General features: G+C 39.3%; 6 protein-coding genes across 9 annotated transcripts; 2 read left to right on the forward strand and 4 right to left on the reverse strand.

The window, feature by feature from the left end:
- Positions 1-1,426: 1,426 nt before the first annotated feature.
- zbtb8os (zinc finger and BTB domain containing 8 opposite strand) lies at positions 1,427-5,280 on the reverse strand. The gene is made up of 7 exons (XM_041812102.1): positions 5,107-5,280; positions 4,828-4,852; positions 4,613-4,734; positions 2,737-2,819; positions 2,606-2,658; positions 2,142-2,178; positions 1,427-2,010 (listed from the first exon to the last, which is right to left on the reverse strand). The coding sequence occupies exons 1-7, from the start codon at positions 5,186-5,188 to the stop codon at positions 1,924-1,926; spliced, it is 489 nt and encodes a 162-aa protein (XP_041668036.1). The 5' UTR covers positions 5,189-5,280; the 3' UTR covers positions 1,427-1,923.
- Positions 5,281-5,332: 52 nt separating this feature from the next.
- On the forward strand, positions 5,333-13,716 carry LOC121525800 (histone-binding protein RBBP4). The gene is made up of 11 exons (XM_041811939.1): positions 5,333-5,456; positions 5,879-6,026; positions 6,136-6,281; positions 9,177-9,350; positions 9,441-9,556; positions 9,651-9,811; positions 9,926-10,052; positions 10,150-10,227; positions 10,528-10,662; positions 10,746-10,856; positions 13,145-13,716. Exons 1-11 carry the CDS (start codon positions 5,441-5,443, stop codon positions 13,205-13,207), a joined length of 1,275 nt encoding a protein of 424 aa, XP_041667873.1. The 5' UTR covers positions 5,333-5,440; the 3' UTR covers positions 13,208-13,716.
- Positions 13,717-13,785: 69 nt separating this feature from the next.
- Positions 13,786-17,567, reverse strand: LOC121525801 (syncoilin-like). 2 transcript variants are annotated; one of them, XM_041811940.1, is made up of 5 exons: positions 17,474-17,567; positions 16,744-17,221; positions 14,203-14,613; positions 13,996-14,120; positions 13,786-13,917 (listed from the first exon to the last, which is right to left on the reverse strand). In XM_041811940.1, exons 2-5 carry the CDS (start codon positions 17,215-17,217, stop codon positions 13,833-13,835), a joined length of 1,095 nt encoding a protein of 364 aa, XP_041667874.1. In that variant the 5' UTR covers positions 17,218-17,221; positions 17,474-17,567; the 3' UTR covers positions 13,786-13,832. The 2 variants fall into 2 exon arrangements, with proteins under 2 accessions (XP_041667874.1, XP_041667875.1); XM_041811941.1 differs by lacking the exon at positions 17,474-17,567 and having other exon boundaries at positions 16,744-17,235.
- A 2,493-nt stretch (positions 17,568-20,060) lies between these two features.
- Positions 20,061-64,286, forward strand: si:dkey-157l19.2 (uncharacterized protein KIAA1522 homolog). Of its 2 annotated transcripts, XM_041812894.1 has the most exons (9): positions 20,061-20,352; positions 32,768-32,820; positions 35,662-35,965; positions 55,108-55,251; positions 55,426-55,469; positions 55,564-55,699; positions 55,786-55,887; positions 57,945-61,931; positions 63,301-64,286. In XM_041812894.1, exons 3-9 carry the CDS (start codon positions 35,686-35,688, stop codon positions 63,363-63,365), a joined length of 4,758 nt encoding a protein of 1,585 aa, XP_041668828.1. In that variant the 5' UTR covers positions 20,061-20,352; positions 32,768-32,820; positions 35,662-35,685; the 3' UTR covers positions 63,366-64,286. The 2 variants fall into 2 exon arrangements, with proteins under 2 accessions (XP_041668828.1, XP_041668827.1); XM_041812893.1 differs by lacking the exon at positions 32,768-32,820.
- Positions 64,287-65,813: 1,527 nt separating this feature from the next.
- si:ch211-67f13.7 (uncharacterized protein LOC565426 homolog) lies at positions 65,814-72,126 on the reverse strand. The gene is made up of 8 exons (XM_041812144.1): positions 71,573-72,126; positions 71,388-71,500; positions 71,202-71,308; positions 70,681-70,855; positions 66,985-67,099; positions 66,833-66,912; positions 66,648-66,736; positions 65,814-66,505 (listed from the first exon to the last, which is right to left on the reverse strand). Exons 1-8 carry the CDS (start codon positions 72,086-72,088, stop codon positions 65,913-65,915), a joined length of 1,788 nt encoding a protein of 595 aa, XP_041668078.1. The 5' UTR covers positions 72,089-72,126; the 3' UTR covers positions 65,814-65,912.
- Positions 72,127-74,196: 2,070 nt separating this feature from the next.
- mfsd2aa (major facilitator superfamily domain containing 2aa) lies at positions 74,197-94,582 on the reverse strand. 2 transcript variants are annotated; one of them, XM_041811900.1, is made up of 15 exons: positions 94,497-94,582; positions 94,318-94,413; positions 90,196-90,324; positions 89,540-89,664; positions 83,236-83,359; positions 83,066-83,144; positions 82,828-82,979; positions 82,620-82,710; positions 80,714-80,829; positions 80,248-80,331; positions 78,508-78,591; positions 78,304-78,416; positions 78,071-78,214; positions 77,629-77,805; positions 74,197-76,020 (listed from the first exon to the last, which is right to left on the reverse strand). In XM_041811900.1, the coding sequence occupies exons 1-15, from the start codon at positions 94,557-94,559 to the stop codon at positions 75,966-75,968; spliced, it is 1,632 nt and encodes a 543-aa protein (XP_041667834.1). In that variant the 5' UTR covers positions 94,560-94,582; the 3' UTR covers positions 74,197-75,965. The 2 variants fall into 2 exon arrangements, with proteins under 2 accessions (XP_041667834.1, XP_041667835.1); XM_041811901.1 differs by lacking the exons at positions 94,318-94,413; positions 94,497-94,582 and adding an exon at positions 91,583-91,809.
- Positions 94,583-104,505: the final 9,923 nt, after the last annotated feature.

Below are 104,505 nucleotides of genomic sequence, written 5' to 3' on the forward strand. Positions count from 1 at the left end.
CTCTTTGTGCAGGGAAGTGGGGAGGGGGGCATACACCAGAATAAGGGCTGCCTACAGAATTGGCTGAGCTCCTGAAAAACCCAGAGAATAGACCCTTCCCTGTTGTTATTTAGTGATAACGTCAATGCATGTGTATTGGATTTGCAGCATCAGTGCTAGCACCCTGACTAACAGTTACCTCATTTTGGACCTGAAAAGTTAATCAATTTATTTCTGGGTTCTTGGAATTATTTACGGTAAATTTTGACCCTCCCTTCACCACTTTTCCTTCAGTTTTCCACTGCTTTTTGCCACTTTTCACCAGTTTTTGCTAGTTGTTGCTCTATTTAGCCACTTTCGCACACTTTGCCTCTTTCTTTTTTGCACCTTTATCCCATTTTTGTCTGTTTTTCCACTTTAAACCAATTTTACCTTCTAGGGCCCAGCCAAATTGTTCATTTCCTCCCAAATGGGAAATGAATGGAATTAATGAAGAATAATCTCCATCTGAGCTGTGGAAACAATGTGTCTCAGTTTTGCAATATTTCATAGGTTAAGGGTGTGAGGGTTGTTGACTGACAAAAAGAAACGACCAGATTGCGGAGAAAAGGTTTAACACAAGTGGACAAGGTTAATTATATAGCCAAGTGGAAACAGGTACAAAGAAACAGGACTGGGCTTAGGACTGAACCTTGGGGAACTCCACTAACAGGTTGAATTTAAGTTATGTGGTTGTGAAGAATACAATCGGTGGCATGTAGGAAGTGCTCAACCAGAAAATGGCTGTGAACATCAATACCCAGTGTGGATGAATGGATAGACCTGGTGTAGGTCTATACAACCTTTTTGATGAAAGAATCACTTTTAACCTGACAACACAAAGCTTATGTAAAATGGATTACATATGTCTCTACTTTAAGACCAGACTTTAACTTTTCTTATTAATACAATAAAGTTTCTCCTTGTCTTCTATAATTGACTCACTTTTTCCTTTTCCTTTAGGTCTCGCGTGTCAAGTTATGTGAATAATTTTTATAGACACTAAATATTCTAGATTCATAATTACGAAGTAAAAAAATTTTAACTTTTTTGTTTTAATCTTGAGGGTTAATTCTTGTAAAACAAGGAAAAAAATGGGTCAGCAAATATTCCCTGAGTGGCTGTGATTAATCCTCGGTGGCCCAACCGAGTATAATGTGTTGGAAACACTGATCTCAAATGTCATTCTACATATAAAAACATCATGAAGTATCTTAAATAACATGAATATCAACAAAGTCATTCCATGACTGCATGTAGAGCAACTTGAATATAAGCTAGTGTTATACAAGCACTAATAAAGATTTCCTTGTCTTCTTAAAGTAGTATCTTAAAAAGGGAAATGTTCCCAGTTGATTCTGCTCTGGTTCATGGTTTTTCCTATAGAATGATCACAGTCACAAAAATATTCAAAATTATCGTTTAATTTATGCCACTGAAGAAAAATAAGCATCTTTTGATTTGTTACAATGATTAAGGTATCGACACAATTTCAAATGTGCTAAAATAACATATTAACATTGAAAAAGGGGTTAACAACTGTGTTTCAAATGCCATTACATTGAGTAAAACAGCAGTTTCACTTTCACCTTTGATTAATGTTTGTATCTTTTTCTAATCCAAAGATGTTCCACTACATTTATGTTTTATATTTTGTGACTTCCAATCTGATGCAATTTTAGTGATATCAAAAACAAATCATTAATCTGTAATATGAAAGAGAGATCTCTTAGTGTAGTGTGATAATACCAGAGAAATAGATAAACAGTTCAACCTTTAAGTACAAGATTAGTGAGTCAAAAATCACTGCATTAATTATAAAAGACCACTTGAATTGGCCATGTAGATACATCAGTTTCAGTCCATTCACTGAACCAAAAAAGTAGTCTGCTTCTGGAGTTGTTGTCAAATGTCCACAATGGCAAATATCTCTGGTTTATCTGAATCGTAGATCTGCATCGCTGAGTAAGTGATTGCTTTCACCTCAGTTCCCTGGATAGACAACAAAGGACATCAAACCTTTAGTATATTCATCATTGTTAAATTCTAAATTAAATTATTTTACAGTGATAGTGTTAGAAATATCTTTTAAGTACTTAATGTATTTAGGTTTATTAGCTTACCTGTGGATGTTTTTCAAGTGAGAATTCTTCCCCCCAACTGTTGTACAAAAATGATATATTAGTGAGCAGCTTGAAAGACAAATAAAATAGCTGAGTAAAAGAAGTTCCTGAGGGAGATGGCAAATTTTCTTTTCTGTTTTTTATAGGAAATGTGATCAGAGGAAAGAAGAGATGAAAGTGAAAACTAATATTTGTGTTAATGGCTTTTAGTCTCAGTTTTCTGTAAGGGTAAAAACCCCAAAGAGCCAGAAGCCAGGGTAAGTAGGGTTTTAAAGACCTTCTGTTCTATGTTCCAGGTCCTCGACGAGTATAATTCTATCAAGAGGGTGAGCAGACTTTAATTCTGGTAGTTTCTGTCATTGTCACACAGACAATGCCAAGCTAAAATATTAGTATTTCCTTTATGAAACTGACAAGCATGACTGCACACAGGAGGGCTATGGGGAAAATGTACCAAAACTTACCCAATGGAGCGAATCTTGAAGTTAAGTCTGTCTATGTTCAAAACCTTGACTTCCTGGTGGATGGGGATAAAACATTATTGTTGAGTGCTGTTGTTTAAATTCTGACACTTACTACTAAATTACAAACTCACCCTGGGAACAAAGAAGGGATCTGCACAAAACTTGTACAGCCAGTCGTCTAGGAAGTGGAAAAGAAGAGATTCCAGGTCGTCACCTTTTGGAGGGAGAAATATTCACAGAGTATATGTTTATATGCAGGTGTATAAAGTGGAAATCAGGCTTAAGCTTTCAACAAGACCATCAGTTTGTTTTTTAAAATATGTATATTCTGTTCAGTACAGATATGTGTATATATGCATTGAATAAAGATATTATATACAGATGTAGAAACCCTACCATACATCTGTGTTTTCCAAATGCATTCAAAGCTTGATATAATTAATCATGGCAAAATATTTATGAAACTACAAACTGAGGGGTCTCTTTTTAACTGACAAGAATATAGAATTTATGGTATTTGCATTTAACCAAGCAACTTCGATGGGGCAGGAATATATCAGCACTTTCCTCTGTGGTTAACGGAGTCAGACAAAGTGGTATTCTGTCACCTCTCTCGTTTGACGTGTATGATCTTTCTGTTAAAATCAGTTAAAATCTTATAAGACTGGACGTATGGTAGGTGACATCCTCTCCTACCACCTCACTCTGTCATGATGATTGTAAAAACCAAAGATGATCAAAATCAGCAGTTACCATCTTTCTTTATCTCTCATCAGGCCCTTAGTGTGAGGGAAAAAGTTAAATGTCCAGGGCAAATTTTCAGAAATGACTTCAGTGATGATGTTCAACATCAATGCTGCAAATTGTATGCACAAGCTAATACGCAAGCACACAAATTTCAAATGTGTACAGACAATGTAAAAACGCTTAGCTTTATAGAGCTACTCCACTTTGCACTGCTTGCTTATGGTAAAACCAGAGGTGAAAAGAGTACATGACTATTGTACTCGAGAAAAAGTACAGTTACTCTGGTTAAAATGTACTCAAGTACAAGTAAAAGTACTGGTCTATAAATCTACTCAAGTAAAAGTATTTAATTTAAAGTTTACTATAAGTACAGAGCGGCTGTAAGTAGCTACTGTAGAGTTGTACTGTAAAATTTGATCTTTCCTTTTTGTCAAGAACAACAAAAGAACAGACCTCCAACAAGGTAGCTCAAGTAAAGTCACACCTCTATGATAAAATAAAATACACAGCAAAATTGAAAGTGTTAATCAAACTCATATAGAATTAAATTTAACACTTTACATGTATTTACATGTAAAGTGGATCTACTCTAGAAAGAACAAAGCAGTCAACCTCATAGGCAATGCAGAATACTGAAGTATTCTGCATTTCCTTGCATTATGCATCCATTCGGAACACCTAAAGTCACAGACAGAGCCCTGATTGAGTCGATAACTTCACTCATGTTGCAAATGTGTCTAACAACAAAAACAACAACAATCCACCAGAAATACGACTAAAAGAACCCCAGCAGTAATCACTGTACAGCAGGCAACATGTAAACACAACTTAACACATCGAAACACTCTGCCCAAGGGCATGATGGGGAACTCTGCCAACACATCCCCAAGATTTGAAATCACAGTGGACAGAGCTTGGATCAGTTGACTCTACAGAGTTGAACCAACACTGGTGGATTAGCTCTGCCAAATAACTCCAACACTGAGGACCATTATACTTAGAACGGAGTTAAAATGACACTTTGGAAGTTTAAATACGCTCTGAAATGTTTAAGACTAAGATATCAACACTCCAGTTTTTGCTGTTTTGATGTGTGATTTGGAATCATTCTCTCACTGTGTGCTACTGTTTAGTCAACAGAGGTGGAAAAAGTAAAAGATATTGTAGTCAAGTAAAAGTTATTCTGTGTGGTATGCTGATATGGACATATGAGCCTAAATTAAAGTATAAATTAAAGTAACAAACTATCTGTTCTCTCACCCTCTGACTCGATATCAACAGTATCTATCGGTTCTACTGTCTCTGTATCGGTCATGTAGCCAAACATGCCCATGGCACACTGCTCAAACGCTTCCTCCAGAGAGCTTCCCCAGGAGTGGATTCTTTGAAAAATAAACAGAACATTTGCTTATTTATGACAGTTATACAACACATAATATACTTTATATGGTATAGAAAATATTGAAGAGACTCACTGTACATCTGCAGTGTGATCAAGGTCTGTGATAGTTAACACAAGAAGAGACAGGGTAAGCTGGGCTGTGAGCTGAGTAATATTACAACACGGACAACAGGATAATGATGCTGTATGCATTATGTGTCAATACTTACAGACACGGTTTCTTATTAAATGAAAATAAACACTATGTTAGTTAACATTAGGTCATTCTAAAGGCAGTTAAACTTATAGCCACACGTGCCTAGTTAAACATGTTAAGCTAACTTGCTACTTGATATTGTAGCTTCACACTTACATTCATATTTCTTGTTTATTGGAGGATATTTCGACTTGGTAGTTTTCTGTTCCTCCGTTAGGTCTAGCTGGCGGTCGTCCATTGTATCTGTGAGTCTTCTCAAGGCTTTATCAAATGTTCAAACCTTATGTTTACCATGTCGCTGAGTTACAAGCGTTTACAACATGAGGAAGTCATGACGGACGAAACAATGACGTCAGGTCCGTTTTGCTAAGCGCTGATTGGCCGAGCGTGTTGTATTGAGTTGGCGCCATTGCACGTTTTCGTGCGGTTGACAAAGTTTCTCATAGTTATTGCTACTTTTTGGCTGTGTTAGTGGGTTAACTTTGACACAATGGCTGACAAAGACGGTAAGAATCTTCACTTTTCATTAAAAAAAGCAAATAAATATGTGTTTATGTTGTCAGAAATTTTACAAAGTACGAGTCAGGATGTACCGGTAGACGTTGTTGCGCCAGCTAGCATCTACTTTCATTGTGGTTTACCTAGCTTTTGGCTAACGTTAAGAACGATCAGGCTCGAAATGAAGGGTTTGTAATAGACAGTATCAACATATCTGAGTAGCCTATATTAAGTCATATCTTGCTCGAGACCTCCTTTGTGGAAGTATATTAGAATCTGCTTTTTTTTTTTAACTGTAAGCCAACTCGTTTGAGGAAAGACAGGTCTAGCTAGGTTAACCAGTAACTTTAACGGCACCACAACAAGCAGGTGAATCATAGGTTTCAACAGTCTTGGCAACAAGGCTTTAAGTTCATGGTTACTTTTCCAGCTGCCTTCGATGATGCTGTCGAGGAAAGGGTCATCAATGAGGAGTACAAGATCTGGAAGAAGAACACGCCTTTCCTGTACGACCTGGTCATGACTCACGCGCTGGAATGGCCCAGCCTTACTGCTCAGTGGCTGCCAGATGTCACCAGGTGAGAGGAGGTCTGCTGAATCTTAACTACCAAAATCACAGAGCATGATCTGGTCTGTCTTTTAAACGAGTGGCTAATGACATTTGTTTTCAATGACACATTATTGCAGACCAGAGGGGAAGGACTACAGCGTGCACAGGCTGGTTCTGGGAACACACACTTCTGATGAGCAGAATCACCTGGTTATTGCTAGTGTTCAGCTCCCGAACGATGATGCCCAGTTTGATGCCTCACACTACGACAGTGAGAAAGGAGGTAAGGGTTTTCTTAGTCTGATATACAGCTTGTTGCAGAAGAAAATTTACCATGTTGACTTAAATAAATCTTGCCACTTGCAAATACATTTTCTGCTTCAGAAAACCTAGGTACCTATTATGTTCTTATGACTCAAATGTAAAAAATAGTGGGAAATAATGTGTATCTATCTCACTGTGTCCTTCTCTGTCCAACAGGATCTTGTTTAAATTATTTCAAACAGGAATAGTTTAAAGTTCCCTAATTAGGACTGACAGTAAGATGAGCTGTTTGTGTCCTAAGCAAAATTCTGATGTGGTACCCCCACTTCAACAAGTACTCACTGCTAGGACAGACATTGCAGTAGAGTAAAACCATTTTTACAAGATTGGTAGTAAAACACAGATAACTTTGTTTTTAAGTACAATGAGCAAAGTAAAGAGGAGGTAATTATTGGGCCCAATACACCCTCTGTAGGGGATCTGGGGTTCCTCCCCCAGGATTTTTGGATTAGAAAAGCTTTATTTTTATGCTATTTTAAAACTTAATTTACTATCAAAGTGGTGGTGAAAATCTGAAATGTTTCTATTCAAATTTAATTTACAGGCTGTAATTCTTCTGATTGTCAAAGCACCTTGCAAACCTCTGTTTTTAAAAGTGCTATACAAATAAAGTTTATTGTTATTATAGTTATCCTTTAACATTTATCATTTCAGTCTGAAATTTCTGTGCATTTCTGTTTCCACAATTTAATAATGACTCTTTGCATTATATTTGTATCTTTATTCTTCTTTTTATTATTATTACTACTTCTAGTACTACTCTTATTGGCCACTTATAAACAATCACAATGCTGATATATGTTTAATCAGTTTATGTTATGTTGTTCAGCTTTATGTGTTCTATTTTCTTTCTACACACACTGTCTCATAGGTTTTTAGTCTCTTGTTAAAGTGTGTTTTATTAGTGGGAAAAAAAATCCCCAGATACTCACTTTCACCTTAATTGCACACAATTTAAGCACACAGTAATCCAGGGACCTAATTTATGATAGCATAACACAGTCCTAGGATGTGAACCTATAGAGGACATATTTGAGAATGTTTTACAGATAATCATTCTCTATTTTAACACCTTTTCATACACTGTGAACCTCTAGTTACATCCAAGTACTTTAAATTCATGCATAATTGAAACACCTGCTGCTATTAAACATACAGGCAAATGATCTGAGTTGGAGAGAAAGGTATCTGTGTTTAGATCATGACACTAACACCTAGTCCTACAACAAAATGCTTCATGTAATCATTGGTTTTCAGACACAGATTGATCAGTAGTGTGTAGGCCTACACTGTTTCTCTGCTGATCTTTTCTTCCTCTGTCTCCCTTCATCAGCTGCAGCTGTTTGTCTGTCTAAATAGATGAAAGTAATCAGGTAACTGCATTTCCTATTAGCATCGTAACTGTGATGAAGAAAAACTGCCCCAGTTATGTCAATATCAACTTTCTCCAAGTTTCTGTGTTTTTCTTACACTCATGCTATTTTGTAATGATCAGAAGATACCTTGGTGATCATCTTCAGCCAGGGTCTGAACTCTGCCCTTCGTGTCATAGGGTCCAAAGAGATTGAATGTGCTCATGAGAGAAGGGGTTGGAGAGACAGAGAGCAAGAGAGAGTGGGTTGACAGTCTGGTTGTTTACATTTGGAGCTTCACTCAGAATGTTCCTGGCTCACGCCACCACCCTCTAGAGTGTGTGGCACTCCTAGCATTTGCCTTAACATATTCCAGTTGGGCTTGAAGATGAATTATAAAATGAGAAGTATTATAGCCATCTTGTGGTACTACTCTTACTCCCCTGTTGAATTAAATTGAACTTTTATTCAGATGCATGGTACTACTGGCATGATATCAGTCTCTGCAGGTATCAACTCAAAAAGTTAAAGTGTAAGTAAACCCCCAGCTCAGAGCTAGCTCTTCCCACTTAAGACTTTTGAAAAATGTACAAAAAAATGTACTGTTTGGTACTGAGCGGAAGGAGGGGAAAAGGACGGGGTTTTCCAGATGAGGCGGGAGTGACGTCCCCTTGCTAGAAAGTAAAACAGATTCCCGCAGCACTGCTGCCTCAGAGCGATCTTTTGAGGTGGAGGATTTTTCCCCTCCAGAATCCCCTGAAGCAGGCAGTAGTGGGGTGGTGGAGCTTGGTGGTCCTGAGCACTACCTGTTGGGGCTGTTGGCTCCAGCACCAGCATTTCTAAAGCCAGAGAGGAGAGGGAGTGGTCTCTGAATGGTAAAGTTGGTCAGAAGCAGTAATATTCTACCTTTTATATAAAGTTTGTGAAGTAGAAACCCACTGATGGTAGGAGTCTACAGCTGAAAAAAAAATGTTAAAGTGTTCACTACCTCTTTAAACATTGTTATTGGGAGGTGTGAAAATATCTGCAAAAAATAAATAATTCATCAGCCTTAAATATTGGCAAAATTTACAAATGTATAATCACTAGGTGGTTGCCTAGGGTGTGAAACACTCATGGGGGGACACTGTGAGCCCTAAATATTTTGGTTAAAGCCTCAAATGTAAGAAGAGAAAAAAGCAACTACCAGACTATCAACTTCTCTGCTTCTCTCTCAGTTCCGCCTGACTCATCTGCTCTTTGCACAGGAGATACCTGGTGTATTTTACAGTTTAAAAAAAAAGCTGTGCATATGTTGGTATTAGCTTAAACAAGTCTGTCATTCATCCTTAAAATTTTGCTTTGAACATTTAAAAAGAAAGCAAAATGGTCCACTAAACACAAAGCATAAGACACAACAAGATTGTCAAACACTTGATGAGCAAGAGTTGAACAAATTTATCTTTAAATGTCAACAGGATTTTATTTGAAGCAACTATCCTGTTGTCCTTTGTTATTTTTAGAGTTTGGAGGTTTTGGTTCAGTAAGCGGAAAGATAGAGATTGAGATAAAGATCAACCACGAGGGAGAAGTAAACAGAGCCCGCTACATGCCTCAGAATCCCTGCATCATTGCCACTAAGACCCCCACCAGCGACGTGTTGGTCTTTGATTACACAAAACACCCTTCCAAGCCAGGTGGGTATACGTCAGTACAGATTTCCTAAAATCTCTTAAACATGTTATGATCAAAGTAATGTTTTTAACTGGGATTTATTTTCATTGAAGACCCATCTGGAGAATGCACCCCAGATCTGCGTTTGAGAGGCCACCAGAAGGAAGGATACGGACTCTCCTGGAACCCGAACCTTAGCGGCTGCCTCCTTAGTGCCTCTGATGACCATGTAAGAAACCTGTTTAAAACAACCGTAATACTTCTGTCTAGTATTGTCACAGTTGTTGATGCATTTTTTACCCTCCTCTGTCCTTTCTTCATAGACTATCTGCCTGTGGGACATCAGCACAGTGCCCAAGGAGGGAAAGATTGTAGATGCAAAGACCATTTTCACAGGCCATACTGCTGTGGTGGAGGATGTCTCCTGGCACCTTCTCCATGAGTCACTCTTTGGATCGGTGGCTGATGACCAGAAACTTATGATGTGAGCCCCAAAGAAAACAAATTTGACTTCTGTTTGTGATTACTCACGAGTTCCAGAGTTGTCGTCAAGTTTGACCTTTATTTATAACAATGGGGCTTTTGTGTTTGGGCACAGCTGGGACACACGATCCAACAACACCTCCAAGCCCAGCCATGCAGTAGATGCGCACACAGCTGAGGTCAACTGTCTTTCCTTCAACCCCTACAGCGAGTTCATTCTTGCTACCGGCTCTGCTGATAAGGTAGATTCACTCTTTCTCCTTGGAAGTGTGTTTAACTGTGCTGCACACTTTCTGTTCTCATTTAGTTCAAGTCAAATCTGATTACTTTTATTTTTAGACCGTGGCTCTTTGGGACCTGAGGAATCTGAAACTTAAGCTGCACTCATTTGAGTCTCACAAGGACGAGATTTTCCAAGTAAGAAGAGACTCGGCTCAGTTACATTAATGAGATTTTACAGCAGAACTATTGTTTGACTGATCTGAAATTTTATTGAGGTTTAAATGTTAGCAAAGGGAAATTACCTTCATATGCAGATGGCGAATTAAAGAACAAGCAGAAGACTAGTTTTAAAAAACAGTCTTTGGAAGAATGAAGCTCACCTGTCAGTTCCACATACATGTAACTTGTGGATACGGATATGTATGATATGAAAAATGCCACAGTTTGGCCTAATTTTTAAGTTAAGGTAACATGTGGTCCATCACTTCCTGACAGGTTCAGTGGTCCCCTCATAACGAAACCATCCTGGCCTCCAGTGGCACTGACAGAAGGCTTAACGTGTGGGACCTCAGCAAGATCGGAGAGGAGCAGTCACCAGAGGATGCTGAGGACGGTCCTCCTGAGCTGCTGGTCAGTTTACACTTCTGTGCATGTCATTACAGAAGTTTTATGTGGCGTACTGTTGTAATCTTTCCTATTCCATTTCTTTTTAGTTCATCCACGGAGGACACACAGCTAAAATCTCAGACTTCTCTTGGAACCCCAACGAGCCATGGGTCATTTGTTCTGTATCAGAAGACAACATCATGCAAGTCTGGCAGATGGTAAGATGTTTTTTTTTTGTCATTAAGTGGGAATGTAAGAGGCTCATAATGTTTTAAAAAGCCAGAGATGTGCCAGTTTAAAAACTTGTGGTTAACATAACAATTTAGCCAACTGCTGATCCTGATGTAGGACTTCTCCCAGGGCACTCACACTAGACCTAGTTGCCCTGTATTGCTCCCCCTCCAGGTTATGACACAGCTTTGTTTACAAGAGTGCGGTCTCAGTTTGGCACAATAGAGAACAACACAGAACATGACAGCAACTTAACTGTCTGTGCCTCGTTTTGAGTTGTTCTGGACAGATAGAGTTCTCCAAGACTTCTAGATCTCTCAACATTGAAAGGCTTCAATTATGCTTCATGTCCATGTTTCTCAGGCTTGAGCACCACAGAATTCTTAGATTGCCTAGTATTAATGGTGAGGCCTCAAAGACGTTGTCAGACTCACACTGCCAACATTTATCTCACCTTTCAACCATCAAAATACATCAAAATACATCAAAAGTTTGTCCTCTGTGAATAATTTTGCAAATTGATTGCAGATTCAGATGTTTCTTAGTTATACCAGCATTAAAACGGTTAGCGGCTAATAACTTTGGTACATTGTTAACTGGTGCGTATTTGGTTGACAGCAACCTGTAAAGATGTTGAACTGATGCATCAGTGCATCTTGACAAAGAATATTTAATCAGGGTTACTGCAGAACCTGAAGGTGTTAAATTGGGCTCAAAATTTAAGGCCATAAGAGTCTTAAAGTCTGAATCTTACCAGTGTTAAGTTATTGAATTTTAGAGGGCAGATTGACTAAGGCGTGTCTTTATCAAGTCTTCATTGTCTAGCTAATTTTTCAGATTTAAGTTATTCTTTTTTCCGTATTTTTGTCCACGTTAAAATTAACATCATTTACAGCAGCGCTGCTTGCACAGAGGCTGTCTGTCAGCCCTGGCCCTCACTGTGAACGGGGTCAGAAAGAAGCCTTAAGTGTTTGAGAAATAATTAAGGAAAGAAGAACAAATGTGGTCAACCACACAGACAGACTCGTCACACAAGACTGCCCCAGAAAACAGTAGCAGAAATGTGATGGCTGAGCAGTAAGGGTTACAAGTGCCCTTATATGTTTATACTCTCTTCCTCATGTCTGCATCTCTGTCACTCTCTTAACAAATTTATACTCCTTGATATCCAATAAATTGATATTTAGCACCATGGCTCATTACCTTTTATAGAGAATAGTGGTCTGATGTTAACAAATCAGCATTTTAGTGTTGAGCTTAAAGCTATAAAACCAGTCACTGGTGCAGGAAGAGAGATTTGTAGAGCTAGCATGCTACAGCCAGTGTTTCTAAAGTTGTCAGACTTGGAAGTGTGCCAATTAAAAAGTTTAAACATCATTTTTGGAACATTAACAAGCTAATCCCCCTTTTTTTTTTACTTCAAATAAGGTTAGCTTTAGATAGTCTTATTTATTTGTGTTAACAGTCTTCTCCCATGTGATTTGTGTTTAATATAAAACCACTCAGCTTAAAATTAACAAAAAAAAACAACAAATTTAAGCTCACTAGAATGTGAGATTTCTAAAAGACATAGCAATCTTCTGTTTTTATTAATGCTCTTGGATTTCTAACTGAATTTCCACCACAAATTGTTTCATAAGTATTTGCCAAAATGCAAGAAATTAAATGTTGGATTCTCAAAGATTCCTCGTGGAGGACCCCAGACCCCCCTCCCTTTATCATCTATAAATAGATATTATTACATAAACCTTGTACTTTTGTGAAACAAAGTGTAAAGTTTTTAAAACTGCTAAAAAATGAGAACAGCCCACCTTTATATTTACAGACACTGCCTGAAAAATGTGTAGTTCATTTTTATGATGAGATTCAACTTAGCACACCTGCTAAAATGCTTTATTACTCATATCAGTTTACAGTTTATTGATAGAATCGAGGCTTTAAATGTGCAAGAAATAATCAGAGTTGGACATTTATAACCAAAAGAATTCTTTGTCCAATACCAGTTTCATACGCAGAACATTAACTTTGAAAACTCAGTCCTCATCTGATGTAATGGGAAATCTCACACACCTTTCAATTTCGCCAGGCAAAATATGGTATTCATTAATCTCAGTTCAGGTCTTAAAAAGGTCTTTAAAAGTCTTACATTTGATGAGTTAAAGTGTAAAACAACCTGGTTAATGTCTGGCAAAGCAAGGAGAGTATATTGAATTGTTTTTATTACAATTGAACATCAGTAACAGTGAACAAACTTCATGAATTGTTTCTCCTGCAGGCTGAAAATATCTACAACGACGAGGACCCAGAGGGAGCTGCAGATCCCGAGGTCCAGGCATGAGTCCAGTCTCCACATCTCTTCATTCGACCTGCTTGTTAAAAATGGATCCATTTTCCAGCGTTGGGTGCATTAGCAGTAAAGTCGTCTAACAGCACATTATTGGCACTGATGACAGCTCAAGGAAAGATGCTGTTTTTATCACCATGTTGTGAACCATTTAAAGTAAGTCTGTATCAGTCTTATCCTTAGATCTTTGCAGTTTTTCAGACTCTGAGTCATCAGTTTGGCTTGTGGTGAAACCGTCGCTGATGTATCCATTAGCTTTCAGGTTTGCTCTTTGATGGTCTCTCTTCTTGCATCTTGATAAGTTGTGCTGAAAACATTTCTAGGGTCCATTTTTAATGAAATTGTACATAACCTTGGCTTTTCTTGAGATTTCTTGATGAATTTTTCCAGACTGTGATTTGTCACTTTTATGTGTTTTTCTTTTCTTCTGCAATATTTTGTCCCATGCTGCATCTGATCTCCTGTGTACTTGTGTATATTCATAATAAAATATTTACAGAGAATCCATTTGTTTTGCTTCTTGTCAAAAGTTAATGACGTGTTGGGAGCTGAAAAAGGTAACAATAATTGTGGCTATTACAGGTCAACATCTTATCAATTTCTGAGAACAAATGGAACTTCAGTGCCGTGGTTCAGTCTTTTGAAGAGCATCTGTTGGAAGTAATGGACCCTCCTCTGCAGTGTTTCCACTCACTTCTTCACCGCTATTATAAATTAAGAGTTGTGTTAAAATGTGTACGCTCACAAGTCAGTTAAATGTTTAAAATTATATATTTACTTGCCTCAGAAACGTCAGCTCTGTTAAGAGGTCGTCTCTAAGACCCTCCAAATCTTCTTTTGATTTTCTTTGAACCTCAAACTCTACTTGCAGTCCTCTCAGAGTTTCTTTTAAATTCTCTATAGTCTCCTGTGAAAAGTGGGAAAACAAACATCTAGTGTCACTCATTTATTTAAACGAATATATAAGAAAAGTCCTTTAGTTACTTTACCCTGTGATGTTTGTTGTTCTCCTCCCTCTCCCTCTCCATCAGGCTGATCCTCTGCTCTAGACACACTCTCTGCACCTCCAGTTTCTGTAAGTCCTCTTTTAAGGGCCCCAGTCTGGCCCTCAGGTCCACCGCCTGCTCCCTGCTCTTTCTCAAAGCGTCTTCACCGATCTGCCTCCTCCTCAGCAGGGCCATCATCCTCGGCTCGTACCAGCCCTCCAGCGCCTTGATGCTGCCGCTGAGCCGCCGCTGCAGCCGGACAGAAGCCTGTCGGCACTGGCTGACGTCGCTCATGGCTCGGGGCCTGAAGGCGCGGGTCGACTGGTCCTTCAGGGAGTTCAGCTGGTTCTGGTAGGACTGCTGGAGCTGGGACAGCTCCTGGGTTAGATTCTGGATGTGGGCATGAAGTTCCTCCTGTGGATGATTGAAACAAACACTCAATGGCACAACAGTTTGATAGCAGGCTATTAAAAAAAACTCAAAATGTCATCACTATAATGTCAAGTTTTAAGCTACAGCATAATAATTATAAAACGAGTATACTTTTCAACAGATACAGCATCTGATGTCTTTCTACACCATTCTTCTCCATTCATACTGAAATTTTTTCTGATTCTATTTGTCCTCAAAATGGATTGTTTTTAACAGACATGAAAGGTATTGTTTTAAATAAACCTAACTATTAATTATTGGACTTTTTCATCTCTTGTGAGTCAGTAAAGATAATCACTATAGTCTAATTAAGAACATTTTACAAGCCTTTATAATGATAGTCTCAGTGTTAAGTATGTAATTGAATATGTGAACAAGTTTTGTTAAAATATAAAAGTGTTAATACATAAATAAAAACGAATATGCAGGGTAAAATAAGTAACTGCATAAAAATTTACCTTATTTTAAGTGACTGACCTAATTCAACAGACGTCCAGATAATTGGTGCCAGTAGTCTCACAATTAGTGAAATGGGGACCACCTGAATGCACTGAGTATGTCTCAAGTGATTGTAGCTTAAAGACACCTATGTCTGGAAGGTTCAGTCACTGGCTAATCAGTATTCCTGGACTACCATTACACCATGAGGACAAAAGAACACTACAAGCGTCTCAGAGAAAAGGTTACAGAAAAGTACAACTGAGGGGATCAATACAAGAAAATCCAAGACACTGAACACCCCCAGAGTTCAGTTAAATCCATCATCAAGAAATTGAGGGACTATTTATTACATATGTGCAAATCTGCCTTGATCTGTCCGTCCTCACGGACTGAATGACCATGTACAAAGGAGACTTGTGAGAGAGACCACCAAGACACCTTTGACTACTCTGAAAGACTTAGGGTAAAAGGAATGCAGCAAAATGGAGCATACAGCAAAAGCTACACAGAAATAGTTTTAAAGACAATGAGGTGAATGTTCTGGAGTGGCAGAGTCTAAGCCAAGACTTCAGTCCAATGGAGAATTTGTGGCTGGATTTGAAAAGCGCTGTTCACGCCTGATCCCTGTGCAACCTGACGAAGCTCGAGCAGTTTTGCAAAGAATGGAGTAAAATGACAGTGTCCGGATGTGTAACCTGATTTAGACCTATCCACACATACTCAGTGCTGTGATTGCAGCAGGAGGTGTATCTACAAAATACTGACTTGATGGGGGTGAATATTTATGTGGTCACCTATTTTACATTAGATATTTTTAATTAATTGACATTGCTTTGTAGAAATATGTTTTTATTTTGCAATAAAGTGGGTTTTGGGGGGTTAAAAAGCCAAATTATATTGACCATTTATGACATATAAAATCACTTGAGGAGTAAAACCTTCAACAGTTAGAAAACCCTTATAGGCACTATACAACACAGTCTTCCTTTAATGGCTGACAAGACAAATGGCCAATCATTGTTAAGGATTTTGGGGTGGCCAATCAGATGTCAGAGGGGTAGAGAGGTTGTCAAAATAAGACTTAATGAAAATCATGATAGAACACTTATTGAATATACAAAGGTGTTTAGTAAGAAAAACACACAAAGGTCATATTTATTAAATAAATGTCTTAGAAAGAAGATTGAACAATTACAAAGAACTCTGACAATTCCATTGTAGTCATCATTAATAAATGACTTAACAGACTGAATATAGAGTAAGTAAATGAGTAAAGAGGTATATGAATAATTGCTTAATGACATTTTATACAGTTCTATAATGGAGACAAATTTGCCTTAAGATAATTTAAAGGTTGCCTCAAAAGAGATAATCTGCTGTTACTCCATCCTGATTGGTTCTGACTCCTTTCGGTCCAAACATAAGAAATAAAAGGCTGGTTTAGATTGATATCAAAGATGATTGTTTTCAATGACTGGATGATGTTCAGCATCGACTCCTGTTACACTTGTCAGCTCTGTTTTACTGGAAAATAAGATCAAATTTCAATAAATGGCGTATATAAAAGTCTGACATTCTAAAACAGCTGGAAAAATGGGCAGTTGTTTAATTATCTGTTCACTTCCCACATGAAATCATTCCTCCAGGTGTCTGGACTGCAGTGATTCCTACCTGTGTGACTGCAGACTGAGCCACCTCATACTCGTGTGCAGCCAGCGTCACCTGGCTCTGGATGCAGTCTCTGGCTGTGGCGAACAGTTTCTTTTTCACCTGCTGCACCTCCTCATAAACGGCGATGTAATCCAGCTGAGCCAGGGTGAGCAGGCGCCGTGTCTCCTCCAGCTTCCCCCTCAGGTGCTCCACCACCCGCAGCATGGGCTCCTGCAGGCGGAGGAGCTCCTGGATCAGCTCGTTCCTCTGTGTCTCCAGATGAGACACCTGCTGGATGCAGTGCTCAAAAATCCGCCCCAGGTCGTCCATCACTGCCTGGTCTGTCTGGATGATGGGATCTGGCTTACTCTCATTTATTTCTGTGTCAGAGTCAGAGTGGCTGCTGTTGGCATCCTCAACAGATACGTGCTCCGTGTGTGGGTCCTTAGTGGCTGCCACGCCTTTCTCATTCTCTGTAGAGGTTTGATTGTCCATGGCCCTTTCAGAACAAGCATACTGCTGTTAATCAAGTGGCACAGAAGTAAAATTGATGGGATTAGGATTGAAACAATCTCTTTAACTGATTTTCTTTAAGATGTTTTAAATGATAAAGAGAATAAATGTTAATTTAATCAGTTTGGATGACTGAAAACTTCAAAAACTATGAAAGCCGGCACACAGGAGCACCTTAAAAACCCTCAATTCACATAAAATGTCTGATCAGGAATAATAAATATGAACTTTTACTTACTGTGTTTACTCTGACAGTCCAGACAGCTTGCCTTTAAGCATAAGGACAGCTCTGCAGCAGGTCTGTCACTAGGAAAACAGAGGCACACTTTGTGTTATTAATAACACTGGAGGCACAGGGGAAACTCAATCTAAGACTCCCACAGCCCCTCATGGGATCCCAAACTGTGTCAGTGCCGTCCACATGCTCTGCATGCATCAGCTAACACATGTCTGGGCCTGGGTACCACAGAAAGCAGAGCTATATTTATACAGCTTTACAACCTGCTTTTATGAGCATCTGAGTAGGTAATGACATCATGACAATAAGCTGTTTGAGCAAAATAACTTTCTACATTCAAACTGTTTGTCACAGCAGGGTGAAAAATGTTAGCAGGTCTGTAAAGCCTTGTCTGTTTGTAGCTTCATGTAGTGTTGAACTCAGCTGCTCATCAAGTTTGCATGGTTCATAGACAGTATTTGGTTGCAGTGTTTTGCATGCTGTCTATCAAAATAATCTCAAGCAAATAGAGACCACACACTGGGAGATGTAAAGAGGTGTGTTTAGAGTTAGTCATATTTATTTTGCAGAACAATACCTTGGCTCTCTCATGGAAAAACACAGTAATAAAATAATAGTTTATTCAAACAGGAAATTAGTAGATTGGCTGGTAATGTGGCAACATCCATCATGTGTCACCATAGGACCAACCATTCTATACAACATAAGAGTGCACCGTGTCATGTGTCTTCAAATGTGAAGTTTTGGGATGTTTTTAGATCAATGGGTAATTTAAGTTTTCATCTATGGGTCAAAAGCTCAGTCTTCTGCTGTCCCAGAATGATTTTATTAATGTGATAAAACACATAAATATGGGAGATGAGTAGCAAGAAAAAAGGCATATCAATTAATATTGGAAAAGAAATGAATAGTCAAAAAGCTTATTAAGCTTAGTCTACTCCAGAAGTGTCCAATTTTTTTCCACTGAGGGCCACATTCAGAAAAATATAAAGATGACAGGCCCACTTTGAAATACCTCACCTTAGTGAAACTAATCCACTTTAGTTGAATGCTTATTGACTGAATAAGCTAAAATAAAATACAACTAGCATCACAGCTCTCCATTTATTCCTATTTGGACAAATCTTCAGTCATTTTTAAGGACTGTGGCCCCCTGGTAGGGATGAGACTGGAGCAGAGAGGGATACGCTGATGGTTCAACTCCACATTCAGACTCAAAAAAGAGCAAAGTGTGCAAAGCTGCCAGACTTTTCAGGAGTGTTGGTGTTGTAAGACGATTAGAGTGATATGCTATGTAACTAGGCTCTTTGGACAGAGAAGAAAAAGCCCCATTCATGCTTCTATTTGCTGCCATTATCCTTTTGTCTTTATTCATCCAGATGATGTACAGTGCCTACAAAAAAAGTGTTCACCCCCTCTGATCTTTTACCCATTTGTTGATTTTATAAATCAATTTTGGTCAATAAAATTGAGGTTTTTTAACAAAAAAGACAGAAAACCTCTTACATGTCAACATGGAAACAGATTTCTACAAAATGATGTAGAAATAATGTTCTCTTGTCTTCCAGGGCTGGCTGCTGAGAAGCATCCCCACAGCATGATGCTGCCACCACCATGCTTCACAGTGGGGATCATGCGTTTGTGGTGATGCGCGGTGTTACCATTCAAACCAAAGTTCAAACCAAAGAACTTTCTTCCACTTGACCATGGAGTCTCCCATATGCCTTTTGGCGAACACTAGTCTAGATTTAATCTGAGTTTTCTTCAACAGTGACGTTCTCTTTTGACAATCTCCCATAAAACTTTGACGAGCCAGGGCAATAATTGTTGAAGTCTCTCCCATCTCAGTCGCTGAAGGTTGTAACTCCTCCAGAGTAGTTGGTGTATTAGTGGCCTCTCTCACCAGTGTCCTTCTTGCCGATCCCTCCGTTTGTGAGGACAGGCTGATCTAAGCAGATTTACACGTGTGCTTTATTCCCTCCATTTCTTGATGATGGATTTAACTGAACTCCGGGTGATGTCCTGTGCCTTGGAAATGTATTATCCATGCTATGAATTGTAATTTTCCTTAATCTTTTTTTCTTAGTTGCTTGGAGTGTTCTTTTGTCGTCATGGTGTAATGGTAGCCAGGGATCCTGACCAACAAGGGACTTCCAGACACAGGTGTCTTTAAGCTATAAATGCTTGAGATACATTCACTGCACTCAGGTGATCCAAACTTCACTATTTTTGAGACTACTAGCACCAATTTGGCTGGATCTCTATTTAATAAGGTCAGCAAGGTCAATAATCAAGTGAAAAGCACATTGAGCTTTCCTGCAATGAAATGCCCCTCTTTTTTCTTATTAGACAATGCAAATTTATAAAGCACAAAACTTCACACAAGAAACGAGAGACAAGGTCGTTTTGACACAAATGTCACTGAAAAGACAGAAGACAGAAAGAAATTAATCGATTCTTTTGCTTGCTGAACCACCATCTGGCCGCTAGATGTCCCCACCACACTGACTCCAACCTCCAGGTTTCACCTGAGCGCGCGCTGCCTTCTCCTCCTCCTTCTTCTCCTCCAGGTGGGAGCTGCTGCAGGTCGACGGTGACGAAACTTCTCTTCATTTCCCTTCTGTGGTCCAGACTGGAGCGTCTTCAGACACAGCGGTGAGGTCAGCTGGCATCCGAGAAAACGGAGCCGTACCCGCGGGTACGAACATACCCAGACTCCTCCAGCTTCCTCCAGTGCTTTTTCACGGAAATGCTTCACCTGAAGTTTTCCCTCGGACGGTGAAAGTTTGGAGTTGGAGGAGGAAGGAGGCAGCGAGGAGACGCTTCCAATGGAGAGAGGCTGAACCTACCGACCTATCCGGATCAGAAAGTTCGACAAGGTATTTGGTTTACTCTGTCGTTGTCAAAGTTGTAACTGAAAAGCACGTTTTCTTTCTTTCTTCCTGATTTTTCTTGATCAAATTCTCCAGCCTTACAAACCTGTTACTTGTATGTAACCTTAAAAAAACAACACAATGCAGTTTTGTGTTATTTGTAAAGTTTAATTGACAGCAGCTACATTCAGGTTCAACTTTGTCAACTTTTGAGGATCTTACAGCAGTTTTTTGTAACTTTTGCTGTTAATGTAAAACTACTCAAGACCAGGCTTCAAAATAAAACAGTTAAATGCAGGGTTGTAAGGTGTAATCAGATAGAGTTAGGTGTTATTGGATGGCATGAGATCCAGGCTCAGTACAGACATGCATGAAAAACTAGGTGTGGGAGATTTGCTTAGGTTGGCCTTGAGGGATCCTCAGCACAGGTAATTTAAGATGGGTAGTGCTTCTCTCAGAGCTGATCACAATGAAGACTATTGTGTTGACGCTGTCCTAGCAGCAAAGGACTACATGACAGCATGGACACTTTATTTAATCCATGCATGTGCACTCCTTAATGCTCTCCTATTGATATTCTTCTTGCTAATTAACCTGACAGATAACAGGACCTTCTGCTGAGAAGGGGGTCTCCCTTCTCTGTGTTTGTCCGCCTCCTGGACTTTGGACTGGAAGCTAACTCCAAATCCAAACTCTTTCAGGGTCGACGTCCGCTGTGTTTTTCAGGTTTTTTACCTCCAGTACCCTTTGCTAGGTGAGGCCGAGGCAGAGCCATTTGTTTAGAAAGGGTGTGTCGCATACTGGTGCTCCTTCTTCACCAGCATGCCAGGGCTTGTACCCATGGAGATTACAGGTGTGTTATGTAAGCACGAGAGGTACATCAGAGCCTGATGGATACCTGAGATCTAATGGGAGATCAAGGTAGAGACAGGAGGAAGAAGGCAAGATGAGGAAGTAGTGAAGAATCAGCTCAGTGGAGGAACGGCAGAAACTGTAGGTAAGAAAGGGATAAGTGGTACTGAAACTGAGAAGAAACTGCTGATGAGTGCAGTAGAGTCTGCTGTTAATCAGATGGATTATTTGCTGAGTAACTCACCATTAAGGCCTCATCAACACCTCTTTAAGATGTCATCAATACCTGTTAGGGGGCATGAAGGAGTTTGATTGTGAATGCAAACATGCATTCTCTAAAGCCATGGTTCTTCTCTGATTGGTCAGGGAGCTGATTTCAATGGGTCTATCAAAAAGTTGCATGGAGTCCTTTTTGTTTTTTTTTTTTTTTTTTTTTTTTTTTTTTTTTGGATCCATGTTGGATTGATTGTTTTCTCAAAATCTTCCCATCTGGCTGCCTAGGGCAGGGATGACTCCCAATCTCCAGTACCAACATGTCTCAATCAATCTCTGTATAGTGCCAATTCATAACCGAAGTTATCTCAAGACACTTTATAAAGAGGGCAGGTCTAGACTGTACTCTCTGTTGTGCCCTATTATAACAGCCCAATGTTAAGCTGATACCTACCGGGCAGAATCACAACACAGATTTCTGTGCTTCATATGCCAACCCAACACCAACCCCCCACTACTTCAACTGAAAGACACAAAAATCTCTGCTTTGTGGAATTTATGGGGGTGCACATATTACACATATTATTGGCATTATATCAGTATCAGCAGACACAAAAATTTTGCCGATATATTGGTAGTAGATATTGACCACATGTATGACTAAGTTTGGAGAGTTTTAGGCATGACCAGCATACCTTATGAAACAGAAAAAACTGAGTCAAATATAGAGTATATGATATTTGTTATCTGTTCTACACAAAGGTTATGACAATAGATGACTACTGACATACAAATAATGCTGTCAGTCAGTTATGTAACATAAGAGGATTAGATGACTCAGGCCGATTTTTGAAAAGGCCTTTGTGACTTAGCCAATTTTGAACCTGACTTAGGCCAAATACTTCTGGAATAAGTGACTTAAAACAATGTACTTTTTTTCCCCACTACTGTGATAGGCCATGGGGAAGGGTAAGCCACAAACATTTAAAAATGCTTGTGGAGCATCCAGAGACTCAAGAGACAGAGAAATGCCGCTCCATCTCTTTAACGACGGCCGCATTGTCTCTTTCATTGAATGGGATCTGATCGGTGTCAGAATAGTCAAGTGCATCTCCTACCAAAAAGAAAAAAACATTTTAACCCCTTGAGGCCAAAGGTGCCAAATCGTACTGGTGCATTCTGTGCTCTGTCATCATGGTATCCCTGCTGACTACTGAGAAGCAGAACTTACAACTCTTTTTCTTTCTTTCTTTTCTCTTTTTCTTTCACCATATTCAATTGGTATCCTATAAAGATATTTATCTGAAACATTCACGCTAATGTGAAATCTTTTTTCATCTGCCAACTTTTATATTTTGACAAACAGAAGCATTCACAGTCCTATTCTTTTGGTCATTGCCCAGGGTTCATGACCATAGGTGAGGGCTGAAACAAAGATCAACCAGTAAATTGTATGCCTTGCCTGCCAGCTCAGGTCTGGTATAGCACTGCACCAATCCACCTGTCAGTCCCACTGTCCATTCTACCCTCACTCATCAAAAAGACCCTGAGATACTTGAACTCCTTCACTTGAGGCAAAGACTCACTCCCCACCTGAAGGGAGCAATCCACCATTTTCTAGCAAAGAACCATGGCCTTAGACTTGGAGGTGCTGACTCTCATCCAAACTGCTTCGCACTTAGCTACAAACTGCTGAAGAACCCCCCCCCCCAAGTGCAGGATTGGTGATAAGCAGCTCTGGCAGAGGTCAATGTGTACTGGAAACGTGCCTGACTTTGTGCTTAAGATGCGAACACCCCTCTCACTTTTGTCATAAAGGGACCTGATGGCATGCTGCATTACCCTCCACATAACCCCCCTATGGGACATGATCGTAAGCCTTCTCCAAGCCCACAAAACACATGTAGACTGGATGAGCAAACTCCCATGCTCCCTCAAGAAGTCATGCAAGGGTAAAGAACTGGTCCACTGTGATCTGTCAATAAAAAACATCACGTTATGATATTTTTGCCATATTGCTCCCCTTAATTCAATTCAGTTCAATTCACTAACTTTATCAATCCCTTAAGGGGCAATTGGTTCAGAGCAGCTTGTACACAAAAACGAAAATAAAACACAGTGAAACAGATGGCAAGAATATGTGCATGCTAAAATGCAACACAATACTTAAAAATAAATGCTGGAATAGATTAGGCACTAGTTCTTAGGCACTAGTATCGGAACAAAAAGCCAAATGATACACAACCCTTATCTTTGGTTAGGAAAGCTTGTTTTCCTATGCTCCTTTTTGACATTTGTGCTGTCTGGTCTCTCTGTTCAGTCATAAGTTTTGTTCTATCAAAGGTCCACGCTGCAACATTTTTTCATTAAATATTTGGGGGGGGATTATGTTGGTAGGACCTGAGCTGAGGACCAGTGCTCTAAGGTTCACATATTCTAAATTAAGGACTTTTGTTTGTTCTCTTTCTGCCATCCTCTCCTACGCCTGTCAGACTGAGTGGGTTTCAGATTCAAAAGGATTTCCAAGCAGCTGCAGTGTTTTTTTTTGTGTCTGACACAGAGCAGAGACACAGAGATGCCAGGGTATATTTTTAAAAGCCCTCGAGTGTCCAGCTGTGTTTGCCTTCGCTGAGAGCTTCTCCCAGCATGCTGCTGTACAGCACTTTCTTTTTCAGCCCTGAGTGACCTGTCAGTTCAGAGATCTTAAGCTCCTCCACAGAGGCTGCGGTCCAGACAGAGACCCCTGGTAACCTCGGGGAGCAGAGCAAACAACACACTGACTTTACAAAGCTCTGTGACTGTCTGTTCTTGTTGCAAGCTGAAACATCCTACAAGAGAAATGACTATGTTTCAGGGATTTATTTAATGAGATATTCCCTAAATCATAATACATTCGTATTATGCACCAGAGAAGTGCATTTCCTTACCCTCGCAAAGCAGATGGATTGGCTTGACTCCATCAGGCAAATCCATTTTGCAAAGCTCCGATCTGTTATTTTTGTTTTTTTGATGCAACATTTGAATACATCATGAAATATGGACACATTCATCTAATTCACTGAATGATCCTAAATGCATAAAACTGTGTTTCAGTTTGTTAAGTCAGCTCATTAAGTTTTATTCTGCCAATTCCACTAAGGATTTCATCATTTGATTAATACTGATTAAATGAGCGGGATTGCCAACAAAGTTTGGAAGCATTTTTCAGTGCTCATCTGAGTTGATGAAGATGAAATTGCCCTGTAGCAGCTGAAGCCAGTGTTATGATTGCGTGCTTCTCCCAGTGCAGGTGGTGTTTTTCCTCTCTTCAAGCTGACAATCAGAATTACCACATTTTGGTTTGATTGATACACAAGGCTGATGTCCTAAGACTCGATAGCAGTATTGTTAAGCTACATCATTATTGATTTTTGGATATTTTAAAAATACAGAACCGGGTCTTTACGGACCCGGGTTTCGATCCCGATCCCTGTTAGTAAAATGGCCTTCTACAAGCCTATTCTCAACACATACACCAACAGGGAAACATGTTCACAAATGCTTAACAGTCAGGTGTTGTAGTCCACACATGCAGGGACAGTAGACACATGCACATACAAAAATTAGAATGGTTTGTTTAAAAAAACCTCACACCCCTTGAAGAGTGGGTGAGTAATTGTACAGAGGTGGGTGGTAAAACAATATCAGTACCATCACCGATAAAATTTCTGTCATGGAATGGATTTTTTCAACACTGTTGTCAAAGACAACAGCTATCAGTATACTTGACTACCATTACACCATGAAGACAAAAGAACACTCCAAGCAACTCAGAGAAAAAGTTATTGAATAGCATAAGTCAGGGGATTGTTTAAAAAATGTCCAAGGTACTAAACATCCTCCAGAGTCCAGTTAAATCCATCATCAAAAACATGGAAGGACTATGAGACGTGTAAGTCTGCCTGGATCAGGCTGTCCTCACAAACTGAGTGACTGTGCAAGAAGGAGACAAGTGAGAGAGGCCACCAAGACACCCATGGCTACTCTCAAGGTTACAAGCTTCAGCAGCTGAGATGGGACAGACTGTATACAACAACTGTTGCCCAGGTTCTTCACCAGTCAAAGCTTTATGGGAGAATGCAAAGAGAAAGACACTGTTGAGGAAAACTCATTAAATCTGGGAGACTCCATGGTGAAGAAAGTTCTTTGGTCTGATGAGACCCCATGTTTGACTGACTTCAAACACTGCACATCACCACAAACACTCCATCCTCACTGTGAAGCACAGTGGTGGCAGCATCATGCTGAGGGCATGCTTCTAAGCAGCCAGAGGGATAATTGGTCTGCAAGAGAAGATTTCTATTCCAGCAAGAAAATGACCTGAAGCATACAGTGAAGCTACACAGAGATGTATGTTCTGGAGTGCTCAAAGCCCAGACCTCAATCCAATAAAGAATTTGTGTCTGGACTTGAATAGGGCTATTCACACCCAATCAAGAGGGGTGTCCAGATGTGCAAGCCTGATTGAGACCTAGCTACACTGAGTGGCAGCTTAGCAGGAGAGACATGAAACTACATCTGAATTTACAAAGAAGTGAACACCGAGGGACTTAAAAAAATATTACACATTAAATTATTTAGCTTATTTTATTTTGTAATACTGCAATATGATGCCAATACTACAAAGGCCAAAATAAAACTGTTACATAAATTTTAGGTCATATTGCCCAAATCTACTTTTTTTTTTTTTAACCCTAGAAAGAGTTGGCAAACCTTTATCCTCCTCGCATATACAACATGCAACTGTCCGTCAGATCAGCTATGCCCATTATTATGCACCAATAACTTTTTAACTCTGTGCCTAGAACTGCTAATTCCACTTCCATGTTGATGCACTTCCACATTGGCTTTGTTGTTCATCACTGGAGGTTGCTGCTACATCAGAACATTGTCAAAGGTGCCTTAGAAAATCAAAATGTAGTTTAAAAAATCACAAATTAATGTTTTCAAAGGCATACATCAGAATGTTATCAGATAAGAAAAAGAAACTTGTAGCTTTCCTATCAATAGAAAACTCAGTAAACAATAATTTTAACATCACATGTTATCTGAAAATGACTGTCATGCTCTAGTCATTATGCATTATTCATGGCTCCGTCTCAAAGGTCACTGTAGTGTACAGTACCAGTGAGGAGAGGGGTGAAAGGGAGATCAAGAGGAGGGGGTGGGAGGAGGAGGAGGAGGTGCTAGGGGGTGAAAGCAGATTTGGAGTGAAGAGTTCCTCGGTCGGTAATTATGAATCTCTCAGGAATGCAGCTGCTGCTCTTAGCAGGCAAGCTGCTGCATGGCCACAGCGGCCTCGCAGCACACCAACGTGTATTACTGCGTCCACCGATCTGTGTACCCTACCCAAGATACACACAGTGTAACCTTGGCATGCTCAGCTGCGAAGCATTCTCTTATTTATGTGTCATTATTGTCTTACAGTGTTATTGTTGTTTATTTTTATCACCAGCTTTACCTACATGCTCGTTTTCTGAAACCGAATCCCTTCTGCAGCAAACAGAGAGACCACAGAATGTCAGCAAAGCATTGTTTTCAGTCCAAACTCTGTGCCACTGTGTATTTATCCTGACATGGTGCTACAAAACCAAACTGCTGGAGATCTTGTGGCTACCCTTGACCCCTTGGGTCTTGAAACCTAATTTTCACAAGCTGGAAAAGAGGTAAAAGCCTCCTTTAAAATGGAAAATCTTCATTGTCTGATACCAGGCTTTATGACATTTCATCGAATTGTCAGAATTCCCCAAGTCTTTCCGGTTTGTGTCTTGGTGGCCCTGTCATCCGTCACCGTAAATGTCAGCTTCTTCAGAAGTGTTTGCACATGAGAGTTGTAGCCCAGACATGGTTGCTTAAGTCCTGAGTAGCAACGCTCTCTTTGTTTGATAAAGCCCAAAGAAGACAGCCAACGCCCTGATGGATGCCTTCAGGTGCCGCGCAGTAACACCAGTTTCACACTGCTAATACATAACATGTAGTTTTATTACTCCTATAAGTTTGATTTCAAAACTGTTATTTATAAAAGACGCTGTTACTGCAAAGCCAGGAAGACTGAACAGGTGCAAAACATCCTGAAAGGAGGCTGAATATTATTCTTATTATCTATTATTTCTGTCTAGACTAACCACACTCAGGGTGTCTTCACCCTTGTGCACTGACAGATAAGTCTTGCCATGTGAAACTGCTCAGCTGAACAGCCTCCTGGTTAGACAGATCCAGTCCTAATTCAAACAAAGGTGGCGGCATATCAACGCCACTCCCTCTTCGCTTGGCCTTATCCCTGTGAGACATCAGAGTCTGCTCCGTCAGCTTCCCTGTGTGACTCAACAATTCAAAGTTGCAGTTCCTGTAGACCCCTGGCCCGCACACACTTACCCCTCCCTTCCCCTGTTTCTCACCACTGCCTGTGAAATCCACATTGTTCAGATTTGTCAGAGTTGATAAGGAAGTGATTCTAGTGGAGCATGAAACTTGTGTAGTGAGTTCAACATGGTTTTTGTAACTCAAGGAGTTTACATTTTCAGGTAGTCCATCTCTGACTTTGATCAAACAGTATTTATCCTCCTCTTATAACGTTTGAATAATGTTTACTATCAGAATGCAGTGTATCTTTAGGGCTGGTGTTAATTTCAGCTGTTTTTATGCGCTGGTAGAGCCTGTTTTCAACACAAATCAATGCAGTTCAGCATTTTCAGCACTCAGAATCCTCGTTTCGAGCTATTCTTTTTCACTATGCTCACAGTGCTCTCATCTGAAAATAGTTCAGCACTTCTGCACTCCTCAGTGTCACTTCTGCCCCACTAACCAATCAAATCATGAAGGGGTGTGACATCTGATAGTGTCTTGACTAATGGTGAGGGAGAAACTAAATCTGTCTTTTCTTAGAGGGTACAGTTCCCCGGTCTAGAGCTGCTACTAATGCCAGGGCACAATTCCTTTAGTTTGTTTTTGTCTGTTTTTTTTTTCATTTGTGAGTTTTCTTTTGGATTAAGGAAAATATTAAAGTCCCTATAAAGTAATATCCAAAATTTGTGATATGTTGGAATATGGTTGCTGTAAACATGTTAAAACACTGAGATCTTTGTGTAACCGAATGTTGGATTTAGACCATTAGAAAGTTTTTTTTTAACCACTTTTGTGGCTTGGTTTAATTTAGGCAGGGAAAAATAGCGACCCAAAATGTCACAGGTCACAGGTCACTAGGAAATTTCTCAAATCTTATCAGCCACAGTGGTCTGTGATCATTAAAAATATTGTAACAAAAAGATTTGTGCCAGAAAACAGTAAATATAATCCCCAACTTCTGTCTCTCTGCTGAAGGGGCAGGCTAATTGTTGGAGTGCTTGTTTATTTTTCACTTGAACCGAATGCAGCAGGAACAAACATCTGATGCTGAAGGTGTGTTTTAATCTATATTTCACTTGTCTTTAGTCCTGGATGACTTAAAAGAAGCGGGCTGTGGCTTTGTCTCTCTCAAAGCAGACACAGTTTAATCCCTCTTGTCTGTTAGCATCGCACTGCTCAAATTTAGTAAAGTATCTGATGATATTCCATTCTATTCCTGGCAAGTCTGTCACAATAGAAGCCTCTAATGCTAGTCATCATTGAAGACTTATTTTGAAGAGCAACATCAGAAAATGGAGTGCTCTCAGCAGCAACTTAACAACAGATGTCTCACAAACAGGAGGGAGACTTAACTTCACATAACTCAGAAAATGAGATGTAAGGAATACCTAAAGAGGATGAGAAAATAAAACTGAGACTTTTTTAGCATTTAACTGTCTGCCCATCTTGACATGAATATGATTGTTTCTCTGGTGGCTTAAAAAACAGAGTTGTAACATAGCAGCGTAGCTGACAGATTACTCCTCCGTTTAGGTTGGGTTATTATTATTTTATTATTTGAGAGGATTGTGTTTCTCCTTAGTGGGTGTGGCTTTGGCTCATTCACCCGACATGCCCACACTGTCCTAGCTAGAGAGATTTTATGGTCTCATTTTTCATGATTTGGAGGCTTAATTTTATATACTTAGAGATTTTTTCCATGACTGACATTTGCCCTGGTGGTTCATAACACAGTAGCCTGTCATACAACAAACCTGAAACAGAGATTTTATTTAGCATGGTACAGGGACTTTAAGCATGTAAGGGACAGTGTCTGACAAGGTGTCCAGTTATCAGGGATATTGTTGTATTTACCAAATAAATCACCACTTACTTATTTCAAATCAACCTCAACATAAAATGTATTTTCATATACATTTATATCTAATCCTATATCTGTTTAGAAATACAGCTATAATATATAAAAAGACATATTGACCAGCTCTAGCTCATTTAATTCATTGTAAGATTCTGGTATAACACCCAACCAAAAGTGTAGAACCACAGAATAAAATGGTTTAATGTTAAAATAAGGGTTTTTCCAACGCTATTTAGGAGGAGTCACCTAGCTACTGCTCCTGTTGCTGCTAGCCTAGCTTGTTTCAAGGTTAGCATTCCTACATTGTTTTGATCCAGGCTTTTTAATGACAGCAGTCATATTACATTCACAAAATGTTGATATTGCACAGATGTTAAAGACTTAAATTTAATCTGAATATCATATAACCCTTCTGAATCAGACTGGTACTCTGTTTGCTAGCAAAGTGAGCTAGTTAGGACAAGCTAGCTCTTAATCGCTGACTCAGTGAAGGAATAATGTACCAGGACTTTTTAATAAGTGTTAAAGAGAGGGAAATTATTTCATAGTTGGTAATTGAATGGCCATGTGGAGTTAATCCCATCTTTTCAGTCTTAAAAAAAAAAGAAAAGAAAATAAAAAGACAAAAACTAGTAATTAGCTTAATTCCTCTTTGGCACAGATATGTTGAGGGTGTGTACTCACTTAAGTTTTCTCATGGAAAAAGAACTGGCTTTACCTCTCCTTTTACACTCCAGGTTGTTAAAGAAAAGTATGGTAGAGCTAAGTTAAGAAGGATTTCTTTGTTTTATTCATGGATTTTGGTTGGATTGGTAACAGTAATCTGCGTTTTGCTGAAGGCAAAGCAGGTGTCAGTGCTTAGCTTTGCTTTCACCGTCGACCCGCCTGTATAAAGCAAAGAGGAGACCCACAGTCACTCAGGAATTTATGCACTCAAGCCCCAGGGCATGTATCTGTCAAATGTACACAGTCCATCAATCTACATTTTCTGATTTTCACAGTCTATTCCGTGGCAGTGTGTAAACTTCGATCAGACGCACTTTACTTCATGCTGATGTGTACAAACTGCCATCGGTGTCTGATAATCATTCAGCGGTGCAGGTATTGACACACGGCGTTGAGGTTTGCTGTGTGTGAGCGGTGCCTCCTCTCTAGTGTGAGAGTCTGTATGGTGTCTTTTGTAAAGGATAAGTAAACAGCGTGTTGGAACACATGCCCGCACTGACAGGACTGGGGCTGGGCTGAAACAAACCACAGCCGGTTTAGTGTGTAAACGAGAGACAGAGAGAGAGAACGTGCTACTTTTTTGTTTGTAAATTGGCTCAAGGCACATGACTTGATCGTGGTATTTATGAAAATACAGCACACACTGATGTGTTGTTGTGTAGGAAATGCTAGCGGATGTTTGAAGCATGGCGCATTTAACAGATCCAAGAAAAAGTCTGATTTTTTAAATACTTTTTTTGGCTAGAAATGAGGTTTAGTGATAACTATTGTGATACTGAAGCTGAGTTGCTTTTTCATCTATAAACACTAAAAGATGTGAAGCATGTCTGCTGCCATGATTTATCAAACCTAACATCATCAAAAGAAACAGATACTGTATTTTTCTGGGCAGAGATGCTTTTAAAAACGCTCCACAGAGTGCGTCATCCTATTACATTTGTTTGCAAAACTGAAAATTGCAGGTTGTTATGTGTAACCACAACAGTGACGGCATGAGTCAACTGCTTGTGACCATGCTGCACAGACAGAGGTCTGGTGGGTGGTCCTGCACCGTGTCCCAGGGATCTTATTGTTACTCTGGTCTCTCCCAGAACTTAGAGAACTCTCTTCAGCACGTGGGTTTTAAATGAATGAACCAGCTCTCTCTTCCTGACTGACACCCCTGATTATTGACAACTATAGTCAGTACAGATGCCCTGATCTTAGTCATGACTAAATGACTGTAATTTAGAGCAGCAGAAACACAGGGCTGAGTGCAGGGAGGGCCTGCGACTTTTCCTCTGAGAAGATGGATGCTCTTTCTTGTTATTGGCCTTTCACTACAACTCGCTCCACATGTCTACTCTAGTACAACTAAATGAGCTTCAGTGAATGACAAGTTTAGCTCGGCTACATAAAGATAAAACATTCCCTCCAAAACACCCATATATGTATAAAGTTGAGAAAAACATTCAAGCACTTAAGTGGCCATTTTAAGCCTTTCAAATGGGGCTGCATACCCCAGTCATGAGAGGGACTTTAACTCTTTATATGGGGCTGAAGGTGTTTCACTTTTGGGAAGCTGTTATGCCACATCTTTTTTTTTTTTTTCTTTTTTTTTTTTTTTATCAGGGACACACTATTATTGATATATATTGGTATTGGCAGATATTGGCTTAAAAAGTAAATCACTGTACCCCAGTGTAGTTCAGTGGGTAGAGCAGGCACCCATAAGCTGAGGCTATAGCCTCCAACACACTGGTCCCCTGTTTGATTCCTGGTCTTGGCACATGTTTGATGCATGTCTACCCCCATTCTCTCCCCTGCTATTTCCTGTCTTTTTTCACCTGTCAAATAACAATAAAGGCAAAAGCCCCCCAAATAATCTAAAAGAAGTAAATTATTGGTGTCAGCAGATATTACAATTTCTGCAATATTTACAACCAATATTTAGGCTATAAAATCGGCTTGTATTAGCCATAAATATTTGCTGTATGAACAAATAACTTAGTGGAGTTTTAGGTGGGACCAACAGACCTATGTCAGCTGACGCCATTATTCTTTACACTTCAAAGTGTGTTTTAAGGACTGAAATCTAATACTGATATCCGGTAAAATTATTTTGTTAATACCTGCATGTTGGATGTTGGCAAAAAATTCAATATCGTGTAGTCCTGCTTTTATAGTTAGATGTCAATTCTGATTATAGTGTGAAGTTGCATTCAAAATGACTTGGATAAGGATGTTTCTAGGTGAATAAATTTACATTCGGTTACTGCAAATTTAAAAAGTATTTTGCTGACTAGTCTAAAGACAACTAAATTCCTCTTGTAGTGGTGCAAAGTTGGTTTGCAAAGTGTGGCTAGAGTTAGCAATGCTCACCTCACCAACCTTTGATCCTCTTTGCAGATCTACATCCACATCCCTGAGCTGGGTATCATCACTCATTACTTCAGTTATATGTGAGTATAATCTGACATAGTCTCTGGACAACTTTATCCCCATTTTCCAGATCAAAATAGAGCTAAACAGCAGTAGTCCTATGAGATGCTATCCATGCTATCAGCTCACTGTTGTTTACATTAGATCAAAGAGCATAATGGCATCATGGGAATAGTCATTAAGAACAATTACAGGGGCTTCTAGTGATGGGCAGATTACAGGTTAGACCAGGATTGTGGGCCAGAATTGTTATAAGGATTAGCTTAACCAACTCAAAATTCTCTTGCCAACTCCCAAGGGGTCCAAATGAACTCTTAAGTTGGCTAATAATGTGCATCCCTACTTAAAAACAAGCAAATTCAATGTTAAATATGCCGGGAAAATGTTACTAAGGAGATAAACACTGGAAGTAAGGCTATTCTACCATGTGGTTTCATACCACCAGAGTTGCTCTCTGCTGCCATGTGAAAAAAAACAACTTTATGGCATTTACACAATTGTCTTGACATTTAAAACTAAAGGTAATGTCTGCTTCTTACAGGGGCAGCAATTACTCCAGACTGTTGTATTACATTGCATTAGTTTAACCTGATAAACTACTGCTACTGTTGATCCTCATGTCTCCTTAACATCCGGAGTCTGATATTGTCCAGATTTGACTGATAAAAGGATCATTTATGACCCTTGTGCATTATGAGAAACATATGGCTTTGAAAATAGCCCATCTGCTTGAAAATTTTCCATATGATTCATCCAAACCAGAGTCCTCTTTCGTATCATCACTACCCCCCCACCCCATCATCACCCACAGCTTTGATGTCATTTTGTAAAGACACATTTGTAATCCTTGGTGAACACGACGTAGGTTTCTGTAGTAGTTTTATGTGTCCCTCATCCAGAACTGTCAGGATCTTTGCTTCATTACTAAAATCCGTCTTCAGTGCTTTTCATGCATGACCACAGCGTAAGGTAGAAGCCAAAAACTTTTCATGAACTTTCATGTCAACAAATCCTCCAGGGATTCACATTTCCCTCTGTGTGACTCTGCTCCCACCTTCCTCCAGTCTTTGTGTGCTTATTTACAAGCTCTTACGCCCGTCAACTTAAGAGGCTGTTCCTACTTTTAGCCTGTGATTCGGAGCTAAATATCTAATAAAGTACACAGCTGGAATAAGCCCAGTGTAAACTACAAATCCCCAGGAGCAAAGCTGGGAAATTTGCCGCTGAAGTAGGAGAGCTTAGAAAGGTGAAGAAGAGTGTGGAGGGAGGAGGCTGGGTGAAGACGATGAGCTCACTCAGCCTGGGATAAAAAAATACGACGAAAGCAGACAAACATGACAAAACAGACACTTCACTGATATATGAATGGACTCCGCTCGTTAAAAATGCCTCGATGCATATTTGCAACTGTTTATTTTCCATTCTTTAGCTCTCCCAGTGCGCTGCTGCTCGTCTGTGTCAAAGTGCCTGAGCCTTCGGGTGCGGCTTTGTGAATTATGACTCCATGTAAAGGAATGAAGGGAGCGGTGCCAGTTCTTTCTGTGCAGAACAGTGAAGTTTGGAGGCAGGAGGGGGGTCTGTGTAGGCTGAGCATATGGGTTGAATGAGCAGCAGCTGCACTGACAAACAGACGTACAAATTACGTTGTGAATGAGTTCGTGTCTCATGCTGTTCATTTTTGCAGTACAGCTGCTCTGCTTTTTTCCACTCATTACTTTCAAGAATTTTCCAAAGTGTCTTTTAAATGTAATCCCACCTTGATTTAAAACTTCCATTACCTTTTGTAAAAAAAATGACTGAAAATTAAGTCCATCCTCTTGAACTTGCTGCTTTTGTGTTCATTTCAATGTGGCCGTGGATATCCACCGCATCGATAGCAGAAAAGCTTGACAATAACAAGCCATGCTGATGGAAAATCAAAGCTTGAAGGTAGATGGTAATCAGATACAGTAATTGTTGTCAGAACACTGAATTTGGCTGCTTTTTGAGAGTAAAAGGTTTGCTGGCAGCAGTGAATTCTCGAATATCTGACTCTGTGATTTGCCTGAAGAGAACAGCAAGGCTGCTTTTCGTAAGAGTGCCTGCTTGCAAATCCTGAAAGTGCAAGGTAACTTCAACAACTTACTGAAACTTTTCATCAAAATGAACCGTTATCATTAGAGATGTGAATCTTTAAAGGCATATTTCATAATTTTTTAAGTTGAGCTTAATGAGGTACCTAGCAGTAGAAATGGCTTTAGCCAGCAGTGATTTAAGTGAACATTGCTCCTTTTAGAAGAAGGACTCACTGGTTGTACCAGCCAGGAAGCTAGGCTATCTAGCGTGAAAGATGAGTACAGTTTCTCTGCAGAATTTAGCGAGGTTTTGGTAAAAATGGACTATAAAAAATGTTGGCTCAAATATACGCAGAAATGAAAACCTTGAAGCGTTTAATTTTTTACCCAGAAAGCCTCTATGATATTGATATTATTTTACAGTGCGGTCTTTGGATTCTGGTAACGCACCCTTGCATTGCAAAAAAAACGATAAAAACACAGAGGCTATGTTTGTAGGAAGTTATTCCATTTGCAGGTGTAACAGGGTGGCCTGAGATTTGTCAAATTCTTGAAGGAAACAGTGCCAGTGTTTTTGCGGATCTCAAACACATGCAGAAGAATTTCCCTGCATTTTTTGGAGGAGTTTTTTCTCTCTTATGTGACTCTCTTCTGAAATAGTTTTTACAAACTTCAGTACTTTTGCTGATGTTTTTTTAAAATGGGTAATATTGACAAAAGTATTAGAGTATAGAAAAGTTTGACCACCTCAGCTTGGACTATGTCTCAAATTTGATTCTTGCAACCTTTTTTTGTATGTTTTTACAGGTTGTATCTCCAGTGTGAGGTGTGATGTCAAACCGTGACTCTCTGGGGAAGGGGGATCTGATCCCCCAGGATTTGGTGGATATCTTCGCCCAGGAGAAACACGGTAACAGGGGCCGGAAGAAGCGCAGCCGCTCGCTGGGTCGGGCTTTGGGCTGGCTAAAGGGAAAGAAGAAGAAGGATCTCAGCTCTAAAAGACAGAGTCCAGGTCTGGGTCCTGCACTTGACCTGGCCTTTGACGGACCTACTGGACATCAGGGTGGACACAAGGGAGGACAGAAGTCGGGAAAACAGACTCACCCACAAGGTAAATGTCAGGCCAAGCGTTAATTATTTTATCAGTCTGTTTGTGTTTCACGGCTGCTCAGTGGTGAAGCTGACATCTCACTAAATGTTGCATAATATCTGATCTTCTTTGGGGGAAACCCTGAGATTTATTTCCAGCCCAAAATGAAAATCAGCTTGCAGGGACTTGAAACCTGCTTGAGGTATATAATTCCTATCAGTGAGCTATTTCTACCAAAATGTTTTTGACCTTGTGGGGATGCAGTTTCATGCAAGGTTTCAAGAAACATCTTATTTCCAAATTTGGCAAGCCAAATTTAAATATGGAGTCTGACTTTGCTCTCATGATGCAACTTAGTAACAAAAAAACAAAAACCCCCTCCCTCACCACTTGTTCAGTCTTTCAACAAAATACCGCCAAGTGCAGAACTGATCAGCATTTACATATGTAGCCCATACTTGATTCTGTTTCTTTTTTCTTTAGGAATTTATAACCGAAAAAAGTTTTTTTTTTTCAGTTTGAATGGTCCATTGGTTTTCCTTGAGTTGTACACATGCAGTGAAGCTCTGCTATTATACAGTACCTATAAAAAGCATCATGCTGTAGGGACGCTGTAGGCAGCCAACCCTGGAAGGCTTGTAATCATAGGAGGTAAAATGAATTTGTCAAAATATAGGAAAATCCTCAAGGACAATATTATTCAGTCTGCAAGAGAACTACAGCTATAGAGGAGATTTATTTTCCAGCAAGACAATGATCTGAAGCATACAGTGAAAGCCACACATAAATGGTTTAAAGACAACAAGGTGAATGTTCTGGAGTGGCTGAGTCAAAGCCCAGATCTCGATCTAATACAGAATTTGTGGCTGGACTTCAAAAGGACTGTTCACACCTGATCCCTGTGCACTCAGCCACCTGGGGCCACCTGGGACCACCTGGGGCGCAGGTGGCCGAGTGGTTAAGGTGCACCCCATGTACGCGGATGGCCCGGATTCGAATCCGGCCTGAGGCCCTTTGCCACATGTCTCTCCCCTGCTCTTGTCCCTGTTTCCGACTCTATCCACTGTCCTCCTCTATCAAAGAAAGGCACAAAAATGCCCAAAATAAACCTTAAAAAACAAAAAACAAAAACAAAAACAAAAAAAAACACTATTTGAAATAATGACGGGGGAGTAAATACACAGCAGGTCAGCATTGCTGATTAAATGTGATGTCACTCTCACTCGACTCATCGTGCTTTATACCAGGGCATATCAATGGCTGCTGCTACTGTTCACATGATTGATGGTTAGATATTCAAGTTTTTATAAGCTAGTGACATTTTTATTTACTTTTATTGGAAAGAACTGCATTATTTTTGGCTATTTCTTAAAGGTGTACCAGTCTGATTCTGGTGTTTGCTTTTTTTGTCACTTTTTTGGGCGTAAGACTAAACTTCTGACTTTGAAAAAAGGTCATATTTTGTATAAATAGTCACTTCTTGTGCTTACATGCATCAAGCATGTAAGCACATGTCGTGATTGTGTCACGTATTTGTTCATTAAAACAGAGCATTTGGAATCCCCAGTCAGAATGATTTAAATCAGACTGAAGAAGTATTGCACATGAATAAATATCTAGTGTTAACACAGAGCTAAGAACAACAAACTTGTGGTTTTAACTTAAAAAATCATTGATTTATTTGATATATACTACATAACTTTGAATTACTGTTTCTTCGATTGAACATTTAGGATTTTTCTGTTTCCGAAATACTTAAGATATATTCACTGTTTACATTTATGAACATAGCTAGTATGATAACTTTTTGTTTTTTTTGTCTTTTTGATTGGATGTAAAGACATCTCTGTTTAAACTTAAATCTGACCATCAGAATTGTACTGTAAAAACTTTTTGGCAAGGCACATCAGCTCTATGTTCACAGACGCAAAAATGAAGCATACCAAGAAAAGAACACTGTCCCTACTGTGAAACATGGAGGAGGCTCTGTTGTTGTTCTGGAGCTGCTTTGCTGCATCTGGCACAGGGTGTCTTGAATCTGTGCAGGGTACAATGAAATCTCAAGACTATCAAGGTATTCTAGAGAGAAATGTGCAGCCCAGTGTCAGAAAGCTTGGTCTCAGTCACAGGTCATGGGTCTTGCAACAGGATAATGACCTAAAACACAGAGCTAAAAACACCCAAGAATGGCTAAGAGCAAAACATTGGACTATTTTGAAGTGGCCTTCTATGCGCCCTGATCTAAATCCTATTGAACATCTGTGGAAGGAGCTGAAACATGGCATCTGGAGAAGGCACCCTTCAAACCTGAGCAGTTTGCTCATGAGGAGTGGGCCAAAATACCTGCTGAGAGGTGCAGAAGTCTCATTGACAGTTACAGAAATTGTTTGATTGCAGTGATTGCCTCAAAAGGTTGTACAACAAAATATTAAGTTAAGGGTACCATCATTTTTGTCCAGGCCTGTTTCATGAGTTTGTTTTTTAAAATAATTCTGTTGAACCACAATTAAAAAGCAATGTCTGATTTTCATTGGTTAATTTTCATTGAATTTTTATTTATTATCACTTTTGTCAGATTCAAGTTATTTCTGTGACCATTGTGGGTTTTTCTTTCATTAACAGAGGGGTACCAACAATTTTGTCCACGTGTGTACATAGAGTTGTTTAAACCAGAAGAAATATGATTTGAATACGGACCAAACAAATGTGTAACAACGTCATTATTGTTTTTAGTACATACAGGTCTGTGTGTATTGATAGTGTGGTTGCAAGATGTATAAAGGGTGCAAGAATGCTGACTAGACATGATCAGAAGTATAAGATATTTCAGGGTGTGACCAGCTTTACATTGGATTAGATTGTTTGACAAAGTTGATTAGTGCAAAATGTGCATATGAAGTGAGGGAGCCTTCTTACAGTGCATATATTAATTACTTTAACATCTGAGTACAGTAAATAGATTACATTACAAATTAGTGCAGTAATAGGATAATTGGGGCATATATGCATATGAGATGAGGCATTTTCCCACAGTTACTTACGTTACAGTTAGTATAATCTGTTAGTGCAATTGTGCATGTGAGGGAGGCTTTTTACCACAGTATTTTTAGTTACAGGTGGTAGATTAATTTGTGCTAATGTGCACATGAGATGACTGTGATGGATTCCTAAGGCTACAGAAGTCAGCGGGCATTGTGAGGTGTAGTCCTGAGGCCAGAGTGGGCTTGACATCAGAATCAGCTTTATAGTCCAAGTATGCTTATGCAACAAGGAATCTGACTCTGGTTAGCTTTCCTCTCAATGTACAGGTAGTAAATGACATACAATATACATACATGATCAAAGTGTTACCATTAAGATTAAGATATGTACAAGCTTTTGTTGGTGTTATTTCTAGTTACTATAAATGGAAAAAAGCTGCAAAGGTCATGATAGGAGCAGTCGTCAGAATGATGTAACAGGTGCACATCAATCCGGATAGTACGGTACCTGGGTCTGGATCTAGACTGAAGTCCATTTCAGCTGCTGGGAATAAGCATTAGATGTTACAGCAGTGTTTCATTACAGACTTCCTGTTTGCAATTGTAGAGCCATTCAAGTTTTAAACCTACAAAACATATTAAACACTCACCTCTCCTCCTGACCTAGTTAATGTTATTAATGTTATTAATGCTATTAGTTAACTTTTTAAGAGAGAGGGACCTCCACACACAAAACCATCTACTATAACCATCACTGTAATTAATTAGTTTGATATTCAAAGACTTTCCTTTAAGTGATAATTTAGTTCAGTAACATAACACCTTCATAGTACCTTCAAAAAGTTAGAAAATGTTCCATGAACAAGTGGAAAATGTTTCTTCTTGGTTCACAGTCGTGTGTGTTTGTTCACTGGAGAGATGTTTGAACAGACGGACTTCCTGCTGGCCCTCTGACCCTCCATTCACTTTGATAGCTGTGAAAAAAATCTCTGTCTGTCCTTTTCTGTGATACCGTCACTTAACTTACCTGGTCATCTGGTCCTGTGGCAGATGAGGTGTGTGAAGCAGATAGTGTGTTTAATCTGAACTGTTGCGTAGATAGACAACAGATTAGCCCGTGTTTAGTGAAACTATCGAGACATGTTGTTGGAAGACGTCCTAAAAGTGCACACCATTGTTTCAGTTTGTGATTTGTTCCAACCAACTTTAAGATCTCAACCACCATTCATCAGATCTCAATGTATTTACACATGAAAAACTACAACAGCAAAGAAACTTTGTTTTCCCACTGATTCGTCTTGTGTAAAACCAGATACAAGCAGTGTTTGGTGTGGCCTGTCGTCTCGGATTCTATCTCTTAAAACAGAGAGTCCAGCCTGTCTCTGTTACTCCCTCTTCTGTGGAGGACTGGGGTGGGAGGGTGGAGGTTGGGGGGGATTTTCCATAGGATTCAGACTCATTCCCTGTCATAGAGTCTAACTGTACGATCAGCAGTAGATAATTATGTGTAAATGATTTTAGACCTATCTGCTTCTTTGTGTACAGGATGAGCATGCTCAGACAGGAGCGTCAGCAGTGACTCAAGTATGTGTAGACTGCGTTATACACTTTGCCCTATATTGTGCTCCTTCTGTTGGTTTTTCAGCAGCACTCTAAAGGGTTTTGTAAGAGAAAGTAAACTGAGCAAAGATAAGGTATTTATTTGCTGCCAAGGTCAGCTACAAGGCTACATCCTGCATTCAGGAGAGGCTAGAAGTGTTTCTTCACTTTTCACACATGGTGTTTATGACATTAACATTCATAGCAAAGCCGAGCTGTGATTAAATCTCAAATAAGTAACTTAACTATATTACTGTGTTTGTTCTAGTGTACAGGTGCAAGTGAAGAACCAACTTATTATAAGGAGAACGGACAGTGCCTCTGTTATCTAGCTGTTTACTTTTTGCCTATTTTTGCCACTTTTTAACTGCTCTTCACATTTTTTTCCACAATTTTTGCCCCTTTTTGCCTTGCTTTGCCTATCCCATTTTTATTGCCACTTTTAACGCATTTTTGCCACTGTGCCATCACTGCAGCTCTCCTTTTGGCTACATGGAAGCCTATCCTCAGTGCAAAACTCACAAAAGCCGATTTGGAGGGCTGCAGTTATGTTTGTCCTCTTGTAACTTTGTCCCATCTCCACAAAGGATTTGTGGAGCACAGTCAGAGTGACCATCAGGTTCTTCATGACCTCTCTTTTTAAGGCTCTTCTCCACTGATTGCTCAGTTTTGCTGGACAACCAGCTCTTGGAAAAGTCGTGGTTGTGCCAAACTTCTTCCATTTGAAAATTATGGAGGCCACTGTGCTTTTGGGAACCTTCAATAAAGCAGATTTTTTGTAGCCTTCCCCAGATATATGCCTTGAACAACCCTGTCTAACATTTCTACAGGCAGCTCCTTTTACCTCATGGCTTGTTTTTTCTCCTGATATACATTGTCAGCTGTGCAGTCTCCTATAGAGAGCTGTGTGCCTTTCCGAATAATGTCTAACCAATTTAATTGACCAAAGGTGGACTACAATCAAGGAATAGAAATATCTCAACGAAGATCCAGAGAAATGGAAGGAACCTTAGCTAAATTTGAAGAGATTTTGCTTTTTTTTTAAAGATTTGAATAAATGTGGGGTAAAGAATCTTTTTTAATTTGTCATTATGTGCTGTTGAGTGTTGAAAATAATAATGGATTTAATTGTAGCATTTGGCTGCATGATAAGATAGTTGAAAAAAAGTGGAGGGGGTCAAAATAATTTTCTAAATGCACTGTCCATGAACGACACAGAGCGCCAGATGCCTCAGGCTATCAAACCATACAACACCCCCTTTTAGATTGATGGGTGTAATATTTAATGGATACAAATTGTAAAATATTAGCTACACATAATCTGATATGTTCTAACTGCATGTTTACCTGCTGAGCGTTGTGATGGCAGCAATTACTTTCCTCTTATGCTGTTTATCTGTATGTAGTTTATCATGAGTTCCAAAGCTAAAAGTGTTAAACCATTGGTGAGATTTAGGCGCCATGTGTTAACCTGTGCTGCCATGAAGTCATGTTGAGTGAAGCATCCTGACTGCTGTAGTACCAGACACTTTGTCAAGCTGAATAATTCCCAAAGTGCATCAAGAGGAGGTTTTATTGCAGGCGAGGAATATGGTACAGTGTGACACATTTGTCGAGGAAAGTTGAAAACCTCCTGCTGAGGCCCTGATGATAGTCTGTAACGATGCCAGAGGGGCCTCCCGCCCACTAAATGCCTGGTATGACAGGCATAGAGCCAGTTCATTAAAAACTATGCCAGGATGGGTACAGTGAGAGAGGAACAAGGGGTTCTGTTTTCCTGACCCCTCCACTCGCATTGCTGTTCCTCCCATTGAGACAATGAGAGCCATCATGGACTGTGTGTGTGTGTATGAAACCAGAATGAACAACTGGTATCAAACCTCAATGTGAAATTTTCATACTCACAGAGTATTCTCAGTGTTGCATCAGTGTAGTGAGAATGTGGATATGGGGTTAGTAAATTCTTATAAGGATATTACATAGAGGCCTCCAACATCAGTGATTGAATGTAGCGTAAATGGCTAAGTATGACCTGAATGTATAAAAAGTGCTTTGAGTTGTCAGACGACTAGAAAATGTAAAGATTTAAGACCGTTCATCATTTTCCATTTACTCATCTGTGAATCAGTTAGGGTTTTAAAGCTTCTATGTGAACGGTCTTGGTTTGTGCTGATTTTGGAGCCCTCTGGTGGACAAATGGTGTGTCTTCACCAAGCGGTCTAGTTTGGTTCAACACAGTTTAGCAAAGTTTAGTTCAGTAAACCCTGATCTTGCTTGTGTTTTGATAGCCAGGGTCTGTCTAGCTCTGTTTAGCTCAGCTCAGTCATAAAAGACGATCTGTTAGCTCCCATTTGATATCATTTTGGCTTTTTTTTATGTCCATTGAACAACTGAATAACTGGTCAGTTATTGTTATGTTTTCCAAATCTTTGACTGTGGAAACACAAATGGTAAACACTTAAGTGTCATTAGAGTTGTTGTTCCTTTTTTACAACAAAAAAGTCATTCAACTTTATTTAACAAGCAAATATATCACTGATGGAGAATGATTGATGTGGTAATATAAAAACACTTTTTCACTGTGTACTGTAACTCACTTTGTCTGACATCTAGCCTGCAGCAGCAGTTTCAGATATGCAAAAATAATTTAAATAAATTATTGCTTATTGGTCTTGTTTATTTTGTCTGTATCATATGAAAGCATTAACATTAATTTGTCTTTTTCACAAACAGATGAAACTTCCTCATAGGAGTAATAAAATATTGTTTTTTTCATTTGATGAATTCAAAACTACAAAATACAACACCCTTGGGATTAAGGGAATTTTAAATAATTAATACAGCACTGTGAGATACAGCCCTCATTGAAAAATAAAGTTTTTGTTGACTTATCAAAGTACAAAATTCTTTTTACTCATATTTCCAGTATTAAGTCTTTGGTAAAGACTTTTTAGGCAAATTTTCATTAAGAAAAAACAGTTAAGTCTTGAGCTCTAGATAAGTTTATTAGTGTTTAGTTTCAAAGTTGAGTTTTATGCAATGGATCCCTGACAAAATAACCATCAGACGATATAATCTTCAGTTTTTTTTAAGAATGCCTTTACAGGTTGATGTAAATTTCCTGTTAGCTCAATAATCCCAATCTTCCACATTGTTGTGTCACTCTTTGCTGTTGCAGGAATGTATTTTAGTAAACACTGTCTGTGGAGTTTGACTGGTGAGACAGTAGCAGGTTTTAGAGATAAAATAGCCTTCTTGATCTTTCAGCGTGCTAAACCCATTAACCCTGCATTGTCTCCTCTGATTACCTGGACAATGTTTCATCCCGAGCCAAACGACCGAGGATCTGTCGTCACATGCTAGCTCACTTCCATTCGTCTAATTCTTCACACTGCTGATGTCTGTCTGTGCGTACCAGTCTGACAGTCATTTACCTCCCTGCAGCGCTGTCAGTTTACTGTGTAAAACTAGACGCTGGGTTTTTCTTAGGTAACTCTGTCAGCTCTTAAACTGTCCACACTTTGTAATAGGATTCAAGAGGAAAACTTTAGGTTTAATTAAATGGAAATAAGGTGAAGAGAAGAGTGATTAGGTCATACAGTCCTACCAAGGTCACCTGTTTGCTCGAAACTCTGCCTTCAGAGATTCTTTACATTCCAGAGCTTTATAAAGATGTTTCTTTGAGGAAGCTACAAATAGGGAGCTCTTTGTGTGTGAGAGTGTACTTGGCATGGATACCAGGTGACAGAGTATATGGGACTTTTTATTTGACCTACTTGGTTAAATATTCTGTTAAACATGCAGCTCATTTTAAGACAAATTTCAAGTCCTTATCTGAATTTATGCCACTTCGTGTTGTGTTGTTGCAATGTTTCAGACTTTACATTTAAACACAAGATATCTCTGCCCTGATGAAAGAATGAATGAAAAGACCTCTAATCACAATGACGCCCCTGTGCACTACTGAGGCTCTGTACCAAGCTCCAGGTAGTGACAACTCTTCAGCCCCCCCAGCCATGCTTTGTAGACTGATGGGCAGCAAGAGGGTTATGAAGTGGGAACCTGGTTTTGCAGTTGTTTTGTCTAATTAGTCCCACAACACCTGCCGAAGGCCAGACAGTGAACTCCGACTTCCTAGAGCCACTCACTGCATGCTGTCATTGCCCACCATACTAATTCATACTAAGCCTTTATTTATCATACTTAGCCCAACACCGTCAGCCCAACAGTATGACCACCTTCAACAGACCCAGGCTCCAGCTTTCAAGCTTCAAGTAGTGACAGTGCTACTCTAGACCATGGTCCCTAATTGCCTCCACAAACACTAGAGCTAGAGATATACAGTATTTGCTGTGAACTATGCACATGCACGATAGCTGCCTGAGTCTCCTGCATTAGTCTGGTATGCTGCCTGTGCATATATATGTTGAATTCAGGTGTTTCAATCAGACCTGTTGCCACAGGTCAATAAAATCAAGGACCTAGCCATGCATTCTCCATTTACAAATATTTGTGACCCAAAATGGGTCTTCTGAAGAGCTCAGTCACTTCAAGCTTATTTCTGTGATGGATGCTACCTTTGCAATAAGACAGTTTTGTGAAATTTCATCCATGCTGGATATTCTACAGTCAACTGCAAGTGATGTTAGAAAGTGGAAGGGTTTGGGAACAACAGCAGCTCATCCAGGAAGTGGAAGAGCAGGGTCAACGACTGCTTACATGCATGGTGCACAAAAGTCGCCAACACTCTGCTTGCAAGACTTGCAACTTTTTCAGATTTTTCATTTTTGTGGGAAATCTGACAGATTACAATCCAGTTTATATACAGTACTATGCAGAACTTCATAGCACAACGAAAATAATCTGTTGGGAAAAATAACATCTTTTGGGCAGAGTAAGGGGTGGATGTGGTGAGTAAGCACAACCTAGGGATACTGTCGGGGTGATGCTGTGACGGGAGCCCCTAGTGATGCTGTAGATGTCCAAAGGTCCTGACAACTGGCGGCGGTTTCCAGGTGTATTGCCAGGGGTGAAAAGGACCAGACAAAAGAACTGCCATCGAGCTTGGCTGTAAAGGGAGACACACATGTGTTGGCATGTGACAAGCTTGACTCTGGCTGCCCCCCTCCCACAGCCCCAGGTCGTGGCACATCGGGCCCCACGGGGAATCTTTAGCACCCTACAGGCCTAATACACATAATTTTCCATGAAAATATAACACTAAAAACATTGATTTTATCATATTTGGATTTTTAAATGTAAACAGCTTAAGATTAGAACAAATCAAATATGTCAACATTATTTTGCAGCCTTTACAATGTCACACAATACAATGTGCATTGAAAACCTATGAGCTTTTCAATCACTGTGGGAAATTAAGTTGATTTATTTAAAGAACACTAGGGCCAACAAAAGCACAGACACAGAGTTACGCCATTAGCCTTTGTCCAATAAGTTAAAAGATGTTACATGTGATAGCTTTTATAATGTTTGCAACACTGCATTTTATGTTATTATGATCTTGTCATGCAAAAATAATGTCTGTAGTTTTGTTGTGACGATGTCACAATAACAATGAAGGGTAGCAGAACAGGTTTGAGTAAACTGACATCAGATAGTTTCTCTTTCCTCATGGCGGGAAGTAATCAACCACCACTTTTTATTCAACATCACCTCAGGGTGATCTCATTCATTATCCTTTCTGTTAAAAAAATACGAATAGATTCTGTCATGCCCCTTCTTTAAGATAAAATTATTTTTAGCGAAGCAAGCATGCACTTAGCATTTGTGAAAATTTAGGGTACTTTTTTTAGTACTCTGAAAATCAAAATTAGCCTTAAAGGTGACTCCAGTTCATACTCTGCTCCTATGTTTTGAGAGATTGAAACTGATGCTGGCACAGTGGGAATGTCTGTAGAGGAGGTTCTGACAATCTGTATTGTAAACAATGGCCCAGAACCTTGTTTATAATTATAGGGTACATCTGGCATTTGCAAGGATTTCATTTCAGTGGGTGAAGAATCGCCACACCCTAATGGCAGGTGAGATCATATTTAGGTCACTTGAATAGCAGGAAAAGTAAACTTTGTGCCAGTTTGCCTTCTGGCCCCAACTGAATTATATACTCCTGTTTCTCTAAATAAAGTCCCTTTATTCTTAACAGCCCCATTATATTCAGTGTCACTAAACTGAGCATGACAGCCACAAGCAACAGCTTTTATAAAATTATGAAATCCCACATTGCTTCATTGTGAAGCTATGCAGATAAGTTACCGTGGCCTTGCACACTCTGTAAGAGCTATTGTCATGAAAGGAAAATGTTTGCCAGTTCACTGTGGCACATACTGATAAATATGTGCTTGGAAAGTTTGAGTCACCAGCGATGACTTTCTTTTTAGTGAAATAAGCCAGCTGTTATGCAGCAGGGGCTGAGTTTGAGGAGAAGAAATCTGCTGGTGAAGATAACTTTGTTGGTTTTACCTCACTGGCTTAGCAAAGTTCAGCTAAAGTGCACGTTAGTCTTCTCTCTTATATGAGAACTGTTTCTTCTCTGTTTATTCTAACTGTAAAAGTTCAGTTGTTTTGATACTTTACTCAGAAGATTTCAGGTTGGTTGTAAAAAAAGAGTGTTTAGCCATGCTAGCTAGCAGTGAGCTGTAGCTGGACTTAGCATTGAATGCTAAAGCTAGCATGCTGACAAGCTCAAAGTAACATGTCAAAGTTAAGGAGGCGTTTTATTAAACAAGGGTAACGATTATGTCAGGGATGTTGGTATGCATGCTAATAATCACAAAGTAAATGTGGTCAATAGGATAAAAATGCACTTCTTATTGTTGATTTTGATTGAAGGGAAGCAAACTAGCTAAGAATAGTACATTAGGTCCTTTAAGTACCTCCACTGGTTCTTCAAAGCACTTCTCTCTTGCTCTTGCTTACATTGAACAACTAACATGCTTGAATATTTGACATTCAGCTGCATATTTTGATGGTATTTGATTGCTGTTATACATATAAATGGCGACCTCCATGCTAGGAAACTTGCAAAGAGTTTCCTGGCATGATTTTCTGTTACCATGTCGTCTTTACTGTACCAACAGCAGACACACAAGATATAGTGTTATTGAAATCGTTGCATAAGTTGTTGGCTTTTACTTCTAAACCTGTATGGGGAAACTATTTCTTCCCATCAAAACTAGACCCTATCCCTCCATTGTACTTATTTTCCATCCTAGGTTTTCACTGAAAAGGACAGCCGAACTACGTTTTGCTAATTTTACTTGCATGCTAGCATAAAAATCGGTGAGTCCCAAATTGCTTACTTCTCTACTAAATACTAAACGTTATAAGTGGGCATAGTGCGTTCACACTGAGTATACAAAAGCAGTATACTTCTGATACACTCAAAAACATCAGGAGTGTGCAATGATAGACACTTTGTACCCTCAATGAACGTCATATTAGTGACTGTAGTATGCTAGCGCGCTAACTATCGTTAGCATCTGTTTGTTAGCTAGCATGTTATTAGCAACTGCAACAGATTTCAATCAAGAAAAAGGAAATTTGTGGCAAAATAAGTTAATTTTCTTCATGTGAATAGCCTAATGTTCACATAAAATACAAATTACATGAATCTAATAGTGAGGGAAAATAAACACCTGTGGAATTCTGATTAAAATCATTTAACGTCTACTTATAACTTGCTGTTAAAAAAAAAGTAGAAGAAGAAAATGTAGGCATTTAATCATTATCACCTCCTTTAGTGCAAAACTGCAGTGAAATAATACAAACCCCCCTGTGATTAAGAGCTCTACAGTAAGTAAGTAATACAGTATGCTAACAGAAGTATGTGATTTGAGACACACTGAATGTTGTTATGCTATTAGGAAAGTGAAATCAGGCTGAAATATGATATTGGTTTGGATTATAGAATGTCATACTGTTTCATGCTCTGTTATGGCAGATATCAGAACCATTTCTGACACTCTTTAAAGTATTATAGGTGCAGGTTTTGCTCAGTTGGTAGAGCGGACGCCCTTGTACAAAGGCTCCAGTGGGCACACTGTCTCAGGTTCAAACCTGATGCTGGCACTGTTCAGTTGCACATCTTCCCTCTCTCTCTCTCCCTACTGTCTCTCTCAAGTTGTCTTATCAAATAAAGGCAAAAAGGCAAAAATAATCAAGATTAAAAGACCTGATATAACAGTGATCCTAGCATCGTTTTACTGAACATACAAGAGTTTAACATTTTTAATAGCTTGATTGGATATTCAGAGGAGTGATCTGATCCATGCTGGTATGCTGGCATGTGTTGTCTGACTGTGAATTAGAGTGTAACCCTGCGTGCCAAATGGTGTGGGTTTATCTGATACCTGGATGGCTGTTGCCGTACACTCCGACCTTCTTCCTTCCTTTCTGTCAGCTGTGATGGAGAGATGTTTATATGTAATTCACAGAAAACCAAAAGCATGAAAATTGTTACCGTGTCCAGTGTATGAAGAGACTGTACTTTAAGAGACTCTGTGAGCCTGCAGTTCTTTTCCCAGTGTCATCACAGTGTGTTTGGTTGGGTTTGTGCTGATTAAAGAGGCTTAAGCACCTGGCAGACGGCACCCTCAGAGCCAGAGAAATGTCTCTGCATGGCTGTCTGCCTTGGTGCAAAACAAGAGCGAGGGGCAAGTTAGGGCAGGGATGTAAGGCGTGTTTGGGGTATTTACCTCTGTTTGATTCCCATGAGGCAGTTAAAAGAAGAGTCACATCAGGTAGTTTGTCTGTAATGACGTGGATTTGTGTTGCTCTCGATAACAAAAGTTGTTCACTGTTGTGCTTTACAATGCATATACAGTTCACCCTGAAAACATGAAACTTGTCCTACCTTCTCCTTTTCTTTCTCTGTCCTAGAACTGTCCCCTATGTGTTACATAGATGACATGTAGAAAGATAATACTAACCTCATAAATAAAATGTTATTCCTCCATAAATGACAGTCACAATCAGACATTTCTTTTCTGGGTGTTTGGGGATCAAGCAACGTGAGGGAGGTTTTCCTTCTCTCTTAAAATGAAGAAACCATTGTGGATGTTTGTTTAGGATTAGCTAACTCAAGATATGGTTCCATACCATACCATACCATAGGAAGCAATGTGATATGGCAATTGGGTAATGATGATAAATCATCATATGTGATAAGCTGATGAATATAAAATGCCCTTATAAAGTAAAATGCAGGATTTGTGTGTTTATTCCAGGGCTAAAGAGTTTGGGAAAATAATGTAATTGTGATTTTTTTCCCCCGATATTGCAATTGCAATTCAACATGTGATTACTTTTTCAGTTCCTCATCTTTTGTGTTTCACACCGAACACAAGCAATAAATCATCCTATAGTAAACTGAACACAATATTCGGTTGATTTAAGTAAGGCTGAATACTTTTGAAAAAAGATCTTATTGCAATTATTTCGATTCATTGCAAATTCGATCTGAATTGTTGTATTAAAGGGAAAAATTTTGTCGTTCTAATTTTTAATGAGACAAACGTGCAAAAGTAATGAAAGTGGGATCTTTTTGAATACTATTCTTAAAGAAAATGGAAAAGTGTTTAAGTTTTGCCAACAGGAGGGCCGAATCCACAAATAATTTAAGGCACTAACCGTTTTGTTCAGAGAATAGGAAATGGTGTTTTAGCAATCTTGAAAAACTATAATTGTGCAGCACTAGTTCGCACACTGAAGGTAAGTAACCATTTCCTAAAGGTTAAATGTAAGATGTATATAATACCATTTTCTCTGCCTTTACTTTGAAGCCTTAGCAATTGAAACTGATAATCTGGAACGAAAAGTCAAAATCTTGGAGAAAATCATCCTGAGAAATTTGCCTGGCTTTTCTTTCTAAAGCTAATTCAATTCAGCAAACAGTGCTCCTAATTTAAAAAGGCTGTCATGACTCATGACCAAAAAGTATTTCCATGGTTGTCTTTGGTAAATACACTCTTCATTGCCGTCTGTGCCACTTGTTTACAGCAGATGATGACGCAACATGTCTCCTAAACCCTTCTGTGTCTGTCAGAGGATCCATATTTTACCAAAACAATCCTGTCAACAGATGTTTGCTCTTTTAAAACATTCTCATTTTAATCTGCTATTATTTACATGTCATAAACTGTAATCACGCCTCCCCTCTTGAGCTGATTTATTTAACTCCTTGTTTTTCCTGGTGACGTAGCATCACAGATTCTGTTTATCCCCTTCATAGATATAAACATCAGTTTGGGCTTCATACATAATCACAACAGTCCCACTAATACCAGCAGCTTTCCCGCAATCCACCAGTGACAGATGGTGTCTTTAATATGTTGGTGATTAATATGGACATAATTACAATGTGATCACAGGAGCAGTGCTAATATGAGCCCCTCATTAACATGCCCCACCCATCACTTCAACTACAGACCTCTTCAGTTGAGTGTATGCTGCCATGGTAACCAGATATGTGTTGTCCTAGACCGACTCTGCCCTGTGCTCGCATAGCAACTTTGTGTTTACATCTACATCTGAAGGCTAAAGCAGGGTTTTCTGTCAAAATATGGATCCCTGTTGCTAACATATGTCATTTATTTTGTCTTTTGAGTCACCTGATGGGATCACAATCATGGGAATGTTTTCCATTTGTTCAGATGGCACACATACCATGTCATGTCTGCTTAGCACAACAGGAAGTGAACAAAGTCATTACTCATTAGTTCGAGGTGGCCCAAATAGGAAAAAGGACAAAGAAGTGGTCTCAAAATCAAGAATTTGAACAAAAATAGTTTGAAGTTCCTCCACAAGACAAAACTTTACATGAGAAAACATGATGAGGTAAAAAGAAAGGTTTAAAGATGCTGTAAATCCTCTTTATTGTCATTGAATCTACCTTAATGCTGCTGGAAACAATAGGGAACATTTTTCACATGTGTGACCATGTGCTGTGGAGCTGCAGGCCTGCTTTTTAAACATGTTTTTAATCTTGTTTTAGGGAAAGATTCCTTTAATTCACTCACTCCCCCTTGTGGCAAAACAGTCAAATGTTAGATCTTGTAAAGCAGTGGAAAGGAGAAAATTGACTCCATCTCCAGAGTCATTAAAAAAAATTATAATCTAGCAAAGCTATGCAGAGTGATTCAAAAACAGGGAAAGAATAAGTGATACACTTACACTGAAGTTATCCTTACAGCAGCTCTCCTTTCCCTGAAATGTTTACACATATGAGCTCAGTTTGATCCATGCCTGCTCCAACCAATCCTGGACAAGCTTGCCCACAAATGGGGAGCAACAGTGGGGTATTGGGTCTCTATCAGAGTGGGGGAGATACAGTAGAGAGAGATGTTAGGAATTAGGCTGCAGAGGATTAGTGCCTGAGCTCTGATCGTCTATTGGCTGCAGAAACCTCTCTGCTCCGCGTGGACCTCCATTGACAACAATATCTTCAGCAAACAACACGCAAGATTAATCTTGAACTTCCAGGATGGTTTCTGACATGACAGAAAGTGGACTGCACATTTTACTTTTGCTTTAAAACAACTTAAGAACAGTTACTGTGGATTGAATTGTTTTTTTAAGACCATGGTATTGCTTCTGACTAATAACTCCAGTACTAGTTTGGACTGCTTTCCAAGAGTCTTCAAGAGGAGAGGTGAGTGAAAGCAGCACCTGCTGACTTTTACAGACTTTATTAGTTTATGACTCAAACAGACTGCTCCTGCACTGATTGTTTGAATTGCTACTTAGGTATGGCTAATAAAAGGGACTTCAGCTGGCATGCCTTGGACTGGCAATAAAAGACTGCTGCCGGCTTTAAATGACATGTAAATAAAGCAAGGAATTTGGTTTTTTGTCAATCAGGGATGGGCAACTGGCAGCGCGTGGGCAACATGCAGCCCTCCACCTCACTCAGTGAAGCCCTCCCACCTCCAATACTAATAAATTATAAACTTTACTAAAACACGACAAAATCTGCCACAAAAGCAGAAACATTTCTCTTATAGTCAGGTGTTTTAAGTTGTTTGATTTGACTAAATGATTTGCAATTTGTTTTAAAATTTTTTTATTGAAAATAAGTATTCTTGTTTTTATTTTATTTTATTTTTTATTTTTGTTTTATTTAAAATTTATTTATTTATTATTAGTTTTTAATTTGTAAAACAATAGAAATTTATACATTAACTTGATTTATTTAATCATTTATTTGTGTTTATTTTATTTTATCTATTCTATTTTCTTCATTTATTTTTCTTTCTTAATTTCTTTTCTTTTCTTTTTTTTCAAATCTTTTAATTTATTAACGCTTTAAATTCTTAGATTTTTTATTTTATTTAGTTTTTGTTTATATTTTTTATCTGAATGATATCTATTTTATTTTCCTTTATCAATTTTTGGAAATGTATTTTTTTAAACCTTTGGTTTAGTTTTTTTGATTCAGCTATTTCTTATTTCTATTAGTAGACTTTTATTTGCTGCAACTGTTTCTATTGAACTTTTTTATAATCATTATAAAATGCACTTGAAAAAAAAATGCACATTAAGTAACAAATAACCATCATGTTCACTGCATTTAAGAAGCAGCTTGAAATCTATTTAATTCTATGTCTCTCACTAAATTAAAAATTTCTATCTGAGAATATCCAACAGTCCGTTAACACTTTGGCCGTTTTGGATTGGCAACAAACTGAATGCACCACTCCTGGTAACCACAGTTGCCTATCACTGTTTTAAATAATTGCAGTTGTATAATTTCTTCCACCAGAGCAGCCAGCCACTCTTTTGTAATGCTGTTACAAAAGAGACAGTAGGTTACAATTAGCAGCGATCAGCGAGCACATGGCTGTGGAGGCTAATTCCAGCATAGTCTTATAGTGACAGTACAGACTGTGGAGTACAGTAGGGGAGCTAAATGCGGAGCAGCTGTCACCATTACATAAAATGACTTAGCCACGAGATCCAGACTGTGGCCTCAAATTTGGGGGCACTCACCAGCAAATGCAAAATTAATGTTACTGTTATTTTTTTACTGTGCAAACGTGTGGAAAAAATACAAATGTTGGACAATATAAAAGAAATCAAACACCATATTTCTAGAGGATAGTAAGACTGATGTTTAGACTTTAATAGACAAATTAATGACAATACGATTAAAAAGTTTAAAATATAATTAAAGTAAGATTATCTTTGGTCTAATTTTATGGAGTTCCTTCTCTGTAGCTGAAATGGTGACTCCAAATTGCTCTAAGGTGTGAGTGTGCCTGGATGTTTGTCACTGGCAGATGGTCCAGGCAGTTAAGATTGACCTAAGCCCTCAAGAATATCAATTTATGGATAAAATGTGTCATATTTTAGATTGTGCAGATGGTTTATGATAATAAGGGTATTTTATTAGTTTGGAAGTTTATCTAAGATAAAACCTGCAAAGGGCTAAGATGCACAGGGGATTTTTATTATAGCAACAGTTTGCATCATATGGACGGTTAATCTCAGAATATGATAGACTCTTCTCTAGTTTCTTTGGTTCTATGCAACTTGGGCACTTTGTGTGAGAAACCATCCCTTACTGTGAGTCAAACTGCGAGAGACGTACCATTTTGGAATTGTTCGCTTTCATCAAAGCTAAATTTGAATTTAAAAAATACTGAAATAGTTTTTAAAAAGTTTGAGTATCCTATCATAAATATGTTAATAAAGATAAAATTAAAAAGATTAAACCAGCAACAGTTAAATAAAGGTTCCTCTCAATGTTGAATTTACTCATTATTAGGCTTTAACACAAACATTGGTTGGCACGCAGAGCAGATTACTAAACAGTAATCTCTCTTTAATTCCAAAGAAAAACACAACACTCAAAAAGAGACTTTTTACAGCACTAAAGAAAACCACACTACAGTTATCTGAAGATCTATTTTGTGTTAATTTCTTTATTTTTTGTCTTTCTTGTGCTCAAATGAGTTTGTATTTCAGTGTCTTGTTTCACCTGATATAATGGTTTTTAATGCTTTGAATGTACCTTGAATTGCTCTTTGTATAAATGTTGCTTTGTGTTATAAAAAAGTACAGAATCTGTCTTATTTTCAGAGATATGTATCTAAATTACAGAACACATTCCCTAAATTATTTGTGTTATTACACAGTGTAAAGGAGTTAGCGGTGTCTGAAAATTAAAAGCAAGAAATGACAGAATTTGGGTGCCTAGGGATTCTATATGTGATGCCATGGTATCAAATATCGTATTGCACTTTTAAAATCTCCCCTACAATGATAATCATCCTGTTAAGAAGGTCTGACTATACTAACCATATCAGCTGTAAATGTTGGGTAGAATAATCCCATCTTTAGTCATTGTCAAAGTCACTGCAGTTTAATCCTGCATGAGCAAAACTCTTCAGCTGTTAAATTCACGTCTAAACCCTCAAGCATATTTACTGTTTGTGTGCTTAAAGTCTCTGACAGACACCTGAGCGTCTCGTCTTGTCCATATGGCCTCCTGATCTACTGTTACACTAACACAGAGCTTTGACTTGATCCAGGCTGATCCCCTCTTTCCTCTCTCTCCATTTCCAGCTGTCCCAAAGCTAGACGACGATGACAGGACCCCTGCCGCCCCACTGTTCCAGGAGAACGTGTTCATTGAGGCCAGCAGGCCCCAATACCTGGAAAACCTTCACAGTGAAGCCCTGGAGGGGTTAAAAATGATGCAGCAGGAAGGTACAAGAGTCATCCAGAGCTACGTCTGTGCTTTAAATTAGAGGCGTCTCATGCCAACATGTTGATAATTATCTGCATATTACTCAAGAGGGTGTGTGCTAGATTATATACACACCACAAAGAAGTTAAAATGCAATTATAGCATAGCTTAGTTAAATGTTACTCTCCTTGCAGAAACCAATAATGGAGTGGAGTATCGGGACAATGAAAGCACTGTTGTAAGTAGCACATCACACCCAGCAGGGCTGTGTCCTCTTAATGTACTGCAGGGGAATTATTTCCCTAAAATGATTATGTTTCTCCTTGTTCCAGTCAACAATGACTGTGCACACAGATGGTGAAGGTGGAGGGTTCATGACGGACAGCACTATCGCTGACTCAACTTCTGTCATCTCTGTAAAATCCTCTGTGTCGACAAGATCATCCCGCTCTGGACTCACCAGGCAAGGTAGAAAAATTGTGTTGTTTTTCAATGTACGCTGAAGCTCTCACACTGAAGGATTGATTAATCATCTCAGTCACGTTTCTCTCTAGAATCAACTTTCAGGCCACTGAACTCTGGAAAGAAGTCCAGGCCGAGGAGAAAACACAGGAAGACTGTGACAGGAATCCCCCAGCATGTTCAGAGAGAACTTGGTATGAAATTCATCATTTAATCCCTTTTTAACCAGTAAATTAGTCTTTGACTTTAATGCAGTGTTTGTTTCGTCAACACAAAAATTTGACAAAAAAGTTTGTCAAAAATGTTTTTTCCATGGGGAAGGTGAGAGAATGACAACCTAAAAATAGGGTTTTGTGTTGTAAATTGCAGGTTAAAGGATTCATTCATTGTGATGGGTTCAGAGGTGGCTGGGTTGAATGACTACAAGGTTATGTTAACCAAGAGTAATCATGCGTGTTCAAATGTCACTCACAGGAAACAAAAAAATGTTTTGAGGAGAAATATGTTTTTTCCCCAGCAATATAAAACAGATAAATGGGTTCTGTTAAAAGTGGATCACTGTCTCCTCCCTCCTGAAAAGTAAATGATGTTAACCTTGCAAAGCAGATGGATTCGCCCGTTTTCCATGTTTCTCACTGCCATATCCATCTTGCAAAGCTCCCGTCTGAACGGTTTGGGCCCGGTTAGAAAGTGACAGGATCAATCAGTGACGAGGGGCAGTACTTTTGGGTGCAGCGGAGTCATGACGTAAGCAAGCAGCAACAAGAGGCTGGTGTAATTATGGCGGAAGAGATTAGCGGGGATGCTGCTAAAGCACCAGTTTTATCAGAACTTGACGACATTTCTTCATTAAAAGAAGAACAAAGAACAGCATTGAGTTGTTTTCTTTTCAAAAACAACAAAAGTCGTGTACTGACATGTCTACAGTTGCCATGGTTCGCATTATGCTGTTCTCTATGGAGTTTATTCCTCAGTAGCGGCTACGTCACGTGTTTTGTTGCTCTGATTGGCCCATAAAGATGTGACAGACAGAACGTTCATCCAATCACCCTCTGAGGTTTTTTTTTTCAAAGGCTCTGCCCTTCCCCAAAGACCGTCTATGGAAAGTTTTTTGGCGTGTCAGGTTTGATCAATTGTGGTATTAATAATGAATGGTATTTTTAAGTGTTAATAAGGGTAGCTATAAGAATGAGAGTAAAATAACCCCCACCCTCTGTGAATGTAAAATTATTGACAAATAAGTGTTTTTAAAATTGATACATACATTTGGTGAATTATGTTCAAACGTTTTGACTTAAAGTAATGACTAAGTAAAAACTAAACTAAAATGTTTCTAGGCAATTAAATCTAGGCTTAAAGTTTAACTTGATAATTCAAAATTGTTATTATTATTATTATTAACTTTTTCCCTTTTGTTTCCCTTTTTTAATTTTGATTATTCAATTTTTCATTATAATTAATATTCATATTTATATGTGTTTTGTGTGAGGGCTGTCAAAAGATAAAAATTTTTAATTGCGATTTATTTCAGGATTTCTGTAGTTAATTGAAATGAATCACACCCTTTGTATCACATCACACACACAAAAATCCCACTATTTATGTGTCATTTTTGGATGTCTAAAACTAACGGTAATTGACTCACAGATTGGATACAGACCTGCTTTTATAGGTAGATTGAAGACTTAAACATGAAAAAAGAACTTGTAATGGATTGAAAAGGACAAAAATGAATAGTAAAAAGGTAATTTGTAATAACACGTGGTTAAGGTGACTCTTGGCTTGTCCACTGTGCTCTATGTGAGTTTTTTAAATAAAATGAGACATTAAGGAGCAATGGTGGACTTATTTTACATCACTGGCTGCAGGGAGATGCGGATGTGGCTTATCCAAAGTTTGTTTAAAAGGACAATAAAGCATGCAGTAAATCAGGATTTAAAAAAAAATAGTGCACTAATTGTAGATTGTAGTTAATCACAATTAATACAATTAGTCTTCACAGCCCTGTCTATTTATACAGTCACCTGTAGTATTCAGATAATTTAGCCTTTCTTCTCCTGTAGCCGTTCACAACTCCCTCTTTCCAAACTTTAGAGGCAAGGGAAGACAGAAAAGATAAATAAAGGAATTTAAAAAGAAATTAATGTAAATCAATAATAGTTACATAATCCTACTGTCATTATTGAAAATGAAAGAATACTGGTTTTGAAACATGTCCTTGACTAATGAGTCCCCCTGTGTTGTCTCTCAGGTTTGGACAGAGTGGGGTGGACTCTGGCTCAGAAGGCTGATGAAGAGCACCTTTATAATGGTGACACAGACGAGAGCCCAACTACTGAGGGTTTGCAGCAGACGGCAACATCACAAACTGGCACCACTAACATCATCCACCCCCTCAACAAAGACCAGCTGGATCAACTCGATGCTGCCAATGCGAGTCACGGAGACAACCTGGCCTTGATGCACCCCCTGGACCCTAACCTGCCAGCAGATCAGAGGCCTAACTCCTTGGCTGTCCCGTGGATGCCCACATCCAACAGCCTGCAGCAGGAACTACCCAGCCCTGTCATGTCCATGTCCCCGCAGGCTGCATACATGTCCAAAATCATCCCCAATGCTGTCCTACCACCCTCCATCGATGTGGTAGAAATTAGCCGTGGGCGTAGCCGCAACAGTGTACGCACCGTCAGTAAGAGCAGCCTGGTGCTGTCCAGCCCCGCCTCCTCGCGGGCTTCCTCCAGAGCCTCGATAAGAACCACTTCCTCAAAGGCCTCCACCATCACCTCTGCTTCCCAAAACCCTCCAAATATGTCTGACAGCTCATGTTGGAGCAACTCTGAGTCTTCAGAAACCCTAGTGTCTGACTCCTCCACCATCTCCAGCAGCAGCACCCCACGACAAAAGAGGTCTCAAGATGGAAATGCATCAGCCAAAGAAGACAAAATCAGTGTCCACTCATCCATCAGCAAGGCTTCAAAAGGCACATTCAATGGCAAGCTTGTTAGTAAGCGAGAGGCTGGGAATAAAGAGGGGCCGTTTGTGCGAAGTCTCTCAGTCATGAAGCAAAAGAGGGCTCCTCCACCTCCAAACCGCTCGTATTCCCTTCATAACAAGATGAAGAGACGATCACGGGATTTGGCAGAGATGAGGGTGATCCCTGGAGAGGAAAATGTCCCAAATAACAAATCAGAATCTTCTTCCATGCCTTCCAAACCCATAGACAGCCCTGGGTACAATGCTGACACCAGTTCTCTGGATGACTCTACAGGCTCTGCATCATTTAGTCCTGTTAGATCCCAGTTGAAGGTGAAGAAGGCAGAGGAGGCTGCAAAAGTTCATGCACCAGATTCCAAAGAATCTTCACAGGTAGAGAGTAAGCAAACCAAAGTAGTGTCCCCATCCAGTGGCTACTCAAGCCAAGAGGCCACATCCACTCAGTCTTTAAAACAGTCACACAGCTCATCTCCAAGACACAAAAGAGGCCTCTTAGCAAAGCTTCAAAGGCTCTTTCCTGGCTCTGCCCCTTCCTCTCCAACTCCACCTCCTTCTGAAAACATAAAACCAGCTGATAATCTCAAACCTGACCCCTCAGTCGATTCAGCAAGTCCTTCTGTGAGAGCCCTGAGAGAACTCTTCAACATCCCGCCACATCCTAAAGTCCACGCTCCACCAGCTCCTCCTCCAGAGGTGTGGGTTCACAGCAGGCGATCCATCGAGCTACTGCTGGGACCCCCGGTGCCTGATGACATTTACGCCATCATTAAGAAGAATCCAAAGGACAAGAGGCCACACAGGCAGTCTCCTTGTGCATCCGCAGAAAGCTCTGTGAAACTGGAACGAAAAATCAAGACAGCTGTGGTGGATGGATCCACTGAGACAAAGAAAGTTCAAGGAAGTGTGTTTTTGAATGCTGAGGTTCACAAAGAGAACAACAACAGACTGGCAGAGAAAGATGAGAAAGTAAGCGCAAGTGACATTTTAAGTGGGATGTTAGTGAAGGCAGTCGTGATACGAGAAGAAAGACTCGCAGCAAGAGAAGAAGAAATTAAAAAGGTTGCATCTCCTGAGTCGTCGTGGCCTCCACCTCCTCCACCTGTTGGACATATGGTCATAACAGATGAAATGGATTTCCCTCTCCCGCCTCCGCCCATGTTCGGTGAGGGGTTGGTCATACCCGTTCAAGTGCCACCTAGTGGAGACTCCTCTTCCACAAATACAGTCCTAAATATCCCTCCTCCACCACCGTATACGGCCCCTCCTCCACCAAGTGATGCAATAACCCCTGCTTCACTGAGGAGGCTCTCTCCACTGCCTCCAATTAAAGAGGTTCCTCTAACACCACCACCTGAAGAGGTTTCTCCACCCCAACCAACATTAATGATTTCGCCAACTCTTCCACCACCACCACCACCTATGGAGATTATTCTCACAGCACCATCTAATAACGTAACTCCTTCTCTACCCCTATCTACACAAGTTCCTCCACCCCCACCACCTAAAGATGTTTCTCCTTCACAACAACCCAAGGAAATCTCGCATCCACCACCACCTATAGCAATTATTCAACTACAGCCGACTAAAGAAGTTACTCCTTCTCCACCACAACCTAAAGTTGTTGCCCCTCCACCACCTCAAGAAGTTATTCCACCCCCACCACCAAAAGAGATCTCTGCTCCGCCACCACCTCAAAAAGTTATTATACTCCCACCACCTGTAGATGTTTTGCCTCCGCCACCACCTCAAAAAGTTATTGTACCCCCACCAGCTAAGGAGATCTCTGTTCTGCCACCAATTCAAGGAGTTATTCTACTCCCACCATCTCAAGATGTTTCCCCTCCTCCACCACCTCAAGAAGTTACTTCTTCTCTACCACCTCCAAAAGACGTTGTTCTGTCCCCACCACTTGAAGAGGTTTCCTCCCCACCATCCAAAGAAATTTCTCTTCAACCCCCTCCACCACTACCCAAAGAGGTATCTTCGCCCCCCCCTCCACCCATCAAAGAAGTCTCCACCACACTCGTTACAGTGGTGTCGCCTCCATCAGTTGAAGAGGCCTCCCCTCCAGTGGTTGTTGAGGTGTCCACTTTCTCAAATGGAGATGTTCCTCCCCCATCTTCTCAAGAAAAATCCCCTCCATCTTCAGAAGAAGCTACACCTGTTAGCACGCTTACTCCACCACAAAGTATTCCACCTCCACCCGCCGTCCTGTCACAAACCCAGGAGGAGATGAATCCCCCAGAGAAGTGCATTCTATCAGAACCTCAAACAAACCCATCTCTGTCCAACAGTAATTTTGCTCCTCCTCAGAGTATTCCACCTCCACCTCCCATACAGCCTCCATCAGAGGAAGAATGCCGGGGTGCTAATAGTCTAGCACCCAAGGAGACACCTCCTCCTCCGCCCTCATCTGAAGTCTCAATCCCACCAGCCCCTGAAAAGGCTCAAGAACCTGAAAATAATCCACCCTTACCAAGTGCTGAGCCCCAGATACTTTCCAAACAGACTTCAGAGAAAACCTCCACCCCTGTTGTTCCAGAGGAACCCACACCCATCATCACCCCCTCCCTTTTGCAGATGGTGAAGTTGCGGTCTGTCAACAGCAGCCCTGAGCCTCCTAAAGCCCCAGAGCAATCAGAGACAGAGGTCATCATGAGGAATAAGGACACAACATCTGCCAGCGGTGAAGCTCCTCAGAAGCCCATCAGAAGGTCTCTGATCATGTCCTTACCTACATCTCCAACATCAACCTCTCCACCTGCCGTGATTGTCTCAGAGCCTGCCCTGCCAAAGTCCCAGTCTCTAGTGATCCCACCCACATCTTCATCCACAGCCCTGTCTCCCACCAAAAAGTCTCCTCCTGCCATGATAGCTTCTCCCTCCATGAACCTGCAGGAGGCCATCCGCCTTAGGACAGCAGCCAGGTCTAAGGAGAACCCCACCTCCCGCCTCAGCTTGCACTCGCCCACGTCACCCATCGACCTACGCAAGTCCCCGACCAGCACAGCTAGCTTTATTTTCTCAAAGAGCAACAAAAGGGTGGTGATTGAGACCAAACCAGTGGTGGAGAAGAACAGAGCGGATGTGAAAAAGGTTGAGGGTGAAGCAGAGGCAGAAAAGAAGGGAGTCAAGGTGCCCCCGCCTGTGGCAAAGAAACCCAAAGCAAAAGGCAAAGAGACGGACAGGAGCGAAGGACCAGAGCAGACTGCAGGGCAGGAAGCACAGCAAGAGAGTATCAAGGGTAAGAAAGGTTATTTGAAATCATTTTTAGAGATGCTAAGATATGTTAGCTGATGTCAGCAATCCTGGCACTGTATCATTAAAAAAATGGCATTTATGGTTGAAGTCATTGGTTAGTACACATACCTACAGACAGTTTATCTGTAGCCTCACATTTGAGTCTGCTTTAAGAATTTTACATTTTGAACCAGTAATTCAGTTTTTATTTATATTTTTAGAATTGCATTGAAATAGTTTGTGTACTTTATTTGTAGTTTGTTATATTTTAATTTTTAAAATATAATACCTTTATTTATTTGTTATTTTGACTCATCCTCATTTTTTAAAACTTATTAGCCCTCCATGGACCCTAACATACATTTTTCCAAGAGGGGAAATTAGAGGCATAGAAGGTAGTAGGGATGGGTTTTAATTTGTGCAATATAAAGAAAAACTGGGTAGTTATAGTACTTTAGGTTTTCCATGTTGACGTAATTTGTAAAAACACTTGTGATGTTACATTACAAACTGTGTGCGATGTTGTTTTGATGTATTAGATATTTGATAGTGTTTTAAAAATTGATAAATATATATCTAAAATTCAGAAGTTCTGAGGTTATTTTATAAATATTTGTTATTGCGTATTCACACACAAAAGTACCAAAAATGGGTACTGTTTTGTACCGGTACTGGTTCACAGGTACCAGGAATTGTACCGTATTGGTTCAAATGCGAAAGGTCCCCATCCCTACAATTCAGGTAGTTTAAACAAATGATTATCATTAATTGATTTACAAGTCTACTAACTCTAATGTAAACATGTAGCTATAGTAGCTCGTATGGTATCTTTAAAGGGCTAGGTATGTTGTTAACTATCATAGAATAAGTTGGGATTATTTTCTTTAAGTAATTAAAATAAGGGGTGGCATGTTTTTTCCCTTCTTCAGGATTGCATGAAGGTACTCCGCTAAAGTCCTGCAACCAATTTTAGAGACCAAAGTTAACATTAGAATCAGTTTTGTTTAAGGAAATTAGATTTTTTCCAATATCCAATAAACAGATATTTCCATATTTAGAATTATAAATGTAGTCCAGACCTAAATATCCACTCCCTAAAAACAGTTTAAAGTTAAAGGAATGAGAATGAACCCAGAAAAACACTCTAGCTGAGCTAGGTTTAGGTCCTGCCTAAAACTCCACAAACCTCTTTGTATATATGGCCCATATTTACAGATGATATAGGCTGAAATTTATAGATGTTATATCAGTGTTTAATATTGGCAGAAGTTTTCATGTCTGCCAGTATTGATAGCATGCAGAGGAGATCATGTATCCCTGGTTTTTAACACTTAATTTCATTAATTTGAAATGATTTGTTGTTTGCTCTGTAGATGCTGCAGAGAAAGCCAATGGAACAGCAGGTACTGTTGAAGGAGAAGTGGCACCATCCACATGATTAAAAGGACTGATGGAAGATGAGGAAGTTGCAAGTTGGATGTTGCAAGTTGGTGTGTTATGGAAAAGAAACCGGATGTGGATATATTCAATGCTTATTTTCAAAGGTTGCATTTAAAAAGTTCAGGATTTTAAAGAAGATCCTTGGATTTTCATGTTTATGGTGTGGGTAATAATTTTCTCATTATGTATTTTACTGAGAGTAAATACAGCCTGTTTTTGTTTTACCAGAGGGTCTGCAAAGCTTTAAAAGATGTATCAGATAGGATTGTACCGCCCTCTAGTGTCAAAGAATGGTAACACTGTCCTGCTGAATCCGAGCTTCTACTCAGTAATCCTACTGTGGGACTTTTGGGCGTTCATTTGTAAATATAGCATGATTTTGTACATTGAAGATATCTTAAAAAGGTAGATCTCTCTGGACTACAGAGTCCTGGTCTGTATTTTTCCTAAAATGCTTCCACACCTATTATATATGTTGAAAATATTAATTATCTTAAGTTATTTTTCTGTTTTAATGTTGAGAGGAGGGTCTCTGCTGACAAAATGTCTTATTTTCAACTTTGTATCAAACTTTGATTTCCTTTGAAGAAAATTTAATTGTAAAGCTCTTAATCATATCCAAATATATTTTGTTGTTCTGACAACTCCCACTTCATTTTTTAATGATTTAAACCGATGTGCATGACTATTAATATCACAGAAGTTATCAACATGTAAATCATTACAAGAGTCATATTTTAAGGCACATTTTTGCTGCTTTTAGTTACTGATAATGGAGACGATGCCTTTTTTCACAGTCACAGCTCAGACAGTGAGATGTCTGTTTTGAACTATAATATATTCCAAACTGGCTTCAGAGAATAATTTTCTAAATGATTTATGCATCATAAAAAGAATAAAGATTTATGGCTGGATCAGATTTTCTGACTGAGTTTAACTTTTTTTTTCTCCCAACTTCCCTTGTACTGATAAAATATTGATCATTTTAAATGCTTTTTTCTTACAGCATTCATGTTAAAGTCTCAAGCCTGAGATACTCAAACACAAGTTTGTAGGCTTAAACTCTGTTAGTTCTCTTACTTTTGATGATTTTGTCTTTTTAATAACATCATCAGCATGGCTTAATTTACTCATGACAACTGAAACCTTCAAATGGCTTAAACTTATCAGCACTAGGAGTAAATTAATACTGTAGCCAAGTTAAAGTAGAGTTATTCTGATCATAATTTAACTGGACCAGAAGTAAAATTACTGGTCTACAAGTCTGCTCAGTTAGAGGGAAAACTAGTACTTTAACATTTTCTCAAACAAGTGGTAAATCATTGATAAATGAAAGGTAAATAAGTGCTACGTAAGTGGTCATTGAGTGGTAAACTTGTGGCAAACAAGTGGTAAATTAATACTCAATATGTTATCAATATAGGCAGATTAAAGGGTCAAAAAATGATTGATAAGCTCTAGCTGGTGGCAAGTGGTATACATCTAGTGTTTAGTTCAAGCACACCATGGAGTTGAGCGTTGCCATAGCTACATCCGGACTAACCAGTGGCAGCCATTGTTTACAGACTTGCAGTACAACTAAACCCTACATGTAATTACGGCACAAACATCATCTCAGAAAAGTTTTTAGTTTGGTTCTTTGCTCTTCTTGTGTTAAAGAAATGTGGCCTAGTTCTGCTGTTTTATTGTCAGATAAGCCAATTGTTTCTCTGGCAGTAGCCATTGTTTACAAGCTTGCAGTACAGCTAAACCACATCCATAGCTACCGCCTCATTCTCCTCAAATTATGCTGATTGGTTCGGTAATTTTTCAGACTGTGCATACGCGTATAAGATTGGATTTTTGCAGTGGTTGAGTGATCAAAAAGATGTTGGTAAGTGGTAGACCAGTGGCAAACAGGTGGTCAAACGCTGGTTCCAAAATGGGCAGTAAAGAAGTGGTACACAAATGGTCAACAAGTCATCCCTAAGTGTTCAATCAATGGTCAATAATCCAATAACAGGTAAATGGTCAAAGTGGTAAAAAAGTGGTCAACAAGATCAGTAAGTGGGCAATAAGTAATCAATAAAGATCAATATGTGGTTGAGAAGTAGCTGCTGCTGTGATATTCAGATAACATTGCTTCTTTTCATTGCGTGTTGCTCAAAGTTACTTCTGAAATTACCCTAAAGAATAATTGTAAGTCAACAGAATTTACTTTTCACCCCTGCTTTACACACACTTTATTTCATACCCTTTTCATGTAGTAACAAGTAGACATCCCCATTCATTCTCTTTAGATCCTGGCTTATGTTTTTATCTGTTTTTGCCTGACAATGATTTAAGCTCTTGACATCTTGAAAGGTTATCTGGAATCTAGCTATCATGGCTATCATTATGCTGAAGCTCAAACAGCTTGAATTTTATTCACAATAGGAAACGATTGAGAATGATTGAGAAAATTAAATAAATTATTGCATTTTATGTTTTTATTGAAGTGAGATTCCTGTTAGAGAGTTACAATCTTAAAGCAGAAAAACATATTAAAGGATCCTCTGAGCTGATGCTACCTCCATGAGAAATACCAGGTTTGCTCTTTACCACCTACTAAACCTCTCTTCTCCACCTCAGAGGTGATCATCCCGTCCTCCTTCTCATCTTGGTCTGCATGCCTCCTGTTCTTCTGCTCGTCCTCAGACCAATATGGCTGCTCTAACTCTCTTTGTACGTTAGCCTTTGAAGGAACTGTCTGCTCTTCCTGGTCAGAGATCGTCTCTTCTTTTCCTTCCTTGTCTTCACTTTCTGAAAAATCATCTTCCAAGTACCCAGATCCTTCCTCAAACATAACTGACTGGTTCACCACAGGCTCCCATAAGAACCTCTCCATAAACCCGGACTCTTCTGCATCAGGTTTAGCCATCCCTCCTAGGATAACCCCACCTTCCTCTTCATCATCTGTGTAGTCTTCCTCTTCTTCGTCATACTTAACATCCACACTCTCCAGCAGCTCCTCTTGGCTGTTCAGCTCATTGATGTAATGACTAATTATAGCCTCGCTGCCTTGCTTCCTGCTGACAGAGGAAGTTCTGATCGGTAGAAAACCATCTTCTGCTGTGTAAGGCTGATCTGACACCAGCAAAGACCCACTGCTGGCTGAGCCTGGAAAAAGAGGACAAATAAAAAACACAAAAACATTCATTTGACCTACCCTGAACCCTTAAATCACACTGTTAATCAGTGGTAGGATGGAGATTTTCCAGCTGTATGTTCTTCAACTCAGGTAGTTTTCACTGCCACAAACCTTCAATCATTGCCCTGTGAGCTTTCAAGGTCCCACATCGTGAATCACAGCATTCACAGACGGAGTCGTCACCACTCAGAGCCGTCCACCTGTCAGAGGTAAAGTACGATTACGTTCAAACAGCTACTCTGAAATAAGAAAGTAAAGAGTCAAATTTAGTCCTGGAAGTTAAACCCAGAGTTCACCTGTCCCCTCTATAAGTGCAGGATTTGTGAGCAGGACTGGGATCTTCACTGGTCACGATCAGTTTGCAGTGAACGCTGACCTAAAAACAGGGAGAGGGGATTAGTCCACAGCTCAATCTGTGTCAGTCCTGAGAGTTTTCTTCCAGATTTACCTCTGTGTCCGGGTCAGAAGTGAACTGGAAAGCCTTAAGGGAGAATCTCAGGGTTTTGTCTGTGCGAGAAATGAACTGAGAGGCTCCTGGATCTCTCTTGCTGTCCATCATACAGCTGAAAAGATAAAAATACAACAGATCTCAGTTCACGGCACAGTTCTCCAAAAGGTTTTATACAAATAAAGATAAAAATGCACTGCCTACAACCACGACTGGAGTTATGTTTTCAGGTTGTCCCTCTGTCTGTTCTTAAAAACACAATATCACAGCGATGTTGGGAGATATTTCACTCCCAGTCTGACTCAGCACTAAAGATATTACATTTTGGAGGCGCAGAGTCAACGTCACTTTGACCTCAAAGCTTGTGCGTGCAATAAGAATGCACTGAAGGATTTCCGCCAAATTTGGCACAAACCTACACTGGGACTTGAGGGGTAACTGATCAGATTTTGAAGGTCAAAGGTCACTGTTACCCCACATACTGTGACCTTGCGTCATACTGTAGCTTCTTAGGAGCTGTACCCTCTCAACCCACAGCTCTTCGTTCACTAAGTATCTACCTACTGGAGGCATATGACTGCTAGGCAGTCATTCTAGTTCTCAGAATTAAATAATTCAGCAACTTTCATAAATTAAAAAAACATATTACACTTACTTTTGATACACCCAACCCCTCCTGCTGGACCTCAGTCATCTCAGTCACAGGTTTTAAAAGAAAAACTTGATTAGATCAACCTGGTCCGGATACAGAGTTTGAAGGATTATTAAATCTGGATTAAAAGTGCTTTGAAGGGGACTTCACACAACATATCCATCCACAGAGGGGCGCCAAATTACAAAAACAAAGATTCTCCTCTGGGGAAGTAAGCAAGGCATGTGCTTGAAATGACTGACTTTGTATGAATTGAATCTAGAGTTTATGGAAATGTAACTTTTTCACAGGGAAAAAAATAACTTTTACATGACACTGTACATTTTTGATAAATAAAGCCTTGGAAAGAACCGACCCATTTTACACTTGATTTCAGATCATACTTAAGAAACAGATTGGAGTATGGTCCTAATAGTTTAAGAAAGTTAATAGCAGGTACATTTGATCATAAATATCATAGAAAGTTTTTTTGTGTGTATAAAGGTTACAGACGCTCTAGATCAGTGGTTCTCAACCTTTTCAGCCCCCGACCCCAAAAATAAAGGTGCCAGTGACCGGGGACCGGGGACCCCACTGTATCTGAAGTTGGTTGAACACAGCCATAAACATTCAAGAATAGTCATGTGCAGACAAGGCTGTCCATAAAGAGGGATAAAGGGGAAGGTTTCTGGGACCCAGCCAAACTGGGGGCCCAGTCAGGAAAGGAGGTCAGGAAATTTATGATCATTGTGAAGTTAAGCTGTGAAAATTATATTTCATATTTTACCTAAATAATGACCACTCTTCTCAAGGAAAAACAAATATCTCAAATATTCATGTGTGTTGTAAATAGCCTTCTTAAAATGAAAAGAACTTTTGTTAAAAAAACATTTTTAAAATGGGTGAAAAGTTGCTTAAATTAGTTAAGAATGGCAAAAATGGTAGAAAAGGAGATGAAATTGGATTTTTAAAGAACATAAATGGGTTAAAAGTGGAAAAAAATAACCAAAAAACGGATTAAATTGGCAAAAAGGTGCACAAAAAGTGGTAAAGGGGGATAAAAAAGTGGCTGAAATGGCTTTAAAGTGCAAAAAATTGGGGGAAATTAGGTGGACTGGGATGAAAAATTGATATAAACTGGCAAAAAGGGGATAACTATGGTTAATTGGGCAAAAAGAGGTGTAAAAAGTGGCTAATAGTGGTAATAATGAGGCAACAACAGGCAGAAAATGGCAAGAATTGGTTTAGAAATGACAAAAACAGGCAGAAAAAAGTATGGGAACAGGTATAAAATTGACAAATGGGTTTTAAGTGGCAAAAACGTGCTAAAATTGGCAAATTTTGTGTTACAAAGTGATGAAAAGGGATTAGAATTTGATCAAATTGGTGTAAAATGGCAACAGTGTAATCTTTTTTAATTCTCTTTTTTAAGGCATCTGGTGACCTCATCTCAGTGACCCTAAATGGGGTCCCGACCCCAAAGATGAGAACCACTGCTCTAGATATTAAATGATTGATGCAGGTGCTGTAAGGGGCTATATTACAACAAGACTGGGTGTTTCATCTACTTTGTAACTGAAGCTAAACCAGCGTTACTTTCATCAACTAAAACGATCACTAAGAATGTTTGTCAAAGATTTATATAAAATACATCTTTGGGGATTAAAAAAATCAGACGAAAAGTGAGTTTAGTTTTCATCAAGGAGATTAAAACTAGACTAAAATGCTATTCATTTTCCGTTGCACATTCAGATTAATGATATTTCTCCACTGTGGGTAAATCTGTCAAAACAGCTCTGCTGTAGAAGGCAGGGAACCCAAGCAAGATTTGGCACCAGATTCAGGCAAAAAGATTAAATGTGTTGACCCCAGTTTGAACTAAAAATGTAAGTACTTTTTATGGACTAAAACTGGATTAAAATGTTTCTTAGTTTTTGTTGACTAAAACTAGACAAACTATAAAACAGGGGTCATCAACTACCTTTGAAAACGGGCAAGCTTTTTATCTTAGCAGATGCTCCGGGGGCCAGACCTTCAAATAAATGTAAATACAAAATGTAAGTGATTTTTAGGCATTAGCAGCTAGATAAGTCCCTAATGCCTGTACAGCAGCCAGCTACAAGGGGGTGTTTGAAATTATTTAGCTACAGATTTCTGAGGCTGCCATGTTGTCCATCACTTGGTATGATGTTTATATGCTGATTCCAGAAATATGTGCAGGAACAGGTATGCTGTTTTGATTTTCAGGCAGGAAAATTGCACTCTCCAAAAGCTTGAAGTGGAAAGTTGATGCAGGAAACTGCAGATTTAATCAGGGCTGGACTGATAAGTATGCATTTATCATGCAACGTATTTACTAACAGTGGCTAACGGGTGGATTTTCTGAAAAAAAACAACAAAAAAAAAAAAACCAACAACATTGGTTCAAGCATTAAGTCCTTCCTGATAAAACTGTTGTTCATCAGTTCATCAGCGTTCATCATTGGGGGTTGTTTTAAATAATGCATAATGTCAGAAAACACATTTTTTCCTCTGCACATTTTCTAAATTTAATCAACTTTTGGGGGCCAGGGTGGGAGCCTTGGGGGCCCTGATTTGCCCCCCAGGCTGCCAGTTGATGATCAGTGCTATAAAGGGTAGAAATGATAAAATGTGACTAAAACTAATGATCATTTTATCCTTAAAACTAAACATTTAAAAATAGATGCCCAAATCAACACTGAGCAAAACAGCATTCAAGTGCAAAGCACATCTAAGAAAATGTCTTGAAACATCAACAACCTGTTTATCTTATTAGTGACAGATCACCTCCCTTGGGATCAAGATGGTCCTCATTATTTTCGGATCAAAGTTATTTGAATCTTTCTCTAATGTTTTAACAACACAAATCGGATGATTTATTCCAATTAAAACCTACCTCTTTTTTCTGATTATTTATTACTTGTTTTCTTACAAACACTTGACTTGAAGCTTTAATCCTGTCCAACAGATTTAATCCTGTTGGATAACTTTTGAAGAACCAGGCCCAGAAGATTCCAGGTTTTAACAGTCAGTAAAAAACTCACCCAAAGTTGTCGATGATGGTGTATTTGAGGGTTGATTTGGAGCCAGTGGAGGGGGTCGCATAGCAGCTATTGATGTACAGTTTCCCTTCCATTGGGATGTGTGGAGCAGACACCTGGAAATTGATCGTTTTTCCAAGCTGGTACTCCTGGGACTCTGAAGGCCCATTCCAGGAATCTAAATGTGAAAAAAAGGATTTCATTTAAAAAAATAAAGCCTCCTTTACAGAAGTCCTATAGGTAGGAATATGCCCACGTTTGTGTCACTCAGTTTTCCCATGATAACAAATGCATTTCAGCTGTTTTCTCACATTATTTATCCCTTTCTCTTAGGATAGCAACACTAGTTTTTTTTCACTAAAACCAATAGATGTCTTAATATCTCAAAAAACTACAACTTAATCAACTCACGAAAAATCTGTATATTAAAATGTACGGTTAATGTCCTTTTACGGCCTCCGTACAGCAAAATATACTTGCAGTTCATCTCGTATTCATTACAGTTCACAGATCCTTGAACGTACCATCCATCAGCTCCATGCGGAAGTCATCTGGACTTCCTTTCAGCCTTTTACGCATGACAGCAGTTTCCCATGTTGGCTTCACGGTCAGCTGGTACACATGATGGTTCCTGGACAGAGTTTACCGGTTGTGAATAAACATTTTTGGCAATTAAAAAACGTTAAAAATAGACCAGAAACGTTGAAAACCTCTGATAACGGCATTCAATGTTGACATCCATCCTGTGCGCTCTGCTTGGGAAACGTTTAGGCGAGGGTTCATAGTGGAGGACGAATTTGTAGACCAGAAAACCAGGGGGAGACTGTCAGAAGGTTCAGAGGTTTACATTATTATTAAAAGAGTCTGGAAAGAAATGCTAACGGCGAGGTCCTACCTGACGCACAGCATCACACGCCATCAGAGGATACGTGAAGATCAGGTCACCGTATGGTCTGAGGATCCCGTTGCTTCTGCAGGAGCTGCCCAGCTTCAGCTCCTCTGCCCCCGCGCCCAGACCGTAGAAAGTCGGTTTTACCCGTACGACAAAGTCCGACGAGGAGCAGGTGACAGAGACGTCTGGAAGGTAAGCAAAACCAGACTGGATCTTTCCTTTGTACTCCTTTGAGCGCATGGGTCTCGTTGTTGTAGTCTGGGAGGGCCTTTGGGAGCTGAACCGAGACAAATGAGCTGTGACAGAAGATGACCTGAGGGAGGATTTTCTGCCGACTTTGGTTGGTTTGGACTTCGGTGTGCCCAGTCTGAAAAGTTTTTTGCTTTTAGTAAATGGAGATTGAGAAGTGTCCGCCGAACAACTGAGGATGCCGAGTGATAAAACAATCCACAAAATACAGAGATGCCACTTTGTTTTCATCGCAACACACTGAAGTGCTTCTACCTTTTCCCTTTTCATTCAATCTGCGCGTAAAAGCAGCGTCAGGCACGGCTGCAGCTGATTAGTGGAGGGAATAAATCACGAGCGCCCTGCTGTCACACTGCCCAAGATACAATTCTGTTTGGTCACTGTGTTTATTTGCTAAACTTTGCTCATTTCGTCATTACTGATGTGTTTACTGGAAACAAGAAGTTACTTTAAAGCTCCTGTGAGGAGTTTTTAGTTGTTAGTGAAACACTGATATTAATACGCAAGCGTCTTTATGACTTACAAAAGCAAACAAAAACAGAATTGAGACTGAATGTTTTTGTTTATTTATTTTCAAAGTCTGTTATCATTGCCATGGGGTAGGTGTCAGATTAGCAAAAGGGAAAAACAGCCTTTTATGAAAGTTTGGCTATGTTCGGCTTATGTGAGAAAGCCCTTCTTGCACATGTACAGGACAATTAAGTTAAAATAGGTGCATCTCAAAAATTTTGAATTAAAATTAAAAAAAGTCTTGAAATATTTCACTTTTATTGAGATAAATTTAGACTGTATAAAGTTTAACTTTTTGAGGTAAATCACAGCTAGAAATTGAACTTTTACATGATATTTTTTATTATTTTAGATGCATGTGGTGATGTGATGTTCTGTTTTGTCCACAGGGGGTGCCAAAGTCCACTCAAAAAAAAAAAAAAAAAAAAAGGAAAAAAAAATCCACACAGTAGCTTTAATACATTTGAGAAAATATTTTTATTCCATTTAGACTGAAGCCACCCAGGAAAAAAACCTTTAAAATGGAATGATTTTTTGGTGAATAACCTCCAAAAAAATCTTATTTTTCTGCAAAAGTGCACAGAATTGTACGGAGCCCCTTAAGGGACATGGGAGAAAAAATAAAAATGGGAGAAAAAAAAAATAAAAATGATAATGGATTTTTTTCCCCTTAAGGGGCATGGGTGAAAAAATTAAAATGTAGAAAAAAAAACCAAAAACAAAAATGATGATGGATGTTTTTTTTGGATATGATGATGGGGAAATTTTATTTTTTTATTTTTTATTTTTTTTTGGGAAACAGTTTGCAAGATCTCGCAAAAATGTTTCCCCAAAAAAATCAACATCTTTCCAACAAAAATTTTCAAAAGCTTTAACCCTAGGCTTTAAGTATGCATTTATCCAATTAAAAAAAAAACATTTTTTAAAAAATCATCTATCAAATTAATATTATTGTTTTCCTTTTATCCACTGAACCTTGGCCCCATTTACATCATAATCTGGGCTGTTTTAAAATTCGTGACTGCAAAAGAGGCTAAAAAATATATATTTTTTAGCCCATCTGCCTTCTACATGTGTATTTTTGCAAATCCTGTTGGGTTAGTCAGCTAGGCATCAGGTCTTAGCGGTCAATACACAGAAATATTGCATCCAGTCTTAAATGCTTAGATGTTGAAAATAGATCTTTTAAAGTGTGGTCACTGTCATTTATTAAAGGTCACTTTTCTAAGTGCAGGAGAAACACATGCCTTCATGAGTTTATTGTTTTATTTTCTCATTAGTGTTTTCTCCTAGTGAGATTAGAAACCTTGTATTTAAATGTATATCTACTGCCATGAAAAATCTATGCCAACTAACCTGGATGAATTAACGCTCAATTGTATCTGGTATATTAATATAACCAGCAAGAAGGTCTGTATTACAAGTAGATTTAATAATAATCTACTTGCTCTACAATCAGAGCATTAATTTGAACATCAGGACTTTTTAAAAGCTTTTGGAACCGCACCATAGATTCTTGCTAAATGGAAAAGATTGCATGTCTGTAGATGTGTGATGTAGATGTAGTTTAGATGAACATCAGCTTCTCTGTGTTGGAGTGTGTGCAGATATTTGTATGCTGTCAGAGGCAGACCAGTATAAGAGAAGGAGAGACCAAGAATTATCCAGCCTCAGATGGCGCTCTCTTTGGGATGGATGAAACAAAAAAGTAAAAGCACAAAGAGAATTGTCAGCAGGTGTTGTCATATTCACTAAACTCTGTGGACTGTTGTGTGGAGTTTGATTAATCTGCATACTTTCAAAAAGTGTTTTATCTTATGTGATTAATCATTTTATGACAGCACTAGTTGGGTTTTTTCCCCCAAAAACATTTTACAAACTTTATTCACAGACTTAAAATTACAAATTTACAACACATTTCTCTTCATTGATCTTTACAGTAAACTGCTCATCAAGGTCCATCTTAGAAAAACATATTTACATGTTGTACACACAGCTGCATAAAAAAACCAAGGACAGATGTAATGTACTTCATTTCCACCGGTAAGTGCAACTTCATAGCCCTAGCAATATATTACGTGTTTTTCAATAACTTAACCATAAGTAAATGTGCACAAACCTTCTGAAGTCAGGACAAATGTATGCAGCATACTTGATATTAGTGCCTACTGTGTGCCTTGTGTTTGGACTGCTGGTAAATCACGTTTCAGCAGCTTATCAAGTAATCTTTTTTAGAAGAAACAGTTGATGTTTGAATGCTAAACCAACCACTGTTTATACATTATATTACATGTGTTTTCATAAGCAATATAATCCCTTAGAGAGTTTAAATAAATAGTTAAATAAAGCATTTTCTTCCCTTGGGAAGTGAGAATGTGCTTGATAAAGACTTCTTACTGAAGTTGACTATAAAAGCACATTCAAAAATGTCTTTTTAGCATCATAAACTGTACTTGTACTGTACTGTGTGGCAATGACAATAAAGGCTATCTTATAAAGACTGAAATGTTAAAGCACAAAGGTGTGATGGGAAACCCTTCTCTGTGGCAAAAAGAAAGAAAAATATTCAGAAAATCTCAAAGCAGCTATTTACAGAGGATATGTGTCTAAGGCAGTGATTCAGCCCACATATAGTACAAAGTATCACCTTCAAAAGATTCAAGTACACTTAAAGTTATTTCCATTCAGAAATGATTTCAGGAAACATCAACTTAAAAGTAGTATTTTAGCATGGCTCCCTGCAGCTTCAATCATAGTGCTGGTATGGCCTTAAAAAAGAGGAGCTGACACTTTACAGCATGTAAACATCAGAGGTAACAGCAACCTCCAGTCTGCACAAGTGACGGTCTGGTCGTGTCAACTGGCCTGTGAATACTTCTTAAATAAAACCACAAATCACAAGCTGTGTCCCAATTCACACCGTAATCACAAGCTGTGTCCCAATTTACACCGTTAGTATTATGCAAATACTTGTGTCCCATAATTCAATGCACAAAAATGATGAAGGAGGCACTAACAACCAGTCAAGTCAACAGCATTGTAGACAGCTACATGAACATCTCCGTAAACAATACATCTTTGGAATCCTTCAGGATAAAAATAACTACAGCTCCCATGAGTCTTAGTGACACACTTACAGGAGCTGCAGGTGTTGCACAAAAACCTGTGCTATCTCACTCTGAATGATGGAGACTTACTGTTCACTTTAGTGTTAGTCCCTGTTAAGGTTGAAATAAGATGTGACATGATTCAACTAAACACAGTGTGGAAACTTTTAAAGGAAGTGAAACAGATGCAGACCTTTAATTTAGGCCGCTAAATGCTCGACTGCATGACACACTGAGGAGATATACCAGTTGTGTGCTTTCAAAGTGTTGAAGATGCATTTTAACTGGGACACAACTATAGATAAAGGACAACAGATAATACTAAATCACACGTCATGACACTGGCAGGCCACTAGAGGGCGATGTAAACCTGTGTGATCCACGGAAAGGAGCCAGTTAATGTTGTTGGTGTCCGAGCAGCTGTGCCGGTCTGTGGTCCCTCCTCTGTTTGTCCAGACACTCAGTGGTTTGTCCCTCAACAGTTTGTGCAAACACGTGAAACAGCTGGGCCGGCTGGCTAGTGCCCGCTGCTAAACGTTGCTCCCAAGGGCGGAAGTCTCAGACTCCGAATCAGCTTCTGAATCCCTGTTGGAGGAAGGGAGAAGAGCCAAGAGTCAGACACGCCAACACTGGAGTAAAACTGTTTTAAGGTTTCACTTGAATTGAGCTCAGGTACAAAGAGGGAGTGTGTAGTTCACTGTGGTCACACTGGAGTAACATGCAACAAAATGCTCTACATCATAGGCTGTATAATAACATGGACAGAAAAACAGGTGCCTAGGAGTGAGGCCAAGATATTAAGAGCTCTCCCTGCTAACTGTGGTATAGATCATAATCCCTGCCTCCTCCATGGTAACACATTTGTCAAACCCAGACACATTTCATCATTCAAAAGCATGTCCAAGTGTTGTTTTTTTTCCTGAGTAGTTTCCTTTAATTAGTTGTTTGTTACAGAAAGAGAAACTAACATCCTGATTGGCAGCTCTGTGGATAAACGCAACTTAGTGCAGCCTTCTTAACCAGATTATCAGAGTAGAGATTGAAGGGTTAGAGGGTAAAAATAACAAACTCAATTAATTTTACACAAACATCTATCTGCTATGAACTAAAGGCCTTTGTACACTAGATCAAGTTTATTTCATCAGACAACGCTGATGAAGACCAAGAGTCGAAACGCATATGTTGTGCCTTGCCTAAATAAAACTACCTAAAAGGTCATTTTCTGAGTGCTGACGCCTCCCTTTCTAGTAAGTCTTTTTTGTCATGCTTCTTGAGGAGTTTACTGTTTGGAGGGTGCTTCTTTTTTCGCTTTCCCAAGCTCATTTCATCCAAAATTGCTACATGTTGAAGTGAAATATAGTTCTATGTTGTATTTACCGTGTTTGCACACTTCAGTCTTTCAATAGCTTTTTTAGAATAGGTTGTTTATTTGCATTTTTTTTTTTAATTCTTCTAAGTCGTTTAGATAGCTTTTTTTAAAGGTTAGGTAGGTATTCAGAGCTGCGGCTGCAGTTCCCTTCACACTCTCTTTCTCATATTGAGACTGCAAGGTTTGTGAGCACAACTTTTTTTTATTGGATTACAGAGCTGTAAAAAAGAAAATTAACTCTCTGTGTTTTGACCTTGAGGCCAAACAATACTGGAAAAAACTGGCATTGTGATATGAAAAATTGCCTGATAAATTGTCTGATATCAGAATTGGTTGATGTCATTTAATGAGTAGTTAAACCCCAGAGTTTCAAGTGAAGTGCATCAACCCTGGAATTGAAAAAAAATCCTTTAGACTGTCATGTCATGAACATGAAAGTGTGTTATACAGACTTTATTTTTATGTCTGAACTACCATTATATATTGGTACTGATACTGGTATCGGCACAAGAATCTCCTCCGTTGTGGACTGTACTGGTCTGAGGGATCTTCGACGTTTAATCCGTAAGTTAAATATGTGCTTCAGTTGGTAGAGGAGGTGTGAGTCCACCAGCTAGATCCCTTGTGTCTTGGCTCCAAACACCATCACCCTCGCATCAGTTAGTACCCATTATGGGAGTTTTTTGGCTTCTGTTTTGTACAACAGAAGAAGGCCGAGACTTGTTGTCCATACTAATACTGTCAATTATCTGTATGCTATAATCATGGTAACCAAGTAAGCCCAAACGCTCTATTTGCAGTGCTATTCTAAGCATTTCACTTACAGCATCTGCTGTAGTAGTTTCCGGTTGCCTTGCCTCCTATCCTCATCGATTGGGTATGTCTTCAGTATCAACAGTCCCACAATAATAAGAACCACTGGCACTGGAGAAACCAGCACCTTCAGGGTTAAACTGACTGCCTCAGGTTGTGTGCAACCCCCGGTCACATAGCCGGCAAATCTGTGAAAAAATGCAGATAGAAAGAGGGAGAAAAGTTGAGCTGATGTAAGAACAGTTAGGGGAAGATTATGCGATTGCAGACCACATGACCACTAGACTGATGAGTTGTAATGTGGAGATTATCTCAAATAGTATTAAGGATTAAAGCCACACAGACAGACTTGACCTGCTAACAGGATGAGGATAACATTTTAGGATCAGATGAAAACAACTTATGAAAGAATGGCTTCAAATATAAGTGAGACAAACTGATTTCTTAACTTACTTCAAGCTGAGTGTAGAGACCCCCAGAGAAACTCCGGAGGCAAACTTGATGAAGAACACGTAGAAAGAGTAGAAGAGAGCTTCATGACCTTGGACAGCTGGGTTATTCACCTTGAAGTCATCTACTACATCAGGAAGCATTGACCTGAGAATGCAGAAACAAAATTTAGAAGAAATCGAAGGCTACAGGGGACCAAAATCCATATCTGAAGACAGATGCAGGGATAAACTTACCAAGGCAGCAGGAAAGCTGCAGCAACACTCACACCTGCTGCTACTGAGACCAGGTAGGAGATGATCAGGTTGCTCTTGATGCTGACGATCAGGATCATGAAAGGTATAGCCCACTACAGAAAGAGAGAGAAAGATTTGAACGGATTTGTGACAAAAATCCTCTTTGAAAGTTGTGCCAGAAATATATAATTTTTTATTTCTTACCGAGATGCCGCAGTAACTTGCTGTCTTCTTTCCAAAACGTGTCAAAAACCACTGCCACCATGGGATGGTCAAAGTCCCAGATAGCTGAAATAAAAGTGACCAAATTACCGTAAATGCTACATCATTATTATTGTTTGATTATTCATCAGCTAGCCAACAGAAAATAAAAACAAAAGAGCTATCTGGAATTACTGAATCAGATAAGACCTTATATTTGCGCCTTTGTATGTGTAAAAAGGAGTTATTTGATGACCACTCAACAGTCACAGATTTACTCTAATCAACTACTTAAATGATCTTATCTAGCTGATGTTAATCTGCCAACATCCTTGCATTTTTTAAACTTTTGATCATGTCCAGCCCAAATTCCTGCACCCTTTGCACATCTTGCAACCATACTAACAATGCACACTGACAATGTGTTCAAAATTTCACAATTTTGATTGAAAATAACCGAGGTTCTGTTCCTAGCAGAGGGCTGGAATAAGACTGTAATTTGGGGGCACAGATGGCCTAGTGGTTTAAGGTGCCCCATGTACGCAGGCTGCCTGGGTTTGAAGCAGACCTATTGCCCTTTCCTGCATGTCTCTCCCCACTCTCTAATCCCTGTTTCTGGTTCTCTCTGCTATCGTCCTCTATCATTAAAAGCACTAAAAGACCAGTAAATAAATATTTGGGACTATAATTTGGCAACAAAATAAAATAAGCTTATGAATAAGTCAAGTTTATTTAGTAAAAAACAAAAAGGATAGATAAAACAGACTTCAGGCATTTCAACCTGCTGCTCTAGTAAGCTAGTAGCCTGCATTATGAATTGGTCTGGTTATAGCACCATTAATGCAGATTTGTTCATCAAGTTTGTATCTGAATCAGGGTAATCTGATCTAATGATGTTCAGAAAAACCCACACAGAAAAAAAGATGGATAAACTGATCCTAGATAGCAAAGAAAACCCATTGGATTCAGATTAGAGTTTAAAAAAGCACTGGTGTGTTCAATTAATTTATCATTTCATAGATGAAACATAATAAATTGAAATCAATAACATTTTATTGGTCTTTTTCGTTGTTCTGGAACCAGAAAGAATAAAAGGGACTTCAGCAGGAAGAGGTCAAGGGACATGGACACAAAATACTCCGTGTGGTCTTAACTCTACAGGGGGGGGGGCAGACAACCTTCAACCCCAAGGTCAAACTAGGTCAACTGTTCTCAAATGACCTCATAGGAGCAAGAGTAAACTTTGCAACAAAACATGGGAAAACACAGAAGCATTCTGTCTTGCTCCTACAGTGTACTACAGTGTGCACAAAATTGTTTCCACTCCTAATAAGAGGGAGGCACCGGACCAGAGAGCACAGAGAGGAGGATGGAGCAGAGGGGGCATAACCATGGTGGTGGTTCCCATGTTGGCAGTGAAAGATTGCCTGGGCAACAAAAGCTCCACTGTGTGCCTGTCTCTCCCTCGATCCCCTGCTAACCCTGGGTGAATGTGTGACATGGAGGCAGGTTCCCAGAAGCCCAAACAACATCTCCCCTCACCCTGAAAATCTGCCCTTTCAGCCCTGCTACCATGTGTCCCTTCACGTGAGGAGAGTCCTCAGAGCAAGGGCAGAAAACTCTGCAAACACAGAGTTTTCTCTATGACACACGGATGGTCAAAAGAGCCTCTGCAGATCCTCCAGATCTCAGACTGATTAGAGCTTTTACAAGGGTCCTACAGAAGGAAATAAAAACACTCACCATGATAACCAGGAGAATATTCTGGTAGTCTTCCCGATGGCCAAGAGCGTAAGTGATGAAAAGGGCAAAGTTTCCCTCCAGGAGCTGTGGAAAACAAATATCCAAGAGTCATTTTCATGCAGACTAAAGCCAGGATAAATGACAACTTAGATGTTTTGAGAAATAGACTGGTAGTTGGTACTATTTGTAAGTACTGCCCAGGTACATTAACGACTAGCCAAGCCTATTTGGCCACCTATGACAGAATCTACATTCTTGTTTTGTATACTGTTCAAAAGTAGGTGAGAGAAGAACCTAAACCCATACAATTTGGACTTAATACACACTTAATTCATTGATTTTCTTACAGAGGTCACCTCAGTCTATGAGAGCTATTTCATCTTTTTTTGACTAAAGTAGCTTTGTCAATCCAATGCATAATCAGATCTGTAACTTAAATGAGACTGATGATGAAACACGGTTTTACCATGAAGGCTAAAGACGTGAAGAGGAAGCCGATGACCAGTCTGATGTACGGACCATGGCTCATCACCAGCCAAAGGCCCTGACTGAAGCTGAGGGGCTCTGTTTGTCTCCTGCTCTCTATACACCAACACAGAGAAGATGAGAACAGATGTGAGACCGCTGAAAATCTCAGCTGCAGGAATTTCATGCACAATACAGTGTTGTTATGATTAGAAACAATGTTTATTGTGGCTGAATCTTCCAAAATTATTTGTATCTCTGAGAGACATTTAGAATCTGTAGCCTCCATATTACAGAGACTTCATTTTTGAAAGGGCAAAATATTTCTCTGACTACTGATACAGATGTTACTCATGAAACACAGTCAGTTTTACAAGACACCATTAAGTTGCAAATCTTTGCTGTGCAATGCTTCTAAAATGTTGCCTTATAAAATATTATGAATAAAAAAAGGAAAAAAAAACCACATACATTTCCCTTTGCATTTAATTCCTGTGACACAATCCTTTGTTTATTTTGTGAAAGGTATCAACAGTGCCAAATGTTTGGTTTGTTTAAAAGTGAAAAAGATGATCTGAGTAAATCATCAGTTGTAAGTCTGTCTGTCTTTGTCTGTTTAATGCAGGTTAGGTTTTTGTTCTCATTTAAAACTTCAGTCTTCAGTTGGGTTGTCATATGGTTACAAATTTTAACTGCCAGTAAGTTCAGAATTCCTGTGATTAATCTCCCTTTTTTTTGGTCACATTTTACATTTGAAACTTTTTACGATTTGTTAAATTTATTGTGGATTTTGTGCTGCCTCTAACTAAGGGTAAGGGTTGGATAAGGACCTGCTTTTATTTTAAAAGAAAATAAGGAATTTAGATTTAGGATTGAGGATTATAACATGAACTCAACCACAGAAAAAGGAACTTGTTATGTATTGAAAAGGAAGTATGAGCAGTAAAAAGGTAAATGTTTGATAACACAAGGTGCAGATGACTTTTGACTTGTCAACTGAGCGACTGAGATTTTTAAACTGAAATAAGACATTAAGGAGCAGTGGTGGATTTATTCTACAGGCTCCATCTCTGGCATTTTCAGGCTTCAGGATTATCCTAATCCAAGTGGGGATTAACGGTGATTTATATGAAAAATTGTAAGAAAAACTTTGAAACTGTTTAGAAAACAAAAACATTGAAATCCAAAGCATTTATCCATACCATGCACTGATCTGTTTAACTGCTCCAGTGACAATGTAGACACATTAATATGAATAATAAGGTTTCAAGATGATTCCTGAGTTCTTCCAGACCCTGTGGAGCAGAACGGACCTGAGATCTGACTCAGGATTAGTTGTTTATGTTCGGCTCAGGTTCTATTACAATGTCCTTGGTCTGTTTTTCATATTATGATTAGAAATGTAAGTGAATGCTTATAAGTAGTTAAATCTTGATGTGTTTTATTGTGCAACTTTCTGTCCTTTCACATTAAATCCCTGTCAAAGTTACTTTAATCACTTGTGATTCAGATTAGTTTAACTTGAAATGTTCCTATCTGGATCGATTAAGTTATTGTTGCTCTAAATGCCAGTGTGAAGTAAAATGGATAAGCTAATCTTGGATATCAAAGATGTGATTCCTGAATCTAGAACAACCTTTTTTGAACAGTGAGACGTGATTGCTTTGATTCATTTCAAGAGATCTATTATAAGAAAAATTTAATTTGCTGCACAAGATTTGAAAACAAATTTTTGTCCTCCTAAGGCTTCGAGTCACCGATGGATTTTTTTTAGGCTGACCATAAACATCCCATTCTTGACCTAGGTCTTACTGCAGTCCTAGTTGTGTGTCTGAGCTTCACAGCTCTGCCATTATAAAATAACCACCAATAAGCACTAGATCTTTTATCATTTAATGGATTCGTACCTTTTTGCTCCTTCACGCCAAAAAACAAAACCACAGCACAGACGACATAGATGATGCAGATGACACCTGAAGCTATCAGGTAAGCTTGTTTCTGGGGACAGAAAAGACAGAATTAGCTTTGCACAATGATGTAAATGCTACTTCCTTTTAATGTACAAATGCAAATATCAATAATATTTCACGATGCAAAAGGAATTTGCAGACTTACTGTCTCATCAAGTGTTGCTTTTGATGAGTTAATATCTGTTAAGTTACTGCTGCCAGCAGTATCAGAGTCATTGGAGCAACTTGAGGAGCCACCGACTATCTGACCCTGGATAGCGGTGCCCATAACAGTGCCCAACACTTCCACCATCATACCTGACAGAAACACAGAAATGGAGTGTTAGTGCACAAACCACAACATGTGTGTAAAAATCATTTGAGCTAAATGAAAGCGGACGTACGATAAGCAGTGGCAGAGTCCCGTTCTTTCTGGTCGTTGCTGATGAACATGGTGAGGGCTGAGTATGGCACATGGAAGCACTGCAAACATATGTAAATACGCAGTTGGCTGGTGTTCAAATTGAGGCAAGGGGAATAAAGCACAGAGGAAGTGTGAGTGCATGATACCAACCGTCTGCATTGACTGGAAGAGGCAGTAAAAGACCAGGTACCAGATGACCTTTCCTTGTTCAAAAGGAGGCACATACCAGATCAGGAAGTAAGTCATCACCGCAAACGGGGTAGAGAAAAGGATCCTGGGAAGACAGAAAGGGGTGAAGGATTGTTAGAAGGAAGAATAATGAAGAAATGGTCATGTTTTCAAAATCAACTGTCTTTTAATTTGAGTCATTTAGTGCTTCTTGGCTAGTACTCCCAGGCCTGCTGGGCCCCACTGCTAATGCCATGTTTATTGAGTTACAACAACTGTTACTGTAGTTTTCCCTCTTTTCTTCACTTTCCCTGCCCCTTTGTGTATAATCCCTCTAATCCTGCCTTGTTAGAGCACTGTGTGGAGAAAGGGCTCAGTCTGGGCTGAGGATGAAGATGAGGGTGGGCTGACCCAATGGTGTGGCCTCACTGGCCCAGCTTGTTCTCACCCCACTCAGTCTGAGCGGCCTCCCCCTAAGCTCCGATTGCCCTCAAACTGACCTCAGACACAGGGGCTGGTGCACTCCAGGGACTTATTTTGAAAACAAACCAAAAAAAGTCACTATGAAGCTTCGGATGAGTACGCACTCCTGTTTTATATTTACACAGGCTTCTAACTGCCGCAAACAAAACTTTGGCACTGCTGCAAGGCGGAGACAAATTACAGGACGCATATCTCCTGTTCACGTTGAAGCATCCCAACAGCTGAAGTTGAGCAGCAACCAGTAAAATAATAATTTGGAAATAACTTCTTCAGCGACAACTCCAAGTATTGTCTAGCTGTAGTTTCTCAGTTATGCCCTACTGCTGCTTTGAGATATAATACTGGTAATAATCAAGACATCAATACCTGCTTTGACACATCAACAACAACAGAAATAGTCCTTTCTTATTTTCAAAAAACTGAACAAGTAGGTTTTGAACACTGCTAAACTACCGGTGACGGTGCATAAATCGATACTAAGCGACAAAAAAAATGGTTTAAATTGGCAGAGTGAAAAAAGACAGTCTCTATATGATAAATGATTAAAAAAATATCTAAGATGCCAACAGAACATAGGATAAGTAAAGGAAACAGGTTAATATCTGTTATGTAAGAGGCTCAAGCAAAATAAATACTAGAGTTGGGTCAGAGACAAACACATTTGTGTATGTCAGTGTGAATGTGACCTTAGTAAGAAAACACAGGCAGTGCACAGACAGTACTCTGGACAGCAAAATGACACAAGAAATTTATGCTCTGCTGTAATAAAGCTAGTACACATAAACTGCAAAAGTTCCATAACATATTTTTGTGCCTTTCATTTGGATTGGCAGGGGTTGGATTAGGTGGAGGGGTACCAAAACGAAGCATCGAAATCTGTCTTGTGTTCCGGTCCAGTAGGTATCAGATGTGTTGGTACTGGTTAATACCAGATTTCAATACTCATCCTTGAGGCCCTTGCAGACTGAGTCAGTTTTTTTGTCAGAATTTTGCGCACGCTGAAAAAAAAAAAAAAAAATCTGGGGAGCATAATATTATTGGCCTGATATAGGTATCAGCAAATATTTCTTATAAGATCATTTCTTCCGATATTTACATTCGATATTTCGGCCATGAATAGGAGCGTATATCAACTGTAAAATTGGGCCATATATACTGATAGTAAATTAGTGGAGTTTTAGGCTGGACCAACAAACCTATGTAAATTGAGATCTTTTTCTTTATTCATCCTCATTCTTTAAACTTTAAAGTGTGTTAAAAAAAGACTTCGTTTCTTTGTTCATCCTCAAACCTTAAATTGTTTTCAAAGGGCTGATTTTTAGTTGAATAACACATATTGAAATATCCGTATCAATATCAGTATCAGCTAAAATGAATCTGTAAATATCGGCATATTGGATATTGGCAAAAATTCAATATCGTGCATCAGTTGTAAGTTGTTGTAATCATGTTTGCACACTGACGACCATCATTATTTTTTCTGGAAAAGGTTCAATTATATGCAAATTCTCACACCAGCCTAACACTTTTAATGGGTGATTGATGATTCAAAACAGTGCCTGCTGCTTCCTTCTTGCTCACCCCCACCCCACCCCTCCATGCTATGATTTTTTGCAGTGAATAAAAATAAAACACAATAGTGTGCAAAAACCGTTAGTCCTGCTGCTAAAAACAGTGGAGATTCAGAGAAAGAGGAAGTTATGTCCTGATTATTTCACAACAGTTACGCTCTAAAAAAACCGGATACACGGCTGCATGCCTCCACCTCGCCTTCTGTCATCCTTGCAAACTGTTTAATTCACCAATAGTCAAATGCATTTATTAAGTGTCTGCAGCATCTCATAGAAATGCACAGAAACTTTAGCATCTGTCTGTTAGCAGACACTCAAAGAGCAAAGGAGAGACACAGCGATGTCTCCTGGTCCCTGACCAGGAACAACCTAAAACAGAAAACATTTTAAATTACAGAGCAGAATTACTGCAGACACATCTTCTGGTTTATTAATGATACTTCATAGGAAATATGCAACTTTAGGTAGGCCCTAAACATTATTTTTGAGAAAATCTTACTTAATTTGCGTTTTATTACAATAAAAAGTCTTCCAAATTTTGGTATCTTTACTCTTGACTGAACCTTTCTTAAGTACAGGTTGAAAAAATAAATTAATTACGCAGTTTTTGGTGACAAGGAGATCATTTTTGTTGAAGTGTAGCTTTAATGACTGAATCGGTTTAAACATCATAAACGCCTACCCTGCTCAAATAAGCAACCATTTAAAAATCAGAACTTTTGCCTGCAGTTTATGATTTTTTTTCCCAGCTGTGCTGCAAGACAGAGACCCTCCCTAGAGCCATATCATTGAAAGCAGTGAAATGTTCCTTTATTGCATGTGACACATGTGTGCTCACATGTGGTCATGTGAGACCCCCTCACTCCCCTTCTTGTGTGATACATGTGGGAAATAAGAAAGACAGCCACTCCTGATTAAATCTAACATCTGACTGAACTGGGTTAATTAGAGTTAATTTATGTGGAAATAGAGCTGAGGCTGCGACTGTTTTGAACACCATTACAGCAGATTTAACGCGCTGTACAGATTCCTCATACCATATTTGTTGTTAAGACACAGGAAATGACCCCAAGGTACACTATGAACTCCATTTACACATTAACAGAATGAAATAAATATTCTCATAAAGGCTCAGTGTTACATGGCATGTTCCACCAACACGGCGAACAGTGAAGACATAAAGACGTCTGTGTGTTCATTTCTAACAGCTGGTTGTTTCATTGCAATTTGATAAGCTGAGCGAGGGGGAAGAGGATCATGTACATGTTGCTGTTTTTAACAATGACCTCCATTATTTCAATGGAGCATGCCTCTTAACACAAGGTAACCTCCCTCTGCTTCAGCCAAACCCCCTCACACAGTCCAGGAACTCAAACACATACACAGAAATGGCCACACCTCCATCAGTTTGAAGCTCATGGTGTGTTGTGGGTTGGACCAATCACAGTAGAAGCCGGTAGATTCACCCCTCCCCCCCTTCTGCTCATGCACACAGCCGGCATTTCTGACTCAGACACCCACGATGCTCAAGATATCATCGTGACTTCATGTGGGAAATAAGCTGGTTAAATATTTAGATCTGTTCCCTGAGCAAATTATATCATAGCCCCTGACACCGATAAGCGCCTATGTGGCAGATATTTCTGATGGCCACATCCCACCCCCCCCTTTACACACTTGACTCTGGTAGCGGAGCATGAAGGTCATCTTTCTTTACAAACTGACTCTCCATGAGCTCAACTGTCAGCGCCTTACTAGCTTGGGGTATAAATTTAGTTGCAGATGTCCCATTAAGCTCTAAAGCAGATCATATCACTTTTACAGCCTGTTCCTGTTTATTGTTCAGTAATTCTTTTAATAAGATAAAAAACCTGCTGTTTTCTTTTAAAATGAACAAGTATTTTTAGCACGGGGAAAGGCAAAACCTTGAGAGGCCACCAGCTGGAAGCTATTATATAACAAGACTTGCATGTACAGCAATAAAACACATTTCACACATGCTTTGGATCAAGACAGAGCTTTGCCACACTATACCAAGTTATATATCTTTAGTGTTATTGGTTATTTTGCTCTTTTAGAATAACAGAAATAATTTAGCAAAAAGCTTCATGAAGATCTAATTTATTTTCACCTTAAAGAGGCCCAAATACTAACAGTTTCTTCCTTTGTTTTTGCTAGAATAACCGAAAGTAGATATATCCATATTTTTGTTCTATTGCAATTGTATAATTTTCCATTGCAGATATGGAGTAAGGTAAGTATAAAAAGATACTTTAACACACAGAGACTCTGTTAATAAAATCATGAATGCACGATATTGGATTTTTGTCAAAATCTGATATTTTCAAATTTATATAAATGGGTTTTGATATCGATGTGATATAAACGTAGTTCTCATCTGAGTGCAGTAAATGTGTCTTAAGTGATTGTAGTTTAAAGAAACCTGTTTCTTGATGGTCCAGTCACTGGTTAATCAGTATTCCTGGCTACCATTACACTATGAAGACAAAAGAACACCCTAAAAGAAAAGGTTATTGAAAGTATAAGTCAGGGAATGGGTACAAAAAAATTCCAAAGCACTCAACATCCCCCACTCCAGTCCATCATCAAGAAATAGAAGGAATATGGCACATGAGTAAATCTGTCTAGATCAGGCCGTCCTCACAAACTGAGTGACAAGAAGGAGACTAGAGAGAGAGGCCCCCAAGACACCTGTGAGTACTCTGAAGGAGTTACAGGCTTCAGCAGCTGAGATGGGACGGATTCTGCATACAGCAACTATTGCTTGAGTCTTTTGATATCTATTTTATTGTTTTATTTTATTTATTTTGATTTTATTTTGATTTATTTTTAAATTATTTGTTTTCTTCTTGTATTTTAATTTGTATTGAGTTTTTTTATTTGTATAAAAAATGGTAATGTATCTGTTAACTGCTTGATCCGTTTTATTTCAGTTTTATTTAATGTTAAATTTGTATTTGTATTTATTTTATTTATTTATTTTATTTCATTTCTCTCTTTATTCATATATTTCTATTTCTTTGGTTTAGTTTTTGATTTAGTTATTTTCTTTTAATACATTTAATAGCCTACAATTATTTCTGTAGAACTTTTATTTATCACTAAATGCACTTGTAAATAGATAAATATACAAGTAAATCACAAGTAACTCATTTACTGCATTAAAAAAAGCAGCTTACAATAGATTTAATTCTGTTTCTTATTAAATTAATTATTTCTACCTGCACTTTAGAAATGAATGTTGGTATAATAAATGATCATGGAGCAACATATTTTCCTCTCATTTAATTATTAGTATCACAGGTTTTAAATTGAGAATATCCAACAGTCTCCAAAAATTGTGCCCTTTAGATTTGGCACTAAAATCAATGCGCCCCCCTCGGTATCTAAAGTATCTAAAGCATCCATGCTCCAGCTTAAGGTGACTGTGCTGCTTAGACCAAGATGAAGGAGACAAAACATAAAACATACATTAACCAAAGACGCACATGACATACACAATCTCTCCATGAGAGTAGAGGCTACAAATACTGAAAGCCTTAAAAGTCAGTAGAGGACATAAACAGGAAAATGAATTAGCCTTGGTCCTAGACTAACTTTGAAAACTTTAATAACCCCTTGCCACTTGCAAGATCCACCCTCTTGTCCACAAATGGTGATGCCTGACTCCATAAAATAACCATGACCAGAAAATTCCTTCATTTTTATACACAATCCATGCATGAAACATAGCAGTGTACCATGGAATGCAAGGGAAAAGAAGATTATAAGTTTTACTAGTTGTTAGACTCAATCCAAACTCAAGTTTCATTACGAAGAGTGGAAACAGCAGACAGTCTCCACCTCTACATTTATACAGAAGTTCAAACTCAAACAAATGTTTGCTCTTACGCTGATGTTACATTAGAAAAGGCCACTTCTCTTTGTTTAGCATGTCTAAGAGGAATTTCTAGTACATGTATTTCATGCAAATTCAGACAGACGATGATCTCTCAATTTTACTACTTATACTTCCTCAGAGGCCACATCAGCCCTGTTGCCATGGTTACAGCCAACGACTCCTGAGCTGGTTTCAGTCAGTACATTTGCCTCATATTCACCGCTCTACTCGTTAACCCATCTCTTTATTTTTTTAAATTCTGTATTATTGCTGGTTTTGCTTTGTAAAGCAGCACTGAGGCTGTGAACCACTCTGGGATTAAGACACCTACCATGGCATCATGCGGCCAATGCCGGTCCATCTGCTCCGGCTCACCAGGAAGCCCACGGTGGGGTCTGTGATGGCATCCCAGGCTCGGCCTACAAACAGGATGATGGAGGCATGGGAGGGATCCAGCTGAAGAGAGAGAGAGAGTGGGATAAAAGGAGTGAGGCATGAAACTGAGACAAAGAGGATGTCAAACACTACCTCATATGGCACTGCTGGTGAATGATTCAAAAAAGCTCTGACACCAGTGAGGTTACAGAGACATTTTAAGAGCTCAATAGCAGTGAAATACGCAACTGTGTCAGGAACAACGCACCATTCAAGTCCAATCTCATGATCTAATTTCTTGAGCTGAAAGGCCTTTTCTTAAGTTCCTCCTTTGTACAGGAAGAGTCTGATTTGTTAATTGAGTAACAAAGCCAAGCAGTAGGGTTTCAAGTTAATGCGCTTGACCGGCTACTGCAGGATGAAGGCTGTTAAAGTGATCCTGGGCTGAGAAAAGCAAATACAAACCCTTGACCTTTAAGCTAATCAGCATTTGGATCCATGCAGAATAAGAGAAATTAGAGTGTATTTTTCAGAAAGGATAAAATGACGCTTCCTTTGTCCAGCAATGCAAACGTTATGATGATTTCATTCTTGTTGGCTTATTTCAATCACCTGAGCCACGTCTAGCAGGTAGATCTGGAGGAAGAAGCCTAGAGCGCTGCCTGTAATCTGGTAGGGAAGCCCGCCAATGGCATAGCACAGTTTGCTCCACACAGACAGACGATGCCTCAGGTCCTTTGGCTGGAAGACGAAAAGAGGAGATGACAGAGGAGATGTGTTACTCAGTGAGTTTGTGCATCTTAAGAACTGTGAGTCAGTGATGAGGGATCTCTTTTGTAGTCTGGTGTCTGTTTAATGCCAACTTTCTGTGATAAATACCATCAATCCATCTTGTAAAAGTGATTCCATTTAATTGACCTGCTACCAAAAAGGCCTGAGATTGGCTATCGTCCCTCACCCCACTGCTCAGAATGTCAGATTAGAGGCAAATTCCCAGCGATGATGTGGCGTGAGCGTGTGAAACTATGAGGTTATTACAGTTCACACACTTGTCCTACATCACAAAGGCTGCAGCGCTGCTATTGGCTGTAGATATGGGATGTTGGAGGTAGTGTGACATTTCATCCTCAGCAGACAGTTTAGAGACTCATCACATCTCACATCTACAGCTAACCAACAAAACTTATAAAGCAGAGACGTGCCTCTTCTTGAAACTGGTGTTAGCAATTTCCTCTACAAAAACCACAAACCTCTCCACATTCATACCAAGATGATTATAGTCATGAGCAAAATTAAAACTAATGCTACATTACAGCCTGTAATGCTTGAGGATCATTATTGAATGACCAGGAAACCTCTTTAAGTGTTGGCTATTTATTACTTAACCATTCTGTGTCAATTGTATGTGATTTGATATTGCTGGAAGAGTCACGCAGAATTATTTGTGGAAGCTGTTTTATGCTGGAGATACTCTTAGGAGTTATTTAGAGACCATTTAAGGCTTCTACACTGGCTGCATAATACACAAAAGACTCCGTTTAAACACTAGCTGTTCATTTAAATGCATGTTAACATTAACAGTGTCACTGTGCATTTCTTTTGAGACCCTTAAACCGACGATGATTCATGCTTCACGCGGCTCAGGAGCTGGAGTACCACGTCACCTCTCTCCTGTACATCTGTCATCACCGAGGCTGCTATATTTAACAAGACTGCACAGTTTAAACAGAAAAAAGCCAAATTTGTAAGGTCTAATAACGAAGCGGTCCCTTTAAGACCGGTATGTCTGCCTCATGAGCAGCTGCCTGAGGACAGATGGAAAAGTGAAATTTAAATATTGAGGACAAGTCAGGGGCGTCTGAAAAAACCTAAAGGAAGCAACGACTACATTTAATCTAACGCTGTTCTCAATTTAGGCCCCCTTTTACGCTTCCCGTCAAATGAATGAAACCCAGATAATGCGCTTCACACATTTTAAAATAGAAACGCTCGCGCTTACCTTGGCCGTCTTGACTTCTATATTAATTGGTTTGACTGAGAGCAAACTCGCCGCGTACTGCTCGGCGCCTTCTCCTCGTGCCATTGTGCTTTTAGTATGTTTAGTGTCTTTTCCCTCCTTGATGCAAAATTTGTGTCAGAAAAGAAAAAACCGCCTCACTGCATTTTGAAACTGCCTCTTTCATTCAAAGGTCCGACCGTTACTAAGCCAAGACTCCGCCGACTGAGCTCGAGAGGCACGATGATTCTACTACGTCAGACACGTCAGCTCCATGACGCGCGAGCCGCGTGCTCTTCGTGTCTGGTGAGAAGGGTTTGGTTCTGCCTCTTCAGGTGCTTCAGGAATCCACGTTTTTTTACATGATGTTTTAGGCTTTTGACCTTGGATAGGAAAACAAAGAGTACATATCACGTGTAGGAATATGAAAATGGATTAAGATTTGGTGTCATCGATTAAAAATTTGATTTTCCCCGAACAGGCTTACATTCCTTTCCTTTTAACAATACCAAACTAAAAATAAATCCGAAATAGGTCATCAGGAAAAGATAGATTTGCTAATCCTTCCTTCATCTTCAAGCATGCTAACCCAGGGATGCGCATCTTTGGTTGACCTGTGATTACTAATACTTCAGAGATAGGAATAAAATGTTGCCATCATCATTTATTATACCATCATTTATGTTTAAAAATGAAGTGGAAATAGAAATAATTAATTTAATGAGAAACAGAGACTTTATTCAATTTCAAGCTTCTTTTTTAACGCAGTGAACGTGATAGCTACTTGTTATTTTACTTGCATATTTATTTTTTCACAAGTGCGTTTAGTGATGAATTTTTTTTTAGTTTTCCGCTAATAAAATGTACTAGCAAAAGGAAATGTAACACGAATAAATAAAAGTAAACAAATAAAAATAGAAAAATTGAAATAAAAATTAAAACTAAAATAGAATAAAATTAACAGAACAAAAAAGTAAGGAAATTTGTGTTTGGTACATTGTTTTTTTGTTGTAACAATGCGTCTTATAAATCTGTAATTTGATTTGAGTAAAATCTTATACCATTGGAAAGCCTGTCTTTTAAATGATGCCACATTTGTAAGGAACATGTATTTGAAGGATGAGCAGCAGAGCTGAGAACGTGGGTTGCGGCCATGAAAAATGTGCCAAATCTTCTCTGCCAATGCCAAACAGCTTATTTTGCTGTTGACTCTTGTTGGGTGTTTGGTGGATTGGATGATTGAAGTTTGAAGAAACAAGACAGTTTGGAGATGGTACTTGGGTTCACTCCAAACAATGCCACCACTTGGTTTTGTGGAACACCAGCTTGAAGTTGCTTGAAGTGCCGATTCTTGAAGCAGACACCTAACCACTGTAGCAGGGACCATGCTCACAGGTGCTGCCAATCAAGCACCCCTGATTGGCAGCACCTGGGGGTACCAGAAGCTCAAAACAAGAGTCAATAGCAACAGCAAAATAAGCTGTTTGGCATTGGCAGAGAAGATTTGGCACATTTTTCATGGGCACAACCCACATACTCAGCTCTGCTGCTCATCCCACAAATGCATGTTCCTTACAAATGTGGTACCATTTAAAAGGACAATAAACAAGCTCTCCAACGGTACAAGATTTATTGCCAAGAAGCATCGTTACAATAAAGAAATAATCTACCAAACACAAATTTCCTTACTTTTTGTTCTATGTTTTATAAATATTTCAAAAGTTTTAAAAAGACAAATAAAATATGAAAAGAATTCAAAGAAAATAAATTACCATAAAATAAAAACAGAATGAATTAAAAAAACTCAAAAGAAATTCAGAAGTTTCAACTTGTTTTAATCAAATCAGAAAATGAATGACAATATAGCAGTTGTTAAAGACTTTAAGAGAATTGTGTTTTTTTCATCTTTCACTTTAAGTTTTTTAATTTGGTCTAACTCCTTCCTTAGATGTCTGTCTGTCTGTCTGCCTGTCTGTCTGCCTGCCTGTCTGTCTGTCTGTCTGTCTGTCTGTCTGTCTGTCTGTTTATGCACCAGATGCATGCACCGGATAAACTGGCAAGGTTTTTGCAGCTATCATCAAATATAAGATTAAATAGCTTCCTTATTTTGCATTTCTCTTCATGTTGCTTTATAATTGTGACAAAAATATAACTTCTGGTGCTTTCCTGTAAGCATTCAGTGATAACTTTACATAAAACAAATGTGAAATATTATCATGATGCTGTCATCTAAAGCAAACCCACCACACCTCTTTCCATCTTAGTTTATTTTGTGGTCAGGGAGAAATGGGATGGCATGCAAATACATTCATGCTTGTCGGTGTAACATGTAAGGTGTACATGTACTTTATTTACCTTATATATAACATTGATTTTAACTAAATGCAAAAGGACATTATGAGGGGCGATACGCTTCATTTTGCCTTGAAAGAACAACATTTTTCTAGAGCTAACTTTATGGAGTTATAGTTGTCTCTGCCCTCACTGCTAAAGTCAACAAGTGTCACTTTTGATGCCAAAATGGTCTTCAGTGTTTGCAAGCACTAATCTTTTCCCACAGGCTACAATGCATGATTTGTTTCTTGATCTTTTCTTATTAACACAGTGATATGTATAGCATGTACTAAACAGGTATGTTAAAACAAGAAAATTCAGACCCATGGAACAGGAACTGTGCAATGCCAGTCCTAAAACAACTTCAAAATCAGCTTTATGAGCAATAATTTTAAAAAACTTACAGTAAAGGAATGCCTTTCTTTCTTGATTTCCTTATTTTCCATCCTGGTGCAATCATCCAGCAGGGGAAAAGGCTCCTTCTGTGGGGTAAAGCCATGCTAGAGAGAACAGAAGGAATCAATTTCTTATTTCATACTAAAAGAATGTGAAGAAGTGTGAACTCCAAACACCACTGCCTTACCTCAACGCCAGGACCCAGCAGTGCTGTAGATGCTAAATGTGGTGAGGGATAGAAAGAAGTCATCACTGAAAGAGTACTTAGCAGACTAGAGGTGTCAGAGTCCTGACAGCCTGTGACCAAAGTCTGTCTTTATATACTCCCAGTGGTGAGCACGGATTTCCATCACAAGCTTTCACTTTCAGATTGTTTGATAAAATCTTATTCAATAACAATTCCTGCAAGACTGGGCATTTTCATGAAGTAGGTGATTCCAATCTGTGGGAAACATGTTGTTTTGGTACCGCCTTAAAAAGTGTCCTCATTCATCTTTGTCCTAATTCTTTTTTTTTTTTTTTTTTTTTTTTTTTAAATCTGTGTAATGTATCAGCACTGCTAATAACTTAAAATAGGACGTCAGTATCAGGCCAAGCCACTGCTGGTTCTCCTCCAGGATAACGGTGCACCAATGAGGCTGCAACATGAAGCCCAGTGCTATGAAGCTCAGGAGCTTTGAACATGTCAGCATGTGTGTAATGGCATCAAAATAAACCACAAAGTAAATCAAGCTTTTAAAACAGAGGATATGAGACAAGCTGGCAGCATAATTCATGGCCCACAAAGTGTGGGCTAAGGCCCCCTGGTGGTCCTTGAAGGTACAGCAAGTGGGGCCTCAGAGGCTATTTACAACCAAATATTAAATGAAATGCAAATTTCATTTATTTGATTATGTTTGCCTATGTGTGTCTGGAGGTATTACTTGAAAAGATGTGTTTTTTTTCTTACTTTAATTTCATTAAAGAGGTGAAATCACACAGACAGTGAAATATTTCAATGCTTTCTTGTTTTAATCTCAATGATTACGGCTTACAGCTCACAAAAATCGAAGATCCACCGTCTCAAAATAGAACATTTCAATATGCCAATTCCAAAAAAACGATTTATATTAAAATAAGTGTCAACTCTCTGGAAAGTTATGTTCTTTTATGCACTCAATACCTGGTTGGAGCTCCTTTTACACAAAATACTGCATCAATGGCAATCAGCCTGTGGCACTGCTGAGGTATTATGCATGTCCATGCCGACCACTTTACAATTCCCCAGAGATTCTCTATGGGCTTCAGGTAAGACCAGTTGGTTGGGCAATCAAGTAATACCATGGTCAGCAACCAGTTTCTGGTAGTTTTGGCTCCACTGTGGGTAGTTGCCAAGCCTTGCAGGAAATCAGAATCTCCATAAAGCTTCTCAGCAGATGGAGGCATGAAGTGCTCTAAAATCTCCTAGGAGATGGCTGACAGAGTTGATGCTGGACTTAGGAGCAGCAGATGACATGGTACCTCAGACCATCACAACAGACGGATGAAACATTGGTATATCTTTCTTGATAAGGATATTTTACATGTTTCTCTTTTTTATCTTTGTTGACTCCAAAAGCTGTAAGTAGCTTTAACCTTCATTCCCACGGTTTCATCATGTATGAGATTCCTTGCATCATAACAGAGAGATTTGTGCCAGAAAACAGTAAATGCAACAGTAAAGGCAACAGTAAATGCCTGGCTCTGTGCCAGAGCCAGGCAACAGTGTTAATTTCGTCGACTAAAACTATGACTTTAAATGATCATCGGCACCCTTTTTTTCCATGACAAAAACTAGACTAAGTCTAACAAAAATAGATCTGTGATGACTAAAACTGACAAAACCTAAGTTTAGTTTTCATCAAGATGACTAAAACTAGACTAAAATGTTATGTAATTTCGTTTTATGTAGTCCTGGTGGTTTATAACACAGTGGCCTATCATACAACATCTAAAATACAGATTTTTGAAATGACTATACAGGGGCTTTAATTAGCCTTCTAACTGTGTGACTGGCTTTTCAGTAAATATGTTATTTTTATTATTCTGTTTTCAGTGCTGTTTTGGGGGGGAAAGCTTTCTTCACTCTTAAATAATGATATTCTAAAAAAATGATCTTCTTGGCTATTTTTGATGACTGATATCAGTCTTAACTGGATATAGCCTACAGACCCGGCTACAGAGGGGATAAAAGCCCACCTAGTGGTGTATAAAAAAATCTTAAATGAACATTACTGAACATTTTTGTGGTGTGTAAAATGAACTAGGTCAGCCTTATAGAAGCTTCCATCAAAACATACAGTCCTGTAATACTTTTTCCAGCTGTGGTTGAAGTGTTTAATCATAACACTTTATATAACTCACTGGCTGAGCTATAAGGGCAGATACTTTCACTTTCACTTTCTTACAAGTTTCTTTTTGAGTTGCCAAAAATTGTTCGTATTATGAATCTGGTCTGCTCTTTCCCTTTAATGGAAAATCGTGTTTTTACTTTATTTGTTTAAATAGTAACCGTGACATTCAAGCTACATCTTTATCAGCGCTCATCTTTTCCAAACCTCTTTACACAGATTTCCTCCCTCATGACTGAGTCACATAATGAAAGTTAATCTCAGCTGAAGCTGATCCCAGCTGGAAGACGTGAGGTAGGCTACACCCTGGTCAGTCCATGGGCTGACATACAACTATTCATGCTTATGCTCAGGCCTACGGGCCATTCAAATTAACCATTGTAGCAAACCAGCATGTCTTAGGAATGAAGCTGAAGACATTCTGTTAATGCAAAAATAACTAAAAAAGATCTTCATTCTTACAGGTCTCACGTCTCTGGCAATAGGTCCAGGTATCCCAGACAGACATCTGATCTGATCAGGTGGCTGCTGGTCTAAAACCTTCCTCTGCTGCTCCACGTGGTTTGGTTATATTTGGCAGTAGTAATGTTTGGTCATACTGTAAGTCTGAAAGTGAAACCAACATAGAGAGTCCAGAAAAAAAAGGCTCAAACACCTCATCCTGCAAATAACTAAATGTTCTGCCAAACTTTCCAGTGTTCCTCCCTTATGATGAGTCTTTAGAGGCTAAAATGAGTAAAGGCATTCGTGACTATCCTGTTGTTTTTGAGATTTTCGAAGTGAGGCAGGAAAAAAAATATTTATATGACCCTTTACTGCATAAGGGCAAACCACAGTGCCTCACAAAAACAAAGACAGAAAGAAAGACAGAACAGTTTGAAACAGTAGATAAAAACAATATAACAGAGATAGCTGATTTAAGTCAAATGTAGGGTTAAAAAGCTAAACAGATGAGTCTTTAGCTTAGATTTAAAAATAGGTAGACCTGTCTCTAGTCTTAAGTCTCCGGGCAGTTTGTTCCACATTTGAACCAGTAACCAGTAAACCTATGAAGTCTGACAAATAAAGACTTCACATGTGTAGTGATTTATGAGGAAGTAACAGAACTTTTAAGATGATTTGTTGAGGTACCGGTTGGCAATGCAGAGATATAAGAATTGTAATTGGCTGTTATATAAAGTCAGTATAAAGCCACTTGATATACTTTTGGTTGTTGTATAGTTCTAAATTATACACCTTTACAGTACTTGAGGACACCCCATCCCCTTTTAAAAGAGCACTTTAGGACCCACTATCTACTCACTGAGATATTGAGATATTATACTTTCAATGTGTTAAATATTTTACAATGATAGAGCTGCAGTAACTCTTGAAAATCTGTGGTAAGGCTGGTCTTCTTTGGCAAGAACAAATCAGAGAGTCAACCTCAGTGCAAAGCAATGAATACTGATGAAGAATATGCTCTGTGTGTCCTTTTGGAACACCTAAAGTCACAGGCGGGACCTCTAACTCAGTGGATAACTTCACGTAGGGTGCAATTGAATCAGTTGTGGATGGCTTTAAAAGTGTACAGTAGGATTTTGAATTGAATTCTGAATTTGACTGGGAGCCAGCGGAGCTGCTGGAGAACGGGGGTGATGTGGTGGAAGGAGGGGTTTCTAGTGATGATGCGGCCAGCAGAGTTCTGGACCAGTTGAAGCTTGTGCAGGGATTTGTGAGGGGCACCGAAGAGGAGTGAATTACAATAGTCTATATGGGAGGTGACGAGGCTGTGGACCAGAATAGCAGTAGTGTGAGGGGTGAGGGAGGGGCAGAGACGATTGATATTACATAAATGGAAATATGCAGACCGGGTTATGTTATTAATGTGAGAGTGGAAAGAAAGTTTGACACCCCTGCTCTACAGGTGCCCTTATTATTATCCCCCCCACCCCACCCCACCCCATAAACATCCTGAGTCCACCACTGCTTTATGGCCATGTGAAGGATTAACTTTCTCTAGAGTCCTGCGTGTGGACTCAGGGCTCTGAAACAGAGTTTTTTTTTCTGTTAGCTCAAAGAGGTTTAAAACCTGTGGTAGCTGGAAGCAGATGAATGAAAAAGGAACATTCCTCAAGACAAGGTGTAGTATGAGTCTTTCTGCCACAAATCACATTTTATTGTTTATTTTATACCATTTTACTTCACAGCAATCCACTTTTTTATTGGTTTGATATTTCTCTACTATAATTTGCTTGTTATGATGACATAGTGGCCACAAGTCCAAGTTTCCACATCACTCTTTATTTTGATACTATTTTTAAACTGTGTATATTTTAATACACTCCTCTAATTATTGAGATCATTTTTGAGGTATACGTCATATTTGATGCACACCTTTGTCTTTGCCTTGAGGCTCTGTTGGTGCAGAAGGCCCCAGGCAACTGACTACCTTTGCCTGACAGTAAATTGCCCACACTAATAACACAGAATGAGTTTCTGTATGAGAAACATTTACATTGTATTACACGTAGAGGGCACTTGTTGTGTGAAAATGTCCAGCTGGCTTAAAAATAGTAACTGCTGTTGAAGAAGGCTACCTCTAAATTGAGCTCAGGTACCATCAGAGGCTGAAGGTCAAACCTTCTATTACGGCGCCATCTGCTGGAATGCGGTGTAATATGTGAGGCGATTTGGAGGCTCAAACCCTGACATGCTGGAAGACTTCTGCTATATAACAGTTTCTTTGATGAAGGCTGAGCTCTGGTGCTGTAGCCATAGTTAACTTCTAACAGTCCTTAAGCTTTAATGCATTCAAGATATTCACTTAGTTTGTTTAAATTGAATATGACATCTTAATTTTGCCAGCCACAGCTGGGCCTGATAACTGCCAGACCCGTTGAATCTGACAACGTGAAGTAGGCTGCAAGATCTAAAATAAACCCCTCACACACACATCCTGCTGCTATCTAAAGAAATCCAAGTACATGAGAAACAAAGTCATTGACATTTATCAGTCCAGAAAGGGTCACAAAGACATTTCTAAGGCTTGGGGACTCCATCAACCACAGTGAGTGCTGTTATCCACAAATGGAGAAAACTTGGGACAGTGGTGAACCTTCCCAGGAGTGTTGTTCCCTACAAAAATTACTCTAAGAGTGCATCGATGACTCATACAGGAGGCCACAGAAGAACCCAGAACAACATCTAATGACCTGCAGGACTGTCTGTGTTCATGATTTAACAAAAAGAAGGACACTGGGCAAAAATGGCATCCATAGGGGAGAAAAACACTGCGACCAAAAAGAACACAAAGGTTCAACTCACATTTGCTGAAACAAATCTTGATGATCCCCAAGACTTTTGGGAAAATATTCAGTGGGCTGACGAGTCAAAAGTTGAACTTTTGTTGTTACACCTGGTGTAAAGGTAAAACAGCCTTTCATAAAAAGAAAATCATACCAACAGTCAAACATGGTTGTGGTAGTGTGATGGTCTAGGGCTGCTTTGCTGCTTCGAGACAACTTGAATTTGGACAACTTGCCATAATTGATCAAACCATGAATTCTGCTCTCCACCAGAAAATCCTGAAGAATATTTGGCCATCAGTTTGTGACCTCAAGCTCAAGTGCACTTAGTTTTTGCAGCAGGACAATCATCCAAAACACACCAGCAAGTCCACCTCTGAATGTCTTAAAAACAAAATGAAAGTTTTGGATTTGCAAAGTTAAAGTCCACTCTTAGAGTGCCTACAAAATGTATTCACAGATGTTTTACCCTTTTATTCATTTGATAAATCAATCATAGTCAAATATGTTGATGTTTAAGACAAAAAAAATCTTTTTAATGTCAAAGTGAAAGCAGATTTCTGCAAAGTTAGGTCAATTAAATAGAAGTATGTAGTGAAGAGTAAGTGAATGCATATATATCTTGCCTCTTTCAGGTCAGTATTCAGTAGATGCATTTTTGGCTGCAGTCAGAGTACTGAGTCTGTATGGATAGGTCTCAATCAGGCTTGCATATCTGGACACCACAATTTTACTTCATTGTTCTTTGCAAAACTGCTCAAAACTTTGTCACATTCATTTTACACTCTACCCTTACAAGCCTTCCAGGGCCGGCTGCTGAGAAGCATCCCCACAACGTGATGCTGCCGCCATGGTTTTTCACAGTAGTGGTGGTGTGTTTATGGTGATGTGCAGTGATTGGTGTTTGCCAAACATCTAGTCAGATGGCCAAAAAGTATGATTTTATTCCATCACGACCAGAGAACTTTCTTCCACATGCCTTTTGGGGAACTCTAGTCGAGATTTAATGAGTTTTCTTCAACAGTTGCTTTCTCTTTGCCATTCTCCCATAAAGCTTTGACAGGAGAAGAACCCGGGCAACAGTTGTTGTATGCAGAGTCTTTCCCATCTCAGCTGCAGAAGCTTATAACTCCTTCAGAGTAGTCATAGGTGTCTTGGTGGCCTCTCTCTCTCTAGGCTCCTTTTTGCAAGGTCACTCAGTTTGTGAGGGAATGATTGCACCAGATTTATGCGCCATATCTTTCCATTTCTTGATGATGGATTAAATTTTTTGTAGCCATTCCCTGACTTAAAACTTTCAATAACCTTCTGTCTGAGTTGCTTTGGTTATTCTTTTGTCTTCATGGTGTAATGATAGCCAGGAATACTGATTAACCAATGACTGGACCTTCCAGACACAGGTGGTTTTATACTACAGTCACTTTAGACAGATTCATTGCACACAGGTGATCCTCATTTCACTAATTGTGAGACTTCTAGCACTGGTTTGCTGGATCTCTGTCGAATTAGGTCAGCCAAATTATGTTGACCATGACCACAGTTCATCTTGGTCGGCAGCGACCTGTCTGCAGAGATAAAACAGGCATGTACAAATGGTAAACAGCAGAGGGCAGCCTAGCTCAGTCCATATGTGCTGCACTGAGGCTGCACACACACTATCTTTAGAGTTGGAGTTCCTCAGCTGCTTCAACCCTGATATTATCTAACATTAAATACTGCTCCTTTTGTTTCATGTACAAAATATGTCCCTGGGAAGTTATAATCACTTTGACTTGAGTTAAAGTCCAATTATAGGATGTGAAGTTCAGTCTCTCCTTAGAAAACATTGCACTAGGGTAAGAAATGTCACATATTTATGACATGTCCTTCATGAATAATAAACCCACACATGTAGTAGTTTGAAATTTAAGAGCAGTTATTCATAATTCAATGCTGAAGTCGGGTCAGGAGCCCAGACTGCAGTCATGTTTAAAATATGCTCTGTAATGCAGCACTTTGCTGAGGAGGAAATGTAAAGACTGGTGATAACAGCAACAGTGAAAGCTTGCAGGGCTGTTTGCAGGTACAGCTAAGGCTCCCTGCTGCTCACCTCACACTCTCATGGTACTTTAGCGAGGAGTGTCAAAATATGGTGTTTTACATCCCTGGGGAGCAATAACGCTGGTGTGAATTATTTATCTTGTCTTTTTCAGCTTCATGGCTTTTCTCTGAGCTCTGGGTCACTGCTCCCACTTTTAAACCTGCTACTATGTTTTTGTTATTTTTTCGAAAGGGTGGGGCCGGGTCAGCGGTCGGGGTTAAGGGGTTTCTGTGTCACTGGGGTCGTGGGGAAAACGAGGATAAAGACCGGTGCTGCACAGTCACTGAAAGATCCAAATTCCTGCACTGCATTGTGGGTCGTAGCGTTCAGGCGTCTGAGTGGGTGTTTCAGACATCATGAGGGCCCTGTAGAGGTGGAAACTGGCCCCTCCACCCTCCTGCACCCCGTCTTTACCATCCTCACACATATGCTACAATGACAATAAAAGACAATGGCTGGTACTTGAAGTTAAGCTGGAAGATGACTTGGAGAGCGGGCTATTGTTGGTGTTAAGCTTTGTTACTTTGACAATGCCCCTGCTGAGGAAAAAGTTTAAATGCAGGAGAAGAGAGGAGGAGGGGGGCTTCATCTGAATTTTATAGGATCAGTTTCTTTCTTCTCTTTGGCAGGAATGAAATATTCCCAACATAGCAGGCCGAAGGCTGGTTCACTGTGTAATTATGGGATGTGGAGCTCAGGATCTACAGACTATGATCATTGCTCCGCAGGAAAGACAGCCACAAATTCACACTGGCGAGGTTTAAAGTCAGACACAAAGTTCCTTTTTTGAAAATGCCCAACTTTTTACAGAGTAAAACCTCATCCAACTTGAATTTATAGTGCAAATTATTACATTCATTATCATCAATTTGTTCAACCATGAAAAAGTCAATTGAAAAACCAAACACTGTCTTTCCACATTAAAATAAGCCAACTTAAAGACAAAACACAACAGGATACAAAAGCATTGCCCAGTTAATATTACTTTGGCTCTCACATGTTAATAAGTCAATGATTGATAACCAATCAGCGCACTTAAACCATGCATGGAAAAATAATGGTTACAGTGTCTGGACTTTCCAAAACAAGTGTAATTTTAACACCCCAAGCCTTGGCTCTGACATTGTATGTCAACAATACTCAGGTAAAGAATTACTTTTATTCCTAAGCTGGAGTATGCTTCTATTGCTCACAATAAGGCATCAATATGAGTTTCAGTCTGTTTTATTTGAAGCTAAAACAATCTACACCGATGCTTAAAAGGTCCTTTTTCGTGCATCATGGCTGAAAGGTAGGCTCAGTTTGTTGAGAGATTTAAAAAAAAAAATCCCAAACAGACACTGAATTAATCATTATTTTAGATGGCTTAAAACTTTGTGTAATATTAATGACTGCATAAATAATCCCCCCCTGCAAGTCAATATTTAATAGATGCTCCTTTGGCTGCAATCACAGCGCTTAGTCTGTGTGGACAGGTCCCAATCAAACTCAGTATCAACTGCAATTTTTCTTCATTCTTTGAAAAACTGCTCAAGCTCTGTCAGGTTGCACTGATATCTTGTGTGAACACCCCTTTTCAAGTCCAGCCACAAATTCTCTCTTGGACTGAGGTCTTGGCTTTGACTTGGCTACTCCAGAACATTCACCTTGTTGTCTTTAAACCATTTCTGTGTAGCTTGAGCTGTATGCTTCTGGTCGTTCTCTTACTGGAAAAAAAAAAACCTCTCTGAAGCTGTAGTTCTCTTACAGACCGAATAAGAATGTCCTCAAGGATTTCCTGGCTTCATTTAACCCTCTATCTTTACAAGCCTTCCAGAGACAGCTGCCGGGAAGCATCCCCACAGCTTGATGCTGCCACCTCTGTGCTTCACAGTGGGGATGGTGTGTTTGTGGTGATGTGTAGTTTTAAGTGTCCACCAAACATCTTGTCAGATGGCCAAAAAGCAACATTTTGATCTCATCAGACCAAAAGACTCTCTTCCACTTGACCATGGAGTCTCCTACATGCCTTTTGGTAAACTCTAGTGGAGATTAAATGAGTTTTCTTCAACAGTGGCTTTCTCTTTGCCACTCTCCCATAAGGCTTAGACTGGTGAAGAATGTTGGCAACAGTTGTTGTATACAGTCTCTCAGTCTCTACCATTCCAGCTACTGAAAGTCTTTCAGAGTAGTCAGGTGTCTTGGTGGCCTCTCTCACTAGTTTCCCTCTTGTAGGGTCACTCAGTTTGTGAGGAGGGGCTTATCCAGGCAGACTTATGTGCAATATTCCTTCAATTTCTTGATGATGGATTTAAGTGTAAGCACACACACATACTTTTCAATTATCTTTTCTCTGAGTGTTTGTTTGTCTTCATGGCGTAATAGTAGCTAGGAATACTGATTAACCAGTGACTGGACCTTCCAGACACAGGTTTCTTTATACTACAATCACTTGAGACACATTCACTGCAGTCAACTAAT

Source organism: Cheilinus undulatus, linkage group 18 (genome assembly GCF_018320785.1).
Source record: "Cheilinus undulatus linkage group 18, ASM1832078v1, whole genome shotgun sequence".
Taxonomy (NCBI): domain Eukaryota; kingdom Metazoa; phylum Chordata; class Actinopteri; order Labriformes; family Labridae; genus Cheilinus; species Cheilinus undulatus.

What these genes read in the sequence shown, in the direction of transcription:
- si:ch211-67f13.7 (XM_041812144.1), bottom strand. Translation starts at nt 72,088, where the DNA reads ATGAAAAGGGAAAAGGTAGAAGCACTTCAGTGTGTTGCGATGAAAACA. An exon ending in CCGCATGGAGCTGATGGATG is followed by an intron (nt 70,856 to 71,201) that starts GTACGTTCAAGG and finishes TTTCACATTTAG; the next exon opens with ATTCCTGGAATGGGCCTTCA. An exon ending in CTTCTGACCCGGACACAGAG is followed by an intron (nt 66,913 to 66,984) that starts GTAAATCTGGAA and finishes CCCTGTTTTTAG; the next exon opens with GTCAGCGTTCACTGCAAACT.
- zbtb8os (XM_041812102.1), bottom strand. Translation starts at nt 5,188, where the DNA reads ATGGACGACCGCCAGCTAGACCTAACGGAGGAACAGAAAACTACCAAG. An exon ending in TGTTGATATCGAGTCAGAGG is followed by an intron (nt 2,820 to 4,612) that starts GTGAGAGAACAG and finishes TCCCTCCAAAAG; the next exon opens with GTGACGACCTGGAATCTCTT. An exon ending in TTCAAGATTCGCTCCATTGG is followed by an intron (nt 2,179 to 2,605) that starts GTAAGTTTTGGT and finishes TTTGTACAACAG; the next exon opens with TTGGGGGGAAGAATTCTCAC.
- LOC121525801 (XM_041811940.1), bottom strand. Translation starts at nt 17,217, where the DNA reads ATGGACAATCAAACCTCTACAGAGAATGAGAAAGGCGTGGCAGCCACT. An exon ending in CTCAGTCTGCAGTCACACAG is followed by an intron (nt 14,614 to 16,743) that starts GTAGGAATCACT and finishes AATCATCCACAG; the next exon opens with GAGGAACTTCATGCCCACAT. An exon ending in ACAGAGCTGACGTTTCTGAG is followed by an intron (nt 13,918 to 13,995) that starts GCAAGTAAATAT and finishes AATTTATAATAG; the next exon opens with CGGTGAAGAAGTGAGTGGAA.
- mfsd2aa (XM_041811900.1), bottom strand. Translation starts at nt 94,559, where the DNA reads ATGACTTCTTTCTATCCCTCACCACATTTAGCATCTACAGCACTGCTG. An exon ending in AAGAAAGGCATTCCTTTACT is followed by an intron (nt 90,325 to 94,317) that starts GTAAGTTTTTTA and finishes TTCGTCTTCCAG; the next exon opens with CCAAAGGACCTGAGGCATCG. An exon ending in ATATTCTCCTGGTTATCATG is followed by an intron (nt 78,592 to 80,247) that starts GTGAGTGTTTTT and finishes CTTTTATTTCAG; the next exon opens with CTATCTGGGACTTTGACCAT.
- LOC121525800 (XM_041811939.1), top strand. An exon ending in ACAAGGACGAGATTTTCCAA is followed by an intron (nt 10,228 to 10,527) that starts GTAAGAAGAGAC and finishes ACTTCCTGACAG; the next exon opens with GTTCAGTGGTCCCCTCATAA. An exon ending in TCATGCAAGTCTGGCAGATG is followed by an intron (nt 10,857 to 13,144) that starts GTAAGATGTTTT and finishes TTTCTCCTGCAG; the next exon opens with GCTGAAAATATCTACAACGA.
- si:dkey-157l19.2 (XM_041812894.1), top strand. Translation starts at nt 35,686, where the DNA reads ATGTCAAACCGTGACTCTCTGGGGAAGGGGGATCTGATCCCCCAGGAT. An exon ending in AAAAATGATGCAGCAGGAAG is followed by an intron (nt 55,252 to 55,425) that starts GTACAAGAGTCA and finishes CTCTCCTTGCAG; the next exon opens with AAACCAATAATGGAGTGGAG. An exon ending in GCATGTTCAGAGAGAACTTG is followed by an intron (nt 55,888 to 57,944) that starts GTATGAAATTCA and finishes GTTGTCTCTCAG; the next exon opens with GTTTGGACAGAGTGGGGTGG.